The following is a 113,875-nucleotide window of genomic DNA, read 5'->3' on the forward strand; positions in this document are numbered from 1 at the left end:
ATCTGATAGAACAAGGTCGGGCTTCTAGGAAGGGGGCATCTGGCGGTAATTTTCCCCCCTCTCCAGTCTACTGATAGATGGGGGGCATAGGGTCAGTCTAATAGCTTCAGTCTGTGCTGGGCCCCAAGCAATCTTTGGAAAAGCTGATGCCCTGCAACTGTGTTTTGAGAATCAATCAAACGGGCTCACTGCAACTCCATTTAGTTTCCACCAAGTGGAGATGGACCAGAACCACACCATGCCCATTCCCAAATGATGGTGAAGTTCAGATCTACATCCAGACCTCCAGCCTCCCCCTGGATCTGAATCCTCATGCAAGGAAGCCTGGATTATCATACAATGAAACTTGATTGTTTCCCGCTCAAGGAACATGATTTATGAACTCCTGGTTCCTTATCTATCAGCCATGTTTAGCCCCCTTTCGAGGCCCTTCATTTACAAAATAAAGTAGGCTCAGCAACTTTCAAAGCAGCCCCACCAGTTCATCCTACAAGCCTGGTTTTAGAAGGAGCAGAGCAGAGCAGGACTTGAGATCATCCAGAATTTCACAACTGGTTATGAAAAGAACATTGTCAGATGACAATCAGACATGGCATGAAGAGCCAGGCGTGGATGCAGATTAGCTTTAGGCCAAAGTCTAGGGTATGAGTTAGACAGTGAATCTGAGTTAAGATTTAGGTTCAGATTTGATGGCACCAATGCCTCAGACTGTTTTCATTTTTATTGGGCATAAGCAGATGACAGCTGCTATGGGTCCAGCTTGACCAGACCTTGTGTCCCTTTAGAGGTTTGTGGTTATTCAATTATGAGTTTGTGGAGTGCCCAATTTGAAAAATGAGGCAGATTGAAAAGCGACAAACCCATCTCCAGCGTGCCACATGTACATTTATTAACGGAGTCGGAGGAAAGAGAAAAGGGGAAGGTTGTTTGGAACAGAGCCTCTTGCAACACACGTTGGGCTAGGAAGAGCCTTACCCACAGTGTCAAAGCAGCTTCACACAAAGTTCCTACGGTTTAATCCCACTATTCAGGATCAAATGCCCAGGAACTGCCATAGCAACAGGATGGCACACATACAAATACAACTTTGTTACATTTTTCCGAACAAAGAGCAAAGAGAGCGAAGGATGGAAAGCTGCAGAGGGGGAGACAAAACTTTTCAAGGAGTGGTGGGAAAAGGCGGTGAAATACCTTGTTGCCTTCTCAACCTGTACATGAAGTGGGACACATGCTCCAGCGCTTTGGGCCAGATTCTGATCTGAGCTTTGCCAGTGTAAATCTGGAGTAACTCCCATGACTTTCGGGTAGAGCCTCGGGTCTGAGTTATGTTTGCTACAGGACCAGAGTGAGGGGTGGGAAAGGTGGATTTAAGCCACCTTGTTGCTTCCATGATCTTGGGGTCAGCTAAAGACTGTCCTACCCCCGGCTTAATTTAGAGCATGCTTAAGGATGCTCTGGTCTATGCCCAGTAGCCAGTTGCCTCAAGGGGCCATTTTGATAGTGAGAGATCCTAGGGTAGTAGGGATGCACTGGTTGTGCAACCATCCAGAAAGAGGGGGCATAGAAGCTGCTAAAACAGGTTTATCCCACAGGGAATTCCTCTAAACAAGTGGAGTCCAGTTAAACCAGCTTTAGAGAAACTTTGCTCCAGCGGAACAAAGAAGAGGATGTGGCTCTTTTGGCACTTAACACCTGCCTTGTTTACTTCACACTCTTGCTTTGCATCCAGAGATGGATCAGACCCAAAGTGTAGCCATCTCCAGGTGTGTTTGAAGGCTAATGGTTTTGGGGAGTTCCTTCTAAACCGCTGTGTACAGTATGGCTAAGCTGGGTTATACACTGGGAAGCAGTATTTCCTGGAGCAGAGTTGAAGCCTTGGTCAATGATGATTGACATTGTACAATATCACTCCAGGATGTCTGTTTCCAGGGACAACCATTTCCAGGTAGCTTCTCTAATGTGTAATGTGGTCCATAAAGGGCATCTGTGAGTAGCGGGGATGGCTCAGTCTCTGTCAGCCCAGCTCTGCTTTCAGACTTCACATATACCACGTTGTGTTGTACAGCACGATGATACCATGATTAGAGCTGGTTGGAAAACAAATCAAAACAGTTTTTTGTTGGAAAAAGGTTTTTCAATCAAACAGATTATTTTTTTCTTTTTACAAAAGTGTATAAATTTTGATGGCAGGAAAAAATTGTTGAAACTAATTTTTTTTTGTTTCAGAATTTTGAAATTGCAAAATGAGAAACTTCCATAACAGCATGTGTTTGAAATTTCTGTTTCATGGAAAATTTCAAAAATATTTATATTTTCATTCTGATTCAGAATGAAAACCAATTTTGAAATGTTGACATTTCCCACAAGATGGACATTCTGAGTATCAATCAGCTCTGATTATGATGCCTTATTATTTCCACAGACTGCACCCTTAGACTTGTAAGAGTACTCCTTGTGTGAAAAGTTCTTGGGTCGTTTTATTGTTAGTTGCTACAGTCCATAACTTAGAGAGAGAGACACACACACACACACACTGTGCTCTCTCTGGCCAATTTTACTATGGTTCTTTTTTGTTTTTGTTAATATAAAATAAAAGTTATTTTAAACATTGCTGGCCAGATTTTCCAAAGAACTGAGACCTTTTGAAAATCCAGCAATAGGAGTCACAGCAAGAACTGCTGGGACCGGAACATCTAGGCCAAAGAACAAAGCTAGGCCATCTAGGCCAAAGCCAAAGCATCTAGGCCATCTAGGTTAAAACTCTTTGTGTTGGAAATATAACACTTGTGTGCATCATTCATTTATTATATTCTTGTTCCTTTCTTAATGGGATGGGATAATGGACTTTGGTCTTTTCTGGTAAGGATTACAGTCTAGTGTTTAGAGGAAGGGGCTAGGAGCCAGGACTTCTGCATTCTGTTCCCAGCTCTGCAAATAACACTCTGTGTGATTGTTGGAATGCATACCGACACATTAAGGTGGGTTTCAGCTCCAGGTCGGCTCTGTTCCTAGTTTCCACCCAGAGCAAGGTAATCCTGGGACTAGTAATCCAGAGGGACCATGGAAGTTGGAGCCTAGCCTAGCAAGGAATGCCAGGAAGGGATACAGTTGTATAAAGCCTCCCTTCCCTCCAAGCACAGAGTGAGGTGGTGAGGGAACAGGTTGCAGATCTCTCCTGCTCTTGGTGCTGGCTGTTGGCAGAAATGCAGAGCGTTGTCTTGATGTAGCAAAAAAGCTCAAAAAGGTTTTTTTGAATTTTGAAAACTGCTGGTGGGGAAATCTGGGGAGGGTGGGACCCTCAGAGCAAGGGCAAGAAGAAGCATTTGGCATGGAGGTTTGGAGCGGCTGAGAGAACAAGAACAGGCACTCCAGCATCAAGCAGAGTGCCCCAAGGGTTGGTCCTGGGGCCAGTTTTGTTCAATATCTTCTTTAATGACCTGAAGGATGGCGTGGACTACACCGTCAGCAAGTTTGCAGATGACACTAAACTGGGAGGAGTGGCAGATACGCTGAAGGGTAGGGATAGGATACGGAGGGACCTAGACAAATTAGAGGATTGGGCCAAAAGAAATCTGATGAGGTTCAACAAAGACAAGTGCAGACTCCTGCACTTAGGATGGAAGAATCCCATGCATTGCTACAGACTAGGGACCTAATGGCTAGGCAGCAGTTCTGCAGAAAAGGACCTAGGGGTTACAGTGGACGAGAAGTTGGATATGAGTCAACAGTTTGCCCTTGTTGCCAAGAAGGCTAATGGCATTTTGGGCTGTATAAGTAGGGGCATTGCCAGCAGATCGAGGGACGTGATTGTTCCCCTCTATTCAACATTGATGAGGCCTCATCTGGAGTGCTGTGTCCAGTTTTGGGCCCCACACTACAAGAAGGATGTGGAAAAACTGGAAAGCGTCCAGTGGAGGGCAACAAAAATTATTAGGGGACTGGAACACATGACTTATAAGGAGAGGCTGAGGGAACTGGGATTGTTTAGTCTGCAGAAGAGAAGAGTGAGGGGGGATTTGATAGCTGCTTTCAACTACCTGAAAGGGGGTTCCAAAGAGGATGGCTCTAGACTGTTCTCAGTGGTAGCAGATGACAGAACAAAGAGTAATGATGAACAAAGTTGCAGTGGGGGAGGTTTAGGTTGGATATTAGGAAAAACTTTTTTCACTAGGAGGGTGGTGAAGTACTGGAATGCATTACCTAGGGAGGTGGTGGAATCTCCTTCCTTAGATATTTTTAAGGTCATGCTTGACAAAGCCCTGGCTGGGATGATTTAGTTGGGGATTGGTCCTGCTTTGAGCAGAGGGTTGGACTAGATGACCTCCTGATGTCCCTTCCAACCCTGATATTCTATGATTCTATGATTTGCTTCCTTTTCTCAGAGCTACTCTGTAGTGAGGGGCCAAAAGATGTATGAACTCTTGGGAGTGGTCAGTGGCTGACAGAAGGATCTGGTTCTCATCGGAATTTTATGTTCTGTTTGTTTTTGAACATTCCTTACCCTGGATAGGGTGGAGTTCCTGGTTTAGCTAAAGAGCTAAAATAGCCAGAGTGTGAGGGGGAAATGAGGCTGCAGCCACATCCCCATGCCAGAGTGATAAGGTCCCCATTACAGTGACATTCAGATCACTTATGGGTTCCATGTCTCCATTTCTCCATCTATAAAATGGGGAGAATATCAACCTAACTTGCAGTGGTGTTGAAAGGGTTAATAAAAGGGTGTCTGTTCAGTGCTTTGACAGATGTGCAAGGTATCAAATGATCATTTTAAAGATTTTGCACCAAAGTCCTAAAGTCCTTATTCAGGGACTAAATACTGCTCACCATTCCCTCATGCAGCCCCATTATGGCCAAATGACCATAGGCAAAACTTCTGTTGACTTGGGGAGGAGGTCCTGGTAAAGTGTGGAGTTAGGAGTGCATGCACTTCAGACCAAGTAGAGTTTTGCTTGAATACAGACTTGAGCATTTGGCTCCTACTAAATTCAGTTTAGTTTTCACCCTGAGAATTCTGCAAACTCCCAAGAAAGATTTTTTTTTCTTTATCACAATCACAATATAATACAAACCTCTTTCCGCAAAGCATTGATTGTTCTATAATGAAATCATAAGTAATTTTGTAGCTGCTTTGGGGGAAAAAAGAAAACTGTTCTTTGCACCTGCTGTATGATATCACACCGCTACGGCTCATAATGATTCTAATATGTGAAGGCAGTTGCATAATATCATCATATTAGAGTTTCCATAAGAAAAATTCATGGACAAGAGACTGCCAGTAGAAATGCTTCACAAATGCTTCTTTTTTTTCCTTCCCACTGCTCTTCTGTCTCAAAATATCTTTGCGTTTTCCCCAATCAGATTCTGTAGGTTTCATTGGTGAAAATAATAGCTAGCAAATAATAAAGAAAAAAAATCACCATGTTTAAAATAAATGCATTTCTCTATAGAAACTAATGTTCTATAAAGGGATGCAAAAGGGGGAAAAAAGATAGCAGATAGCACAGCTGCACTGAATTGCAAGGCAGCTGGAATTCTTCAATGTAACCAGATTTTAGATGAGTTTTCTTTTCATTTTTCTATAATAAGATCTTTGTAAACCACAGTCCTAAACACAAATCGTATTGGTCGTGGCGAAAATAGGAAAAAACAGCATTGCTCCTGCTCGGTATGTGACAGTCAAAATACCACGCTGGATCCTCAGCTGATGTAAATTGATGTCAGTGGGACTATGCTGAGTTCTAGCAGCTGAGGGATCTAGCTCATCACATTAGTCCCAGAGTGACTACGCTGATCCATGGTCTGTGGGGATCGGGGGAAACATGATGTGGTGGTTGAGGGCACCCTTGTTGCCCTCAGCTGTGCAAGTGGAAGAAACAGCAGGCAGAATCCCCAAGAAATCGTATTACTGAATTAGACCGAAATCTTACTGGAGGGTTTTAGGCAGCACACACTGCATCAGTTATACACCATCCTGGGAGAAAGTACAATGTGCCTTCTATTTCATGCCTGACCAGCTCCTCTAGCCAATAAGAGTGGGAAGTAGAGAGGTCTTATCTCCACCTTATTCTTTCCCTCCCTGCCCTCTTTGAGGCAGCTAGCACCTGCCTTGATGCTAGGATATAGCAACGCCTGTGTTCCCCAAGCCACAGTATGGGTGAACACGTCTTAGGTGTGCAAAAGAAAGGGAGAGGCTCCAAGCTCCCTTCCCACCCCTTGGACATTCATGCAAGGGTCAGCTGCAATCTGGCCCTAAAGAGAGGGGCTGGGAGGCACTCCTGGGTTGTACTCCCAGTTCTGCCACCAGCTTGCCACGTGACTAAGGCGCATAACCTCTACAATTATTAATTTTCTGATCTGCAAATGAAACACATGCCTGAATTCCCATGAGAGTCGTGAGCCTTAATTAATGAGAGATAGCAAAGTGCTTTGAGATCTTTGGATGAAAGAAACTACAGGAGAGCGCAGGATTATTAAATTATTATTACATTTCTCACTGAGAAACAGTCGTGTTCTATAGTGGTCTGACACAGATATGCCCAGGCAGGCCCTGGCAGATGTATTACATCTGTGTCCAACAGCCTTCTCAATATTTCACCAAAAGGGGGTTATGTGTGGTCTCTACCAGAAGCTAAAAACAAGTTGGTTGTCATGGTTATTGCAGGGATGTTTCTACAGGAGACATTTTGTAGTTATGTAACATATAGACTGTTGGTTTCCAAAACTGGTGGAGGTGAAACTTGTCATCTGAGGTAGGGTGGGTCTCAGAGCTCACTCCAATCAACACTGAGAACAGCTGACATCCATCAACCTTGCCCAACCCTGTGTTTACAATCTGGAACAGATATAGACTTGATTTGACAAAGGTCCAGAAATGTATAAGGGAAGGAAAGAGGGCAAAAATTTAATCCATTAGGGAGGTGACATTCTACCAGCAGGAGTGTCTCTGGAAAAGCAGATCCCAGCTCTCTGGAGTGGACAAGCACTGAAAGGACTGACCACTGGGTAAGAAATACCTTATTAGACAGGAAAGTAACTTGTTAATAAGTATAAGCTATAGGTTGTGTTTCCTGTTTTCCTTTTACCTCTAACCTTACATTTCCAAATCCTTTTCCTTGCTTTTATTTGAATCTGTAGCTTAAGCTCCATTGCAGAAAGTTCAATTTGGTTTCACTATAGACAAGTCTATGTGCCTTGTGCTAAGGACAGTGTTGAACTGAAGTGAAGTTGGCAAACTGGGGTGTACTGCTTCCACAGAGGCAGCAGATCGCTGCACACTGTAGATGTGCACTCGAGTGTAACAAAGTGGGCTGTGTACATTGCTAGCCTGGAAAGGGAGAAAGCAGGGCTCACTATTGCGAGCAGACAGCAGAGTTGGGAGGGTTTCCCCTGGTAGGCACAGATGAGGCTCTCTTACCCTGTAAGCAGGTAGTCATGATTCACCCCAGACACCTTGGGTGACCCTGAAAAGTGTTGCTATTACATATCAGAGTGTGCCATCAGTGAACCCAAAGAGGCATCAGAGATACCACAGGTTTTCACTATACTTGGCGTGGCAAATACTGGTTCTTTAATGGTAAGTGTGGTTGGCTCTTAGAGTGTAGGACGGGCCAGCTGTTCTTCTGCAGCTGGAAAAGCAGTGTGCTGGGATTTTGTAATGTGTTCCTAGACTGATGAAATAACAACCTCAACCCCATTAGTCCTGTAAGTGTTTCTGTGATGTGGTTACAGCAAGTTATTAAACATGCTTAGAATGGTGCCCTTTATTATGGCAACAGAGGTCAGTTATCTGAGATCGAGTGCCAGATGATAAGTTCCAACTTGTTCCAATCAATGGTCATCCGTCACCGAACTTTTGGGACTGGGAGGAAATGCAAGCAGACTGCAAATTTGCCAGAATGATTTAAGACCTGGCATTTAAGGGTTTCCGTTCCAGTTGTTCTTTTGACATGTCTCTCGGTTCTGAAGACACACACTTAAGGCTCAAACAGTTTTCATCTTAGAATGGAAAGCTGCAGCAGAAACAAGGATGCTTCGTCCAAGACAATGATGCAGAGGGGAGGGCTGGACTACTTACTTCTAGGGTGCGGGGCAAACCTAAATGTATCTAAAGCATAAAGGTAAGTGCCACCTGCATCGCTTTATCAGCTTAGCCACTTGAATGGGAGGAGCATGCATCTTGCTGTGGGGCATGTATCTGATTTATCAGGAATCAATGCAGGACTGTGTGGCTAGATGGGTAGGATGGCTAAGCCCCTAGTGGGAGCCACTGGTATGTAGCTGCTGCTGTTCATTACGGTCTTAATGTGTTTCCCTACATCAACAGATAACATCATAAGCATTTTTTAAGCCTGGACAGTTTATATCATAAGTATAGAGTATAGAAAATATAAGGAGTATAGAAAATAAAGGATGCAATTAGCTTATTGGTGGAGCTGGTCAAAAAAAATTGACAAAATGTCATTTCATTGAAACTGAAATGTTTCATGGAAATTTATTCGTTTGGGTGAAAAAATTGCATCTAAAAGACTTCTCGGATCCAGATGGAATTTCTGGGAACAAGAGAGAAAGACCACCCCAGAATAGCCAAAAGCAGGCTGTGAAAGGACTTGAACATGGATCTCCTATGTCCATGGTGAGTACACTAACCACCAAGCTCTTGGCTATTCTGGGGTAGGGCTGGGTCTCTCTCGCCCATATCCATGGTGAGTACACTAACCACCAGGCTCTTGGCTATTCTGGGGTAGGGCTGGGTCTCAGTCTCGTTCTCTCACTCTCTCTCTTCCCCCCACCTCCCTTTTTACACAAAAAAATTCAAAAGGTCTCATTTTTGTTCCGATGCAGAACAAAAACAAGTGTCAAAACTGCAAATTTTTTCACAAACAGAATTACTGTTTTCTGGCCACCCTTACTCAAATGTTTCCCAATATCAGAGACCAAATCCATGTCCTAGGGAAATGAGGACAAACTACCCATTATCTTAACTGAGGACAGGATTTGGCCCAATGAATAGCAAAGCAACAAACCATGGGTATCACCACCACCTCCACCTGTCTAAGACAACCTCTTATGCATCCAGTCAGCAATTCCTTTCAGTCAGGCTCCAAGCAAGAGTTCTGACTGAGCGGAATCCATGGGGCAAAAGATGTTCAAATGAATACAGTGCATACACTGATATTTTACCCCCTGGTTTTTATATATCCTTCTCAAAGGTTTGGCTTAATACCATTTTTGGCTGCTGTCCCCAGGCATGACCTGAAGATCACTTCTGTACACTCCAATGACAGTAACAACCCCTCAAAACTGCAGACAAACTGAACACAGACAAGGTAGGGCAAATTCGATTTAACTGAAGTCTACCATATTATAGTGCATTCATATGTCCTCTTTCACTTAATGCTAGAGTTAGGCGAATAAACCAAACTGAAAAATGTATTCAGTGAATTCTGCCTCTTTTTATTAGTGAACTATCGACAAGCCAATCACAACTTTCTCTGATTTATTAGCTGTTGAGAATTATTCCTTCAAATACTTCCTTGGTCATAAGTAAGTCAGTTTATGAGAAGTTCTTTGGAAAGGTTAGTCAAAATTTGAACTGTTTTGTTTTGATTGGACCCATGGATCACATGTTCTGACTCTCCTTTCTGATTGGATGAGTATATTACATAGACTCAGGTTCCAAGCGTGAACTATGCACATATATGAAGATTTGCTTCTGTGAATATTCCCTATATTTGCTCACAAATACGTAGAGCTGTTTCTGCAGACACTCCTGCCACTAAATTCATTCACTAGAATATTTGTGGAAAGCAAACACAAAAGGGGTGGGAACACATTTGTGGGAAATACTTTGCAGTCTTTGTTCAGCTCTTCTTAATACTCAGGATTTTAGACTTTGTGCTAAAATGTGAGTAAAAAATTTGGGGTCTTTGTGCAAAATAAACTTGCAATGGATCCTTCACTCAGACAAAACTATGCCCTATTTTTCTGGATCCAGCTCCTGGATTTGACCCCATTATAAATAAGCCATCTATCGCAACTGCATATAGACAATGGCTCTCTCTCCCGGGCATTAGTTTTGGTTAAAGAATAAAAGTGAATATACTCTAAAGATAGCCAGGCCACAGCACAGCAATGCTCTATCTAGCCAAGTAGCCCATCTCCAGCAGTGACCAATAATGGATGTTCAGGGTAATATCTAAATGTGCAGTCATGTACCATGCAAGCTGGAGAGAGTTTTCTTCCTGACCCAGGCAGCAGTCATATTTATGAGATTCAGCTTAGAAAGTGCTGATGGTTCCTGATACCCTTCTCCTCTTAAAGTACTTTTAAGTGGAGGAAACACTTCAGAATCTTAAAGTGTTGGTTTGGGAACTTTCTTCTCTTCTTTCTTCCTTTCTCAGTCTTTTTTAGGATGAGTTCTATCCTTGTGTCCAAAAGGCTTAGGACAGAGGTGAAGTAGGGCAGCCTGAGGCATATGCCTTCTAGGGTTTTTAATTATATACGTTTTGGGTTCTGCAAAACATTTCCAATTTCATGAAACATTTTCTCCTGTAATTTAAACCAATATTTTTCCAGGGAAATTTCATAAAAAATACATATATGCCAAGCTAACTAGAAACCTACTCTCTGTAATGATAGAGATTATTGTTTGATGGCTAATTCTTGCTCCACTTTTAAGATTAAAAAGGGGATTTTTTAAAGAAAAGCAAAGCAGCAGCTAGCAAGTCACACTTGCCAGAAGTAAATGGCACCTCAAAAGTGTCAAGTTCATGTCTGTGTCTAGTTGTGATTTCAGTGTGGGCTCTCGGACCTCGATACTGCAAAGACTTACGTACTTTAACATCAGTGCCCTTGCATACTTTAATGTTACGCATTCTGAATTCACCTTGACTATCACTACAAAAGGTTCCCCCCACCCCTGCTGTCCTGCTGGTAATAGCTCACCTTACCTGATCACTCTTGTTACAGTGTGTATGATAACACCCATTGTTTCATGTTCTCTGTGTATATAAAATCTCCCCACTGTGTTTTCCACTACGTGCTTCTGATGAAGTGAGCTATAGCTCACGAAAGCTTATGCTCAAATAAATTTGTTAGTCTCTAAGGTGCCACAAGTACTCCTTTTCTTTTTGCGGATACAGACTAACACGGCTGCTACTCTGAAACCTGACTTTAATGTGTAATTCTTTGTAGGATTAAGGCCTCTACTTGTGCAAGCAAGTTCTTGGTCTCTATTCAGCAGTTAGGATCCAGATGTAAAGTGATCTTGTCATTGCCGGTAAAGGGAGCAAGAGGGGAACTTTATTCCTCACAGTGTTTCTTAGGGACCTAAGCTAGTGGGCCCATTCCAGAATGTAATGAAGAATGAGCCTGGCTGCCTGTGCACTTTGGTAGAGCTCATCCACGGGAGCTCAAATCTCTGATGAACAGTTTGCTGCTGCTCTATTGCCAATGAATTATTGATAACATTCTCCCTACCCACACTCCTCACCTCTGTTTATCTCTTGGCTTCTAAGAGCCACATGTTTCTTCCTATGCAAGACAGAAACAAAGAGAAAGCAATTTCCATGTGCTGGATTTCTCCCGAGACATATCAGCGACAACTCCAGAGTGGAAGTTTACAGCCAGTTTGAGGTGCTATTTGCATGCCAGAACTGAAGGGGACCAAATGATCCCTGGTGTGAGGGAGAAGATGTCAGCACACAATATGACTGGAGGAAAGAAACAGTGCAAAAGCCTGCAGTGGCTAACAGATGAGGTCTTAGACCTAATGGAGAGAAGACGAGGGCTTAAATCAAAATGACATCCTGATGAGACTGTGTGTAAGCTGAGCACATGAGCCTCGGACAAGGGATATGAGAGGTGGTTAGATGAACCGTTGATGGAATTCATCCACAGCGAGTGGTGCATAGGTTGGAGCAGCAGAATGAGAGAGGTGGACGCGAGGGGACTTTTCAGCACTGCCAAGGAAATTGCCCAAACACTCTCTCCTGAAGGCAATGTCATCAGGGCAGCATATGGCAAAAGTAAAAAAAAAAAAGAAGAAGAAGAAGAAAGGTAATGGCATAAAGAGACAAGAACATGGTAAGAATCTAGTCCCAGAGCGAGGCAATCATAAAACACACAGACATTCACTCAAAAAATGCACCCCTTTCCTTAGCTTTGCAAGCACAGAATATCTTGCAGTAAAATAGACTGATCCCAAGCAAGGAACGATACCAGCTCTGAATGCTATGGAGTTCTTAGGGCAGAGTGACAGCAAAAGGTCGTATGCACCACTAATGCATTGCACGAGCGTGAATTTCACCTCCTTGGCACATAAAAGTATGTGGGCCAGGCTCGGAGCTGCTGGGTGCTGAGCCTTATTGAAAATGTTACCATTGATGCCCTTCACAATATATATGGGGCAAAATTCTGCCCTGAGATTCTCACATGCTATTATTGAACCCAATTAAATCTGCTCATCAGTGAGGTAAAGTATACATTGCATGTAAGTCAGAAAATGGTTTTCCATGCCAATTTTAGATTCAGAGGGCTCTAATCATACTTAGTCACTCAGGGACCTAGAAACAAGATGTTTCTAGAAAAAAATAAGTAAGTTAGAGTTTATTCCAGACGCATATCAAGAGGAAAGTTCCATTAAGACATTTTGCTGGTGATGCAAGTATTTATTTATTTGAACATTTAAAAAACAACTGCCCATCCAGTGTTCTGACTGCCTCTCCCATCAGTTAGACATCACAACACAATCAAAATTTGCCTATTAAGGACACCTACCTCAGCCTAGGAGACAAGAGGAAAAACACAGGGTTTACCACATGCCTGGAAGATTAACAAATTTTGGTGTTAGTGGACCAAGGCTGGGAGTGAGTTCCACATTCAAAGGCACCCCTCCCGCCCACCCCCCGAGACTGCCCTGCCAACAGCTCCCTCTTGTTTATATAAGGGGTGTTCCAGCTCCGGCACCTCATCTGATCTCAGCTGTGACAGTCTAGCATGGGGAGAGAGTGAACCATTCAAGTCTAGCCCAAAACTTTCATTTCCTTTAGTGGGAGCAGGAGCAGGCAAAGAGCTAATAACTGGGGTTTGAGGTGGAGTGAGTTTTACTATGGCTTTAACATGTGCAGAATTGGGCCATAATTCTTTACATTGGCAAAACTCTGGTTGACGTCATTGGGAGCCATATGGGACTGAAATGGGAGTAAGGCTTGCAGGGATTGCGTGTCCAAATCATGTATTCATTATTATTATTTGGATTACCATAGCACATACAGTCTTCAAATGAGATCAGGGCCCTATTATGCTGGGTGCAGCTCATGTACTCTGTGGGAGACACTCCTTGCCCTGAAGATCTTACAGTCTAATAGGACTAGGCAGAGAAAAGGAAAGTGAAAGAAACTAATATTATCCCAATTCTACAGCTGGGGAGCTAAGGCACAAAGAGATTAAAGGTAAGATTTGGAAGCAGGGGGAAAGCACAGAAGTGACTTAGGAGACTAGGTCATTTTTGACAATGGGATTTAGGCACTAGGGCCTAGATCCTCAAAAGTACTTAGGCACTTAACTCCCATTGAAATTAATTGGAGTCAAGCACCTAAAAACTTCTTGACCAAATCAAGAGTCCAAGATGACAAAGGCATAGAGTGTTGTTATCAGAATGAAAAGTACCACCGTCCATGCCTCATCACTCACCTTCCTAACAGTCTCGTATGAACTTTGATGAAGAGGTGAAACAAGATGGAGTCCTGTGGAACCCCCCCATGAGAGTGCACTCCAGAAGGAAGAGCAATTACCCGAACCTACTCTCTAGGATCTCTCAGACAGAGAGCAATTGAGCGACCCAAGATAAGCCCTGTCATTTCTCATTAGAGGGCCCAAGCAGTCAATAACACGTCATAATCAATGATACTGAAAATGGCTGTTAGCCCTAATATCTTCATGGGCACCTGATCTTCATCCATTGCTAGAAGGAGATCATCCCTCAGTGCAACTTATGCAATCTCCATAACTGTACCCAGACTGACGAGAATCAAGGAGTTCGGCGACACTTAAATACTATGAGACTTGTCTCTTCACAAACTTTTCCATAATCAGACCCAAGATTGGAAGATCTGATTTGCTTTATAAGCAAAAATGGCCAACATAAACAAGCAACTTCCATATCGTTGCATTGTTGATCATATAGTTGAAATATATTTTATGATACAGTATGTTTTACAATTATTGTGGTCCAATCCTGCAAGCTTTACTCATGCAAGTGACTCTTAATCACCTTAACACTTGTATTGGCGAGAGTGGGTCTCATGTGATTGAGGACTATTTGTGAAAGTAAAGCTTGCAGTCAGACTTCATTTTCTTCTTTAGTTTATGTCTTCCACCCTCGCAAAGTCCCAAAGCTCGGGCTCCAGCCTGAACCTGAACATCTACACAGGAATTTTTCAGCCCAGCAGCCCAAGCCCCGTGACCCCAAGTCAGCTGATCCAGGCCAGATGCAGCCTTGCTGGGGATCTTTTATCCCTATGTAGATGTATCCTTAGAAGCCTCATCTATCTGCACAATCTTTTATGGGATTCCTTTGTACAGCCACTTGTTTAGTTACAGGAGTTGGGGGAGGGGTTGTTTTTTTCCTGTTGTTTCCTCCAAGTTTAGTTGCCTGCCTAGGCCTGGTGCTCTCTGTTGTGGCAATGAGCAGCTTTCTTCTTGGCCCCTACAAGCTCAGTTGGGCATCACCTCTAGCCTGTCATTTCATCATTATGGACTGCCCCCCTTTGTGACAGCGGCATGCACCTGTCTTATTTCACACATTCTGCCCATTGAATCCCAGCTTGGATTTACACCCTTGGAAATCATTAAATTATGTGGACTTCATTTACATCCTTAGTGTACCTCCATTCAACTTGGTCCAATGGAGCAGTATTGAAGCAATGCCACAGTGTGATGTCAGGGGGCACTGTCTAGTTGGTGACTTTGTGAGCTTCAGTGACTGACTGGTACATATTTCAGTGTGTATGTTTGTGAGGCATTGAGATATTACCATGATAGAGGCCATGTACATACCTAGACAGACAGAGGCAATTACCTCAATGCTTTCTCTATCTATCGTGAAAGGCTGTATAACTTAGGCTTTAATTTTGAGTTGAAAATGTGTATTTATTGTCTGAGGAATGCAGAAAACATCCCCCCTCTTCCCTCCCCCCTCCCACACACCACCACACACACACACACACACACTCTCCTTCCCCTTTTTAGTACTCTATTTGCTGGCATGGAATGGCTGTTGTGTTTTCACCGCGTAGGTGGCTCTATTTCAGTGATGGATAAAATGGTTAGAACTGATTGGGAAACAGGGTGTTTTTTTCCACAGAAAATTCAGACTTTTCATCAAAAATGAAAACCTAACATTTTCAGTTTTCATCTGAAAAGTTTTTGATGAAAACTCAAAATTTTCTGTGAAAAGCACACTTTTCCAAATAACAATAATAATAATAATAATCTTGGTCCCAAATCAATTTTCCTTCAGAAATGAGTTTTCACAGAAAATCTTCTATCAGCCATTTATACTGTGCCAAATCCTGCTTGCGGTTACCCTGATGTAACTCCTATTGACATCCATGGGAATTCTGAAAGCAGAATTTAGTCCACTATCACTATGGCTTTTTGAATGCTCTTACTATTAAGTGTTCATCTAAGTGTTTGAACTACTGATAAAGTGATATAATTCTCTAATTTACGTAACTGTCTTGGATGTGAAATGTTTTCCAAATCTCAGTTTAAGGGTAAAAGTGATTTGCCCAGCAACATTTCTTCCTCAGCCAGTAGAGATGTGTCAGCTGCTGCGAATATTAGATCCGGGTTCACATTTACATGAACAGATCAAGGAATAAATTGGTTACACTACGTAAGCTGAATTAAACTCTCAGTCACACCCACTTACATATTGTTTACTGATTGATTTTGCCTATTATTTTAAATCATGAATGTTAATCTCTGTTTCACATGTATGACAGAAGCAATACAGACTTCATTTTTCATTCAGTGTTTGCGATCCCACAGGATGGAAGGACGATGTAAATGTAAGGGTTTATTTTCATCATAACAGGGGTAATATGTCTTTCAAAGCTGAGCCATCCTGTAATAGTTTCTCTTCTGTGTCAGGCACAAATATCTCATTCTTCAACATCGAGCATGTAGCGGGGTGGTCACCCCGCTCCGGCCCGGAAGGGGTTAAAGCAACCCTGGAGAGGGCTCGGCTGGGAAAGGCTAGGCTGAGTGGGGAAGCAGCCACAGCTGTGGCCAGCTCAGTCAGGGCCCAGCTGGCCCTTATAAGAGGGCTGTGGCCCAGAAGCTGAGGGAGTCTCACTCTAGCCCTGGAGTAGGAGGGGCTAGCTGCCTGAGAGCAAAGTACCTGAGATAGGGCAGTGCTGGGGAAAGGCAAGAGGAGCTGGTGCGCTCCATCCTGGTAACCCCCCAGGCTGCAGGCCTTGTTGAAGGCCTATCAAAGGTACTGGGGCTGCGGAGATAGAGCTGAGGATAGGCAAAGACAGCAGGTCCCACTCCCTTGCCAATGATGAGTGGCCATTGCAGACTGCAGTCTACCCTAGTGAGCGGGGGTTAGATGATGACTGGCAGTAGCCACTAAGGTAAGGTGGGTTTAGAGGGTTGGGGGGTTCCCCTGGGAGGGGAGACCCAGAGTGTGGGGGTACTGCTGGGGCAGAACCCCAGGGTAAAAGGCACTGGGGTCTGGGAGGGACATGGGGGGCCAGCAGCAGGTGAGACATAGGCCAGGAGGAAGCACTCCATATGCTGGAGAGCTAATTCCCAAGATGACCAGCAGGAGGTGCCATGTCGGTGAGTCATTGCTTCACTACAGAGCACATGAAGTCCCTTGGGTTTTTTTATTGTATATATTTTTCCCCTTTTTGGCCAGTGTAAGGAAAGTGCCCCTCTCTATTTAAGCCTGAGTAGATCTGCTTACTTGATAGTTTGGTTTGAATCACTTCCCCACCTCCTGAGCCTTTCTGAAAAAGTTAATTTGAAATTCAGATAAAACTGCCAAATTTTGACTGGTTTGAGGTTAAGCAAAGCCATTCAAAACCCACTGAATTTTACATGGATTCTACCCAAAACCATAAATTGACCAAGGCTCATTTAAAACTCTTCCCAGACTTGCTTGAAACTTGCCCCCTTAACCACCTAAAGGTTCATCACAAACCACTTCACCCAACACCTCAAACCAAACTAGGCAAAACGCTTCCAAGTTTCATTATAAATCTTGCACAACTTTGTCCGAGTTCCCTAATGTCACCTCCAATGCTCTTAGAGCTATTGGAACGTATAAACATATCCAGAATTTCTTTCCTTTTCAGTCTTTAGTTTCAAAGCATCAGTAAAAGAGCAAGACACTTACATTTTTATATCTTTTCTCCTAACCAAACAGAGTGGATAAAAGTCTGGGGGAGGAGGGTATTTTTTTATTTAAATTATGATTTCTTAATGTAAATCTATATTTTTTATATTTAAATCCAATTTTTTATTTACATGTTGCTTTCTTTACTTTCTTCCCATTTGGTAGTTTTGAATTGCTACAGTGGACATTTTATACTTGTTGCTTTACTTAATTTCCTAATTGTTAGAATTTCAGATTTTACATTGAGATTTTCTCTATTAAGAAGTTTCACACTTAAAATGATCATCTATCCTGAAACAGACAAGTCCAGGGCCTCATGAAATTTTTACTATGACAAATACACAAGTAAAACACAGTGCCACATTATATTTGCAACCAATAACCACTTTTACATATATTGAACTTTCAGTATATAGCTTTGACCTGATATAAATCAACATGTTGCTGCTGTTTTTAAATATAAGCAATTTAAATTGTCTTTATTTAAAATTATTCCACCCTGAAACCCAAGTAATTGTTTTAAATTGTTTGATCCCAAACCACTAAACCCTATGGAGTTACACCAGGAATGGATTTGACCTTTTAAGTTTCATGGAGCTATTTTTGTGCAAAATATACAGGTGGTTTAGGTAGGTTTTTATGTGTGGCATTAAATACAGGGAACAAAGTGTATCGGTGATGCCATATTGTAGAATAATACAATGAATCTTTAAAAACTGATCTTTTAAAGCCTTTGGAATATAGATCATTGCTACTAGAAATATGGCATATCCTCTAACAGGCACTAGTCCAAATCTAGAAGAATAGGATAAAGCTTACTATTTACAGTGGCAAATCAATCTAAATTAAGGGGAGAGAAATAATATTGATGAATGAGTGGAACAGTGAGGGAACATGCTTTTGCAGCAAGAGATTCTTTCACTGCTTAACACAAAAATATAACAGTCTTAAAATCAATACACAATGAATTAGCAGCCAGCAGAGATCAGCTATATGACATGGGAAATATGATTCATTTCTTAGAATGACTAAGATCTTGGGCAGTTTATTGTGAAGAACGTTTGAAGACTGAACCGAGTTTGAAGAAATTCCTTTAATTTAATCTGGAAGAGTGTTTATGATAGAAGAAAAGCGCTTGAATTCTACTGAGGATTTCCTCTTCTGCTGCAATTTTCCTGACTTGGTTCTTTGCAGCTGTTCCATAACTACAAACTACTCAGCCAGACAAGCTAGTCATCTCACACCTTAATGCATGAAAATGAAGTTTCCAGTACAGAGCAGAGTAATTAGATAACCCAAGCACAGATGATTTAATGATGATGAAGTTAAGGGGAACATATCCCTAAATAATCAGATCCTTTTTACTTATTTAAAAGTAATTTTATGTTGATCTTTGTGGAAATTCAGGCATGTTATTTTATATATTTAAAAAATACAGTTTGTTCATCAGACACAATATCCTTTTCCTTGGATGTTACAAGTGCAAACGAATGTGGATTACCTTAATATGGAAAGTGACAGCCCCTGGCATTTGTCTGAATATTAATGCTGAATCTGATGGAGAAATATTATGGCTGATGTTTTTCCTTATTAAATTTAAGATGTTGGAGTTTAAGTTTCAGTGACACCAGCTTAATGTTTTTGTAATTTTTTAATCCTTATCTTTGCACACTATGTACAATCAAATCTCCTCTATCTGTCAGGCTATCTGTCTATCCCTGCTTCTGGGGCACCACATGAAATGCTGGCCCCATTGACGTCAATGGTGAAACTCACATTGACGTCAATGGGGTTAGGAATTCGTCTGCTAAGTGGATCTCTTTGCGCTAACTACCAGTTTCTCTCTCATCTGGTCATTTAGGGCAAAATTGTCAAAAGCGCTCAGGACCACGTTTGCAAGTATTCAGCACTCGCACATGGGGCCAGATTGCCCAGAAGTGCTAGGCAACCAGTGTCTCTCATTGTGATGCTTATGGTCAGATTTTCAAAAGAGCTGATAGACAGCTGCCACTTTATTTCTGTGCCTAAAATGGGAGTTGAGCTCTACTGAAAATCCGGCCTCAAGAGCAGTTGATGAGTTCTCTTTGCTAATTCTGGTTTTATAGGAGGCTGCAGCCTCCTGCTTATGGCACAGACAGCATCAGCATAAGTTCTCAGACAACTTCATGGAGGAGGGGTACAGGTTCTTCTGTCGTCACATTAAACGAAATGCATGCCTCTGAATATTCTTTCCTTCATACTAAAGGTTGTACAATGAGAACTTCCTGACTTGTGTAGCTGCCAGTATGTGGTTGGAGCTAAAATGAAAAGGAAGGTCTCAAGGTGAGTTTGAAAGAGCAGGCGTAACTCTAGCTCAGAGGGAAGCGTTCCTGATGGTGCAGTACAAGGGAAGAAGTGACTCCCTCTTTAGAGACTTGAGAGGAAACTGTATTGGAAGAGTAGGGAAATATAAGCTCAGAGAGGCCAAGTGAAGTAAGTCCACTGAGGATCTTCAAAACCAGAAGGGGAATTCTGAGTGGCAATCGAAGGTGAATAGCTTGATAGGAAGCCTCAGTTGGAAGCCTGATAGGTGTGACTCAAATAGCTGAAATCTCTACTTAATATGCATTTCTTCAGCCAGGCTTCTAAGCGTTAGTCACACACACTCACCATTCCTGAAGGTAGGAGTTTAAAAAATTCACACCTCTCTGAGTCTGGACTCTCATCCAGTGCATTATGAGTTTGAATTGTATTATCTGCACCTGTTTAGAGCCCAGTACTAAGATGTGCTGAGCATCTACAATGCCCAGTGATTTTAGTGTGAGCTGGAGGTGCCCTGCACCTCACAGGACCACACCAATGGGACTGCTCCTGATTGTAAATTATTTGAGGCCGGCACTGTGTATTGCTCAACAAATGCATAGTGTCAGCCGTACTCCTGGAGTAACATTTTCAGAAGTGATTTAGGAGCGTAAATCCCCAGTGCATAAAATTTTTAAAAGTGCCTAGATCCGCAAAGGGATTTATGCTCCTAAATCCCATTGACTTCAAGGGATTTATGCACTTGTGACGGTTTCCCCCTTGGTGCTTCAACAGTATTTTCCCACTTCCTGGGGCTAGCAGTAATCTAGCTACAGACAGGCACGATACAGCCTGCTTTTATAAACAGCAAAGAGGAGAATTCAAATATGTGCCCCCCCTCCAAATCCCAGTCCGTTTCGTTTATTTTTGGTAGTAGATACATATTTTGCTTTGAACAATTCATTACCAGGTTCAGAAGCTGCTTGGTTTTTTTACTTCAGGCAACTGCTACCAACTTTAATCCTATTCTCCTCCTCCTAACCACACCTGCTTCTAAAACTTTCAAATGTTTTGGGTCCTGCCCCTCACCCCACCCACATCCCGCCCCTTTATTTTAGCAGCACAGTGAGGATGGGAGTCGTCTCGCCTGGACTTTTATATCCAAAATACCTATAAATAATTAGTTACAGGAACCTTGCTTTTGACCCCTCCCCTTCTTTTTAAGGGCTAATTTAGGTTCTTTATCAACATGATTTAAAATACCTCTCTCATAGAAAACCATATTTCAGAGCTTTTATTTATTAGACTTCTCAAAAAGTGTGTTTTTAATGCACGTCCTGACATTTTGCCAAAGCTGTCCATTCAGACCCTGAGACTGCAGAAGCCCTTTGTATAGAGAGCTATATTTATTGGATTTTTAGCTATTGATACAGCACAATTCATCAAAATAAATCGTATCCAGAATTAGTACATAAATCTTCCAGTCTTCAGTGGAATATCCACTTGGTAATCTGTATTCTTACCCTGATGAACCTTCACCCAAGTCACATGGTGAAGGAATAATTTTCAAGAATAGAAGAACTTTCCCCCTGTTATGACTTTTCTGTAGCCCTCTTAAATTTCCATGTTGGCAACAATTTGCTTGGGTTTTGTTTTTTAATCCAATGTTAATATATTATAAAGTGGAACAAACAGTTGTGAGCACTACAAAAATATGTAAGGATCTTAAAACCAAGTGGTAAAACAAAGTCAGTCTTCATAGATCAACTATCTGATATCAAATATGTGAATATTTCCTGATGGTGAGCATTGCATGCAGCAGCCACTGAGAAGGATTATTTCCTTCTGTTCATAGAAAAGGCCATAGTTCTTAAATTGGGTGGCTACTTTAAATGACCTAATTTACATGGACAATTTCAGGACTTAGACTGTAACTAGTCTGTATGCAAAGCATACCCATCCACTCGACAGTGCTTCACCCAAACAGATTCCTATTCCCTAAACAGGAGTAACTTGCGTATAGGCCCTAAATGTTTGGGACAAATAAAATATTATGGACCAGATGGTGTAATTCACCATAACTCTATGGAAGTCAATGAAGCCATGCTGATTTACACCAGTGGAGGATCAGGCTCATTGAATTCATTTTTCACACTGCTCATTTTGATCCCTGAGAAAGTGGCAACCCTGGTTTTTAAAAAAACAACACCACTGCAGTTCTCTATGGTGACAATCCAAACCACTGCAGCTTTCAAAGGAGATTCTACAGTACTTGGGCCATCACTCCAGAATGCTGTCATGTTTCTGATGAAGGCTGTCTGACATCCAAGTAGAACTATTGAAAGCTAAGAGTTTGGAAACTGGGAGCTCTGTAAGAACTCATTAAAATAAAAGGTAGAACAGATTTTAGCAAGTGTTCAATCACTCAGCAAGGTGCCACTTAGAGGCTGTAGACCTTAAATATAACCAGCCAGATGTGTGCAGAAGAAACCCTGGCGGCTAGCTCACAGCCTAGTGCACAGTGTCTTTTTATGCCTTTTATCTTTTTTTGAGTTCTGTGGATGGTTACAGTAAAGTCTTGGTCAAATATCATTACTACAATCCTGGTACTGGTGAAGGAAGGAGAGCTTAATACATACACTGTGGAAAAGCGATTAGCTGTGTAATATGTTGAAAAAAGGCATGTATTTTCCAACTCTGTATGATGATATCCTGCTAGTAACCGCTCTAGATGTCCAAGCGCTTCTCATTGTTAGAAATGTGCATACACACAAATGTGCATGTATAGTTTGAACATATTTTGCATGTGCAATCGTACCAACCCTCTGCTAATAAGTCATAAATTAGGTTTGAATCTGAATCTGCAGCACTGAAATTATGGGTCTCTACTATTTGAGCTAAAGGAGTAATTCCATTAGCTGAGACTTGTAGCAGGCTTTCATACTCTGCTGTAGAGCAATCGTTAGAGGTGAATACAATACTCGTTGGGCTAGCGCAGATTACACTATCATGAGAACTGTGTATGTAAATGACCAGTTGGACATCTGTTACTGCTGTCTTCAGTATTTTGGCCAGAGAAACAGATTTCTGGTGCCTTAGGAATATTAAGGGAATTTTTTTAAACAAAATACATATTTCTTGTCACTGGGGCAAAAAATAACACTTTGTCATATTGTACAGGGTGTCCCATTTATGACCAAAGTGATTTTAAAGAGATGCCTCAAATCAAACCAATCTGATGCAATTACTCCATGATGCAAGCGAACAGAAATGCTGTCTGTGCATTACTGGGGCCCTGATGCTGGGAGAGAGAAATATCAAATTAAATGATTGTTGTGTTCAAAGCATTTTGCAAATATTATGTCAAGACTCCTTTGATGGGGATAATAATAATTCGATTTCTAAAACTGAGACAGCAAAATTCACCATCAGCACTCGGATTAGCAGTCCAGTGCTCCTCGCTCCAAAGCTGTGCTTACAACAATATTTTGGAGAAAAAAAACAATTGCTTTGCTTAGGATAATATAAGCATGTTGAATTGTTGGGGTTGGGACCTTGTGTTTTTATGATGTAGTGTTGTATCCATGCCAATGTCACAGAGGGTAATATACTGCCACACACAGCAAAGAGCAAAGGGTTACACACACATCCACAACTACCTACCCAGAAAATGATACAAACACTTGTAAACCAAAAGGAGCAAGATTTGGGGCTTGGGGCATCAGTAAAGGATCCCCCTTCACTGCTAATCCTAAAGTGAATGCTGGGCCTGCTGTCTTACCTCCTTGTCCCTGCCCTTCCAGTGTCTAAGCCTCTACTATCACATGGAGACATTCCATACACTTCTCACCACCACTCAATTTTCTTTCACATCATCTTGTTCTCTGGCCTTCTCACAAACCCACTCAGACCCTTATAGTACTGTAATCATCTCTGTCCCATAAAGAGTAAGCTCTGATTCTCCTTTGAACACAATGCCTAAGATATTATTTTTATGATACAATTGATCATTGGGTATAAAGCATCAGAGTTCCTTAACTATAACTCTCATCTCTCTCTTCCATTGCCTCAGTTAGGCCAGGAACCTGTGTGCAATGGCTCCTTAGCCTCTTAGGTCTTTGGGGCCTTTCTCCCTTTTCTGGCTCATTGTTCCTTGGGCAATAGCAGAAACATACGTGTGATTGCTTTTCCTTGTAACAGACCAGTCTCAGGGTTGTAACACATCTCTCAGCCCTTTCCTGCCTGACAAAGATACATTTAATTCGTCAAAGCCATCTGAAAAAGGCATCCTCACTTGAAAATTTGGCTATAAATATATTTCATCTAGGAAAATCTAACCCATGTATTTATAACCCTTTCTTCCTGATTATTTTAAAGTAGTTTTATTAATAAATGGGGTGCAGGCTGAAGTTGAGCATGCAGCCAAATTGAGCATGCAGCTAAAGGGAAATAAACGCTACTGATAATGCTAGTAAATCCGCTCTTCCAGCAGTTCTTTCAAATTTTAACACAAGTATTAGTAACACACTCTTTTTTGAATATATGCCTTTAACCTGAGAGTGTTCCTTTAAAATAAGTTTTAAACTGGCCTAAAAAGAACCAGGGTACTGTATGGTAAACACAAAAATCCTGTATTTTTTTTAACTTGAAGTGTACGTGGATGACAAAATATTTCCATGTTCTTTCAAGAATAATTGAAGCATATATACCAAAAGTGTAATACCTTTTTTTGTAATGGCACAGACTAAATTATCCTTTATATAGGAATAATACATAAAAGCCTTTCTCTACATCAAGCAATAGATCAAAGACAGGGATGATGGCTTGTCCACATGCACAAACCACACCTCTCAAATTCTGAGAACAAGGACATGCGGTCTGCATTTTAACTACATCTCCATGACATGAAACGGTATTCATGTGTCTCCCATGGCGGGAGAGTCAGGTAGTTCTAGCTACAAAGATTTCTTTTTACATCCCCCCCCTTTCTTTTTTCTTCATTCTGTCTTAGGGATGACATTTCACTGACTAGTCTCAGGTGAATCTCATTTATAAACTAAACTCTGCTCAGTTCCTCCCAGGATAGTGGGGGATCTCAGTGAAAAGTCTGGATTTTTCAGTAGATTTCATGGTAAATTTATGAATTCAAAGGGCAATGGGCTTCGGTCCAGTTTGATTGCTCATATCCTGCTGCGGATGCTGCCAGTTGCACTAGGACTACTAAAAGTCTCCACTCTGTGCAGGCTGATAGAATTCCAGGCTGTGGCCCTGATCCGGAAATTTGCTGTGTGTGCGGGGTGGGTAGATGGCTGCACCCATCTAGAGCCCCGGTGAGGCTTTTCACAAGCGCAGCAGTCTGGCTGTGGGCAAGAAGTTGCAGGATCAGGGCCTATGGGACAAATTCTGCCCTACTCAAGTGAAACCCCAAAGAACTCGGTGGAGGTGCAAGGCCCTGCATATGGCCCAATGGCAAGCTGGTTGCTGCCACAGACAAGCAAACACCGTACTCTATCCCTTTCACAGCATTTCTGTTTGCCTGAAGAGAGAATTTTGTGGTTAGCACACAGGCATGGAAGTCCACTCTGCTACTAACTAGTGGAGCTTGGTGAGAGTTTTTGGATGAAACTTTTTTAGCTGAAAAATGCAGACTCAGGTCAACAAACATTTCACAAATTTGCCTCACTCGTCCAACTGTTTCTGGCAAAACCAACAGAAAAAAATCCACCCCCATCCCCCCCAAAAAAGTTAGTTTTAGTTCAGCCTTTTAGAAATGAAACGTTTTGACTTTTTGATTTGAAACAACTTTTCATTTGGAATTTTACTTCAGTTTTACTTTTAAAAAATTAAGGGGGGGGGGAGCCCTCAAACTAAACAAAACTCTTAATTTGACATGAAAAATGTATTAATTTTTTTCAGTTCAGCCACTGCACTGAGAAATCATTCTCACACCTCTGCTTACTTATTTTGGGACTGTGGTGAGTTAAATTTCTGTGCCTCAGAGTGCCATTCTGTAAAACCAATATTGTAATACTTACAACATCCCCTTCTTGGCATATGTGCAACGTGTCTCAGGTGGCACATGACCAGGATTCATCACCGAATTTGGTCCACTAGTTGGATCATTAGCTTCCCTGCCTCAGGCCAGGCACTGATGGGGAGTGCAACGTAAATGCTGATCCATACCCCCCACAACATCCCCTCTGAGGTGGGTAAGATCTTATTAATCAGTCTATAGAAAGTTCTATTCCTCATATGAAAGATCCTACAACTCCCTGTGTGTAGGTAGATGGCTGCACCCATATGGAGCCCAGCTGACTTCTGTGGGACTGTCGAGATGCAAAGCCTTATTACTAATTTACTTATTACTGGATTACTTTGAATCCAGATCCAAATACTTTCACGATATGAGGGTGCTGCGTGGAAATTGTTTCAGGCTCCTCTCTATTAATGGAACACCAGGGAACAGGATTTAGGCACCCATCTTAAGGTGTCCATGTTTGAAATTTGAGCCTTCACATTACTCTGCAGATAGATAGCTTCATATAAGTTAGGGTGACCAGATTCCTGATTTTATAGGGACAGTCCTGATTTGGGGGTATTTTTCTTATGTAGGCTCCTATTGCCCTCCACCCCGTCCCGATTTTTCACACTTGCTGTCTGGTCACCCTAATATAAGTACATTATTGGGTCTAGTCTCCCAACTAGTGGACAGGATGTTGTCCCACTTCTTTCCCATTTGTGTTGGTTTCCTGGGTATTGATGGAAGAGCAGAGCCTTTAAGTATCATGGCAATCAGAGAATAAAGTTCCCTAAAGTAGCCTGTACTCTCCAAAACATCATGACGGTTGTCGATGGTAAAATGTGAAGTGCGCCACAAGTGCTGAATTGAGGTATTGAAAGAAGAGATTGTGATCTTAGAAAGCTTGGAAACTCGGGTCCAATCACTCATGGGAGTTCATAGTGGCTCTTCCACAACTGGAACCACTTGTGATGCTTAATAATGTAATGAAACTTATCCTCCAGCGAAAACGATACCAAAGGTTGACACAGAAGTGGAGGGAGAAACTGAAACCTGATCTGTTTGTGGATCCCTTAAAGACTAATAAAATCCAGTCTGCTCCCTACCTCTGCTAATTCCTGCTCCCAGTCAGCCCACATAAACTAAAGTAGAATGATGCTTCCAGCAAATGCTAATTGAATCCATGAGCTTCTATATTAGACAATAATCTGTACAGTTTTCTGTCCTGCCCACAGACACACCTTAACAGTCCTAAGAAAGAGTTGTGCATAAAGACCCTAATCCAGCATCCCTTGAAGTAAGTGCGATTCTTTTTCATTGACATTAGTGGGTAGTGGATCAGGCCCTAAAAGTGCCTTTGATTTCTCTGGGATTGTCTATTTAAAACTAATGGAGATTTTGATTATATCTAGTAGATTTCCTGTCAAATGCTAAGCTTTTTAGCTGGTCAGATTTCTGGCATTTGTCCCTTTCAGTACTTAAGGTCACAAACTGCCTTTGTATGGAAGAGCCTTTGGTAGCAATGGGAGTTGCATGCATCTCATCAGAACAGATCATAATGATTCAATCGAAACTTAGAATGTTCCAGCGTAAAAGCAGCATTGAGTGAGATTTTTTTTAGCCATGATGGGCCAGATATTTAAGTTCTCAGCATGCATAATCAGAGCCAGATTCTTCAGCTCCCATTTCGGCACTGAAACAAGTAGCCAGGTTTTCAAGAGATTCTAGTGGGTCTTGCATGCGCCTTTGAAAAATCTGTCACAGTGGGAACTGCTGGCCACTGAGCACTTCTGAAAATTTGGGCCCAGTTGTTAGTGCTGAGCATCTGAGCATCTGGTCCTGAGCCCTTTGGATAAACTGGCTCTATAGAGAGTAACTTTCATGGCATTTTTAAAAATTCAAAGTGGTCATGTGAACAGCACACACATGTTTCACTCCTCCACTGGCTTCAGTGTAGTTCTACGCCAGAGAATTTGGAACAGAATGCATTCCAAAAAAAGGACAGCTTAAAATGATTAGACAATGTTTTAGAAAAGCTGGATATTCAGAATGTCTTTATCTTTGGGGGGGACTCCCATTTCTTAAGAAAAGAAAACCACAGATTTTTGCTCATGAGTGCTCTAGAGTGAACAATATGAATGTTCTCAATCTCACATTTAACAGTGAGCCCTGAAAGCTGCTCATGCTGGGGATTACAAGCCATAACACATGAGTGAAAAGCACATGGAACAAAAATGTGCTTATGGTTTTAAAAAAAGCAGAGGTCTTCTAACTTAAGGAGCAAGTGGAGAGGCAGCTAAACAGAAGTGTTGGGTCAGCAAAGAGAAATGTTAGAGTTGATTTAACTCATACAGTTTAAGTGGAAAATAAGTGATGAAAGTTTTCAGTTTAGGAAAAATTAAGGAAATACATAAGAATGCATTTAGAAGTGAAATATTTTCTTCTAAAGCCACAAGGTTAGCAGGTTGGTATTCAGCATCTGTGATCGATTAGATGTATTTAAGTGACAGGTGGCTTCAGGAAATGGAACCCCTGACAGGGCTTTTAAAATATTTTCTGTAGTTGGGCAGTTATTCTTGCAGATTCCCATTCTGTAACCTTAGTTTAAAACAAGTTGTCTTAAGTCACATTAATTTTCTCTCATAGACAAGCAGTAATAAATATTCTCCAATTGGACTCTTAAGAAATGCCTATTATCCAGTGGTTTCAACGGAGCTACTCTTTGTTACCCTGGTATAACGGAGAGCTGAATAAAGTAAATCTTAATATTTAAAGGGATGTGCTAAACACTGACTGAATCTTTTAGACCCTATTGAGATAAAGGACTGGATTCTGGTCTCGATTACTCCTGGTGAAAAATTTTAAAAATTGCTGCCAACTGTCAGTACCTCCAGTTGGTGGGAGGAGGGCATTTTTAAACATTTGGGTGTTTAATTTAGGCATCCAGAACTTAACAGACTCAAAATTACAAGCCAGTTTTGAAAATCTGGACCCACATTTATAAACAGATTTAAAGGGTATATTTCTGATAGCAAAATATGCCTGGACACGCTCCAAATGTACTTGTGAATAATCTGTGACAGGACTCAATCTTACAAACCTCTTCTTAAATGAATATTCTGTGCTCATGTCAGTAGTTGCACTGACTTCAGTACGACCGTGTACATTTGCAGAACTGCAGAAAAGTTTTCAGGACTTACTTTTGGTCCTGATCCAAGCCAAAAAGATGCCCCATGGGCAAAAGGAAGATTATGAATAGAGAAACTCAAGAATTAAGGAGGGAAAGTAAACCCAATGGAAAATTTTTGCAACTTTTGCATAGTAAGCATTCATGAACAAAGCCAATATACTGTAACCGTCATACTTTTTTTATGAATTAGAAATTGCAACTGGGATTCGTGCAGCTATAAAGTAACTCTGGTAGAGGTAAGTTAAAAATCTAAATTGGCATTCCAGAATATTTCCGAGGAGTAACTCAAGGAGTGAATCCAGCAGAAGCCCAGATAGAAGCATGTTATTAGTAGAGAGGAAAAATCTGAACTCATCCAAACCTTTCTATTATCTGATATTATAAAACCAGCCCTGCAGTGCTCTCTGAAATGCTCTAACCCCAGTAGTTGTCCAGGTCTATTTCCAACCAAGGGGTTTTTGATTCTGCAGATTTCTTTTAAATCTCCCTTCCCAAAGCTGTTCTACATTCTGATTTATGGGATTTTGCTCAGCCTCGCATAGCCTTTTCTTTTCTAAGTATGTTTTACTACTTTGTATTTTTTTCTTCAAAGAAATAGATTTTATTGGACAGGGCTCTCACATAGCTGCATAATGTTTGTCTTATGGATTTTGTATGAGACCACTTTAACGCTTTTTGTAGACCCAAGTAACTCTGCAAACACTGCAAGAGAAATACCCTCAGCCTCATGCAGCATTCTTTGAACTGAGCATGCTGAACTTTGCCTAGCTACCAGTCTGACACATGAACAATCCATTTGCAATTCGCAGAGATATAGCATTCCATCCTGTCCCTGCTAAAGCCAATGGGAGTTTTGCCGTTCACTGCAATGGGAGCAGGATAAGACCCATAATATATATTTAGGAGGCTATCTTATGAGTACAGTAATGACGAAACAGTGCCTTTATCTAGCACATGTGTATCAATATGATGTTTCCAAGAGTTCCCAGCTGAAATGAGGTTAAAAGAGGGAAAATATTTACATATAAAGCTAAGAGGACACTTTCCCATTATTTGGATTTTAATTTGTTTTGTAAAGATCAGTGATTTCTAAAGTACTATTTTTTTCTTTATTGTCGCCTTCCCCCTTTATTGTAGCATGAGTAATCTAATTTTTCTGCAGAGCATGTTGCAGTTTGATAGACAGGTCTCTGAGGGATACCTCATGTGTCAGCATCAGTGAAAATGACTTCTGAGGCTGGCTCACACCCCCGCGCGAGCGTGGAATCCAAATCACCTCAGAGTTACAGATCCCTTTTGCCCCACGCCTGACTGCTAGATAATGTATTCATTTGCCTCAAGCAAGGAAAAAAAGTGAGAGCCTCCATTGCATACTGATGTCATCCAGAAGGAGCCATAATTGGGACCGGATCATAAGTTAGAGAGCTGCAACCCTCTTTTGCCATATATTTGTGCCATATCAATATATAGGGGTGGGGTGTGTATGTATATATTATATAGGGGGAGAGAGCATACACAGAGAATATACACACTTTTGAGATCTAACAATACAGACAAGTACTCTACAAAACCCTAACCTAATAAAATAGTCTCCAAGTCTGTCTTTTTGCATTCCCCGTCTATCAAGGAGAGAGATTTCAAATCCACACTTCTACCGACAGAGTAGTTTGGGATCAGCTGACTTTTTTTTTTTTCTTTTTGCTGTCAGATGCAGACGGGGAAAGGCAGACTATAATGTAAGGTCTATAAAGACAGCTCAAAGGCTGGGTTTTGAAAGGAGTCTAAGGCCTGGTCTACACTTCAGTTTTAGATCAACATAGCTATGGCACTCAGGGGGTGTGAAAAATTCACACTCCTGAGCACTAGCTATTGGAACATAAGCAGCAGTGTAGACACGGCTGCCTCAATGGAAGAATGCTTCTTTCAGCCTAGCTACTGCCATTCAGGGACATGGATTAACTATAGTGACAGAAAAAACCCTTCCATCAATGTAGAAAGTGTCTACATTACAGCACTACAACGGCGTAGCTGCAGATCCCATGGTGTAGACATTACCTTAGCTCCTATACATCATTCCCTTAGGCTCCTTTGAAGATCTCAGCCTAAATCGTTGGGTCCGGATATAAAACCCATTGACATCAATGAGATGCCTTCCAGTGTCTGCAATGAACTTCCAATTACGCCCTTAGGAACCACCTCTCTTCTCATGGCCGTAGAGTTTCAATAAGAAGATGGCGTTCTGGTACCAGCTCCGCCTGTGTGAACATGGACAATCTTGCTGTGCCTCAGTTTCCCTCTCTGTAAAAGAGGGATTGACCCAGCCTCTGAAGGGCATTGCAAAGATTAATTAATTGGAGCTTCTCCAGTGGACTACATGATCTAAGTACAATACAGTAATATTTATTATGAGAACCGTTACTTAGGAAATGAGCCTGAAGCCATGAAATAACAGGTTTTGCTCCTGACTCCAATGAGGGCAGAACTGAAGGCTCTTTAATTGGGTAATCAGGGAATCTCTGAAAGCTCTCTTAAATCCCAAGGAAGAAAAGCTACAAGGCTAAGTGCCTAGACACACAGTCACTTGTACCCCTGCCCCCCAATATTTAGTTACAAATGAGAATAAGAGCCATTTTTACTTCTAATATTTTATCTTGCCTTGATATGCTTCAAACTAGCATGTAAATAAGCCGTTCTATTTATCGGAATCTAGAACTGACAAACGTTCTATTCCCTTCATTTAGCAAATTTAATTTCTGCAGGAAATGTTCATCTGCCATTACCTTGAGGGAGGGCTGTCTTATGTTACAAAACTACCAGCCGTGCTGAATCTTTACTGAGTGTCCTATTGCTGGCACATTACAGGGTGAATCAAAAATGATTCCAAGTTAAGATCAACTGTATATGACAAGAAGCTAGGCTGGATGAGCAGACTTTATAACTTTTAATCTCCCCTCTATTTCCTGGCCAATCTCAAATAATTATGTGGCCAGGTATAAAATCTTAAGTACATAAGAGTCATTCATGATCCTGCAGGACACAGGGGCTGCTCAAATCCAGCCCAGACTCTGAACTTGCCATCTGCTGTTTACTTAAAGTATATAGGAAACACTTGACCTCTTCGCAATGCCATCCATGTGGAAACACTCGACAATAGAGGCCTGCCCTGGTTTTCTTAGGCATCATGTTTCAACATATTTATCTCTTCTAATTAAGGTCATTGGTCACACACTCCCACCTCTTCCCTCTCCCTTCGCAAAAAAATTGCAGACATTTATCCAGCTCCAGTTACCTTGTGTGAAACATATAGGACCAAATGCATCCCTAGGTACTTCTAGTAATTCCACGGACATTACACACGCGTGGATTTGGTCCAGAGACAAGCTTTGCCAAGGTATGTCTGTTGGTTGGCCTGAGCCCACCAAGGGATTCAGCTAGTTCTTATCCTTTTGTTCAGCTGCTCAGGTATCCCGATGACGGGAATTGTATAAGAACTTGAATAGAACAGGGGGAGAAAGTCTAGAGTAACTGTGATGCCACTGAGGGTTCATTGTATTGTTGAAATGTAGGTGTAGCAGAATCCCAACTCAGTTGAAAGACTCTTGGTGACTTCCGTGGGCTTTGAATCAGCCCCCGGCCACCCATCGTTGCAAACACACTTGAATAGTCCCACTGAAGACAGCACAACTGCTCATATTCGTGACTATATGCGGAATCAGACCCCTATCTCTCCATGTGTCAGTCTAGGACCCTTTGACACCACTACTCATACTGCATAAAGTTAAGCATGTGCAGGATCTTGGCTAATGATTGTAAAGGACCGTGTAGATTTATGGTGCCATATACACTGACGTCGTCATTATTATTAAACATGTAGAAGGAATTAAATCAAGAATACTTGGCAATGAGAATAAGAGGTTTATAAAACAATACTCCCACTCAACAGGATTGGCTCCATGTAGGTGAAGTCAGAGTTGGACAAAGCATTTTGCAAACACTGAGATTTGTTCACACTCTGGGCTCTCTGGAATTGCCTGTGTGAAAACAATTCTCATTTTTCACACATTGGAAAATGCCATTTTCAGAAAAGAGCAAATGTCTTTTAAAAAAAAAAAATGGTCAGAATAACACTAACCAAGTTGTGGCCTCCAGGAGATTGTCTCAATCCTTTGGAAAGGCAATGCTGGGAGCCTGATTCTCATCTCGCTCATACCAGTGCACATCAGGAGTAAATCCACCGCAGCCCATGGAGTTACAGGATCAGGATCAGACCCAGCGTGTTTCAGCTGTTTCCTTTAGAAAATAGCAACACCCAAACTCCCTCCTCTCCCCCCCACCCTGCTATTTTTCAAAAATCTTTTGCAACCAGCTGGAAAAAAAATTTCTTTTCTTTTGGGAGCAGGGATGGTAGGGGAAGGGGAGGGTTGCTTTCTTGCCGGTTGGAGAAACGAGCAGGCTCCCTCACCCCAGCTGCCTGGAAACAATGCCGGGAGGGTTTCCTGGCACTCCAGAGATATGTGGTGGGATACTTTGATTTGTCACGGTACAAGAACGGTTTGGGATAACAACTTTCTACTTTTGTCAGAGCAGGCTGACTAAAGCAGCCACCCATTGCGTGCCTTGTGAACTGCCTCTGCATGTCTATGGTGCTTGGCCCCTCTCGTGAAGGAAGTCGGTGGCCATCTAGCTTAAGGGCCGGATCCTGTAAACCGCGCTCTGCCAGGCAGTCCCACTGATGTCAGCACCTCATGGAAAGGGTTTGCACCCTGACGTCTTTTCTTTCTGCTTTCTTATGGAAGCAGTTTCTACGAGAGGTCAATGGGACTTGCGCACATTCTTAAAGTGTGTGCTTAAGGACTTTCCTGAATCGGGGCCATTCGGCCTTCACCTTCCTTCTTGATCCTGTCTACTATGCCTTCAGATCCCTCCTCAAATCTCACTTCTTCACAAAGATTTTGGGGGCTTCCTATTTTGTCATCTCCTCCCTCTGTTCTAGTCCTAATTTAGGGTTCAATCCTGCAAACATTTTCAGTTACTCCCAAGTGCAAATGTTTGCATGATCAGGCCCTTCCACTGTAAATTTTCCAGGGCAGGGACTCCAATCAGGGCCAAATATGTTCCTGGTGTAAGACCACAAAGTCAATAGAGTGACACCACAGATGAATTTGACCTGCAAGCTTTTTTGTTTTGGGACTCAGTTTGTTTTATTTGCAAATGACCATGCATATCTATGACAACAACAAATACGCTTAAGCAATGGAGGTCTGTAGCACTGAATGTCTGTGGGCATACTGCTGACTTTATTCCAGGTGTCTGAGAGTGCCACGGGGTTATTACTGAGCTATGACACCATACAAGTAATTAATAATAACTAATAAGCATAGATTAACCAGTCTAGTTGTACCTGGTATGGAGGGAGGGGGGCTTATCCTCCCAGCTGCTACCAATTGCTTTGACAAAATTGGAGTAGCTGTGAATGAGACCACAGTGGGTGTTAGCACCTGAGCAAGGGACTCAAGCTGCATCTAGGAGGATGGTTGGCTGTCTTGACATGTATGCAATTACTGTGGTTGTAGTCAATCTATGTTATTACTCAGAAGGGATCTCCCTTCCTTCTCTGACTTCTGCTGGGCATGAACACTAGACTTTGGGTGGGGTCTCATCTCTCTTGGCTACTTCAGCACAGAAAGATGCTCAGAGCTTGCTCTGAAGAGCAAAAGAATTCTGAAGAGCCTGCATTAATTAAATTACACTCCGATGGTTAGCACTAATTGTTCTTCTGCCTGACCCCCCTGCCTGTTCTGCAAGAGGGAATCCCTGCCCCCACCATGGAACAAATTGGAGAATACTGTGAAGTTTTCTTCCCATCCTGTTGCTTTTTCTATGGCAGGAAGCATTCTGCCCCTTAGCTGTTTTAACTTAATGAAATACAATATTACATTTTTAGCATGAACCGCTTAAGGCCCATGAAGAACACCCCAGATACAAAGACTGCCTTAAATAGTAATAGTCCCTTACACTTTGGAGACAGCTCCTGACATTTACTTTCCTTACAGCTTCTCTTCCCCGCTTGCTGTACAAATGAGAGCTATTTTTGAATCACTCCCCTCAGCGCTGAACTGCAGCCACTTCTGGGATGGAACATGGCAGCTGTTTAACACACTGAACAACAGGTTAGGAGAGGAGGCAAAGAATACTGTATCCTGTTGTAACTGCAGTGATAGTTTTTGGTAGTAGACATTCTGATTATCAGTTAGTACCAGATTCCTTTCTGTGGAGGGGTGAGGAATGTACATATTTTCCATTTAATTCCCTTTTGCTTATTCTTTTTACTTGATTTAGTTCTTTAACTGGCCCTTACTTTTCATTTGCCTCTTGTTTCATTTCTATAACTGTTCACCACTTCCTCTCTCAGAAATCCTTGCTACTCCTAACAAGATTCAGTCATTGGGGATTGACTAGATTCCATGTAACACACTGGGATTAGACTCCATCTTGTTTGTGAGTATTTGGTGCATTTCTTCTTGCTGGGACGTGTGTTGTCTTGTTCGGTCTCATTTAATCTTGCATTGATTTACACTTCTTGCATGCTGGGGTGAATCCTTGGAGATTTTCCTGCGGCACATTTTGTCCTCTGCTATCCCACATTTGGATGTTTCTCCACTACGGTTTAAACTCCTCTGAGTGAAGAGGGTTTATTTTTCCACACCTCCGGTTCTCTCTGCTGTGTTTGTTCAGTTTTCATAATTGTATATCTGAGCATTGTTTTAGATTAGCTCTTGTTTAATTCTGTAGGGCCAAATTCTGAAGGCCCTTACTCAGGCAAAACTCCCATTGACTTCAGTGAGAGTTTTGCCTAGTCAATCACAGAATAAAAAGTTAGGCCCATGTGGTGCCATCAGGTTTTTTGTTTTTTTTTTTGGGGGGGGGGGTGTTTGATGTTTTTGTTTGCTTATTTTTTTAAATAAGCAGGTCTCTCATTGTGAGGTGCAATGGCTGGGTGGTTAAGGTACTTGATGGTGATCCTGAAGGTCTTGGGCTTGAGCCTTGCTTGATTTCACACCGAAAGGCTGCCTCCAGTTCACCCACTTGCAATATGGGTACCTGATCCATTGGGTTATGGCAATCAGATCTGATGCTGGCCACATCACACCCTCCTTTACCATTGGCTGTGAAACTGATGTGCCTTACTCCCAGCAGCCGGATGAGCCACTGGCTTAGGGAAATGTTGAGGTCTTTCCATTGATACGTCCCACCTGCTGATATAGTCTGGTGTCTGTGTGTGCCCATTTGGATCACTGGACTGGGACACAGCAAATCTGGATTCTCTTCCCAGGTCTGTCCCGGAATTCCGTTGTTCTTTCCGTGCCTCAGTTCCCCTTTTGTAAAATGGAAATAATAGTGCTTCCCAGCTTCATGGGGCTGTTATGAGGATAAATGCATCAAAGTATGTGAAGCACTCAGATATTACAGTAACAAGGGCCCTAGCAGTAGATCGATAAATAGCCTGGAAGCTGGTGAGAACCTTTCTCAGATGCTAAGCACTAGTGTTCGTGTTTAAAATCTCTGGCTCTTGTCAAATTGGGAGACTGACTAACGAAATTAAAAAACCCCCAGCCTCCTGATGGTGTTAGCGAGTCCAAAAGCTTATCTCTGACTAGTGAAAAATCAAAGGGAAATTTCCAGCTGTGCCCCGGGCGTCATTCGGTTCTTGAGCAAAGCAACCCATGCATGCAGTCCTTTGAAAGACTACAGCCCGATTCAGGTGCACAAACAAGTGCAGAAATGAGATGCATGCACAGAACTCATTGTTATTCAATCAAGCCTTTAATTGTAAATGGTTTAAGCAAGGAATTGCCCTGTTTTATGAAAGTGTGCGCAGCATTATTCCACAGCGGACATCTGTCATTCAGCAGGCGCCACCCAATAAAAGTACTTAAAATGTTCTGTTCCTCAATTAAAATATAAAACAGAGCTGTTTAGAGGCTTTTACGAGGTGATTTCTATTTACCTGACAGATTTCCACGCTGGAGGACTGCGGTGCAGAATTTCATATTCCAATGAGGAGCGATTGCTCCACAAAACAGGATTTTTTAAAAAACTTCAGGGACAATAAAAATCTACAAGGAAAAAAAAAATCCCCACTCCAAAGAGAAGCTCAGAACTAGGAAGGGTTGTTGCTGGTCTTTGCCTAAAAGCATTTTCTCTGCATTGTAATTGGCAAGAGATGAGATTGTACCAGCAGTAGATTTCTCGTATGCTCAGGCTAGACTGAAGGCACATGGAAACCAGAACAAATCTGTAGAGCCTGATTCTGCACCTGCCAGCCTATTCATCCACATTTCAGCTGGCAGAAGCAAAGAAAACACTTGCTTTGCTCTGGTTCGAGAGGGCCTCTTATGGCGAGGAAAGAGACTAGGGTTGGGTGAAGTTTCCAATTTTCTTGTCCCTGATGAAACATTTCATAAATATTTGTGTCATTATTATGTAATATTTGTATTATGGTAGCATGTAGAGTCCCCTATCAGGGATTTGAGCCTTACTGTGTTAGGGATTGTAAACCCATATAATGATCATCTGGTTCACAAATGCACCATCATTTTGCAATAGGTCAATCAGAGACCGGCCTGATGCAAAACCCCAGATCAGAACAGCCTAAAGCCTCTGGGGAAGATTGGATCCAGGATCTAAACCCCAACACCCCCCCCCCACACACACACACACACACACAAAATGGTGGAACTGGCATGACATTTGCCGCCTTCACTTTGTTCACTCCACTTGAGTGTTTTATCCTTTTCCCATGCCCTTTGTCTGTCATGACTATTTCAAATTCTTCAGTGCAGAGACCATCTGCTACTCTGTGTTCATACAGTGCCTAGCACAATGGGGCCCAAATCTTGGTTAGTTCCTAGGTACTACTGTAATAAACATGATTAATAATCATAATTAAATCTGGGTCCAGATCTGAACTTTGCAGCTCCTGTGTCCATTCATTTAAAATGATTTTCCTAGGCTCCAAGAAATCAGAACTAAAAAACACCTTTTTCCATTCATCTTGATGTTAGTGCAGGATTGTTCCGTAGACTCTTCTCTGGTCCAGTCCAGTTGAAAACAAGTAAAGCAGTGATGATTTCACCACTTTCCTTGGAAACTGTTCAATGGTCTAATAAGTCTCACCTACACAGGACAATAGCAATCCATTTCTTCAACGTTGGTGTGGCTGCCCTGAGCAAAGCTAGTGACGGTTGTAAAAAACACCCATGCCAGGAATTGCCAGGGCACATGCCCACCCTGGCCACAGTCATGGGGTCTCCTGCAGAGACAGCATAAGGCTGGGTGAGCTGACTCTGCACCAGGCGTATAGGCCCCCTGAGCTGCGGGTAAACACAGGAGAGTTTAGACGTGCCCTACCATGGTACGCCTGCCACACAATGATCAGCATGGCCCTATAAGCATCGCTCAAGAATGAGGTCTTTTATATTCTTGTCAGTGTTTTAGTCACTACAGGAATTCAGCTGTAACCTCAAGTGGTTAAAAACTGCAGGCACGAACCCATCAGATGAAAGCAGCAGAAGGTGCCCTCCTGGTTTCTTGAGCCAGCAGTACCTAGCTTTATACTCTTCCATTAAAGAGTTAATTTTCTTTTAAAAGAAACAGCAGTTAAATAATTGGCATCTGGATCTCTCCCTGTGTTGGTTGCCTTATAGACCAATACTATAAAATCATTCCCTTGAATGACATTACATTGAAAAACGTAGGAAAGCTAAAGTTAGCCCTTAACTTGGTCTCTTTTTTTTTTCCCCCCTCCAACATCAGAGTGAGTTAAAGATGAAACATTATCCCTAATTGTGAACCTACTTGCTGTCAGCCCAAGTCAGCCTCTTCATGTTATTATATGAACCCTTTTGTATCCGTATTGATTACAGAAGTGAGTTCTCAAGCACCCAGACACTCAATATAGCCACACAATGGAAAAAGCAGCCAGGTTAACGTAGAACTACATACATATAGGTTTCAGAGGAACAGCCGTGTTAGTCTGTATTCGCAAAAAGAAAAGGAGTACTTGTGGCACCTTAGAGACTAACCAATTTATTTGAGCATGAGCTTTCGTGAGCTACAGCTCACTTCATCATCTGATGAAGTGAGCTGTAGCTCACGAAAGCTCATGCTCAAATAAATTGGTTAGTCTCTAAGGTGCCACAAGTACTCCTTTTCTTTTTACATACATATACACAGAGACATGGATAAAGGGGAGCATCTATATTTAAATGTAAAGTCCCAAGAGTTATTTTTTATGGGGTGGCAGCACTTCAAGCTATTAAAATAAACCCAGCATTATAATTTGCAGTATCTAGCAACCAAACCAAGCATTCGTAGTTCTTCTTATCCAGGGCAGAATTGCCAGCTTCAGATCATTTTAGAACACACCTGATTATTCCACAATAATCCAAAATCCAGCGCAACTTCTCCTCCCCCATTCATTTTACTCTTTGCATTATGAATTCTCTGGATAAGGGCTGTCTGTTTCACAGGGGGGTTGGTATCACAAACAGCTAGTTGTTGATCTCTGGATGCCCGCAGGCCAGCAATCTGTGCTACAAGTTACCCTCCTCTTTTAAAAAAAAAAAAAAAAAAAAGACAAGTTAAGAGGATAAAACTGATACAAGCATCTGTAACAAGCTAATTGGACCCTTGTGGGCAACATAGCAGATACAAAATTAAAACAAACAAAACATCTCGTTGTACAACTGTACTTTAAGGACCATCACAAAGGGCATGTCTGGATCTTTTTGTTTGGTTTTAAAGGACCCAATTATGGCCAGCTCTGGAGTATCACACGCTGGTTTTCATGTATAAAGAGAGGATATTTTGCCTCTGAACCTGATAAATTGTTAGAAGTTGGTAATTAGTATGACTTGTTAATAGAGTTTGGCTGTGATTAAGCTGTGATTGAGTGTGAGTTTGGTTCTTGTCAGTGAGCATGCCTGTGAGGTTGAGAGATGTTTAATGAGACACCTGTTGTCAGAAGTACCCACTGGGCTTTGTCACAGCTGATTGGAATTTGTACTACAGGACAAAGATGATACGCATGTCTGAAATATATCACACCATGTATAGAAATGTGCCGAGTTCATGGGTGAATGGCAGCTTTAGTGAAATTCTGGATGCCTTCTATGGGTAGAGAATGGGCCAGATTCTCATTTACACTGCCAGAGCTGTGCAAAGGGGGCTTAATGTAAATGAGAATAAGGCCCAGTGTGTCTAGTATGACAGTCCTTTACTTCCAGAGACTGTCATTCAGATGTGACTTCTGAGTCACAAGTGACATGAGTCTGCGGGTCTCGACCTAGTCACAGGGGACATTCACCCATGTTACGAACCAAAGGCAGCCTTTGATCAGAAGAAAACCATCAGTGGAACAGCAGCAGTGAATCAAGTCCGGCTTAACAGCTAAAGACATCCACAAACCCTGGTCTTGCGCCTCTGCTACCATTAAACCACTAGGCTAACTGGCAATACTTTCCCCCTTTTAAAAGTTACTTCCTCTGACCATGCTGCTTCTTTCCCTTGTGCATCCGTTTCTTACTCAGCGCATAATTCTCAAGCGAAAGGTCCCAACAAACAATCCTTATATTTTCTATGCCACTGCTTGTGAGCAAGTTGCACCACACAGCTGCATATTCTGCATCAGATAAGAGTCTACATAATTTGAGACACTTGTCCATCTGATTACTCCTTTCACAGACACAATCCAGTCCCCACCAACCTGCATATTTGAATTCTATGCATAAACTATGATTTACCCCCAAAAGCAAACTGCAGTTTAACATGCCTGCATAGCATTCTTTTCCCCCCCTTGGATTCTGTTTAAAATGCACCTCAGGCTTGCATGTAAAAGAACAAACAAACTGGAAGCAATGCAGCCTAACCACATCCATAACCTTTTACTGTCCACGAAGCACTTTAACTGAAAACAGGTCCAGAAACATTTTAGACTCTTGACTCGTCCCTAAGGAGCAAGCCATTGGGTTTGTGATGAATCTGAGCAACCACTGGATGGCATTGCTCTACATGAATGTACCTGCAAAAACATTGATATGAGAGTGAAAGAGAACTGGTTCTCCAAAGAGATTAATTAAGCTCTGAGAGGGTTCGGTCACAGTGACCTTACCCTTCCTTTAACTAATGTTCAGATTTCTCTTCACTCTCCTGCTATGAGTTTGCAAGTGTTAGGGCATGTTGTTTGGCTAGAACAGACAAAAACTGCCTTCCTGAAGCAAACCTGTTACTAAACTGAATACATTCCATCTTTTCCCCCTTACCCCCCACCCCAATTTTACACTAGACTAAGTATTCAGCCACTTTTCTGATAGGTTCCCCCTCCCATGGGACAGGAAGGGGAATTGTTTGTGATTTATGAAAGCATCCAAATGAATGTAGGGTACAAGCACAGTGTGAAACACTCCCAGCCAGCTATAACTTCACAAAGGACCCGATCTTGAAAACTGTCCTGTGGGGCCTGCTCCTGCAAAGAATAGCTTGGTGGATTGGGGCATAAAATGAGTGAGTTTGTCAGATTTGGCAAACATCGAGCCTGTAGTACAATAAGTGGAACTGGAGAAAGAGGATCAGGCAGGCTTCAGGAGGAGACCTACTCTGGTAGAGGCTGAGGAATGCAAGTCAGGGCCAGGCTACTACTGCAGAAATTCCAGAGCCTCCGCATGTGATTATATCGAGAGGCCACTTGTAATAAAGATCTCTCTCCTATAACTCTCTGCCTGCCGCATCGCTGACTGATAACAAAACAGAGCTCATTGCAGAATAAGGCTCAGTCAAGTCCATGTGCTCCAAGCGAGGCCCCCTAGAAGGTGTTTGTAAAGTGCCTTGAACAGTGAGCTCCCAATCTGAACAGATCTCCAGACATGACCACAATAAACATGATTGATTGATTATCCATTTTACAATGGGGAAAACTGAAGCACAGTGAGGGTAAGTGACTTGCTCAAGTCCTGTCAGAAGCAGCACTAGAATGCAGGAGTTTAGCTGGTGTTCAAACTACTACCCCAGGCTCAGCTGCTGTTTCATGGAACACAGTAGAAGCATATGGGGAAGAGGACAAAGAGAGGACTAAAGAAAATAAATGTTGTATTTCATTTATGATCCCATTTGTCTCCTTCTACTGGGCCCCCTCCTAAAATCCAGGTTACAAGGAAACTGCATCCAGCTTGCTCCACCCAGCAGCCTGTAGGTTCATATAGTGACAAATGCTACCCACTATCAAAAATGTTTAGCTGTCTTTGAAAATTAAGGTTAAAATCATAGCAGGCTTTTCTGAGCCACCTTGGCAAGCAATGGTATCACTGTGACATTGGCACTAATAGGAACCCAATACATGCGGCTATCACTCAGTGTTAACAAATTGGTTTACAATCTCTTATGTGAGGGACTCCTGCCCTGACAATTTCTCATAACTTCTCCCATCAATTCTTCTTGCTCTTTTATCAGTTCACGGGGCGGAGAAGGACAAAGGTGAGGAGAATGGGTAGTCTTCCATTTTCTGCTCGTCAGAAGCACAGTTGGTTGTCTCTGGAAGGCACCCAGTTCCAACACTACACTGTTCTTTATAAGATGCTGTTTGGATGGACAATATGAATACTGGCCAAAGCATCGGCAGACATGGTATATTATGTAGGGTAAGCCTATCCAGGTAAAACAGCAATCATCTTAAACCTGCACTTAAAATTTGCATTGAATTTTTCTCGAGGTCAGAAGGGTTTGGCGACCTTCATTTTCTTGGCCTCCAAACTTCCTGACCAGCACTGGAAACCTAAGTGCAAAAATATTAGGTTATATTAGTTTCAACCTGAGGGGAAATAGGGAAAACCAATCTCTGGGCCCAATCCATATTTGAGTTTGTCAGCTTGGCAAGAGAACGGTTTGCAGGAGAGGGCCTCATTTTTGCCGACTGAACTGTTTTGAAGAACACTCTTCAGTTCTGAGTGCTTACATTTTAGATCTGCTGTCAATGATCATTAAAGCTTTTTTACTGAGATTTAGTTGGTGATGTCAAAGCTGAGAGAATGGATACCATAAGGAGTCTTTCCCCTATTGCAAACCCCTGGTGGCATACACCCAAAAGTGGCAGGCAAAGTCAGGAAGGAGGCAGGGCCATAACTTTGCCCCAGATAAAAGGAAGGTAGAGCCTTCTCAGTCTTCCTGTACACAGAGTGACTTGGGGATATTATAAGATGTATATATTAGAAGCAAAGCCCCTCTCTGTGCAATCCATGGGGTGGCTTCCCACTTGCTCCTACATAGGCCAGAGGCTAAATGCCACAATCTGACATTTAGCTTGGTGTCTGAGCCTACCCTTAGCCTATCCAAATTATTGGTGTCTATTTCTGACCATTTCTTTTCCTTTCAGACTCTTTTCCATCAGACTCTCCTCACACCTGTGTCTGCCAAACTCTGAATGTCCGTGCATTTCATTTTCTTCATTTGGGTTTTTGATGAATGCCAAGCAAGGCCTCAAATCCAACTTTAGGCCTTCAGTAAAGCAGACGCTACCAAGAAAATCATGGCAATCTTGCAAGATCTGCAGAGTTTGTTCATCTGTCTATCTTAGCTCTCACCAAAACACAATTCAACACACCTGCTTACTCAGTGCTGATTACACAACCCTGACTTTTCTTTCAGGACACAGAGGTCACTGTATTAATTCGTTTGCTATGATTTGCGCTCGTCATTATGAAAACCACCTCTCCAGTCCGCATCCTCGTTGGCTTTCTCAGCAAAAAAGCCAAAAACTCAATGGGTCATGGAACACAGGAGTTGCCCTGTTGAACCAATCCCATAGTCCATCCAATCCAGTATTCTATCTTGGTCAGTACCAGCTGCTTCAGAGGATGTGGAAAAATGCTGCAGTAGATAATCATAGAATAAACTTCCATCGTGGAAGTTGCTTCCTAATCTATTTGTTAGAGGTTGCCTTACACACTGAATAGAGAGGTTTCAGAGCAGCAGCCGTGTTAGTCTGTATTCGCAAAAAGAAAAGGAGTACTTGTGGCACCTTAGAGACTAACCAATTTCTTTGAGCATAAGCTTTCCTGAGCTACAGCTCACTTCATCGGATGCATTAGAGAGGGTTGACTTGCTTACAAAACTCTTAATTTTTTTTTTTACTATTTTATACCTAAAGGAGAATGAACAACGCCCCTAGAAGTGACCCATTCAGGTCTGGGTAGAGGCACATTGTGAAGGGAGTGAATGTAATAGAAATTTACACTGACAGTGCTGCTCCTATTCTCTTGATTAATTAAATAGAAAACCAGTCTCCAGGGCACCCTTCGCAACCACTAAATAAAAATTAAAGGCAACTGCCCCACCTGACTGAGGAGGTTCTATTCTGGGCTCCTGGCTTCTTATCAATTGGCAGCGGTTTATTGTTTCTTGACAAATGTAAACTACATTCTCCTGGTTATAACCTATGGAGCTAATAGAAAGCCACAACTTTCAAGCTCAGCTGCAGCAGCTCAAGAGGGAATGGCTGCTATTGTGCACAGTGATGGGTTGTCATTCCGGATAGTTAAGTCCCCGGCTCAGGCTATTGCAGGAGGCATTTTGGCTGGAAATGAAACTGAGGCTAAAAAGGAACGTTTTGAGAAGTCAAATTCACTGAAGTCAAAGAAGACTAGGGGCACCTTGACTCTAGCTCTCAATAAGGTGTTAGATAGTGGAAGATTAACACCCCTTAGCAATGACAAAGCTGTTCTGTTGAAGGTGATAACATGCAATCAGGAAGGCTGTGGAGTCTAGCACAAGATAATGAAGGAAGAGTGTGAATGTTAGTGAAAGGGAACTTTTTAAACCCCAGAAGCTGCAATTCCAGCCTCCCTACCAAGGAAAGTGCCGTAATGGTTATTTGTAGTGTGTATGCATTTAAAAAAATGAAACCCCAATTACTCTGAATCTGCAAAGGCTGCTCCCTTTGATTAGCTCTTAAAAAAATCATATTGATTTCCTTCTAGGTAACAGAAAATACAAATGATGGTGCACAGAATGAAAAGCTCTGTCCCCCTTCTCCCATTGGCAGTGACTGAGTGTGAAGATCTCCAATAACCTAGCCCAAAAGGAACAATGTTACATTCAATGTATGCGTCTTTGCCCTGGTCTACACTGGGGGGGGAATCGATCTAAGTTACGCAACTTCAGCTACGCGAAGAATGTAGCTGAAGTCGACGAACTTAGATCGACTTACCATGGTGTCTTCGCCGCAGTGAGTCGACTGCTGCCGCTCCCCAGTCAACTCCGCCTGTGCCTCTTGCGGCAGTGGAGTACAGGAGTTGATGGGAGAGTTCTCCGGACTAGACTCAATAAATCTATCCCCGATCAGGCAGGTAGTGTAGACATACCCTGAGAGAGTATTAATGGGAGATGTGGGCAGAAGGACTTCCCTCAATAGAGGAAATGAACTGGTAGCTTGCATATGACTGACCTCCAGTGGATGGAATCGGAATAGTGCAACTGTATGTCATAGGCTCTCTATTGCTAACAGCTAAAGGAGACTCTACTTTGACTTACGCAGTCTGGAAGTTTTCAAAATCCAAATCTAGATATTCATCTCCATTCGTGACTTGAGCTAGCTGCCAAGTTAAGGGCAGTGGGAGATATGATGGTATTATCTATCTTGGAGTTAATTGTGTGACATTCCCAGATTTCATCAGCACAGGATTTCAAAGCCTGTCACTACAGTCACTTGGAGGTGGATTAAGATTTACTGGGGCTCTGGGCACAAAGAACATTTGGGCCCCGGAACCAGGCGGCCCAGCAGGGTCATGGAGCCCCCACTTGTTAACATGGGCATAGTAATCTTGGGCAGGTGCGGAGTGGCAGCATCAGGGGCTGCATTTCACCGTGGAGGAGCTGATAAGGTGAGCAGTGCCAGCCTCTTCCGATGGGTGGCTGAGGTAGGCCTTAGCCTCCCCTCATCACGGGGCCCTACCACCTGCTCCTCTTCTCCCTGAGGTCCTGCCCCCTGGCCAGGCTAGAAGCTGGAGCTGGGCCATGGTAAGAGCTATGCAGCGAGCCTGAGCCATTGTGGGGAGACCCAAACCATCCATCTGCCCTGGGTGGCACACCCCAGAGGGCAGGGACACAGGCCGGGGGCTCTTGTCAGTCATCCCGGCCCCCCGCCCAGGGCAAGTGGAGGATCCAGGGTTCCCCACAGTGGCCTGGGCTCCCTTGGCAGCTCTTACCACAGCCCAGCTCCAGTTTCTGGCCTAGCCAATTATGGGGCCATGGGGGAAAAAGAGGAACAGAGGGTGGGACCTCAGGGGGAAGAGGAGAAGCAGGGGAAGGGCCCCCAAGGGGGAAGAGTAGGAGCAGGGGACAGGGCCACAGTTAAAGTGCCCCCCCACACTTCTACATGGGTTCCAGTGCTCCTGCAGTGGCCCCCAAATTGGCCATGGCCCCTGGGCACAGGCCCCGTGGGTCCATGCGTTAATCCGCCACTGACTCTAGTGAGAATAGAGCATCATGTTACTTGCCATACCAACTGAGGTAATTCAGGAGTTATTTCTGTCATTCCCTGTATGTTTGTACATTCGTTGGTTTCGGAAAGGGACATTCTGGTAATGACTCATTTACTACAAATGGTGACCCTATCATGCTCCTTCTGATCTTCCCACTAGCTATGTAGGGCCTGGCTTTACAAATACTTGTTGTATATGTGAAAAGACCTATGGGCCAGAATTTTCAAAAAAGTTCAGAACCCACAACTGGGGGCAGATTTTCAAAAGAGCTCAACTCCTGTGTAGGCATCTGTGATGGACAGCAGCAGGCCTTTATGGCCCCCTACCGGAGGGTCCTCTGCTCTGTTTCAATCTGCCCCAGGATATAGTTATCTGTGAAGGAAAGACCAGCCATTTTGGAAACCAGCAAAATCTGGTCCTCCAGCAGCCAAAAAGGCGGGTGACCAGGAACGGCCAATCAAGACCCAGTAGGTCAAAATAAAAGGAGCGGCCAGCTGTCAGTGAGTCAGTCCCTAGCTGGAGCCAGAGGAATGTGGAGGGATGCTCCTTAGGCTGCAGCAAGAGAAACAGGCCAGGTCAAAGCCTATTTCTGGCCACAATCAATGGCAGGGACTGAGAAGGAACCCTGCTGATTCAGTCCTAGAGAGGAAATTTAACCCAGAAAGGGCAAGAAACTATTTTGTTTATAATTGTCCTTGAAGGACAAGGACCTGTTTCTATTTTTTGAGTTTGTTATTCCTTGGAAGAGGTTTTGTACTGTGTGACCCAGCCAGAGGACCAAGTCACAGAAGACCTGCCAGCAGACAGCTGGTAGCTGAAGAGAATGGCAGCACCATGACCAGATGGCTAGGGGGACTCAAGTGGTGAATGCAACCCACCACAGCATCAAAATAAGTGACCAGATTTCCAGCAGTGCTCAGCAGGTAGGGTGTATGTTGTGAGCTAAGCTCTCTTGAAAATCTGACTCATGCAGCACAAGCGTAAATCAATATAAGCTGGAGTCACTCTCAGTCATATGTAAAAGTAACAATTCATACCACTGTCATCTTCCCACTTGCTGTAACTGGTTCTCCAATTTCCAGCACTAAACCTAGATTAAATCTCAAGGAAATTGCCAGACTGGATCAGACCTGACCTGTATTCTGTCTCCAAAAGTGGCCAATGCCAGCAGCTTCAGAGGAATCGGCAAGAAACCCTGCAACAGGCAGTTACATAATAACCTGTCCACAGGGAAAGTTTCGTCTTATTCCCCCCATTTGCTAGAGGCTCACTTAGGAACCTGCCTCCATTTGTCTAAGTGCATCAGTTGATAGCCTGTTTGTTTGTTCCAAGTTACCCACACAGCTCTACTAACCCATCTTAGAACTGCACTGTAGGACCAAGAAACATGTGGCAATTGAGTAATCAGCCTGTTGGTGCTCCAGAAGAGGCTTGGTGTCCATGAATATTAACCCCAGAATGGCTATCTGGAACCAGACAATTACTGCCTTATTTCTCAGGGCCACTACCCTAGCATGCTTCAGGGGAAAGGAAAGAAACAGAAGTTTTGTAAGGTGGTGGGATGAGTGAACAGAAAGTGAGCACTGAGGTAGTCAGGTCTGTTCATTGGGAGAGAACCCTCATAAATGCATGTCAGAACAGCACAGAGTCAACAAAAAGAGGAACAATCACACGTCCCTCACCTAGGTTTTCAGCCTCAGAACTTGGAAAAAGGAGTTTCGCCGTCTCTCTCCAGCAGCCCTTCCCCTGAACAGCAATGGAAGGGGAGAGGAAAGAGAAGCTTATTGACCTCTTGTTTGCTGCGGACCAGGTAACATCCCATCACAGGTTTATTAATTGGTCTATGAGCTTGCCCTCCTGTGGATCCCTTCCCTTTCAGATGCTTTGATGAGCAGCTTTATACATGAACAAAGAATCATCATCATTATTCAGGCTAACAAAGTGGTGTCTCTACATGCCCAAAGCAGTGTGAAAGTCATTCGATGCCTGGTACAGTAGGCAGGGATTTATCATTTCATAAATCTTGTGAGACTCTCAGATTTACAACATACAGCTGGGGAAAAGATGGGGAAAAAAAACAGAAAGCAAGTAGCATCACACAGCACTGGAGGTGCATCCTGAGCATGGAGCACAAACCGTATGTCACATTCTGGGTGACTCAGAAGAAGAAAGAGTCATTGTTTAATCTCAGCACTAGCTACAGCTTACTGCTCAGTTACCAACTTATTAATGGTTCTTTCCCTAGCAACTACAGAGCTTCCAGCATGCAACTATTCTTTGGTAATAGAGACAAAAATTGAGTTTACCAGAACAAAGCTACCCCATTCTGGGTTGTTGACAACAGTCCCAGTCTGGCCATATGCTCTGTTGCACTCAGAAGCGGCAAACCAACATTTTTGCTCCTGCTGGTGCCAGGATGTCCCAGGGATTGTTTCTGTTTCCATCCTTACCCTCTTCTCTTCCCGGAGCTTATGCTCATTCTGTTTCAGGCTGCGCTGATAGCAATGTCACAGATCCTTAACTGAAAGAAGAGCAAACAGACGTAGCTGTTGTCATGGTGTGTGTCAGTGCGTGTCAGGCTTGATTCTGAGGGGAGTAAAGATTTTTGCCCAAGTTAGGGCTGCAGAATACATTTTTTTTTCAGCTAAATTGTATTTAATATGTGCGGTTGAGGAGGAAAAACACATCTTGAAAGCATGCTGAACCTGGACCTGCTGACAACTGTCTATCTACATAACTGGCAAACTACCCAACTGCAGATTGAGGGGCGAACACTGATCCTCCATCACTTGAGGAAGTAGGAAAGGCCATCCAAAATTTATGGAATGAATGTGCCGCTGGACCTGATGGTATTCCACCTGATTGTTCAAAGGTGCCTTGGAACCAGTGAGCATCAGTCCACATCAACTATGCTTAAAAGCATGGGCAGCAGGCAAAGTACCAGCATAACAGAAAGATGGATCATATTGTCCCTGTACAAAGGTGAAGGATTGCCCACCAAGTGTGGCAGCTAAAGGCCAATCTCATTGTTATTGGTCCCTGGGACGATCTTTGCTCACATTCTGCTTGGTAGGCTGTAGCCACTCCTTAACGGAGATCATTGTCCACAGCAATCAGGTTTTACTCAGTGGTGGTCAAGAAGGGATGCTGTCCTTACCCTCTGGCTTTTGGCTGAGCTTTACTGAGAACTTAACCATCTGCTTTAAGTAGCACATATTGACATGAAAGCAGCTTTTGATTCCATCAACAGGTCAGCACTTGGGCTCGAGCTGAAAGAAGCTGGCTTTCCAAATGTTTTGCTAAATCTGGAGGACAATCTTCAAACCAGTACTGGTGCAAGAGTCTTTGGTTCACAGCTTTCACTGCATTTCTGTGAGGCAGAAATGTATTCTCACCCCAGCACTATTCTGTCGAGTTATTAGCTAGATATTAGGACTTGCTGCTGTACGTATCAGAATCAAGATTGGTCAAGAAGTGTTTACCAATCCAGGCTATGCCAATAACACTGCCTTGCTTGTGGAGAAAGCAACGAATTTTAGCTTCGCCCTCCAAGGTCCCCAACGTGCCACCTGCACTTTGGGGTTCAACACCTGGCAGAAAACCAAGGAAGGTCCAGAACCTAGGACCTGGGCTACTAGAATACCTGGTGCAGGTGGGGTCAAGTACTGTGGAGAGCATTGACAGGTTCATCTACTTAGGCTGCAAACAAAATTCAAACGGTGACAGCAAATTGGATGTTCGTCAATGAATACGTCTTTCCAATTCCTGCATGAAGTCCATGTCTTGCTTTATAGATGCAAAAATGTCCTTGCACGGAGACAAAGTTCAAGATCTATCAAACCTGTGTACTAACTGTATTGCTATACAGGTCAGAAACCTGGACTCTTACAGACAGAGGCATTCCACATGATCTGTCAGTGCCAAATCCTGATCTTAAAGTGATTTGACTTTTGTGAAATATCATACTCTCTCAAAAATCTAGCCTTCCTTCAGTTGCTGGCTATATTCAAAAGCCATGTTGCATGCTCTTTGGACATGTTGCCAAGATGGATAAGTACATTCCAGCACATGGTATTCTCAAACTCACCAATGATGCACAAAGGGGTGCAGGCCCAGCTCACCCTACCTGGTGCCACCCATGAGGCTGCCCTAGAAAATCATGGAATTGCAGAGTTGAGCCAGATCTGTCAACTTCACTACATGATGCTTGTGTGACTCCATCAATCATGGTCACTCTGGCTGGCACAATGGTTCTTAGTAGACTATGCATGTTTCATGATGTTGAGGCAGTAACAGGGAGCAGTGAGATCACAAGTTGAAGAGGCCATGATTGTTGTAGTCAAGTCTTACACGTTGTACCTGAAAGGGGCACGTCTTACAGTTGTAACCAACCACAGTGCAGGGACCTCAGTAAATAATGTGTTCTTACTAATTCGTTAAAAACGGCCATCAGCCAGTCAGATTGAAGGGTTTTACCTCTTGTATACACAATAGCTATTATCAAAGATAGAACCCGAGTCCTTTGGCACCAAAAGCACAATGCCTTACTGCTTCAACTGAAGAACAATACCCTTGGCTGTAAATAAGTAGCAAACTGTTACAATTTCTGGATACAAGAGCAGTGTAATTGAGATATGCAGTGAATATGCAAATGAGATACACACCCCTGCAGCCAATCGGAGTGCATGATAGATCAATACCTTCATTGTGATTAGCTGAAGCATCTCCATTCCTCTATAAACAGGAAAGGCACTCTTATTCAAAAATAAAATGGAGATAGATTCCAGAATAGCTCTTCCACTCTAAATTCATACCCTATCTTTAATCCAGAATAATTGTCATGTATAAACAAGCCCTTACCTAGTGGCTCCTGTTACAACTGGAGTAAATGTTGATCAGGCTCATTGATAGGAGCCAACAGTAACCAGTTCTAAAAGAAGCAAGGAGGTGCCAGTCAATGCAGCAACACAGGGCCAGGAATATACCCCCTTCCCATCCTCTCATGAAGAATAATGTAGCTAATCATATAGGCTGGGATTTTCAAAAGCCTTCAGCACTGACCTAACAGTTCCCAATCCCACCTATAATGTCCGGGATCAATTCCCTCTGTGCTCCTAATCAGGATTTTGGACCAGTTACTGCAATGAATTCACTTATGTTTCATCGACACTGGGTCAGAACCACACTACTTATATCTAAGGGAACTATATTTTCAAAATCACGGACTGTATCATGAAATACACAACAGATAAAAACTATCTGTGACACTGGTAAACCTGATCAGTCCAGGGCCACAGGCCAATCACTTGGTAATGGTAAATCAAAGTAAAGGTTAAATGTATACATGTGTATTCAGATGTTTAAACTTCATGAAAACTCGTGGTATGTTACTGGTTTTGTTTTCACTTATCTATTCCTACCATAATGTAATAGCAAACATTATAAATGGTATAAACATGGTAAATACCCTTGTAAATAAATTACACATCAAAGAAATCTTGTAAAATGCTAATGAAGGCCTTAAGGAGTTTAAAAGAAAATGCTAATTTCAAAGTGGTATTATGGTATATGGCTAGAGGTCAAAAGCCTAAGTGCATTCCTCACAGATGGTCATCAAATCAAAAGCCCATGTGGGAAGAGAGATTGCCAGTTTGTCTTCTGTGAGATGAAGATATAACTATGAATTAAAAGAAAGATCCTTTATCTCTGGAATGTTTGGATTCTACCAGGGCAGAATAACAAGAGGACAGAGATCACTGGAGTTATTCTGAGTAGCCCTGAGAAACTTTTGGGAAACTGCAGTTTACTGCAGCTCTGCCACCATTTGGGAGTTACAAACTCAGATTCACCTGTTATATTTTACCTGCTTTAACCTCTCAGTAACTCTCATTCTTTTTTCTTAGCTAATAAACCTATAGTTAGTTTACTATAGACTTGGCTACTAGCATTCTCTTTGGGGGTAAGATCTGGAGTACCAATTAATTTGGGGTGAGTGACTGGTCTCTTGGGACTGGGAATAACTTTATGTGGTGTAATTTTAGGTTTGAGTAACCTTTTCTCACAAAGTTCAGTTTGTCTGGGTGGCAGACAAGGCTAAGGGGACTGTCTGTGACTCCATACAAAGACTGGTATAGTGATCCAGGAGTTCACATTTGTCATTGGCTTGGTGAAATCTGATTATAGAACATGCCACCAGTTTGGGGTGTCTGTCCTTGTTTCCTGACAGTCTGCCCTGAGATAGGCACTCATAGTTGTGAGCCACTCTAGAGAGCGTGACAGTATTCTTAAAACAAATAAAGAAGTGGGCAGGTGCTGCTACGGCTAGCTTCAGATTCAACACTGACACAGGCATGTTTCTCTGAATGGAGGACTTTTTTCATCATGAGAGCTGGAACAAGTGTCATTAACCTTCATTTCAATCAAAAAGAAACATCTGTGATAGTCCACAACTCATTCAGCTTTCCCCTTCACTCCAAGTGCTCTTCATCACACAGAACCCTTGTTCCACCCTATTGTTCGTTCCTGATCTATCCAGAGCAAACTCTACTCTGAACAAACGTTTTGTAGTTATTTTGGAAAAAAGAAAAAGCTTGGATTCATGTAATGAAAAAATAGGGAGTTTCAGGTGTCCCCATGTAAATTCCTAGGACATGGGAACATCGTATGAAAAACATGGGAGTGTTGTCGTAAAATCAGAATGCGTGATCTCTCTGCTTGTACCATCACTATGGTGCCTAGCACACTTCTGATCCTAAATTGCATTGTTATGTATTAAAGCATCATTCACTTGTAGTTCTTTACCAAAATGATAAACTTTTATTTAACACAGCAATTGAAGTCCAAAGAAATTTCCTGAGCAGTACATCAGTCTAGCCAGTTTTAAAGCCTTCACACTAGCGGCTCTCAAGCCATAATTCTACATAGATCTATCTGCTGAGTGTTTAAATAAACACACAGGGTCAGGTTAGAATGTTAATTGCAACAGTGAATCACCTTTAACTGCTCCCTGGCACTCTTAAGCTATAGGAAACCCACAACTCCCGTGGACTTCAGTCTATACCCTGTGAAATAACTAGTCATTTAATTACTGGAATGAACATATTCTGCAAGGCCCTGTTTTAACACACCTCACCTAAGAGTCCATATTGAAGGCACCTAGTAATGTAGGATACAGCAGAAGATTACCATTGATTTTTGTGATTTGCGAGAGGGGCGGGTGCAGTTTGTTGCAGGCATTCTGATCAACTCCAGAACACTTTTAGTCCTGCAGGACAAAACCTTGGGTTCAGTTGTCAGCTCTATATTAAGGTACTTTATTAGTGCTTAGATACTAAGGTCATAATAACAATAACAATGGTAATACTATAGCATTTTCAGCCACAAATCCCAAAATGCCTTAGGTGAAAAGTATCATTACTCCTATTTTACTTATGGTAAATCTGGGGCACAGAGTAGATAAGTGACCTTAATCAAGGTCCTGCAGCTAGTCAGCTGAAGAGCTGGAAATAGAAGCCAGGTATCCTGATCAAATTAAGGTATATTCCAATTTTATTATCACACCCAGCTCTGTAGCTTTTCAAAGACCATAGATGCCTTTTTCTCAACTGTCCAGCCTATTGCTAAATTACAGGTTTCAGATACTTTTGGAAATTTTCTGATTTTTTTTTTTGTTTGTTTAAACACAAGATTATTCATCAATGCAGAATAACCGCTCAAGCATGCTACTGCTGTTGTATGTAAAAAGTTGTATCTCTTTTAAGAAAAAAGTCCTTTTGCTTTTTAATGGAATAATTAAAACACCATTAAAGTCCATTAGCTCGGTGATTAGCAGGACAGTCTGACCAAACACATTAAGTGCATCTAAAAGATTCAAGAGGAAAACAATTAGAATTCCTCCAGAGGGGCTCCCTCTCTAGTAGCGTATTGCTTCCAAAACCCCTTTCTTAACTTGATGACTGCCCAGATGACTTTAGATTGCTAATACTGACAAAAAAGGGGATGTTGCATCTTTTATAAACAGTCTTTTGTTTGCAGTTCTGACACCTGTGAAAAGCAAAATTGTTATTTTCCTTGCTGCTTGTTGCTAGTTTGATGCCCGCTCTGGGGCCCTACATCAGAGACAGTGTTCAAAACAGGTTGCAGGGGTCCATTTCAGCGCTGTCTGCCTATGGTGCTGCCTGAAGGAATACCATGGAAACGGAATTTGACAGGCTCGCAGGGACCTGCTGCTGCCAGAGACACTTGCTTTGAGTGCCTGATGAAGACATCACAGACCAAACAGAACATTAAAACACTGCTGGCTGCTTCTGCATCACTTAGAATGCAAATCTCTTTGTTCTGCTTGGCCTTTTATTTTTGTAGCTGAGGAATCTGTGCCATAATCTAACATGGATTTGCCAACCTTTTATTTATTTTTAGGTGTGTTGTTTTGTTCCAGGAGGGGGGCTGTATGGGGTGGTAAATTCTTGAAATTGAGGGCCTGGGGGGCAGGGGAGAATCAGCTCCTACCATTTCTAGACACAAATTAGGATTTATGTTGCATGGAAGGCTAGGTCTGGGTTGCTTTGTTACATCCTGTGTGTTATTTGACTCATTAATTTAGATGTTGATCAGTGTAAGTAGGGAAGAGATTGTAGCTGTAGATGAGAAGGCGAAAGGTATCCGTTATCTGAGCAGATTTTCCTCCAAAAAAACCTATAGCAACCAGTGCAGAAAAAAATAAAAAAACAAACAAACCCCAGAACCTGGTTGTTTTCAGCCTAATTCTAGTTTTGTAACTTTTTACACTAAATTCATGCTGCCTAACAAGTCACCCCCTTATGCTACCTTGGTAACTGGCTATATTTTAATTGCATGTGTCATCCTTGTCCAGCTTGGCCTCAATCCTTGCCAAAGGCTTGAAAAGACTGCAACTTGGTGTCATTGTATGTGATTTCTGTAGCTCCTGACAAGCTGTGTCAAGTATAGTAGAGCTGAGATGCATTTTGTGCTGAGTGTAGAGAAATCCACTATATATCTTCACTAGGAGAGAGCTGGCTGGGGATGGGGTGGGGGGAACACAACACATTTAAAATATGATTTATAATTTGGTTCTTGGTTATTGATACAAGAAGCACAAATTCATAGCTTCCAAAAAGGGCCAACAGCATTTCAGCACATCCCTATTTAGAAAAACAGCCTTGGCTGCAGTGGGACTTAACCAGCACTTAAAGTTAAGCACACCGTTAAGTGCTAACTAGGGATGCTGTCCTGAATCAGGCCCTACAGTAGCAACTCCCAGGGACTGCTGGGCCCTGCTTACATTTGTGTAACAAGGAAAAGATTGTGGCCCCATCTTGGATACAGAGAGGTGTCCAAGAAAGATTGCAAGTCCATGCATGAAACGCTGCCTCTTGATAGAAGCAACTTTTGGATCAGATCAAAATGGAGCATTGCACAAACTGCTCTGTTAAAGAGGAGGATGGTCAAGGGTCTCACAGAAGAACATACTGGTCAGCAGTTGACCCGCAGGCCACAACTTGGCCAGCCTTAACTTAACGAATCCATCTCTACTACTGTTCTTAATCCTGGAGAGGCACTGAAGCACAAGGATAATGCAGGATGGGCCTAGGGTTGTAGATTTCCTACTCGCAAGTCATTTTCTCTTCTTTATTCTGTGAAATGGGGGGAAGAGGGGAGGAAAATTATGAAACCATGCCAACAGCAGAATTAGGCCTTCTTGATTCAACACTCGGGGAGAACGGGCTACTTGGAAAAACATGTGTTCTGTTGGGAAGTGGGTTCCTCTTAAGAGGCCTGCTTCTGCTCCCAGCATTGGACCCAATGTATTTGAGTCCCTGGTGCAGAGGAGTGCTCCATCTATACCACTCTATGGGACAAAGAGTCAGCCTGATGGCTGCAGAAACCAATGTTTGTGTCTGCAAACAGGCACTTGTGCAAATTAGTTGGTTTTTGCCTGCAAATATTAGAGCACAAAATAAAGAAAGCTATTGGAATATATGACTATTAATCTCTGATGAAGTGTCCGGCCAAATCATCCAGAATTTTGGCTCTTGCCAAAAGGAGTCAGGTTCTCTCATGTCTTCCAACTCCCCTTTGAGCATCCTTTGGTCTGCCCAATCATCCCTCCTAATAACTCCTTTTATAGTCTTCTCCCACAGTTATCTTTGCACCACTTTCCATGCTGTGCCCTGTACTAGGAACAACCTCCCACTTCCTGCAGGCTAGTGGATTGTGCATTCCTGCTTCATGACCTTCCAAGGGTGATCCCCTAATAATTCACCATTTTGGAGTTGGACCTTCATCTGCTCAGTTGGTGCACTAAGATTGTGAACTGTATTATCTGTCTAAATTAGACTTTGAGGCAGTGATAGTATCTTACACAGTTAACAATCAATACATAATAATAAGGTGGGCAAAGAAGGGTGAAAACTCCTCTTTGCCTTGCTTCTGAAATTCAAATCAGAAGGCAGTCGGCCTTCTGCTAACAGAAACAGGGTACATTTAAGAAAAAGTGGAGAGAGTTAAAATGCTTTGTACTGGTACTTTTCTATACTCAACTTTGATCTTTCTCTCCCCAGTGAAACAGATTCCTCCCCAAGCTTAACTTCAGTGCAGAAGGCCCTAGCAGAACCAAGTATGAATATATACAATCTGTAAATATGTAAGGGGCAGCCGGTTGTAGTACCAGGTACCAGCGCAACTGACTATGAATGTGAAGCTGGCAATGTGGAAAAAAAAAAAAAAGGAAATGGAGCTTGTAATTGCTGAAGGTCACTCTCTTAATATGATTTCACCAGGAAAACCTTCATATTAACTTCCATGGGATAGTGTGAAGCTGCTGCATAACTATGTGACACACATTCTCATTCTGAGAAACAGCAGAACCAAGACTAGACCCCCCACGTGTAATGCATTTGCTAACTTAAATGCGTGCCACTTTCTTCAAACTGGATCAGACATGCTTAAAGGTATGTGGTTATGTTGTCCTCTAATGTGTGACATACAAAAAGGGTATCTATCCTATAGAAATTAAGGATAGAGAGACCTTTTAGTCCTGTTCAAAAAATGTCATTCACTCCATCCCAGCAGTATAACTTACATCTAAGACTTACTGTTACTAGCAGTAAAGGAAGATTCTCCTTTAGGACAAGTAGAAGATGCATGTGGTACTGAAGCAAAAAGATCCTCAGTTCAAGTTTTTATACTTGTTTGCTTGAGCCAAAGACCAAGGTGTCTGCTGTTTTCAGAGTGGGATTCATTGTATCTGGAGGGCAAATAAATATTTAACAGAAAATGCACTTAAGCCTGCTGCTGCCTTATCAAATCTCTTGGGGCTGGATCCTGCAAGGTGTTGAGCACCTGCTGGAAGATGCAGTGTATGAGGAGCTGAGGGTATTCAGCACTTTCCTCAAGGTGCCTCTCAGGACTGGGTCTTCACAACCTGAAGCTCTAGTTCTATTTTCCCATCTCTTTGGGATGGAGAAGAAAGAATACACAATAGCTTTATCAGGGAACTGTCCCCACTAACAGTGGCATAGTTGAAGCGGAGCCTGTATCTCATCAGCATGAAAAGTAACCTCCCTGGCTGGGAAGCGGCATCCATCAGTGAATTTGAGATCCCAATATGTTACGATTTGCAAGTCTACAGCTATTAGGTAGAGAGGGATACTCAGAAAAGGCCTAATTAGTTCAGCTTTTCTTCCCTAACCTCAGTCAAAAACCAGTGTCTGTGCTTTGGATTTTGACATCCTATTAAATACAGAGGACAGGGCTGATGGCTTTCATTCTCCCCAGTGATGCTCCAGACTCTTGGTTTACAGTTTCTTATGGAGAGATGCAATTAGGCCTCAGACAAAACAAGTTCATTTTAAATGACTTTCAGTCCTGACTACCATTTCCCCTCAGTCTCTGTAGCAAATCAGCACCCACAATTTAACCTTCGCCATTTCACTGAAGCAAATGTACCCCTTCTATCCTCTCTGCCCATGTCCTTCGTTCCTTCACACAATCCAGTCCTTTTACTCAGGGAGCACCAGACTGGTTCCACTGCCTGCAGGGAGGGAGGAAAGTGGGGTACCATATCAGTGGTCATGCGCCACATGGAGCTGTTCCTGTGTGAGGAAGTGTGTGTACTGCACCTATGCAAAGAGTATAGCAGCAGCTTGGATTTCCTGCCAGAGCCTCTTGGAGCTCCTACTGGGACAACACAGCTCCACAGTGCAACCAATACAGCCAGTGGATTGACAGACACAATCTGGCTCTTCATCTTCATCTCGTATTCTCTCCTCCCACTGAATTTCATAATTCTCATCTCCATCCTATATTAACATGAATTTAGTCAAGGTTTAGGAGCCTTGGCACTGGAGTTTCAACGATTTCCTGACTGGAACTTTGCAGCCTGTGAGAGAATTATAGATTTGTTCCCTGGTGGGCTGCCTCTTGTACTGGAGCAAGACTGATTTCATTATCATTACAGCATCACCAGTAGATGATAGCGTCTGCAGTCGAGTCTTGAATATCTCCAGTGACATCCCTTCCTATGATTGCTTTGTTCTATTGCCCAGTTGTTCCTATGGTTAGAAAGTTTGTCCTAAATTTATTTATTTATCCTAAATTTGACTTTCTACAATCTAATTATTTGCAGCCTCATTTCTTGTTTTGTTCTCGTTGGTTGGGAAAAACACCCTTTACATATATATGCTTTTCTGTCTCTTCTTTGACAGATGGAATGTACCAACTTCTCTTAGGTCATAATTTTCAAAATCTTTGATCATTTTTGTTACTCTCCCATTGGGCTGCACCTTTTTGGCCATGTAGTGTCCAAAGTTAAATAATTACCTCACAGGATTTATGCACACTGTATTCTTTAATGTAACCCAATGTAGCATGTGCTTTTTTTTGTCATTGCATCATATTGTAGATGCATCTTCAGTTTGTAATCCCCTTTAATCCTCAGACCCTGCTCTGCCTTGCCAGCACTCCCTAATTCTATGTAAACCACTTTACAGCTGTCTTTATTATATCACATTTAATTGCGGAAAATGAGTTGAAAACAATCTGTCAGCAGTGTATTGAATTTTAATCCTGTCCTCCAGAGTGTTACTGAGTGCATTGCATGGAAAGTTGAGGTGGCATAGGAAGCATAAACTACCATTCCATTCTGCCACCCTCCTCTTTTTGCTAAAGTGAGCGTTAACCGAATGCTTACATGCTAGATATGCACAATGAAGTAATGTATTATTGGCTACTCTGTATGTTGCAGCACTGACCTTTTCTGGGTGGAATGTCTGACTGTTCAGGTCTATGTCACCCTCTAGTGGTTGGAAGACCACAGAGGCCTGATCATACTAAAACTAATAGAGACTCCTGGCAATGCTTATTCCCCCACACACACACCAGAAAGTGCAAAAAAGTGCAAAAAAAGTTGATTTTTCTCATCCACCAGCTATGTATACCAATCCCACACCCACCTCTTTCTGATCAAGTCTCTGACTTTATAAGACACAAGGGCTCATTCATTCCAGATAAGGAGCAATTAGTTGGCACTTTGCAGTCTTGGCCACTGGTTACCAAACCCTACAAATCTGCCCCAATTTGAACATCCCCGTCACACCTGACTGTGCGACTATTAAATGAAACTTTCTCCGATGCTGCCTCCTTGATCCATGTCTAAAGGACATGCTGTCATTCAGATCTGGGTAGATGCACACTAATCTGTTACCAATCAATTAGACCAGCAGCTCATACTTGGCCTCTCAAGTTCTAGGTGAAAGTAAAATGCTTGCTCCATTCCCCTGCCTGCAAGGCCTTGAAATCTTTAGGGGGCCTGGCTGTACTGCCTGGTTTTTCATTGACAGGCTGATAGAGACATCATAGAGCTCTCTAAAGACCAGTCACGGGGCCTCTTTCAGCTTCAAAGGGTGTCAACGTTCAGTCTGCCTAAGAGCCTGGGGCGATATAAATCACACATGAACAGGTGAACTGAATGTTTGAGGTTAAATTCCCTCTGTATATACAAATCTGTCTCCCTGGGCAACTGATATTATTATGTTTCCCATCAACATCAAACAGTTTCGACAAATCGTAATATTTCAGTGAAACACAAAAGCTCCCTGGCAGAAAACAGCCTGGTTTCGGGAGAGGAGGTGGGCTATGGGGAGTGGGCAATAAACTTATTTGAAATAAATCTACTGCGTTCTTTTGAGAGCTCAGTATAAATGTGGTTTTTGAGAAATGTTCTGGATGTTTATTAGTGTTGTTAAACATCTATGGTTAGTGAAAGAATGTTAGCCTCTCTCAGAGTGAACCAAGTCTTATGTGACAGAGAGATGAATTACCAATAGAGTGAATATCTCTGGTTGATTTATTGAAATTGTTTTGGGGCTTGGTACCTGTTAGTTGCCACATGGTTAGTCTATATAATCACCTGTTCCTATCATTGTCCTTCCTGCCCATTCACCGTCAGTGGCCTCTTACACCAATCTGATTATTCTTGTCTTAATTTTGGGCTATATGTGCTAGCTGCGGGCATGCAGCTAATTGCAGAAGGGACAGTGCTCAGGTGCATTAATTGAGGAAAGCACTGAACAGCTCGCAGAGGCTGACCTGTGATTAGATGATGATGGGGTGACATTATTAGTCAGCATGCTGTATGTAAAGCCAGAAGTGATGGCCACAAAAAGACGCATCTCATGCTACTCAGTACAAGTGAAATTCACCCCACCTACCCAGAAGAGAGAGAGAGAATCCACCCCCAGAACAGGGGGCAGACTGTACAGTCCCATAATCTTGCTTTCTGGGCAGTTTTTACTTACAGGCTACAGTGATGGGGCCATGTAAGTATCTGGATGGTTGGCTGGATGGATGGAAGCATTGTCCTCTCTGGCTCCCTTATTGCCACAAGCCTTTTCTCCTAAGTGGCACCATGCCCCTTCCCCACAACACAGGAAACTGGCCAGGCCTAAGGGGTGCACAATTTCTGATAACTGGTTAGTGTTTTAAAAGATCATTTAGTTGATTATCTCCCATTGGTGCAGATGGGGCTTCACCTCCTGGGGATCCACCCCTTAAGAACAGGAAGGCAACTTGTGCCCCCAAAGCGATCCCACTGTGGGAAGGCAGCTTTAATTTCATTCTAAGGCTTCACAGGGGCTTCCTTGGCAGAGGCTACCCAGAATATGTGCTGAATCGGCACATTTCATCATTGCCCAGGCCATGCCCCTCAGCCAGCCAGCACTGCCTCCTTTTGAGGTTGAGTTGGCCTGTGATACACCTGGGGTTATAGGTGCCTTGCACAGCCACTAAGTGAACCTGGTCCAATGTCTGCAGAATATTCTTATAGTCCAGTTTGTCTCTAACTGCGAGATGGAGATTAGTACAGGGCAATGACAATCCAATGGTTTCACTATCCAAACTGAACTCAGAGCTGGGGGAGGGACCCCAATCAGGTTCCAGATTCTGCACCCCAGTGAGGGAAGCTACAGAACAACCCCTCACTTCCAATGGATGTTTTTCATTTCTTAATCCTTGGCTTTGTATTAAAGGATTCCCCTGCCTAAAGCAGAATTCTACTTTACCATGCTCCTGCCATACTCCTCTCCTGCACTCTGGCAGATCCCCTTTATACCAGCGGCGAGTTTTCTAACGCCAGAGGAATTCTCCACTGGCCAGCAACAGCCAGAACCTGAACACTTTGCACCAAGCGGAAATGAGAATCTGGCCCAGCGTGTGCCTTCGTCTGGTGGTGTAACCAGCTGGTTTTAAGCCTTCTGCATTTAATGCGGTTTTCTGATAACCTCTGTGGTAAGTTGCCCAAGCTCAGTAGTGTGTTTGAGTAAGCAGCGCATAGTAAAAAAAGGAGCAAGGTAGAAATTGCAGAGTATTTAGTCTATCATCTCTGTGCATCAGGCAGGGTTTTTCATTTCATATGTCAGTCACGATTCACGGTCATAGCCTATATTTTTACCACCAAGAACGGGGGGGGAAACAAAGATTGGGGAAATATACTGGGTGGTTGTTTTGAAATCTAGGCACATTGTGTGGATTGCATGCAGCCATTTGGATTTCTTTCATTGCTCTGGCCCATCCTGAACTGCAGTGCTAACCAAGACACATACCTTTAATCCAACGTTAAGGATTAAGAAATGAAAAATGTGCCTGCTTGCCCATTTCTGAAAGATTTGTTAGTGGTCATTGGGTGGATTATGCACGAGATTTTACATCACTGCCATTTTGCAAGCTGCACTGGCCGCAGATTGGTATCCTTCCTGAGACAGATTGTTTTGTTTCTGGAAAATTGCTAATTGGAAACTTAGGCACCTAAAGGGGGTATGTTTGGCTGTTTCCAGAGGAGTCCCTTGGTCTGCTCAGTCATGCCACCTAGAAGAGCACTGCAGCATTTACAGGCAAGTAAGATATCATGTGTTGGTCTTCAGTTTTGTTTCACTTCAGCATTATATGCTGCATTGATCCCCAGAATATTTCTTAGCCTTTTTCTCTATCGCTTTGGAAATGCACCCCTCCCTCCTTCCTTTTGAGGGTTCCCTTGTGCACTGAATAATTTGAGTACACAGAGTAATTGTTTATTACTTAATTAAAGTAACTGAGTATTTTTCTTGCCACTTTTGCTCTGCAGCACTGAACATTTTGACTCCTTATCCTGAGTCTGGTTTTGCGGACTGTAAATACACAGTGAAGACTATAACCATGAAAAGCAGTAACCAAAACCAAAGTGAGACTTTAAGAAAATAGCAGGTGGTTTCATTTTAAGGGGTTACAGGTTGCACTGGCAAAGGAGCCAAGTTTTTATTTAGGAGGCAACTGATGAACAGGGAGCAGAGACTGAGCTGTGATTAGATGATGATGTGGTGACATTACAAGCAGCATCCTGCCTAATTAAGCCAGAAGTGATGGTCACAAAAAGGCTCATCTCCTACTACTTTGCAGGGAAGAAATTCACCCCACCTAACCCAAAGAGAAAGAATGCATCCCCAGAAAAGGGAGCAGGCTGTACAGTCCCATAATCTTGCTTTCTGAGCAGTTTTCATGAAATGGCATTTTCACATGTGAAATTTCCAAAAGATGTCCCCATGTGAAAAAAGCTCTTCACCTACATGAAATGTCAGGTGTCTTAAATTGTCCATTTCAGTCTGCTCTCACTAGATTTTAATGTGGACCACCTTGATCGGATCTCAGGCATTTCACTTATTAAGGGAGAAGAGGTGTCATTGTTTGGTTTTTTTAAAGCCTGTAAAATTAATCTCATGGGGTTTTAAATTGGATCCATTTTTGTGAAAACAAAATATGAAAACCTTCGCATTACAAATGTGTGAGAATTTTTTTCGGGGTGGAGGCATTTATATTTTGCACACGGCCGTAGTCAGGGGATTATTAACTTGGTGGCACTAACTGCACATACCCTGGCCAGTCGACTCTAGACTGCAATCTGCATAATGAGAAGAAAGTCATTTTACTCGCAATCCATTCTTCTGTTCAAAGATTCTCATGTACCAGGTTGTTGTTTTTTTAATCACACAAAATGGTATCTATTAATGAGCTCTCAAATTGCATAAAGATAGATCTAAAGCATAAAAACACTAATATGCCCTGTAGCATTCAGTGCTTTGAACACAGAATGGCATCTGTGTGAGAGTGTGATTGCATGCAGCTATGGAAACCAGTGCTGGAGAATGAAGAAATGCTGAACAAGTGATGCAGGATCAGAAAAAACTGGGAATGAAGATATTCAATTTGCATAAAAAGGCCTAGTTCGCTAACAGCCGGAATCGTATAACTTTCTGGTTCAAAATGATTATTTTCTAGGGCTCCTAGCAAAGTTTAGGTCATCTCTTTCCTTAAGCAAAACAACCCCCACAAAAAAATGCATAATGGGAAATCAACTTCACAAATCAATGCAGATAAAACATATAAATGGAACAAGTTTTGCAAATGGGTAAAAGTGCAAGGCCTTCCATCTCTTCATGTTCATTTCCTTCTCGTTTCCAGATGGTACCAATTAAGAGTAAGTCCCCCTGCCCTAAGAGCTGTTAAAAAAACAAACGCAATCTGAGACTTTAATGAATAACACTAGAGTCACATAATAGGCCAAAGAGAAGCAAAAATTTAAAAAAAAAAGAATATTCAGAGTAGGCAAAACAGTTAGTTTGCAGGATCTTAATAATGTACAGTGGTAGGGTCCGTGATTTTATTTTGTATACCACATAGTACCTTCTCCCTCTGAGTTCATGGGAATACTCCCATGTATAAAGTTAAGCACTTGCATAAGTCTTTGCTAGATTGGGACCTATGGAACTACTGAGCATGGGCAAGGGTGGGAGAATTGGACCACGTGTAATTAACACTTTAAAGTTTGTTAAAATATATTGTTCTCATTTTTTTAGTATTGTTCCTGATTGTGTTTATATTAGTTTAACACCGACAGACCCCAGGTGTCAGCATGGGGAGCGAACCTGGGACCTCTGGAGCTTAGTGTATGAGCCTCTACAGCATGAGCTAAAAGCTAACTGCATGTTAGCTGAGGCTGTAGAGCAGTGTGTGTGTGTGTGTGTGTGTCTGTCTGTCTCTCTCTCTTTCTCTCTAAAAGTCAGAGATTTGGCAACATGTGGCCCCGCCAGGGTAAGCCCCCTGGCAGGCCGGGCCACAGGTTCAGCCAATCGCGGCTCCCACTGGCCGCAGTTCACCGCTCCAGGCCAATGGGGGCTGCAGAAAGTGGCGGCCAGCACATCCCTCGGCCCGTGCCACTTCCGGCAGCCCCCACTGCCATGGAACAGCGAACCGCAGCCAGTGGGAGCTGCAATCAGCGGAACCTGCGGACACAACAGGTAAACAAACCGGCCCAGCCCGCCGGCGGCTTACCCTGGCGGGCCGTGTGCCAAAGGTTGCCAATCCCTGCTCTAAGTAGTCTTGGTGCCACTAGATGGGACAGAACACCACACCGAGGAGGTGTGTGGGTTACATTAGCACCCACAATATCCAAACAAATAGCAGGACAAAGTCCTTGCTTAGAGGTCACAATCTAACAAGACAAGATATAACAAAATCCAGTGGTTAGAAGTTGAGCCTAGATGAACCTTGGCTAGAAATAAAGCATGCTTATTTTACCAGGAGGGTACATTAAGAATTGTGACAATTTACCTATGGATATGGTGGATTACCCATCACTTGAAATCTTTAAATTTAGGTTGGATGTCTTTTCTAAAAAAATATGTTCTAGCTCAACCAAAAGTTATGAGCTGAATTACTGGGAGAAACTCTCCGGCCTGTGTTATGCAAAGATTATCAGCCTAGATTATTCCGGCCTTAAGGGTCTAAGAATCTAAAAGAAAAGTAATAGACAAGGGCTGAGGGAGGATAACAAAACAAGTATCATAGAAGGTTAATGTCCTTCCCCTTTCACAATTTGTGTTCATGTTTGAAAATATATTATATTTTATTCTCCAAAAAACCTGCTAGTTTTTAATAGATAATATTCAAAGACCATGCAGCAGATATTAGGATTCTAAATCCAAATCCATTCAAAGCCCACCACTGTTGGCACCCATCGTAAGGTAGGTACATTTTTATAAAAAGCGGTATTGGCAAATCAGAAACACACAAATATTGTAGGGTATGATTTTATATCAAACATAGAATATCCTCCTCTACGTTTTCCTTCCGTTAACACAGGCATGCAGAGCAGGAGGATAATACATTCAGATCAAACTAGAAGCTGCAATCCATGTGTGACTTAATATTCTGCTGACCAACAGGTGGCACTAAAGAGACACAATCTGCCTGTAACTAATTAAGAGGTGATTTTTTTTTTCTTTTTCATCTTCAGTTCAGATCTGCACAAATGTTGCTGTGCTGAGAACATGACAATAAACAAAACCCAGTTCAAGTTGCTCTGCACGCTCTGTACTGCTTGGGCATATGCTCCATCTCACTTAGGCTTTTATTAAAGCACTGAAGGTTCCACATGGAATGGGAAATGTTTCACAGTAATGAAGACTTTTGAAAGTTGCCTTTTCACTTTCCGATCCATATTTTACCTGCCCTCCTGACTGAGAATGTTGTAAAAATCTAAAGTCAGAGATGGATCAGTAGCAATAGGCATACGACTAGACAATCAACAGATGAGTGGGTTTGAAAAATTGGGGGAGGGAGGGAATCTGCTTTAAAATTTCCTGGGAGTTTGTTTCCAATCTTCATCAAAAATTCAAATATTTTGAAATTCTAATAATAGGATCTGATCTAAACCATTGATAACTCCATACACATGGTGGCTGAATTCCTCCTCCACTTGCGCTTGTGGCGGGAATCCAAAGTAGGTGCAAATGAGGTGGGGGAACATACTGTCTGGGCAGTAATGACTCTATAACCTGCTGCTACTTTCCACCGGTGACGTGGAAGGCCATCAATGGGTACAAGCTCAGCGCTTTCCACATGGAAAGGGGGCATGGCCTAGAGGGATTGTGTCTAACCTCCATGGTATCATGCCCCCAGGAAGCAGTAGAGAATATGCAGCATAATATAATGCTGATCCCCGTTCACTGGAATAAACTCATGCTGTTTCCCCCTCCTCTCACTGAAACCACCTCTGGTGGGAGTTTGGGGGAGTCAGGCTACTGAGGTAGGACAGTCATTGCATCTTGTTTGATCTTCAGGGGGATAATGCTCCTCCATCTAATGGAATAATCCAACGGAAACTCCTCAGACTAGAATGCCCAAGATTTGACAAAGAGGATAATGTGGTCCTAGAAAGCAAAAAGTCTGCAGCCCAACTGGGGGGGCTCTGAGAAACCTGTGCAGTTTAGCATCAGCTCATCCCACCAGCCAATGACCGCACCCTGCTGGGTAGCTCATTCAGCCAGCTGACTCCTTCCTAGCAGCAGCCGGTAAAGTTTTATGGTTCTCGCCAGTTTTTGCTTAGAGTCTCCACAATCTGCATCTCCCTTGATTTCTATTCTCCCTTGCTGCCTGCTCTGTTTGATGAGGCAGGTAGAGGAGGCAGAGTGACTGGGACAAGGAGAGTGCTGGGCACAGACACCAGATCACTGAGAAGCAGAACAGGGATTTTTTTTTTATTTTTTTTTTTTGGTCATTCTAAATGAGCATAGAGAGAGAGAGTCGGTCGATCTGTCTCTTTCTCTCTCTGCGTGCGCGTGCGTGTGCATATATGTGTGTGGAGAAAGAGAGAAGAGGGTCCCCTAAGTGCCCACTTGTACTACAGAAGTCCTGCACTGGCTCTGATACAGATGGGCTGAATCTGCCATAAGTTTCTACCACAGATGCTGCTTACCAGAGCCAGTTCTGAGCCAGCTGTTGTGCATGGCTGGAAATGGAGGATGATTCAGGCTCAAAAAAATTACAGTAGGGCAGAATTATTTACAAATGGTAACAATCCTTCTTGCTTTTGGAAAAACTCTGATGTTTTGTTCAAACACAAGGAATTGTCTCAGGGATCTATTTAGAAAAGAACGGATGACAACCTGGATTGCAAACACTGATGAATATGAACTGAAGTTGGATATCCTAGAATTATAGACAGAAAAGGCCTAGGTCATCCAGGCCCTGATCCAGCAGGGCAGGGGCAGGGGCAGGGGTTCTACTCCTGGTAATTCCCGATCCCTAAGCCTAAGGGAGGGATGAAATCTATCCTTAACCTCCACAATCTCAACATATACATCAGATGCATTAATGACTGAGACTGAGGGCAAAGGCTGATTTTTCTTTTCTTATTTATTTTTAATTTCATATCTTCAAGCTGTTTAAATTTTGCAATCTAACAATAAAAATGTAATGGGAAGTTCCTGGAATATATAGGGGACAGTAGGAAACCCTGTGAACACTAGGTGGCACTGTCAGGAAGGTTAGCAGAGCTTATGTAACTAAATGAAAACCAGATTTATGGATGCCACTCACACGACATGACTTTTCCCTTCCTTCCTCCCTCCCCATTTCGCTGCTCCTCGTTCAATGTAAAACATGCCTATTTCCCAAGCACATTCTCCTCCGTCCAAAGGGATTGATCCATAAATGTGAGATGAGCAGCGCTAGTTTGTACAGATACTGTTCAAAGTACTTAGTGGTTTATATCAGGTTGGCACATCAGAGTGATAATTGCTAGGCTGAATATTCTGAAAGTTGTAAACTCTTACGTTAAAAAAATGGACCTAGCAGTGACCTTGTTTCCATGTAGTGGATTGAAGCATCAGAAACCATGAACGACGCTTCAGGTTTACAGATTTCCCCTCCCCCTCTTACGCAGGGCTGTGTGTAGTGCTTCTTGGATCATTTCAAAAGGCCATATGTTGCCCTCAAACCATACTTGGCTGTCCCCCGGATGTCAAGGGGAGCGGCGCATGTGCAGCACGGGTGGTGTGTTCCCTAAAGCATTTCAACAACAAGAAAGAAAAGAGAGTCACATCAGGCCGCTCCGAGCCTTTTCTGTTTCTGATGTCACTGTCCTTCCTAGAACTGTACGGGGGGAAAAAAATCACAACGATAGCAAAACAGCTGAATCCCCTCCCGCCACCCATGCTGTCACCAGTTACCCTGGAAAGATGAAATAATTGCCTCAAATGTTTCATGGAGTCCACGAGCAAATCAAAGGGGCCTTTAATGTGACATTCGCTTTTTTTTATTTTTTTGGTCAGTTCTGCCTATTGCACACTAATAAAATCATAGGGCTGGCTCCTCAGCTGTGCCAAGCTCATGCTCAGCGACTAAGTAGGCAAAGGTCGTTCTTGCCCACCATGTAGCGGTGTGAGGAGATCAGTGTAAGAACACGGCTGGCTGGCAGGAGCCAGGGTAAGAACTGGATCTGTGACCAGCATTTTCCCCACAACACACTCGTCTTAACTATTGGAGGGGTGGGTGGAGACCTTTCACCTCCTCTTCTCCGGGCTATCTCAGAGCATGGAATCATCCTTCTCCCAGCTGACCGCTTTCGCTGTTAACAAGGCCTGTATTTGTGACCCCTTTATTTAGCCCTGAGGCCACATGGGAGTAATAAACTTCCCCCACAAAGGGATGTAGCAGCATACAGCCTCTGCATTCCCAGCTGCTCCAGGAGGTCCTCTCGCTGAGACACAATGCCTCTCCTTTCTGCCTCCAGTGCTCTAAACACCTTATTGAAGGCTGTGCCTTCAAGGTATAACAGAGCCCTTAATAACTGACTAACTTCCCTGTGAGTTCGGCATACCAAAGGAGAGCAGGCTCAGGCTTTAAAGGCCTGCTAGCATTTAATTAGGGTTAGGATTTAGGGGTTAAGGTAAATGGACAGTGCCTACATTGGAAACGGCATGAGCCCTGTTCCCTGAAGACTAGTGCAGTGATGAACTTGTGTTCCCCTGTGTTGTGTGAGGAAACAGTCTTGTAACATGCTCCACTGAGCTGCTGCTCCCTCCAGCCAGGTCGTTGAAATCCCCCATTAGTGCTCATTTTCTCAGAAACTGTTTTGATTTTTCTTATTGTCGTCATCATCATTCTTTCACCATGGTGCTCTTTTGATCAGATGCCCCCTGCTGACTTACGTCCCTCTATTAGCTATCATTAGAGCTGCCCTGCTCCTGCACTGCCTCCGTTTCCCCCAAGGTATTCCTCAGTGACTTTCAAATCTTGCTTTACACGTCCTCCCTCTTCTGCTCTTGTAATACTTTCCTCATTTTTAAATGTTTCACCTGGATTATTTGTCCTTTAACATTCTTCTTTATTCTCTCAGTTGGTGCCATTGTGGCAGCTGTTTCACTCCTTAATATGATTTCTTCCCGCTCCATCCATCAGATCCCTTTACTGGATTCTTCTTTTTTTTTCTCTCTCTTCTGCAGGTATCTGAGTGGACCTGGCTTCCCAGATGTTCTTGTCCCTTTTCCAACACCTGGCTTAAACTCTCCACCGCAGCTGTTCAGCTTCTGAGTTAGCCTGAGCTACATCTGTATCAGCTGGGCTGTCTGGTAAAGTATCCCCTGTTCCAAAAAGAGCCACAATCCACCACAAAACTAAACCCTCCTCCCAGCTTGCATTTAGGTTTCTCAGACGCTGTTGTCTAGCTTCTCAGAAACTTCTTCTCACCTGCTTTGCTGTACCTTGTATGATACTTCTCCCCATAGGCCAAATGCTAAGGTCAAATTCCAGTTGAACACAATGGGAGTTTGGTCTGAGGAAGGACTTTAGGATTTTGCCCTAAAGAACTCCACAGAGCTGGCCAAATAGTGCCCATCACTAATTTTCCATCCTTAACCTTTAGATTCAATCTCATCATGAATGAAGCATAATACAAAGGAAAACATAGGCCTGGCTCTAGCAGTATTAGACTCATAGACTTTAAGGTTAGAAGGGACCATCATCTAGTCTGACCTCCTGCACATTACAGGTCACAGAACCTCACCCTCACCCCATTCCTGTAACAGGCCCATAACCTCTGCTCTGGTGTTGGTGCCTTGGGCCCAAACATGTTCTCTTCTCTACACGCACAGGCCTTGAGCCAGTCCTGAAGAGCCCGCGCACCAGGTCCACCACCCCAGAGTGTGGCAAAGAGGCATGCAGAATGAAGAGGAGAAACTGCCACTCCTTGCCTCCATTCTGGAGTAAGATGCAGAGGAGAACATTTGACTCACAGCTGGCCCAGGGGATACTCCCAATCATGGAGCACCAGGAAGATCTTATGGAATGCCATGATGTCTCACCATTTCCAACAAAATATGGCACTCTAGCAGTTCACATAGTAGTATCAAAAAAATCCCTGAATGATAATAGTCATGCAGTGGCCCATTCTTCTTTCAACACATAGTGCAGTCCAATTAAACTAATCAAAAGGCCTCATTCTCTTTTTAGACTAGGAGAATTCTCTGTATTGTTTCCAAAGAGATCTCCCTTGACTCGCTGTTAGCATGGATTTTCTGCATGCAAGTTTTACCATTGCTTGAGATAAAGAATTATCCTTACAGTTTCTGTTCTTTCCCTTTTTTTGTTTCATTTTTAGAGGATGCAACTGTTCTGATGGTCTTTTTCATAGAAGAGTAAAGCAGAAGCTGATGAGATGTGTATCTAAAAGAAACACAATGTGAATTATGTCATCAAAGAATGGGAAGGGGGCCGGAAATTGCTTTCAGTAAGATCTTGTGTCAGTAAAGTAGTGATATGGAAATGCTGGGTCTTACTCTATTAAAAACAAGAGCAGGAACATATTATTTTATTCAATGGAACAACATTAGCCTCATCCTAACAGGCTGAGGGTTTGATTAAAAAAAGAAGAAAAAAAAAGCAATTTGCCCTTTCGTGTTCAAACTGTGTATTCCTCAGTGAGGAAGAGCAAAAAATGCATGCATTCTCGTTAACCCCTTGGGTGCCAGACATGTAAAGCTCTGGAGAGGCAGGGCCAGTGCCATGATAATGCACAGGAAAACAGTGTATTGTACACTTGTTAAGTCACCTGAGTACGCACTTTTTCTGAATTGAAGGTACCAGAGAGGGAGGCGGTGCAGAGTACTAGATGGTGTATGGGAATGCCAGGCAGGAGACTTGTATGGTGCTCTCACTTCTGCCACTCACTGTGTTGCCTTGGACAAGTCACTTAACTTCTCCAACTAGTTTCTCCACTAGTAGACGATAACTTAGAGAACGATGCCATCTATTAGTATTATTGTTTGTTTTTTAGTTTGTCTTATATTGGTGCTCAGGAATCCCAATCAAGGCTCAAAGCCTGGAGATGAGCAGGGTTTTATGAATGAGAATCATATTATTATTATTAGACGGTCTCTGGGATTTAAACTTCACAAACAGGAGGGCAGGGCTATATGATTGGCCCAATGAGCTTCACATGCATTGGAAGGAAAAGACAGTATCTGCAATGTGCTTTTTGAAAAACAGCACCGATTCTGCTTTGGTGCACCCAATCAGCTCTATTGAGACCTGACTGTGGGGGGGAAGCGGGGCAGGCACATAAGTAGAAGAGCAGAATGTGATGCAAAGTCATTAGGATACTCATGGCCAGCCCCCTCCCAGGCCTGCCCTCTGGCACAGGTACTGCATAGGACAGCCATATGGACAGGCACTGTGTAGTCCAAGCCCTCAAGTAAGGCCTGGTTGAGAAGGGTGTCCCCACATTATATGCAGCAACAGTGATTCCAAGATGCTGCCCAGTAGCCCATAGGCAGCCCAGGAAGGAAGAGTGCTATACATTAAAGTAGCTCTTGACTGCTCTGCTTTACTTCAGGAGATTCACTAGCCCAGACTCAGCCAGGTGTTTGGAGCCTCCTTTAAGCTCCCTCCATTTCCAGGAGACAGAGCACAACTGGGCCATAACTCTTTAGGGGATTTTGAACTGGGCCAAATTAGGCATGTCAAAAAATTGTTAGGCACAGTTGTGTTCTCACCGTTACAAGCAAATCATCCAATATAGCCACCAAGAGGGAACAGCCTGGAGCTTGAGTTAGACACCTGCAACTGACTGTATCACCTAGGAGAGTGTGCTGAGCTGGGAAAACAGGGGACAGCTGGGGAAAAAACTAAACCTTTGAGCAAAGCCTAGGGAAGCAAGCACTGCACTGGAGATGTGTAGTGGCTCTCCCTCCTCGTGGGGTTTTAGCCATTAAATCAGCATAGTCATAGACCCATTGCCCATTCTCCCTTATCTTTCCACTCCATCCTCTGTGCTATCATAGAAAGAAACACTGTGGAACAGTGACCTAGCCATAAGGGTCATAGAATCATGGACTTTAAGGTCAGAAGGGACCATTATGATCGTCTAGTCTGATCCCCTGCACAACACAGGCCACAGAATCTCACCCACCCACTCCTGTAACAAACCTCTAACCTATGTCTGAGCTATTGAAGTCCTCAAATCGTGGTTTAAAGACTTTGAGGTGCAGAGAATCTTCCAGCAAGTGACCCGTGCCCCACGCTGCAGAGGAAGGCGAAAAACCCCCAAGGCCTCTGCCAATCTGCCTTGGAGGAAAATTCCAACCCCAAATATGGCGATCAGCTAAACCCTGAGCATGTGGGCAAGACTCACCAGCCAGACACCCAGGAAAGAATTCTCTGTAGTAACTCAGATCCCACCCCATCTAACATCCCATCACAGACCATTGGGCATATCTACCACTAATAGTTGAAGATTAATTAATGGCCAAAATTAGGCTATTCCATCATATCATCCCTTCCATAAATTTATCAAGCTTAATCTTAAAGCCAGATATGTCTTTTCCCCCACTGCTTCCCTTGGAAGGTCCTGTCTATACTAGAAATAGTTATCATGCTAAGAGCCGTGTCATCCTCACACGTCACGTCTGCACACAAGAATGCACCAAATGGTTTCCAGGCAGGATTAGACTTGCTATCAGTAGGGCAAAATACCCTTTCAGCATCCATCCGTTTAGTGCCAGGGCAGGGAACACTAAAACAGCACAGATTGAAACGGTTCTGATAATTGTCCCACCCCTGTCCCACAGTGCACCAGCAGCCTTTCACAGTCTCCCAAGATGTGCCTAGGAACTGTGAGAGAGGACCTCAGAGGGCATTGCAATTGGAACAGTTTAGAACAGCAGTAGTTTAGATGCAGGGCAGAGTAGCAGTGGACGGCATGGGCACACCAAACTGGCTGTGCTTAAACCAGTGGAATTTCAGTGCACCAGTGAAGATGCAGCCTACATGGCCTGACTCCTTCACAGTAGAACTTAGGAGAGTCCCCTGTGTTGGGGCCCTTTTTTGCATCCCCTGTGATGTGGATGGGAAAGGATCTAGCCATAAGAAGACTCCTGCATAAATTTATGGACTGCACCCACAATCAGGGTGGAATGGGTGATGGGGAGAAGATTCAGTCAAGCAAGCAATCAGTTTGGAGGAACCATCTTACTGCAGGTGTTTTAAAATAAAAGCAAAACCATTTGTGATACTATTGGATTCACCCACAGGTGATAAGAGAAATAACACGTACATTCCTAAAGTACATCGCCTTCTGCTAAAGCAGGAAACCTCACACCGTGGTAAGCTGATACATCTTTAACGCAGTTCTGAAATGCCTAAGACTATCTATATATAATGTCAGTGGTCACTGAAATACTGCGTATGTGTGTGTGTGTGTTTGTAAAGTGCTCTTGGATGACAAATGTTATATTAATATTACATTTATATAAGTACCTGATGCACATTATAAACTGCACATTTATGACTCAGTTCAGCCATAGCTACCTTTGGACTGAGGCACAGCAGATAATTAAAGGGGCACTGTCAACTTGAAATCTAGTCAATGTATAGAAAAGATCCAGATCTGCATCTGCCTCAGAGTCCCTCTGACAATTTTGGAGAATCAATCTCTCCTAATTCATTGAAATCGGTCTCTGTCTCTCTCTCTCTCTGTGTCCTGTTACTGATTGAAAGACCTACATGAACAATGAGGGGAAATGACTATGCCAGTGCATCTGCATAGGTGGCCCCTTGTGCCTTGTTGACGTCGGTGGGGCTCTGTCCATGTAGATGCAGCAGGAAGATAACCTAACTGACTATACACAAAGTGCCGCCTTATGCACAAAGTAACCAGATTGGGGAAAAAACAGAGCGAAATGTTTTTGTCACTATTCTTGTTCAGATACAGTCCTCTTGGTCTGCGTCTGGCCTACACGCTTTACTTAAAAGCCTCCCTTTGCTACCACTGGTGCAGCATCCGTGAAGGGAGTGCCAGTATAGACCCACCACACGCATTTTAAGCACCATGCCATGTGGTCCTGGTTTAGAGCAGGTCTAGACAACATGGTGCTGAAAATGCTTGTGGCTCACAGCCCCTGGTCTATACTAACACTCCCATAGTTGGCACTAACCAGTGGAGCTGTACTGGTCTAGAAGTCTAGTGGACGCAAGGTCTTAGGTATCACTTGTAGCAATAGTAGGTAGAACAATGGCAGACTGAGATGTGATTTTTTAATAGACAGTATCCCTTTAAGAGTACACAGCATCCATACAGAGCACCTTAGGCCCAAAAATATGAGATCATGCAGACTAGACATTGGATGAAACCCTAGGTTTCTTAAAAGTACCTTGGAAACTTTAATAAACAAAGTTAGCCAGGAAATATGACCTGATGCAGACCTTCTCAAGTCAATGGCAAAACTCCCTTTGACTCCTTTTGGAGAAGGATTGGGCCCATAGGGTTTTATGTCTCATCTAAAAGAGACATGTTCCTGAAGAGACAAGTATATCCACACAGAAGTCTTCTGAGAGAAACATTTTATCATATGGAATGGCTCTGGAATTCAGCCTTCAATGAGAACTGTGCTTAGATCACAGATGGGATAGTCAGAACTATACTAAATCACAGATGGTATTTTTTCCCCACAATTCACAAAATGGGCTATTTCCACCACTTCATTTTTCCCCTTCCTGATTTTTATATTTTATACATAGTAATTGTGTGGGTAAAGGGAGGGAACCCAACAACCCTTTAAAATGGTACTTATAATCTTTTAATGGTGCTTATAATTTTTGCTGTGTAGTAAATACATCACTGAAAATGTAATTCTTTTGAGAAATTAATGTGTAGTTAATTTTAATCTGAGCAATTTGTTTTATGTACTTGACACACTTATCTTTTCTATTGTTTCTGTTTTCTCTGACAAGCTATAAAATTCCTTGTTATCAATTGATTTGTTGCATCAGGTCTGGGAGTACTTTCTTGACTCAAATTCGGCAGCTTCTGCTCATCCCCACTGGTGGTCACATTATTGGTTGTTTCGCTTTGTTTACAGCTGCTAAGTCACATTAAACAAAGCCAAAAATACATTAACTACTTTCCTAAAATTGCTTTTCCCCGCATAAGCCATTGCTGTAGCTGGCACAGGGCTGTTATTCTATTGCCAATGGGATAGATAGAAGATAGTGTATTCAACCATGAACAGGAGAGAAGGTGCCCATCAGAGAATCTCTCTGTTCAGATGTGGTTCATTCTATGAAAAAAGTTTGAGAGCCCCATGCCCATTTATAATTTCATGACTGGAAATGCATTCCCTCAGCTAAGCCTCGCCCAGTAGTCTCATTGCTGACAGCAGGCCCATATCAACTTCAAACAGTGATCTGGGATTCCTTTCAGTGTCAGTGATGCAGCTTCCATCTCCTTTGGTATCATCAGGTTTTCAACTATTGTCAGCATTTGGGGGGGTTTCCTCAGTTTTTTTATATTATGGAATATTGAGCTTAGTTTAGGGGTCATTTATACCGAACTTCAAGCTTACTGCTATACAGAGCAGCCCAGAAGTTCAAGTTTAAAATCAATGTGGCAAATCAAAGTGCCTGATCAGACACTCCATTCATGTAATGGGAATCTTTCCACTAACTTCAGTGGGTTTTGGGTCGGGCTTTTAAGAACACTGTTTCTAGTTTACATAAAATCACAGATGAAAAACCCTTCACCGTAGATAAAAGCTTGCTATTCTGACAATACTGAATCACATTAATGCTGAATTCAGGTGTACAGATGTTACATTTTAACACTCATAGTTCCACTGTTCAGTGCTCATTTATTTTATTCTCAGACCCTTTGGAAAATGTGCACCGTGATCTTCCAGCTATGCTAACTTGTACCCGTGTAGGGCAATGTATATCTTCAAGTCTTGTTGTCAGTGCTCTTAAGTCTGAGATCTGATCACACTTATTAGCACATTCTAATTGTGAGAAAACCATACCCTTGCAATTAGTTTGTGCCAGCCTGGATTATACACAACTGCTTTTCTTAGGGTGGAATTCACATGTTGTGTGCAGGGCTAGCTCAAGGCCCTACACATTACTTAAGCCCCACATAAGGTGTTGTACTCGGGGTCATCTGGCATATGCAACCCATACACACTACGTAATAGTCCAGTGCAGACGGCTGAAATAGGGGCGGGGCAGGCTGGGAAGGAGTCGCACAACCACATCTATGCAGATCCAGTATCACTGGTATCTTGTGCAACTGGTGAGCAGGTACAATGGCTGCTACTCTGGAATAGTAGTGAAGGGAAGCTGCCCAGCAGCACTGCACTCTGGCCTTGGAATTTCACCTCACAATCCCTCCGCATTGCACTCCCATAGAGCCCAGCTACTCAGGCTTTACGGGGGTGGATATAAACCTACGTGTTTTAGACGAAGTGAGTTTGCAGTCATGCCACCAATGATTTAATGCATAGCCGATGCAAAGCAAAAAGATGGCAGAGCTGTGAGATCTAACAGCTGTGCAAACAGGCTCAAGGATTTAAAATTCTGGAAGCTATATCTTCAGGAAAGCATTTTTAAAAAATCCCAATACCACATCTGTTGGTATCAAATTGTCATTATGACATGATATTTAAGATGATTTAATGGGTTTATTGCAGAGTAAGAATCTTGGAGTTTGATTAAACGATGGTGCATTAAAGGGATTTAACCCTTTAAATGATATTCTGACAAAGCGGAGCCAAAACAGTTCATTATATAGCAGGAACACATACATATGTACATGTGTGAATGTGTGTACATATATATACATGAGTGCACACACAAATGAGTGATATAGTAGATTCACATGTGTGTGCATTAGTTACCCTTTGAAAAATTGATTCCACCCTCTCCTGCACAATATATCTTCATTTAGAGGACACGGCTTTTTTCTAATTTAATTACTTCCCACCTAAGGCTTTGAATTAATGGGTGGCTGCAAAACAAGGAATACTTCTATTAGAAACAGCCTGGTGAAGGTGCATGGGAAAGGTCTGACTCAGTTACTAATTGGGGGTGACTTCTAAGCAAAGGTACACGGTAGGGAAAGGGTGATCCTTTGTGCAATGAATTTCCATGTGGCAGAGTGTTTCTTTCACCTTCAGTTCCCTGTGTAGTTCTTGGTTTCCTCTAGACGTTCAGGCTTCTCATTGCAAATCTCCTTGGGCTTATTGACTGACTAGTCTGAGATTCAAAGAACCCTTCTCCTTAAGCCTCTCTGCATGTTCTGGTTCTACAGGATGCGGCTGATAATACAATGGGTTTCTGCCAATAAGTCACAGTCTAAACTTCTTTTTGCACTTCTCCCTTTAGGACCATAATATTATAACCTGATGTGTCATGTGTTAATGTAAAGCACTAGCAAAGTGTGTCTTTGGCTAATCCACAGAGCTAGCTACCTGATATGCTCAAATCTTAGTCCTATCACTCTGCAGTGCTTTGTAGCTGTGCTCTATAGCTGGAAGTTCAGGGATCTGTCTCTGCTGATGTCTAAACTTCATGATTGTTACACAAAACAATGAGGTATGTTTAAGCTTTGAGATGGCTATTTACTGAAATTCTGTGCTAGTCATTAAAATCCATTACCTTTATTTGGCTATATCTATAACAAAGCAGTTTTATTATTTGCTTTTTCCCTGTAAAACTCTGTTTCCTACAAAGGGGGAGGAGGGGATGGGAATCAATTACTTCTGAAATTAAGTAAAGTTTGTTTCAAAATTAGAAGGGATTTCAGCAACCAAGTTTTTTTTTTTTTTTTTTTTTTAAGGCTCGGGTAATAAAGAATAATTGGAAGAGAAAAAAAAATCACCTCAGGTTGTATATTGCCACTTCCTCCTGCATTGCAGTTAATGCAAACCTTTGATTAGCCTTCTGAAAAGACCACACATTGAATAATTTGAAGCAAAAGGTTAATGGTGTTATTACAACTATTACCCCTTTTAAAATCATTATCCTCTTGTTTTTTATGTCTGTATTACCTTCACCTTTCCATGAACCCACTTTACCAGCTGTTTCCCTCTGTCATAAAGTTTGCTGAACATCATCCTAGGAATAGGATAAATGCCATGTTTTATCAATCAAGCCTAAGGGAATTCTCAGATTCTCATAACCCAAACTGTAAAGGGAGATTATTACAAAGTTTCTATTTTGATTTTTAAATTGTCTATAAGTGAAATATGTACCTAATGTCAAGGTGTAAAACGATACAATAACGGCTGCTTTTGCTCAGAAAGTCTTACAGATTGGCAATGTGTGAAACTTAAAGGCTGTACAAAAATCAAATTCAATTCTTTTTTAAAATTATGTATAGAATGGGAGAGGAGGGGAAATTCCAGGCAATTAATCCCAAGCAAACAGTGGGAAAATACACAAAGTTTCGACAAAAAAGGGTACTAGGTGGAGATATTAATGGGTCAAACTATCAAAAGCACTAACATGATTTAAGAGTCTTAAGTCTCATTTTCAAAAGTGATTTTAGGGATAATCTTCAAAAAAACTAAGTGACGTTGGATGGAGCCAAAGTCCCATTGACTTTCAGTGAGACTTAGAGTCATAAGTGCCTAAAGCCCAGATCCTCAAATATATTTAGGCACTTAATTCCTATTGAAATAAGTGAGAGTTAGGCACCTAAATCCTTTGAGGATGTAGACCTAAGTCACTTCTGAAAATGTGTGTGAGGCTCCTAAGTCACTTAGGCCCTTCTAAAATCATTACCTATTATATCGAGACACTAAGGGCCAGATTTTCTGCATCTGAAGAAGTGTTTTTTTACCCATGAAAGCTTATGCCCAAATAAATCGGTTAGTCTTTAAGGTGCCACCGGACTCCTTGTTGTTTCTGCAGATTTTCAAAGGAACTCAACTCCTACTTGGGCACCGAAATGAAGTTGCTTGTGAGAATAATGGGAGATGCTGCAGGTGAGTACTTTTGCAAATCTGGCTACTTCATGTAAGTGCATAAATGGGAGCTGAGCTCCTGAAAAATCTAGCCATAAAAGCCCAGTCCTACCCACAACCTTCCTGTACCTGCACCGGTCCTGGATGCTGCAAAACTGATACAACTCTTTTGTGTAGGGAGCTGGAGAGAAGGGAGAGGGCGGTGCAGGATTCCAATGACAAACTGGAGTCTCTTTATTAAGATTTCCTTTATAGATTCATAGATTATAAAGCCAGAAGGGACCACTGTGATCATCTAGCAAAACCCCCCTGCATAAAGCAGGATTTCCCTGACTTAATTCCTGTTTGAACTAGACTATATCATCTAAGAGAACACCCAGTCTTGACTTAAAAATTGCCAGTAAGGGAGAATTCCCCGCAGCCCTTTGGTAAATAGTTCCAATGGTTAATTACACTCACTGTTCAAAATTTTACTCCAGGGAGGTAAAAAACTAAGCTCAGTGACAACTCTTGGCCTTTGAACAGCTGTTCGATGGGGAAGGGCGGGGCAGTGGTTCTTGGCGGTGTTCAGCAGTATCACTGCTGGTTTCCTCAAGCTGGAAAACGTAGACATATCACTGTGAACCCACTGATCCTAGGTCTCTGTCTGAATGTGGATGAGTCAGCACGAATCCCAAGCCTGAAAAATTCCCTCTTTTCTTGCAAATACAGCAAAGAGCCTTGGATGTTTTCCCAGTGACACTGAGCATTACAGCAGCAGTAGAAGTGGCATAACTGGGTATAACTGCAATAGTGGAGGTATTAATTCAGATTTGGCTATCGTTACAGCACCTATGGGCCCAAATTAGCAGCTGTGGTCACTTCTGTGATCACCCCTTCTTCAGTCTGTAACGGTCTAGTTGCTGAGCTTTATTCTGTGGTAGACTTCATTTAATTTGACACACTGTAATTCAACCAAGCATAGCCGATAAAAAGCCCAGAGGTCCTAATGCTCATTTACTCCAGCATCACTCTCCACCAGTGGTTCTCAAACTTTTTTTCCAGCGGACCACTTGAAAATTGCTGAGGGTCTTGGCAGGCCACTTAATGATCTTTCCAAATGGTTTTTGTACCGTTAGCTAACTATTGTAAAGCGCTTTGGATAAAAGGGCTATATAAAAATAACTTCATAATAATTAACTTTTTTTGTTCTACAAATAAAAGTACACAATTCATTTTAATATCAGTCATCTTACCTTTCTAATGCGATGAATGTGCCCTCTCCCTAGCCATGGCAGCCCCCGAGCTGGGGCTGGGAAGGAGGGGGGGGGTCTCTCCCTCTCTCCCCTGCCACAACAGCCACAGAGCTGAGGCTGGGATGGAGGAAGGGCCGTCTCTCCCTGGCAGCCACAGCCCTGGAGCTGGGGAAAGTCGCCTCTTTCTCTGGCTGCCGCAGCCCTGCATGTCCCAAATTCCCCCCACCCCCTCTTCTCACCCCACTGCCCCCTCCCACCTACCCCCTATTCCCACCACCTCACCTTACATGTGCGTTTTCTCCAGGGTCCAGGCACCTAATTAGTGGAGCCACGCCTGCATGGGTGGGTGGCCCTTCGTTCTCTTGTGTGTGGCTGCCCAGGCATGCACCTTAGAGGGAACTATCCGCGGACCACCTGAATGGAGCTCACAGACCAGTGGTGGTCCGCGGACCACAGTTTGAGACCCTCTGCTCTACACACCGCTACAATTACATTTACACCTACTTTAAGGCCCCTTTATGCTGACAGAATGGGGGAAAATGGCCTTCGGATAAATAAATAATGCACCCATTAGGTCTGATTCTCTACTGCTTTGCTGCCTGTGTAGTCATTTACATTTGGGCACACCAGGGGTAAAATAACATACTCTTCTAGTCTGGTAGCATTTTATACTCACTTTGCACAGGAGGAATCACCAGATTTTTAAAGGTATTTAGGCACCTAAATCTGCATCTGCCTAAAGATACAAATTTAGGTGCCTAAATAGCTTTAAAAATCAGGCCCCAAGTGACTATGCAGGGTTCAAGACATAGGATCAGCAGGCCCATAAACAAATGCTTTAAGGCCCTGACTGAGTAAGAAACTCAAGCATGTCTGTAACTTTAAGCATGTGCGTAGTCCCACTGACTTCAATGGCACTTCTCAGTTAGACACACGCTTAACGGCCTTGCTGAATGGGTGCTTCACTCGCAAAGAATGATGTTAACATGAAGTTAAAATGTGGGGGTATCAGTGCCGAATGACTTATCAAATCTTGTCTTTTGAAGAGGTTTCTAGTTCAAAGACTCAGATGGGAGCTTAAAGGCTTTAAATAAAGGGCATAGTAAGGTATTACTGTCACTCTGTGACAAGAGCAGTGGGTGAACCTCTGACTTGGGGATGCTACCCCCAGCCCCGCCCCTTTCACCCAAGGCCCTGCCCCTTCCACGCCCACAGGAGCCCAGCCCCCACTGTGGCCATTGGCCCCTGCCCACCGCCCCTAGCCCCCACTCCCCACTGTGGCCGCTGGCCTGCCCCAGGCTAGTGCCCCCAGCTCCCCTCAGCCCCGGAGTGCCAGAGAGCCAGGCAGTGTGGCCCCAGCCTCCTGGGCTGTGCTGCCGGGCCCAACCCTGAAGGTGCCCCCCAGCCAAGCTGCCAGCCTCAGCTTTGGGTGGGTGGGCGGGCAGCTAAGCCGGAGTGTCTCCAGCCCTAGTGCCAGGCAGGTGGCGCAGCCCCAGCATCGGGAGAACAGGTGGCATGGGGCAGCCCCAGGGGCTTACCACGGCCCCCAGCCTCCCTGCCCCAGGGAACAGCAGGCAGGATGGGGCCTGCGGGTGTAGCATGGGCGGGGGACATCAGGCTGTTTGTGAAGGCAACGCCTTCCCTTGCCTAAGATATCCGCCGCCCATGCTCTGTGTGTCACCCAGATGTCACAGAAACACACTGTCTAACAAACTGAGCTGCTTTGCTTGGTCGTTCACTCACCCTCGTCTGAGTTCCTTTAGATAGCACTGGGTCATTTTAGGTTTGAATGTGCATTCACCAAGTGGTTGCAACAGTCACATTTTAGAAATTGAAAAACAAATCTTTGTAATAACTTTGTATTCCTAGATTATGACAACATTTACCTTCTCCTTGCCACAGCCTTCTGAGTTAGAAAGGAACTATGTTGTATCATGGAGAAAAAGGATTTTGTTCTTTGTAACAACGAACTGTTCAGAGTAGCCATTCAGCATCCTTTGTTATCCATTTCCACGTTTTCAGATCTTGAAGACAACATCAGTCAGCCTGTTCATAGATTATATGTAGACCCTGATCTCACACAACACTAGGGTGACCAGACAGCAAGTGTGAAAAATCGGGATGGGGGTGGGGGGTAATAGGAACCTATATAAGAAAAAGACCCAAAAATCAGGACAGTTCCTATAAAATCGGGACATCTGGTCACCCTACACAACATGAACGCAAAATATTGTATCTGTCAGGGGCTGTAGCCCATGAAAGCTCATGCTCTAATAAATTTGTTAGTCTCTAAGGTGCCACAAGTACGCCTGTTCTTTTTGCCTACACAGGGAAATTTACCAGTGTTACTTTACCAGTATAATTATCCTGCTGTTGTTATACTGGCGTAACTCCCTACATGGACACTTATTTGGAATAATAGAGGTTTTTAATCAGCGTAGTAATTCCCCTAGATAAATGGGCCCTATGTGTGAAGGGAAAAATGGTGAGCAAAAGAGGGAGCGCAGAAGAATCAGATCCTACATTAATGAGAGCCCTGCTGTAAGGACATCGCATTTTCTTGTAGCTTGTTGCTGATGTAACAACAGGAGTGAGGTCACTGAGAGAACTGCATCATCTTGGGCTCGATCACCTTGCTGTAAATAGAAAAGGAGTACTTGTGGCACCTTAGAGACTAACCAATTTATTTGAGCATGAGCTTCCTGCGGGACAGTGGGGTGGGAGGAGGTATTGTTTCATATTCTCTGTGTATATATAAAGTCTGCTGCAGTTTCCACGGTATGCATCCGATGAAGTGAGCTGTAGCTCACGAAAGCTCATGCTCAAATAAATTGGTTAGTCTCTAAGGTGCCACAAGTACTCCTTTTTGCGAATACAGACTAACATGGCTGTTCCTCTGAAACTTGCTGTAAATGGGACCTTAGTCACTATGAAACCCTGTATCCTGAGACATACCCATTCTGTAGTGTAGACAGAGCTTTAAACTGGCTATAATATTGGGGCGGGGGGATGTTTCCTTGTTTAGGTAACTAACGAAAATATGGAAAAAAATATAAGCTTTAAAGCAATCAACTTTAGAACTTCTCAAAGCTTCCTTATGCTGAAATATTAACAGTCCAACCTTCTTAGAGTACTGAAAAGTATCTGTTAACAAGAATGCCTCTATAAGAAAACACATTCTTCGCAGAATGGCAACAGTACTGTATATACTGAGTTCTTAATCAAATCCTTTAAATGAAGTACTCTGTGATTGCTATCTCTGAACACAGAAAAATACTGGTACTGCGTCCTACTGTTTTCCAGCCATGATCTCCATCAAGAGACGCTTTGATCTATGCAGCTTAGTCAGAACTTTACAGTGGAGTGAAATGCAGACTTTGCACGTGCATGTTGCGATTGGAGATGCATAGGAGAAGGTAAAGCCTGAGCATAAGTTTAAGTATTGCAAGCAACAGAAATGAGGCCAGTTTCTGAATAATTTTTTTAGACCAGTTTCTGAATAATAATTAAGAATAAACAGAGGTGGAGAAATTTGCCACCTGAAAAATGTAATAAAGAGCCAGTTCCCCACACAGAAGTCTGTGATTAATGTGGAAGTACGGTTGAGATATAATCTTCTGGTGTGTATAATAACAGTAAAGAGGAAGTGTGGTGTTATTCTGGTACAAGAAAAGAATGTGTATGTTCTTGATGTTGATATTTCATTGATCCAAAATATGCAAATTTACTCCAAAGGAAGATGAGAGTTGCTATATCAGGCAGTCCAGAAGTCGACCATCCCTTAACCTGTCTCTAAAAGTGGCTAATATCTTCTGCTTTAGAAGAAGATGTAAGAAACCCCATAACAAGTTATATTAAACTGGATATAGATCTGTGGAGTAACTAGTGTATATAGAAAGTTTCTTCCTGATCCTATCTGTTGGTATGGTTGGCTGATTGATGATTGTGGATATATATGATCACTGTTGGTATAAATCAGTACGTGACTTCTAGAATTTTTGAGTACTCTCTGCTTAACAGAATCAAATGGCTATCTAGTTTTTAGCGGCAGCACTGGCTTTATTGCAGCTTGAACTGCAAAGTGAACTGGTTGTCCAGTAATCTCTCCAACAGCTGGTTAAATATTTCTCAGTTAACATAGCAGTGGTTTAAAAAAAAGCAGTTTGGGAAAAGTGGAAATATGGATTCCAGCTGGAGACCATCAATAGACAAATCTATTAGTTTCCAGTGGTGAAGACAGACTCTCCAGGAAGGTTTGTTAGAAGTTATACCTGAGGTTGTGGAAATATTGACTTTCATTATCCCCTGCACAGGAATAGTGGTGAGGGTAGAATCCTGGCCGCACTGAAATTTTGAAACTGACTTCACTGGGACCAGGATTTTGCCCGATGATTTTAAACCCTCAGCATTACCTTTGAATTCTTCTGGCATTTGAATGGTTTGTCACCATCATCCCATTGCCCCCACCTTCAGACCCCATAAATCCCCCAACATTCACTGGAGGAAAGAGGCGTCTGAACTACTTCCTCTACCCCCTGGCTTACAGTGACTCCACAGCTTCCCCACTAGCGGAGTTACCCCAAAACCTCCCTCAGAATTAGGGACAGATGGAGGGGTCCTACTGCACAGAATGTGAAGCAGCCTAAGCTACCACCAACTTTGCAGTGGCTTTTGCTGCTGTGCCCTGCAGGTTTGAGAGCTGGAGACTCCCACATCCAACAAGCCTATTACACCACAGACCTCACTACTAGGAATGATCTGACATTGTAAATAACAGGGACCATTTTCCCTGTTTTCCTTTTATAACAGAGTCATCGCATATCCATTCTGCAAATCACATTGTAATGGTCGGTATGGACCAAATGTTCTGGTATTAGTTAAAGCTTGTTTACCAATTTAGACTGAGTCACAAGGGCTCCAGGGCTGTTCCTCTCCTGCAGATTGCTCGTGCTGCCTCAGGCTGCTGACTCTGCTTCCCCAGCTATGGTAGCTCTGCGTCTGCTTTCCCTTTTGGTGTAAAGCATTCTATTGTGCCTGCTTTTTGGTGAACCCCTGTCTTTAATAATCCATAGCAACAACAGGGGCAAACAAAAGCAGGCAAATGAACGCTCGGCCACCGTGCTGCGGAGTAGCTGCTGCACATGAATGTTTCCATTGCATTGTTAAAGACAGTATTTTGTTGGATCGTGTTGAGAGTCATCCATGGCCAAGAGGCAGCTCTTCAGTCAGAAATGATCTAGCAAATAGTGCACTGCTGATCTTTTCAGAGAGTCTGGAGATGCCACCAGTGTTTACCTGTAAATAAGAGGCCAGATTTTTAGCAGGTGTAAACTGGTGTCGTTCCATTGAACTCAAAGGAGCTATGTTGAGCAGAGATTCTAGTTTATAGTAAGTCCTAATTAAAGGTCCAGATCCAGACCTGAACTTACCTAAAGTTAAGGGGTGTTCTGATCTGAGGTTTTGGTGTGGGTCTATTTCTAGGCCTACCTCCTTTAATTTATGTCTCAAAAGAGCCCTCCATATGAAGCTATGTAAATAGAGATCAAACCAGGAATTGTCAGGAGGAAAGAATCCTCCAGCCACACCCATTTTTCTCCATCCCTGCCCTCTGAAACTGTACATCACTCAGTGATTCCCCTGGGCATGGAGAATCTATCTTTGAGTGGACATGCTGGGTATACAGTAGCTTTGTGCCAGGGGACCAGCACCAACAGATCCAAGAATCTAGTCCAATATATACTAAATAATACATTTACAGCCCCACTAGTAAATTACCTTCTAATTCAGTACACTTCCTATTGTTGGCCAGATTTCTCACATATGCAACACTACTGACATTTGTCATTTTAAATTTCCAAACTTAACCTTGTATTAACATTACTTTTTTGCTTTAAATACTGTTAGGCCTTTTCTGGAAGGCTTCAAGAACAAACAAACATCTGTCAAGATAAAATGTGCACAATTAAATTTCTGGGCCAATAACTCAATATTTGTCTTTCTAAATATACCAGGGATAGTGTGACACTCAGAAAGATGATCTGTGACATTAGCACAGATATGGACACATATCAGACCAGATGGGCACAATGTATTTGCTTCAGCTTTTGAAAAGGCACTTACTGCTACTAACAATCTACAGTGTGTAAATGTCACCTTAATTGTCTGAAAAATATTTGACTGGCCTTTCAGTTACCAGTTACAGAATAAAAGTAATGAAAGACGGTATGTGATAGGAAATGTCACCAATATTCATTATTCTTCACATGGTACTCAGCAGGGGATGTCTCAGAGGACTGGCACTTCATTCCCAGGGCAAAATTTTGACAGTTCAGTGCTTAGTGACACTCACCAGAAAACTCACATGCAGCAAAGGGATGGAAATTTTCTGCCCCATCCCAGCTCCCCAGAATAACCTACAGAGGGGCTCTTCTGCAAGCCTGGTACAGAGTGTGGACCAGGAGTCTGAGGACTTATGTGGAACCTAAACAATGCATAGTTATGACTTCTGTTTATTGGAGTTTATTAACTTCATTTTTTGCAGTTTATTTTTAGCAATTTCTGAGTTTTATGTAGATGTCAATCAAGATTTTTTGGACTTTCTCTTTGTATATACTGTAATGTGTAATGGTTATTATATAATCACGGACTACAATAGTTTTAAACAGCACTACGGTAAAGCACACAAGAGACCCTAAAGAGAACACCAGCAGGGTCTATATGACCAATTAATATGGAACATGTTAGTGTGCTTTAGAAATCACACTTCCCCAGTCCCCATTACTGCTCCAGATGGACAAGTCCTTTGGTACAAGTAACCTTTTCCAGTGTTTATTTGATAAACACTGATTTCTTCTTCTTTTTTTTTAATCGGGGTGTTTTATTGGTGTTTTTCAGTTAACACCTAAAATCATAAGCCCTATGCGTAGCATTTGTGCTGACTTTCTGCAGAGGGGTGAATTTCTCCACGTGGCCCAATTCTGCTGCCCTTACACTAGGTAACACTTTATGCCACAAACATTCCCACTGAAACCGATGAGACTACCTGCAGAGTACGGTACTAATGAACAGACAAAATTCACCCAAGTGCAGAGATTCACATGAGGCTTATGCACCACCTACGCCCTATTTGGGGGTGTCATAAATATAAAGGGAAGGGTAAACCCCTTTGAAATCCCTCCTGGCCAGGGGAAAGCTCCTCTCACCTGTAAAGGGTTAAGAAGCTAAAGGTAACCTCGCTGGCACCTGACCAAAATGACCAATGAGGAGACAAGATACTTTCAAAAGCTGGGAGGAGGGAGAGAAACAAAGGGTCTGTGTCTGTCTGTATGCTGCTTTTGCCAGGGACAGAACAGGAATGGAGTCTTAGAACTTTTAGTAAGTAATCTAGCTAGGTATGTGTTAGATTATGATTTCTTTAAATGGCTGAGAAAAGAATTGTGCTGAATAGAATAACTATTTCTGTCTATGTATCTTTTTTGTAACTTAAGGTTTTGCCTAGAGGGGTTCTCTATGTTTTTGAATCTAATTACCCTGTAAGATATCTACCATCCTGATTTTACAGGGGGGATTTCTTTATTTCTATTTACTTCTATTTTTTATTAAAAGCCTTCTTGTAAAAAACTGAATGCTTTTTCATTGTTCTCAGATCCAAGGGTTTGGGTCTGTGGTCACCTATGCAAATTGGTGAGGCTTTTTATCCAACATTTCCCAGGAAAGGGGGGGTGCAAGTGTTGGGAGGATTGTTCATTGTTCTTAAGATCCAAGGGTCTGGGTCTGTAGTCACCTAGGCAAATTGGTGAGGCTTTTTACCAAACCTTGTCCAGGAAGTGGGGTGCAAGGTTTTGGGAAGTATTTTGGGGGGAAGGACGCGTCCAAACAGCTCTTCCCCAGTAACCAGTATTAGTTTGGTGGTGGTAGCGGCCAGTCCAAGGACAACGGCGGGAATATTTTGTACCTTGGGAAAGTTTTGACCTAAGCTGGTAAAGATAAGCTTAGGAGGTTTTTCATGCAGGTCCCCACATCTGTACCCTAGAGTTCAGAGTGGGGGAGGAACCTTGACAGGGGGTTTTAAGTAGGAATCAATCGTACATATCTGTTGGATTGACTTGTTTAAGTGAGCAGACCAGATTCAGTCCCACCTTACTGGCTTCCCATTTCTCTTATGTACCCTGTGCTGTACAGAACACATGGGAAGACATGGTCCCTCCTCAATACTAAAGCAAAACAATTCTGCTTTCTAAAATCAGTAGGCTGGCTGTCCCAATGAACTTGAACCCCTCTCTATGCAATAGTTTTGTATATTCCTGTGACCTTCAGTTTGTTTGCTAGTATATGAACAATACTTAAGCGTAAGTACACATGTTACAACACAACAAATGCAATTATGAAATCCAGATTTCTTGAATTACACTTTAGCAGTTTTTAGGAACAGTATAAATTACGTTTCTCCCTGTGTAGACGACTCAAAGTCCTCCTTCAATGGCAGAGACTCCTGATCAATTTCCTTATTGATAGCCTTTCTGACATTAATTAATAGACTTTCTTGGCAAAGGCAACCCCCTAGTGGTTTTGAATGTCTCATGGCTAATAATTCTGTCTCCTAGACTACTTCAAGCAAGGAGAGAATGGCAGATTCTGGTCAAATTTTCAATTCATGTCCACTTGCTACAGGTTGGAGCTCTCAAAAGCAGCAACTTCTTGGCAGAAGTCATCTTTTCTAAGAGGTTGTACCCTACAAGAGAACAGTACTTTAGACAAGACGTGTCCTTTATGTAGGCAACTGTTGTCTGTTGCTAACATCATGCCCTGCCCTCAAGAACTCCTTTGATGGGATCAAACTCAAAGTATTGATAACTTATTCTATCTGTGTACTGGAACTGAATCCAAGATAACTGAACCATCTTAAAACTGAAATGGTCAGATCCATCTAAATTCAATGCTTTGATCACAGAAATTATTTCCAAGTTAACAGACTGCAGCTGGGCTATTAGCAGCTGCTGTTGGGAAGATGTCCCTGTGGTGTTTTCACCTTGATTCAGAATTAGCCTGAGACCAATTGCTAGATATGACCACTGCTCTGTGGAGTTTCTCAAAGAAGAAATTATCTTGAGTGATGATTTTTTACCATAAGTTTTTGGGGCTGGGTCGAAACAATAATTACAACTGTTTGTTTGTTATAGCATTAGTTCCCTATTTAACAGACTAACTCATATATTGTTGAGTGAATTTGGTCAAGCAGCTGTTCCCTACACATGCCAAAATAAATATGTAAGAGAAGTGAGAGGAAAGCCCAATGGTCGTGCAGTAATGAATACCTTCTTGCTTCATTGATCATCTCTCTGACTGTGTAGTAACACTCAGCCCTTGCTCTTTCTGGTTTATAAAGCACAATTAAAATACAGTGCTACAATTTTCAACATTCATGTTATAATTTCATCATATTATTCAATTAAAATGTCTTATATGCAACCAAATATTTGCAAGGAGGGGTTTTTTTGTGAAGTTGATAAAAGGGTCACTTATCACATGGTAATTTCAATTCAGGAAGTACTTGCCGATGGATCCTTCTGAAAAAAATATTAAAAGGTAATTATCTAGAATAAATAATATTTGGTCAGATGAGCATTTCCCATTGATTTTATATCCTGTATGGTTCTAATTACATTTATTCAAGCCCCGTAATTCTTAATTATTATACATGGTATTTTTTCATGTGTGATTGTCCATTTTTATAATGCAATCTTGTTTTAATTAATTTATACCAGCAAAGAGCAAACAACTTGCAAATTTTGATCAAACTCCATAATATGCATAAGTGAAACAACTTTTCCCTGTTATCTAATACATAGAAAATGTAGCCAGCTTTTTTCTCTGTCCATATAATATGGACTATATTATAATATAGTCCATATTTTCTATGTCAGCTGTATGAAATTGCAAAATATACTTGTACATAAGTGTAACAGGGTGGCGCCAATCTCCAAGGAGGGGTATTTTTGATCAAGAAAAAGACAGAATTGAAGTTTATTTGAACAATCCAAGACAGCAAATCATGGCCACTGGGAGCTGTGGGTGGCCGTGCAAATTTAAACAAACTGTCTGGCAGCCGCACCACCACTGCCCTAGGCCATGAGGGGGCACACAGGAGGCGGCTGTCCTGGTCACAGTAATGTATGCAGGCAAATATTCAGTGTGCATGTGCAATCAAGTATTTGCATGCACACATGGTTGGTTAAGTCCGAACTGGTCACATGCTTGTGCTAATACCTACGTGTGCACAAATAGTTCATTGTATTTGGTATCAGAAATTCAAGCTGTGTTGATCTGTTTTGATGGTGGGCTGCAAAAGTGCAAGGAAGAAAATGAGGCCCCTGAATAGATATGTGGGCAAACGGGACACCATCACAGGGCCTAATAACATCAGCCACACTATCTAAGGCTCTTTCACCTGCACATCTGCCAATGTGATATATGCCATCATGTGCGACCAATACCCCTCTGCCATGTACTTTGGGCAAACTGGACAGTCTCTACGTAAAAGAATAAATGGAACAAATCAGATGTCAAGAATTATAACATTCAAAAACCAGTCGGAGAACACTTCAATCTCTCTGGTCACTCGATTTCTGATCTCAAAGTGACTATCCTTCAACAAAAAAAAACTTCGAAAACAGACTCCAACGAGAGACTGCTGAATTGGAATTAATTTGCAAATTGGATACAATTAACTTAGGCTTGAATAGAGACTGGGAATGGTTGAGTTATTATAAAAAGTAACCTATTTCCCCTTGTTTATTCCTTCCACCCCCATTCCCCCCCCCCCCCTGCGGTTCCTCAGACGTTCTTGTTAAACCCTGGATTTGTGCTGGAAATGGCCCACCTTGATTATCATACACATTGTAAGGAGAGTGATCACTTTAGATAAGCTATTACCAGCAAGAGAGTAGGGTGGGGGGAGAGAAAACCTTTTGTAGTGATAAACACCCATTTTTTCATGGTTTGTGTATATAAAAACATCTTCTGTATTTTCCACAGTATACATCCAATGAAGTGAGCTGTAGCTCACGAAAGCTCATGCTCAAATAAATTGGTTAGTCTCTAAGGTGCCACAAGTACTCCTTTTCTTCCTGCTAGTAATGTGATCATCAGGGGAAGTTCTCAGACAAATTCTCAGTCTGATTCCCATCTAGGCATCTCGAATGTTCCTCATTTTGCAGTGCCCTCTTCATTTGTGTGGGAAAATTGAGTGTTCCCCCATTCCTCCTCCCTATATTCCTGCTCTTCATTGGCTGCCCAGTCTCTCCCATGGCAGTGTATCTGGTTTTGTGGAAGAAAGAGCCTGAGGTTATACTGGTGGAGAGTAGCCAGTCATGAGGATACTGTGAAACTATTGGGAGAATGTATATTCAGTACCAAATTTGAGCAAATAATCCACTGCAAATAACTTAGTTAACCTATTTTTATCTTCTTTTTTTTTTCTGCTCATGAGCAGCAGTGAATAATTTTGATATACTTGGTCCTGATGGTGTTTGAACAGTTAGTTGCAACTTACAAGCACTATATTCAAAATTTGAGCTTTATAGGTTAACTAACTCTTAGAACCAAGTTTCTGGTGCAAGTATTCATGGTTTCAGATGCAAAATTCACCTGCACTGAAAATTCTCCAACATTTGTTTGCTGGGATAATCTCAGAGAGCAAAGACAAAAAGGTGTGTGAACACAGGCAACGCAAGCCTTGCTTAGAAAATCCAAAGGAATATCTGTGGGTAATTTTAGTAGTATTGCCCCAGGAACAGCGAACTGCAGCCACTGGGAGCTGCGGGCGGCCTTGCAAATGTAAACAAACTGTCTGGAGGCCTATCAGCGGATTACCGTGACGGGCCGCAAGCGGCCCATGGGCCACAGGTTGCCCACCACTGCGATAAAGCCCAAATATAGGGCAAAGCTCCAGGTCGTGCACATTTACTACAAAGAGGAAATCCCACACAGTGTCTGGGTTTTGGTGGTAATAAGAGGAGTGCTAGGAATGAGAACATAACAGACTTTTAGCGCCCTAAAATCTCCCGGATTGGCTTCAGTATCTTCTGGGAGATTCCCAGCGAAACCAGGAGGGTTGGCAGGTCTCCAAAAACCGGGCACCTGGCAACCCTAGGCACCCGGACACAGAAGTCCAAAACCAGACTGTCTGGATAAAACCCGGATGGGCGTCAACCCTAGCTGAACAGTGAGCCAGTGGTTTCCAAAACCACCCCCGAGGATGCCAAGGTCTCTCTATTGCATATGGGGCAGGCCCTGCTGCCCTCCAGACATTCAGGAGCTTGACCTGCATGTTCCAGCCTCCCCGCCCCCCCTTGAGGCACCGTCGTGACCACACCGCACGAGCTGCAGGGAAGCCCTGGCAAAAGCCTTTCCCTGAGTGCCCCACCCCCTATCTTAGCTCCGCCCCCTCGCCTTCCCCCCTTCCATCCTGTTTACCCACAGCCTGGGCACATGGTAGATGTGCCTTCTGATTGGCCGCGCTGCCGCCTGTCCTCCAATCAAAGCTTTGTTCACGCGGCACTGCTGCCACCCTATTGGCCAAACATGAGTGATCACGCTGGGTGACGCATTCGAGGCGCGTGCTGGGAAAAGGCCCCTGACTGAACAGGGAGGCGGCAAATAGTGGACCAGGGAGACCGAAGGTGACCAATAAGACGCCGCGGTGGGTGGGACTTTCGCCAGCTAGGTGCCGGCCGAGGCGGACGGGTTTAAAGCGACCGGCGGCGGCGGCGGTTGGTTTCCCCGGCAGCCGTGGGGCGATGGCGGCGGAGGCGGCAGGGCCCGGCCTGGTCCCCGCGGCCGCGGGGAAGGTGAAGGAGCTGGCCCTGGTGCTCCAGGATGAGGCCCGGCGGGGCGGCTACTCGAGCGGCGACACGGTGTCGGGCCAGGTGCTGGTGGAGCTGGCGGGGCCGCTGCTTCTCCGGGCCCTGCGGCTCGAGGCCACGGGCCGGGCCTGGGCGGCCTGGAGCAAGGCGTCCGTCCAGGCCCGCGGGGCCGCGGGGCGGGGCGTCCCGGGGCCCCGGCGGGAGGCCGAAGTGCGGTATCTGGACGTCCGGCAGAGCCTCCTGCGGCAGCCCCCGGCAGGTGAGGGGCGGGCGGGCGGGGGTCCGAAGGGGTGAGCCGGGAGGGGGGAGGGGGCTCCGTAGGAGGGGTTGATGGTAATATTTTCCTGCACAAGGGGCTGGCCTCGTGGAGCCAAGCGTCCCCTCTGGTGACTTGTCTGGTTTTCTGTTGATTTGTTTCTTGTGTCTTCCTGTTCGCCTTCCCTGCTAACCCTGTTTGGGGAGCCAGCCGTGCTCTGGGGAGATGTCCAGTGCCCGTGTCACGCTCACCGTACTCTGACTTTTGCAATGGTAATGGGTTAGTTGCTATTTTCAGGTGTGTCATCAGTGCGAAACTTAGGAAGTGAGTTCCCAAAATAGGTGTGACGTTTCCTGGGTAGTTGTAGCTGGGGAGATGAGGCTCCTGAGCTGTCTTCCTGGCTCACTGTGGGATTTTAGCCAAACATTTTGCATTTCTGATCCACTTCTCTTTCAAGCTGCTAAGAAGTATCTAGTAAAATTTGAGTAAATGCATTTGTTTGAGAAATACAGATGCTTTGATTAGATTTCTAAATTAACTTTTTAACAGTTCAGAGCAATACATGGTAGCAGTCCCCTTTACCACTCCTTGAGTGTCTGTAACACTCTAGAAAATTGCCATGTGGCCTTCTCTGGGTCCATAGAAGTTGAAAAAATCCTATCTGTCGTTTGGAGGGATTTGAGGGTTAATAAACAGTAACTTACACCTGTTGAGAAACATTTTATGTGCTGTCAGCTTCTATTTGGAGAAGTCAAACTTGTCATTGACTTGTCCTCATTGATGCAATTGAAGGGGATTTGTTCAATTGTGACTGTTTGAAATGCTGTTTTTTATTAACTGTTCCAACACAAGCAGTTTTTGGGGTGTATTTGGAGCAATACACCCAAAATATACTAAAGAACATAAGAATGGCCATGCTGGGTCAGACCAAAGATCCATCTAGCCCAGGATCCTGTCTTCTGACAGTGGCCAATGCAAGGTGCCCCAGAGGGAATGAACAGAACAGGTAATCATCAAGTGATCCATCGCCTGTCCCCTATTCCCAGCTGCTGGCAAACAGAGGCTAGGGACACCATCTCTGCCCGTCCTGGCTAATAGCCATTGATCTTATCCTATATGAACTTATCTAGTTCTAAAGTGTGCCCCGTTAGCCTGAACTTTCCCTTTTTCCCTATCCCTTTCTTGTGTTCCACCTGAATCTATCCTGTTTAGCATTATATTTGTTTGATTATGTAGCCATTCAATTACATTCTTAGTTCAAAATCCACTTGAACTTAGGCATGTCAGAGTACCTTGTAAACAGTTTTTCAAATCCTCAGCAAGGAGACTCTCAGAGCAGCTGGCCTCCTTATACTGTCTTAAGGAAATTCAATTATGTACTATAGTGTTTCCTCAAGAATACAGGACCAAACTTAGAATCATAGAATATAAGGGTTGGAAGGGACCCCAGAAGGTCATCTAGTCCAACCCCCTGCTCGAAGCAGGACCAATTCCCAGTTAAATCATCATTGAAGCTTGAAAAGCTTATTTTCCTTGTTTATAGTTTGAAAAATCATTAAAACAAAGCTAAATTTGTTGCACTGCCTTTATTTGGAAATGAGACCATGCTGGATGCTTGAAAGTTGAAATATAAGGAATTTCAAACTTGTGTGGTAGGCTCTTTAATGACACAAGAACAAAGTTCTTGTATATTTAATGATATTGTATGGTATGGTTTTTGAGTGAATGGGATATTGTACACTTATTTGAGGTGATAATTGATGAGTAGTTTAAAAATAAATGTTTTTTCCAAAGCTACATTGGTTTGATTTAAAAGAATGGTTGAGTTTGGAATGAAAGGTGAGTATTGAAACAAAATAGAAATCTTTCCATGAACTGGAGGAGGGGAAAATCCAATAGAAACACTTGTTCACATGATACTGCCATGTTTGTGACTCAGCCATTGCAGCATTGTGCTAGTACATGAGAATCAAAGTAAAACTAGCATGTCTGTTTTCGTTGTCTAAGCAAAGTGAAAACTAAATATAAGGAGAAAATTAGAATTTTTAAATATTTGTCTTAATAGAACATCTTTTGTAACATACTGTAAGATTTTTTTTATATTAGTAACCTGAGTATGTATTGAATATTGAACTTTTGTGATTAACCATCTTTTACTGATAAAGTTTGGATTGCTAATTATAAAAGTGGATTAACCCCTTCCTCCCAAAAACAAGAAGAACCTTATATAAATTACTTAAGGGGAAATGTTATTAGAATGTTGCTAGAGTTAAGTGTTGAAACTTCAGTTCTACACATTTCCCTAGTTTCATTAGTTCACCAGTGAACTTGGTGAATATATGGGGTCTGAGCCGAAGCCCATTGAAGTCAGCGTGAGTCCCTTTTGCATCCAAATAAAACTCCATAAATTATATAAACTATTTTTAATATTTTGTTTAAAAAATTATAACCTCATTCGTCTACAGGTGAAGATGGCTTATTCCTGTTAGAAGCTGGAAAACATGAATTCCCATTCAGCTTTCAACTTCCACATGAGTAAGTAAAATAATATAACGCAGAATGATGATTTTGAAAGTTTTTGCTCTTGAAGAATAACTAGAGTAACTGGAGCAACTTAATCTCTTGTTTTGATTTCTTTATATCAGATTAATCAACTTTTATATGGTTATCTTGACCAGCCATCACATAGGCTTGCCTTATGTATTATCATTTCCCCAAAGGCTTAAATAGAAATCTTCCCATAACATTGGTTGGGGGGAGAGAATCCAATAGAAATATAACACTACCATATTTGACTCCATCATTGCAGCATTGTGCTAATGTATGAGAATCAAAGTAAAACTGGTGTGGTTGTTTTCGTTGTCTAAGCGGATTTAAAAGTAAATATAAGGAGTAAGGTGGTAGAGGTGTGTGTGTGTGTGAGAGAGAGATATTTAGTGTTTAAAAGTTATAAGCTTCTATGTGGAAATGTTTTTATGACTGTTTGTTTCAGACCTTTGGTGACCTCTTTTAGTGGAAAGTATGGCAGTATTCAGTACTGTGTGAAAGCAGTTCTGGAAAGGCCTGTAGTACCTGATCAAAGTGTAAAGAGAGAACTTCAGGTTATCAGCCATGTTGATGTCAACTCGCCAGCTTTATTGGTAAGAGCAATTTTTTTAAACCTGTGTTCAAGAAGTATTCATACCCAGCTGTAACCAGTTCAGTGGTACCATGGCCTGTCATTTGCTGATTTCTGAAAGCATATAAGCTCCCTTCTAAGCTCTCTATAAATAGCTGATCTTGGGTTGTGTGAATTGCAAACAGAGTGGCTTTTTTAATACCATTGATTACATCCCTGCCAGCAGGGCTGCTTTTGCCAAAAAGTTATGCAGGCTTGAAATGCATTAATAAGGCTTAATAATAATAATGCACAAGCCTAAAGTAGTTACTTTTACCAGAGCAGCTACATTCACAGGGCTGCAGTGTCCTAAACTCCAATAATAGTAGGTTGAGGAACAGTAATTACAGAAGAGTATTAATCATGCTGAGACTGTCATTTAAGCTCTGGCCATTATGCTATGTATCCTTCCATTTTGCATGTCATTTTCTAACATTAAGTGCATGAATGCAGCTGCTTCAGAGATCTTTTCCGTTATTTCTTATAACGGATTTGGCCACATTAAAGCATTGAACTTCTAATAATCACTAGAAATACTGTAGAGTAAGAAACATCAGCCTATAAGTAACAACAGAATAGGCAAGATGAAAGCTAATGAGCTAGATTCTTTTATCTAAACCCATATTATCAAAATCATATAAAATTATACCTTGCACTTTCATGATAGCAGCTAGGACCTAATGGCTATTCATTTAAATATGAATGAATGAATATCTGCTTCATAGAAATACCTAAGATAATGTTTAACGTTCCATCATAATACTGATGAGGCTAAGATGTGGGGTTTTTTATGTTAGATTATTTACTTTTCTACTAATATAGTATATCCTTCTTGTTTCATTTTTCTTTCTTTAAAATTTAGAACTTTTATGTAAATCTTTTGGCAGTGACATCTGTAACGAGCAGATCTAGTCCTTGCATTATACACAACTCTATTAATCAAAAATAGGCAATATTGTCTAATTAATGTGGATAATATTGAATATTTATGTATTTGAAAGGCACTTGCATTGTTACTATAAACTTTAAAAAAGGATTTTCAAACTTAATCATTTAAGGACACCATATGAAGAGTTGTTCAGCAGGAATCTAAAGTTGCATCATTTAAATTCATTCTGCAAAGAACCTTCTTCTAACATTGGGATTGTGCCCCTTTTAGTGTGTGTGTGTGTGTGTATGTGTGAGAAAAAGTAAAGAAGGCTGGATATGTTTTTACCCAAATCGTTGTGTTTTGCTGGAAGACTTACTTGATGTCTTCCAGCAAAGACTGCGTTTACTGTGGGCTCTCTCCTGTTTCTTTTACAAAGTCTGGTTTAATTCAAAATGTAATTATCCATTCATGTTAAATAAGTAGTTACAAACAATCTAAAACTAAAATTTCAAACAATCCAACTAAAAATCACATCTCAGTTGATTGACGTTTCATTTGTGACTTGTGATGTTGAAGTCGCAACCTGAATTTCTAATTTTAAAAAAAGCAGATTTTTTTAATTTAAAAAAAAATAACATTTTCGCTCATATCCATACATCGTAAAGAAAAGCACAGTTCATCTTCTAAGCAATAGCCTAAAATAGAGAATCCGATTTGAGCATCAGGTATCTTTTCAATGAAATTTATAGTGACTGTCCAAAATGTATCTGTTTATGTGTTGATAATGGTGGTATGAGGTTAAGGACGTGATGGTATTTGATGATACTATGCAACTTTGATTACAGAGAACAGGAATTTGGATATTTAAGACCAGATTCCACAGCTCATTGCACACAGGTGAAAGTCAATGAGACTCTGCTTGTGCTCAACAAGTTACAAGATTGGGGCCTTTCAGTGGCTCCCACACTTCATTGATTCACATACCACCATCTTAAAAATGTAGTGTTAAGTGAATGGATGGAACATCAAGCTCGCGTACCACAGTTTGGGAACCCCTAATATATAATTGTTTTTTGCATTCTATTCATAGCTGCAACTGTTCTGTAGTACATGGGGGACAGGCTGCCATAGTGCACCAAAACTGGGAGAGCAATACTTTGAATGCCATGGAGCAGTGCATCAAGGTGTCTCAAAGACTGTGTCGGGTTGTGGCTCGGTTTCATGGACTGCAGTAATACTGGCTGCTGCAAATCTTTTTAGGACTATATTAGTGACAGTGAACTAGCTAGGTAGATGCCTTGGATCCTGACTTTGAGTTATGGTAAGCTGGGATTCAATGTCAATCACCCATTTAGTTTAGTTGCATTTAGTAAGCTTACTGTAGCAATCTTTTGGAGCTTTGCACAGGTAATGTGAATTTCAGCTAACGTGACAGTCCTGCTGTGGGAGAGCTGTTGCTTTCATCACTTAGGTCTGAATTTTAATGTTTGTTTGTAGTTTAACTCGGCCCTTGCAAAATTACTATGAAAATAGACCAGCTCAGGCACAAAACGTGCTCACCCACACTTCACTGTGATTGATAGGTAAAATATAATTTACTTTTTCTTTATCTGCCAGATAGTTGCTGGTTCCAGGCTAATGGGTGAAATAAAAGCTAAACTAATTACTTTCATTTTCTTGCATAAAAATTAAATATTAACGTAAACAACCAAATACAATGATTGCCCTTCGGGGAAGATATTTTTCTCTTGGCCCTTTAAAGGCAGTGACTGTAAAACTTGGCTGTAACTTCCATGCATTAAACTTTTTCCATACAGATGAAATTCAAATTCATTGAAAATGTACGTAGGTCACTTTAATAACTTTTACATTTAATAGTTTTTATGTTGGATTCAGTTTGGATGAGTTTTTTTTAACTTGGAAATGACCACATTCTGGTTGAAGACCATGGGAAAACTCCTACAGTCTTCAATAGCACTACCAGGATTTCATCCCAAAATGGTTCTGAGCTAGATTTCAAAACTCTGTATCCATTAACTTTAATTTCACAGTGAAAATAGCTGGCAAACTTTTGCCATTTGAAATTAAAAACTTTTATTATTGTGTTTTTTGTAGATACCTGTTTTGAGAAGCCAGGAGAAGATGGTTGGCTGTTGGTTTTTCACCTCTGGTCCAGTCTCTCTGAGTGCCAAAATTGAGAGGAAGGGATATTGTAATGGTAAGAATTTTCTTCAACTCTGAAGTAAGCTTGTGAATATTACCGTAATCCTAATAATCAAGCTATTAGGTCATGTCTTCAAACACAGAAGCAGTGCAAAACCAACGCTTGTTTGTAACAACAGTTAAATGAATATTTCTCATTTAGCAGTTAGTGAAATCAGACCTGTGTAAACTTGGTTAAAAGATTACATCTGTTGGTAATGCAAATTGAAAGCTAGTGTTCTTATTCCAAAGGTGGTCTACATTTGAGATACCAGGAGTGTAAAGGACAACAGAATAAATCTGTTAGGCAGGCAGACTGTTCTGTTAGGATGGTATGTTTAGTTTTTTTCTGTAGAACTATATATTAAGAATAACCTATCGAATTTACTAATATGTCCCAATGTATCTAAGTGCTTATCGCAGGCCTTCTCGAAGTGCAAGTATTTTGCTGATATTCTTAGAGAAACACTATAATACATCTAGCAAACCAAACTTTTACAACATGTCTAGTTTATAAACATTGATAAATTTAAAAAAAAAAAGGTGTTAACTCTGGACATCAGTTTACAAAGGTAGAGTACATTAACGGGATGAACAAAACTAATATCCTACATTCATATGACTTGCAGACTTTGTAAAGTGTGTTGTCCTCAAATAATAGATGCTAGAAAACTGCACATTTATTTACAAGACTTTTCTATTTTTAGAGGAAGCCATACCGATCTATGCAGAAATTGAGAATTGTTCCTCTCGTTTGATTGTTCCAAAAGCTGCCATTTTCCAGACACAGACTTATCTAGCCAGTGGGAAGACAAAGACTTTCCGTCAGATGCTTGCCAATGTACGAGGAAACCCTATTGCTTCTGGGAGTACAGATACCTGGAATGGGAAAACTCTGAAAATCCCACCTGTAACCCCTTCCATTCTTAACTGTTGTATCATCAGAGTAGAGTATTCTTTAGCTGTAAGTAAGGTTTGTTACCAATAAACTTAGTGCTTCAAAATAATCAAGTTCAAATTATATGCTTAAGTTATGCAGTTGTGTGAATGTTTCATGTTACATCGTAAGACTTTAAAGTAAAATAAACGTTAGTATAGAGGTGGAAAACAGACTACAGATGTATCAGACTACAGACATATCAGTGACTTCACATAGACAACAGCAAGAATGGGGCACAATCTCTTTCCAACAAAGAAGACAATGTCAGATTAGGTAAAGAAGATAATTATAGTGACTGGTTGCTGTTAGTATTGGAGACCAGAGAGGAAGAAGTTTCAATTAACAAGATGGAAGGTGAGCAGGGTATGGAAGAGTTTTCTCTTTGCAGACAGCTCTCCAGTATATTATGGAGAAGGAAATAGCAAGAATGGGGCATGGCCTGCAGGCATGAGGGGCAAAGAAAGGAATTGAAGTTATTACCGGGTTATTGAAACTGAATGACAGGAATTATTGTGATGGAGGAAGTGCAGAGAATTTAGGGGGAATAATTAGTTGGGCTTTAGACGTGTAAAGTTTATCAGGGAAAAATGTGGCTCTGAAATGTGTGATTAGATGGATGGAGACAAGTCAGAAGTGGAAAGGTAAACCTGAAAGTTATTTGCATCAAGATTCTGTCAAAACTTGTTACAGAACAAGAGGAAAAGGTCATCTAGAGACAACCTTAAAACTATTCTTTTCTATGCTTTATCAAGTACTAGCTATACTTTTCTTATCTGGAATCACTAAATTTGTTGTTTTTTTAATAACTTACATAAAGGAAGTCTGCTTCTATAAACTTCAGTTCCATTGTATCTTCATGACTCCTCTCATTCTTTTGTATGTGGGTGGGGTGGGATTTGTCACACAGGTGTATATCCATATTCCTGGTGCTAACAAGTTGATGATTGAATTGCCACTGGTGATTGGCACAATTCCATGTACTGGGTTTTCAAGCAGAAACTCCAGCGCCGGCCAGTTCAGCATGGACATGAGTTGGTTGGCACTGAACATGCCAGAACACCCTGAAGGTATGTATTTTGAACTTTTCTCATCTGGATTCATGATATCTATAATAGAAGCAGAGATTGTTATGCCAGTTTAAAGCTTCAATTCTTGTAATTTGCCTTTTGAATCATTTCAGTTTATTAATACCATAAAATTGGCATACCCTATAAATTTACTGACCGGTTTCAGAGCAGACGCCATGTTAGTATCTGCAAAAAGAACATGAGTATTTGTAGCACCTTAGAGACTAACAAATTTATTAGAGCATAAGCTTTCATGGACTACAGTCCACTATATCGGATGCATAGAATGGAAGATATAGATAGATAAGCTGGAAGTTACCATACCAACTGAGAGAGGCTAATTAGTTAAGATGAGCTATTATCAGCAGGAGGAAAAAAAGCTTTCGTAGTGATAATCAAGATGACCCATTTAGACAGTTGACAATGTACTTGTGGCACCTTAGAGACTAACAAATTTATCAATTGTCTAAATGGGCCATCTTGATTATCACTACAAAAGGTTTTTTTTCTCCTGCTTATAATAGCTCATCTTAACTAATTAGCCTCTCAGTTTGTATGGTAACTTCAAACGTGTGTGTGTGTGTGTACGAACACACATGCACACATCCGATGAAGTGGGCTGTGGTCCACGAAAGCTTATGCTCTAATAAATTTTAGTCTCTAAGGTGCCACAAGTACTTCCGTTCTTTTTATGAATTTACTGTTCACCAGATGTAGTGTCATTAAAATAAAATACCTAATATTTGTAGAATTTTTCATTGTTCTATTGGGATGTAAATTTCTTAATGTTATCAGGAATTGTGATACATACACAATCTAGAAACAAGTGAATCATTCAATGAACTTATTATTTGACAGTGGCATCTCTCTTTTTTTTAAGCACCACCAAATTATGCTGATATAGTATCACAAGAAGAGTTCTCTAGACATGTTCCTGCTTACTCACAACCAGTTGACTATGAAGAACAATTATGTGGTCACATGTTTGCCTATATACAGGAGTTCCGGTTTCAGCCTCCACCTCTCTATTCAGAGGTAAATAAAACAACATGCTGCTATTAGATTTGTAAATAAGTTTCATGTCAAACTACATAAAAGGTTTAAATATTACATGAATGTATAGGAAGTAATCATTTTGATTTTTTTTTCTGTCTACAGATTGATCCACATCCTACTCATATAGAAGAGATCCAGTCTGTTTCATTCATGCTCTAAACAATATTCGAAATAGCTGTATTGTGATTAAATGGAAACCCTTATGCTTCAGCTGTTAGTAAAGCTAAAAGGAAACTGCTTTCTCGTTAAGAGCTTAAGTTCAGAAACAAAATGCAAAGGCAATTGGAGTTGGAAATCTGAGCATGTTTGGCGTGAAAAGAATCCCTTTTGGATTAGTCTGCATGGGAGATGTGGGTATCAAATGTATGTGGCTAAGTGGGAGCAGCCAAGATTCGAGGTGTGGGAAGTGTTTGAGAATATTCATAAAGAAGAGATACTACATAAAGTACAAGCAAGAGTTTTAAGTATGTATCAAAGAGGAATGAAAATGTACTTACACTTAAGAACTGCTTGGAAGAATCTGAATTAAAGTACATTTGTATCTCAAGAATATGAGAGGTAGGATAGAATTTCCAAAAGATTCTCCTGTGTTGCAGGGACTTCATTTTGCGCTGTCTGTAATCAAGAAAAGGAACACTAACTAAAAACTAGAGTTCCAGCTCTAACTCCAGCTACAAACAAACTTTTCATGGGAACATATCCTTCTAACGTCAGTCAAGTGGTACTATTTCATCATTCATGCTGAATTTAAAGTTGTCATGGATGGCAAAATATAGCTATTACTGCAATATTATGAAGGCAAGTCTTTACTGTGTGAAAGATAAACTACTTAAGAGAAAGTTGAACTTCGATAACAGCTTATGCACTATGTGGGGGTTTGTGTGTGGGGGGGGTTAAGAGATCTCAAGGGAATTATTCTTGCCTCTTGTGCTCCTATAATAATTTGTGTGTGTATCTTAAGCTTGTGGATAGCATGATAATGGGACGCAAGGCAAGGAACAGAGAATGACTTCTTGCCAGTAGCAGATATATTTATCAAAGTGAATTTATTCAAAAGCCTTTTAAGCCTACCTCTGTTTTGGATATCTATTAAGGGTCAGACTGAGTCCAAAAACATCTAAGACTCGCACTAATCTGCAAGGTTCTAAAAGGGACCCTAAATAATTTCTGCGGTTAACAAATGAAAAACAGGCAGGGGATTTGGGGAGGAGTATAAATTTAGTTTAGATCTGAAGACAAAGCAGAAAGCAAATGTATTTGGACACAATCAACCAGCAAGGGAACATTCTTCTGTAAAGGCGCACATTTTTTCCACTGGTTTCTGTGATTTTGTTCAAAGACCTAGTCTGTCATCGGAGGCTGTACTCTTCATTGTTATCCATACTCTAGTATTTTACTTGTCTAATTTTGCTTTGGTGCAATATTTTACTGTTTTCTTCCTCAGGTAACTTAGAACAGTGAGATTTTTTTTCTTGCTGCTAAGGATGAAGGTGCTGCCTGCCCTTACTGCCTTCGTCTAGAGTAGAATGTTTGCTTCCTACTAAGCATGAATTTGTAGATAATCTAACAGATGACCACACTGTCAGCAGTTCACTTGAAAAAAAGCAGCAGAAAAATGGCATTCTCAATGTGCAAATGTCCAGTTTACAGTAGTGTTAGATATATGGTTTTTTGAACTGCTAAAACCACTTTGTATCTCTGACAAAAGGGTTGTGGGTTAGAGATGCTAGTGCTTCATATGGTAGAACACTATTTTTTTGGTGATTAAAAGTAAGTGTCATTGCAACTTCTATCAAACTACAGTTTTAAGTGTTTAAATGGTTTTATTTAAAAAAAAAATCTTTAAGTGAAACAGGGATTTTTCTGCAGGCATATTTATTTTCACTTTGTCTCCATCCTTTAGTATGACTTTTTTTTTCTTTAATTTCTAGCTCTTCAGTTAACTATTGACTCACCATTGTGTATAATAGATGTGGTACTGATGCAGATACATATATTTTAAAACTGCAGTTTTTTTCATTTGCAAGTTTAACTATTGTCTTCTCTAGCAAATGCAGCTTTAACCAAAATTTGACTCCATCTTTTAGACTGTCATCTTTTAGAAGACACTTGGAGTTGTCTTAAAGTCTCAAGTTCAATATAGCTGTCTTGCCTTTTGATGGCATGCTCCATTTAGTCAATGCAGTATTTTAATTTACAGCACCTTAACAGGGAACGAACACGTGCTCGCTCGCGCTCTCTCTCCCCCCCAATGAAAATATCATTTCCATCCTAACTAAACTGATAGCCAGGCTATTGTTGTTTAACTTTCATGTTAGTAATACAGAATATTAGCCTAAAAAATACGAGGTGATTATAATGACTATAAAACCTAATGGTTGATATGTTATCTGGGTAGTATGTTGGTACAAACCTGATCATGCAAGCAAGAGTATGTGTCAATGAAAGGTAAAGAAGCATTTCTAGTTTAATTAAAAAAAAAAATCAAAATCCTTGGATTGCTTTTTGTTTGCAGGAAAACTGTGGCCTTACATTGTCGCAAAAAGATGATTTTTAAACACACAAGGATCTTTCAAGGAAAGGATGAAAGTTTGAAGGTCCAGTTCTGCTGTCTAATACCAGGTTTAGAGGGTAGAATCTGGTCCTTTGCACGATAACAAATTTAGCATGCACGTGGTTAGTTTTTAATAACTGTGAAACAGGTTTTAAAAAAAAAAACTTGCTATTCAAAACTTTAGCATACAAGGATATGATTGTATTTTGTATTTATGAGCCCTGTGGGTTCTTTTGGTTAATAAAAATGTAAAACTTATGTTGTCCTGATTATTTATAGAAATTGATTACAACTATAGTATGAAGTGAGCTTGTAGCTCATGAAAGCTTATGCTCACATAAATTTGTTAGTCTCTAAGGTGCCACACGTCCGCCTTTTCTTTTTGCAGACACAGACTAATGTGGCTGCTACTCTGAAAACTAGTTTAGTATTTTAGAACTAAGTAACATAAACCTGGTTGTGAAGTCTCTCTTTTAGAACAGATATATCTGCTCCAACATACTCAATGTTTAAGAATAGATCTGTAATCTTAAATATGCAATGGTGTATTACTGGAGAATTCTTGTCACTATTTCCCATCTCCCAAAACTACCCATATATTGTCTCTAAGAATTGGAACAGCTATATTAGTACAGCCAATTAATGCAACAACTCAATCCTGTATCTCTTACCCATAATGACTTAAGTAGAAGGATACGTTTTAGTTGAATTTTGTTGGTCTTTTCCCAGCATATTTTGAAATACCTCTGAAGTGGTACTAGCTTTTCTGCCTGCTGTGGTGGTTTTTACCACACATTGCCTTTATGCAAAGCCTCTTGTACTAAGCAGCTCGTTAGAACTAAATAAGTGCAGCAGAGCTGCACTGAATTATGTGGCAAAGCTTAACTGACTCTCAAAAGATAGAAGTGTGGCTCCTGAGATTGTGGTGTACGGAACAGGAATCATCAGAAGGGGGTGAAGAATTGTCTAGAGGGGCAACTGTCATGTTATCTTCCTAAGCCACAAAAGTTATGTTTCGGTGAAGCTTAGCAGTTGTTCCAACTAGGAAAGTGTCTGCTATGCCAATATCCTAAAAATAAGGTTCTAGACAGCTTAAACCCCTTCTTCCCAAGTCTTGTCATACCCTTCATCTGCTGTGAAGCTCCTAAAAGTGCAAGCAAACAAGCTAAATAGCTGGAAAACAGCAGTTATTTTTGTTTGTTTTGTGCTGCAAATCTTGCTAAGAAAATAAATGTAGTACCTGTGCAGCCTCATCATTGTATAGTGTTTAGAGGAACTGGTGCCATGGAACTTCTGAAAAGTGAAAAGTCGCAGTAAGTGGGCAAGATTAAATTGGTTGCAGATACTTGTATTCTGGTTTCACTGTCCTATATATTACATATAGTAATGAGAGAATGTTCTTTTTAGTAGCACTCAGTGGACAAAGAATAAGTGATGCTTTATTGCTTTCAAGCCTTTATACAGCTCTCGGAGGCCATCCTAAAACACCCAACTGCATTGAGTAGAGTTGTGCTCCCTCTGGGCAAAAATGCCTCCAATTTTTTGTCGAGCCCTTGACAGGGCGGGAATGAAGATGGGTTTAAAAACAAATTTGACATCTCTAATTTTAATGTGCCCTTTAAACAAACTCAATAACGTTATCTATTTTTAATAAAGTGTCTTCTAATCTATTTGTTTTTTAAAAAAGTATAGATAGCAGCTCTTCTGTGCAATCTGCAGTTTAGCATGGCAATACAGAAATCCAGATCTAATTTAGGGTAGGAAATATGTACTATGCCTTCACTATCCCCCTCAAATTTTGCAGACACAAGCATGACTTCAGTAGTGTTGTAGCTGTTTATACCAGTGGTGAATTTGATCCTTAGTCTTTATGCTGAGGGCCTTCTTAATGACACGACACGTGATTACAACTGTAATATGACTTACTGATACATCTCCGCAACCTTCTCTTCAGAGAACAAGAAGAAATCTTTAGCTTTGGCTTGTGTTCAGCCAGTTGGACATCTTTATGGCAAGAAAAACAAACATACAAGGTAAGAGTAGAAACTGCTGATTCTGATATACCTATTAGTATCTCCTGAGTCAAACTGGGAAGTGGATAGTTACAGAATCTCAGCAAATATTTAAAGTAATTTGGTCGATTTCATAATTCTGGTTACAAATAGGGAATGATTGCAGAGAGACCAAACTAGCAGTCAGTCTAGTCTAGAATTTTAGGATGGGGATAACTAAAATAGTGGGGGTTTCTTTGTTCTGGGGGGGTGTTTTTTAAAGATTTTTATCAAAACTCATTGAGCAGCACAATTAGAGCTGAGCTGTTAACCATATCATAACCATGTTGTTGACTAGTGAAGAGTACATACATAGAAATAATAGGAGTACTTGTGGCACCTTAGAGGCTAGCAAATTTATTTGAGCATAAGCTTTCGTGAGCTACAGCTCACTTCATCAAATGCATTCAGAAATAATAATCAACGGAATATAGAATAACTTATTCCACCTAACTGGATAATGTTAATGTTCAAAAACAATGAAATCTGAGCCTGGAAAACTAGAACAAGGTTGCGGAACACATAGGAGGCAGATTCTCAACTGGCATAAATTGACATTGCCTTCAGTGGGAGTATGCTGAATTTTACACCAATCAAAGCTCTGATTCAGAATCTGTCTACACTTGTAAAGTATTCTTAATATGGGACACCTGTGATCAAAAACCACTCCACAAATTATCATGCAGTCTATACATATCCCTGAGATGTAGTCACGGTGGTGGTTGAATGCAGCATCTGTTCAGCAGCATGCAGAAGTAACGTGCAACGTTGCCGCAATTTGCCAAAAGACAACTGCCACCCCTAGTCTATCAAGGAATAAACCGGAACCTACAAGAGCCAGGGGTTGCTTAGCTCCTTGGTTCTATGCCTTATCCAGAACACTGCGCCTCTTATGTCATTCCCTGCTGACTCACAGGGAAACACCGTTTTCCTCTCATGTCATTTAACAATGAACATAGGCAACATACTGGGTTACAAATGGTACATTCTCAGGTCAATACATGCACTTGATCAATAGCAGAGAAAACTAAGACATTAGGATACAGAGTTCTGTTTATACTATCAACTGTATCCATTGAGGCTCTTGCTGTTTTAATATATTGCCAGGTGCATTTGAAGACTGTATGGTCACTTTTTATTGTTGTAAAGCAAGATGGTCTGGCTTTTCTAGACACGCTGTAATCTCATCTATTTTTCCACTTCTGTCCCATCAGCCAGTAATTTGAAATGCTCAAATGTCAGTCTCATTAGATAGTCTCTACTTGTGTATATGTTTTTTAGAAGTCCCACCAAAAAGGAATGGAAGTGTACTGCATTAACATGGCTGCTTAGCCAGGCAGGGGGTTAAGTATGTGTATATTGGATTCAGAGAGAGACTGCTAATTTCCAATAGAATAGCCAAATGACATTTTAAAAATCTGTACCATGTAAACTAAGCGCATTAGCTGATTTAGAGGGACTGAGTGTTGTTTACTGTTTTGTTCCAAGTTCAACTTATCTCCAATTTTAAATGAAGCTAACGTTTGTTTTGGCTGCTCAACATTTACATCATTTAATTAGCATAATGCAGAAGTTCCCATGAGGATCATCGTCCTGTTTTGCACGGCACTCTACAAACAGAGAGAGAGAGAAACCGTTCCCACCCAAAAAAAATTACAATCGAATTATAAACTTGATTTTCACAGACAGAAGGAAAGGAGTACTTGTGGCACCTTAGAGTACTCACAAGTGCTCCTTTTCTTTTTTGCGAATACAAACAAATGCGGCTGCTACTCTGAAACGGACAATAGGGTATTTTATTCATAAATTAGTAGCAGGTTGTGTAATACCAGTCAAAGAAAAAAAACTTGAGACATGATTTTGAGTATGAATTTCTGCCTTTTTTCCACAGCTGTCGAATAGATCACATAGCCAACAGTAGACCTGATCATCTGTCTTTATATCCTAAAGCAGGGATCGGCAACCTTCAGTATGTGGCCTGCCAGGGTAAGGCCCTTGGTGGGCCAGGCCAATTAGTTTACCTGCCCCATCCACAGGTTTGGCCAATCGTGGCTCTCGCTGGCTGGGGTTCGCTGTCCAAAGCCAATGGGGGCTGCGGGAAACGGCGGGGGCCGAGGGATGTGCTGGCTGCTGCCAAAGTTTGCTGATCCCTGTCCTAAAGTATGAAATCTGGACCTCTACTAAAGATGTCTAATAAACAATGATACTCCATGTTTAAGATGGAGGAAAGTTGTTCGTTCTTGCCACAGAGGGTAGGACAAGAGGCAATGGGTTCAAACTACAGCATAGCAGATTTAGATTAAATCTCAGAAAAAACCCTAAGAACAGTAGGACAATGGAACAGACTGCGCAGGGAGGTTGTGGAAGCTCCTTCGCTGGAGGTTTTCAAAAGGAGGTTGGATAGCCATCGGTCTTGGATGGTTTAGACACAACAAATCCTGCCTCTTGGCAGGGGGTTAGACTAGATGATCCTTGCAATTCCCTTCTAACCCTATAGTTATATGTTTTGGTGAAAGTAGGAGCACTTTTTCTTTAATACTGTTGTCCAAATAGCCAGGAATTTTGAAAGAGGGAAAAAATGGAAGTAGGTGAGAGTTAAAGATGCAAAATTGATAATGGTCAGAAAACAAAAGGGCAGGGGTTTTTTTAAGTGTTTTTATGTTTTAATCCTTGTGTGCTCCTCATCTGTTTTGACTATAAGCACTTCAGTTGAGTGACCCTTTGTTCTCAGATAGCTGTGAAGGTCCTAGCACACTTCTAGGTTCTATATAAAAAGTACTGTTTGATGTCACATCTTGCTCGTATGTCAGTCAGCCCTCGTCTACACTAGGAGTTGAGATTGAATTTAGCAGCGTTAAATCAATTTAACCCTGCACCCGTCCATACAACGAAGCCCTTTTTTTAACTTAAAGGGCTCTTAAAATCGATTTCCTTACTCCACCCCTGACAAGGGGATTAACGCTGAACTGGGTCTTGCTGGGTCGAATGTGGGGTACTGGCCTCCGTGAGCTATCCCAGAGTGCGCCTTTGTGACCGCTCTGGACAGCAGTCTCAACTCAGATGCACTGGCCAGGTAGACAGGAAAAGGCCTGCAAACTTTTGAATTTCAATTTCCTGTTTGGCCAGTGTGGCAAGCTGCAGGTGACCATGCAGAGCTCATCAGCAGAGGTCACCATGATGGAGTCCCAGAATCGCAAAAGAGCTCCAGCGTGGACCAAACGGGAGGTAAGGGATCTGATCACTGTATGGGGAGAGGAATCCGTGCCATCAGAACTACATTCCAGTTTTCGAAATGCCAAAACCTTTGTCAAAATCTCCCAGGGCATGAAGGACAGAGGCCATAACAGGGACCCGAAGCAGTGCCGTGTGAAACTTAAGGAGCTGAGGCAAGCCTACCAGAGAGGCGAACGGCCGCTCCGGGTCAGAGCCCAAAACATGCCGCTTCTATGATGAGCTGCATGCCAGTTTAGGGGGTTCAGTCACCACTACCCCAGCCGTGTTGTTTGACTCTTTCAATGGAGATGGAGGTGTCACGGAGTCCCTGGGCGATGCTCTGGAACTGCTCCCCATGAAGCCAGTCAGGACTCTGGGGCAGTCGCCTTTCTGTGAGCAGCCTGTCTTCAGGACACACAGCTCACACAGCTTCCACCTTCCTGGGTCTGACCTCGGAGCATTCAGCATCCTCTGCCCCTCCGTGCGCTTCCCACAGCGAGTCCGCTCAGGCGGGGCTCCTGGGGAAGCCAGAGGGTCCTGCACCCCAACTTCGCAGTCAGACGTGACTCTCAGCCAGCCAGTAAAACAGAAGGTTTATTAGACAACAGGAACATGGTCTAACACAGAGCTTGCAGGTGCAGAGAACGGGACCCCTCAGCTGGGTCCATTTTGGGGGGTAGTGAGCCAGACAACCACGTCTGCACTTCACTCCATGTCCCAGCCAGCCCCAAACTGAAACTCCCTCCAGCCCCTCCTCCTCTGGGCTTTGTTCCTTTCCCGGGCCAGGTGGTCACCTGATTCCTTTGTTCTCCAACCCTTCAGCTCTCACCTTGCAGGGGGGGAAGGGCCCAGGCCATCAGTTGCCAGGAAACAGGGTGTCGGCCATTCTCTGTGTCCAGACTCCTGCACACACATGCCCTCTAGGGCTCTGCAATGATCATACACCCTTACTCCACCCCCTAGATACTTAAGAACTGCCTGGGGGAAACTGAGGCACCCCCACACTATTCAGAGGAAACATTAAGAACAGTCCCACTTCGTCACATCTCTCCCCCCTTCGAGATCGAACTGAGCGGGGTCACTTTAGCCGGTGACCTGGGGAAGTTCGAAGCCACCAACATTCCCATGGATGCCCCAGCATCTCTCCCATTCCTTGGTAGGAGTTACACCAGGCCTTTCCAGTTTCACGCCCTCCCTTAGGTCAGGGGTGGTCGATAGCACTTGCAGGCCGCATGTGGGAAGGTTTATGCAGCCCATGCCCTTTGGCCACCCCAAGAATGTCTCCCCATTGACCATCACCTTCTGCTCCCACTGGAGGTCCGGGGGGCCTGGCCCCAGGAAACTCCACACAGACATATAGGTTGGGGTCAGGAGTGGGAGCCTGTCCACATCCCCAACCATCTGGCTGACGGAGTCTAAGGCCTTGGGACCCAGCAAGGGAGCTAGACACCGGGGCTTTTCCGCAGGGTCCCCTTGGTTCAAATCGCCAGCCTGCTCAAAGGCAGTGAGGTGGGCATCCAAACCCCCCCCCTTAACCAGGGGCAGCAATTTAGTCTCGAGGTTCCCTGCGGAACTGGCCCCCCGGGGTCTATCCCCACTCACCCCTGAGGGGTCCCCTAGGCCTCTCCGCTCCCCCACCGCCAGTTCATGCTGCTGCTGCTTCTGCAGCTCTTTCTCGGGCTCTCGCTGTCTCTCACAGTCCTCTTGCTCTCTCAGACTCAGCTCCAATCCCGTCCGTCTCGATCCCCCGATGGGGAACCCGATCGTGAAGACCCTCGTCTGGTCGGGGACAGGAGTCTTGGCGATGCCTGGCTCCCGCTTCAGCTGCTCCCAGATCCTGCTATAGCCCCAGTTGGGGTCAGGAATCTGTTCCTTAGAGCGGTCATCCTCCTCCAGCTGCACGATTAACTCTGCTTTGGTGCACTTTCCAACGCTCAACCCTCTCTTTTTGCACAGGGTTACAATGTCCTTCTTAAGGAGACGGTGACAGGCCATCACTCCGCTCCTCCCAAGTTGTTGTGGACTCACAGGCCTGTGTGTTCTCAGCTCCCCACGGTTTCCAGGGAGAACCCCTAGTGTGCCAGCCCTTCTCGAGGTCACCACCTCTTTGCCAGGGTCGAGCTGCAGACTCCTCCGCCCCTTGGACTGCTTGCTGCAATCCCCAGGGGAACCCTGCTACTGCACAGTCCTTCTCGCTGGTCACACACTCCCAGGGGTTAACCGCCCCCCGAAACCGCTCCTCTCTGAGCCTTCAGCAGGCCTAGTCCTCGGCAATCCCCCTTCGTGTTACTGCTCCCCAGTCACTTACTGCAGGAAGCGCCATCCACGGGGTGCAGTACATCCCACCGCTGCCACCAGTTGTCACG

At 42.4% G+C, this 113,875-nt stretch overlaps 1 protein-coding gene and 1 long non-coding RNA gene across 4 annotated transcripts; both read left to right on the forward strand.

The window, feature by feature from the left end:
• The first annotated feature begins 6,680 nt into the window (after window positions 1–6,680).
• Window positions 6,681–76,039, forward strand: LOC125644285 (uncharacterized). 2 transcript variants are annotated; one of them, XR_007358948.2, is made up of 3 exons: window positions 6,681–7,002; window positions 70,259–70,384; window positions 70,907–76,039. It is a non-coding gene; the product is annotated as an uncharacterized LOC125644285 (long non-coding RNA). The 2 variants fall into 2 exon arrangements; XR_007358949.2 differs by lacking the exon at window positions 6,681–7,002 and adding an exon at window positions 9,221–9,326.
• Window positions 76,040–93,967: 17,928 nt separating this feature from the next.
• Window positions 93,968–106,503, forward strand: ARRDC4 (arrestin domain containing 4). Of its 2 annotated transcripts, none has more exons than XM_075133201.1 (8): window positions 93,968–94,401; window positions 96,864–96,933; window positions 97,391–97,538; window positions 100,542–100,644; window positions 101,399–101,592; window positions 102,476–102,635; window positions 103,516–103,670; window positions 103,794–106,503. In XM_075133201.1, the coding sequence occupies exons 1-8, from the start codon at window positions 94,077–94,079 to the stop codon at window positions 103,848–103,850; spliced, it is 1,212 nt and encodes a 403-aa protein (XP_074989302.1). In that variant the 5' UTR covers window positions 93,968–94,076; the 3' UTR covers window positions 103,851–106,503. The 2 variants fall into 2 exon arrangements, with proteins under 2 accessions (XP_074989302.1, XP_048722979.2); XM_048867022.2 differs by having other exon boundaries at window positions 93,996–94,401; window positions 101,336–101,592.
• The last annotated feature ends 7,372 nt before the right edge of the window (window positions 106,504–113,875 follow it).

This window comes from Caretta caretta, chromosome 10 (genome assembly GCF_965140235.1).
Source record: "Caretta caretta isolate rCarCar2 chromosome 10, rCarCar1.hap1, whole genome shotgun sequence".
Lineage (NCBI taxonomy): Eukaryota > Metazoa > Chordata > Testudines > Cheloniidae > Caretta > Caretta caretta.

Excerpts from the sequence above, each read along its gene's own strand:
- ARRDC4 (XM_048867022.2), top strand. The coding sequence starts at position 94,077 with ATGGCGGCGGAGGCGGCAGGGCCCGGCCTGGTCCCCGCGGCCGCGGGG. Across the intron at positions 101,593-102,475 it reads GAGTAGAGTATTCTTTAGCT|GTGTATATCCATATTCCTGG; the intron begins GTAAGTAAGGTT and ends TTTGTCACACAG. Across the intron at positions 103,671-103,793 it reads CTCCACCTCTCTATTCAGAG|ATTGATCCACATCCTACTCA; the intron begins GTAAATAAAACA and ends TTCTGTCTACAG.